This window comes from Trachurus trachurus, assembly GCF_905171665.1.
Source record: "Trachurus trachurus genome assembly, chromosome: 15".
Taxonomy (NCBI): Eukaryota; Metazoa; Chordata; class Actinopteri; order Carangiformes; family Carangidae; genus Trachurus; species Trachurus trachurus.
The window spans coordinates 17,330,166-17,447,520 of NC_139906.1; the positions used below are offsets into that span (position 1 = coordinate 17,330,166).

The window sequence follows — 117,355 nt, forward strand, 5'->3', positions numbered from 1 at the left end:
TAGAAGCCACTCACTGCTGCATGTTGTCTCTCTAGCCATCTCTGAGTTATCTAAGATGTTGGCTGAGTCAGAGTTGCAGCTCAATGGAGATTTATGATGGATATCAAGTGTAGAGGAGGTAAAAACAGTAATCTCAAATCTGTCCAACACCTACTGCCATCCACGGTCTCACACCCACTTTCCTCTGTTCACCCTAACTCTCGTTTTTCAGAAAGCAGAGGGGTTGTGAGGCTTTTACAATTCCTGAGCAAGAAAGATATTGGCAAGTATATTAACAGTAATCAATGTTGTTTCTCCATTGTTCTAATCACCATATCACTTAAATGATTTGTCAATAACTGTGTTAAACAGTCCCTGAAAGGGTCCATTGCTCCTTTCCAGTGGTTGGTCACAAACAACCCACTACAAATTGTCTATCACAAGTCCTTCTGTCCATGAAATATTATACTCTGACACATGTGTCAAGTGGTCACACTCACACCACATAGCCAAAGCTAAATTAGCTACTTTTGCTGTGTTGCGCACAGTGTTGGGAATAACGCGTTACAAAAGTAACGCAATTACAGTAATGTATTACTATTTGCTGTAATTTAACGCATTACAAATAACATTTCGGTAATATTTTACCCGTTACAATCTAAGTAACGCATGTTACAATGCATTTTCATAAAAACATGTGAAAGCTTATGTGATGTAAAAACAAGAGGTGTATCTCATGCAGCCAGTGTAGTACTATGATCCCAAACTGAGTTTGAGTCAATTGATCGCATGACCTGGAAGCTATTGAGCTAAAATGCTAATATTTACACACAAAAATTAATTTCAAAAGAATTATGAAGAGTCCAATGGGTCCAGTGTCCAATCGAATGCTAGTGAGTGTGGACCATTGGATGTCTCCTAATTTGTAGAATGAAATAGTAAACCTGACATTAATACCGGAGGATGCGCGGTCTGCTCCACATCCTGACATGTAGACTGTATGTAATTTCTATTATGCAATCGGACATAAGTGACATGTTTAGTTCTGAAGAGACTGATTTTAATGTGACATAGCCTATATGGTAAACCTTTAAGTTGTGTAGTTCAAAGAAAGTTTCCTGTTGCCCAAACGACTTCTCCATCTTAGCCCCATGTTTTGTATTCACTTTGAGTCGCTGCTGTCTGCAGCTTTTTGGCACCGAACTGAAATTGTGTGCGTGTCAGCGTGTGTATGTGTGTGTGCACGTGCACACACCTGTCTATCTGCTGGCCCCTCCACGTGTGCATACTGGTTTATTTGCCATATGCCAAGGGCTCTTTGGAACAGAGGCACCATTATCCATTCATCAGGCCTGCAGCATCAGTGTCTGCCGGCTTCCCTGATCTACGGTCTAATTTACACCTCTGACACCAGCTCTCCTCCCTCTCAAAACCCTTGTTGACATATAACAGGAGCTACGATGATAAATCCGCAAATGCTGCATCCCACCGGTCAATATGTTCCTGTTTTTTAAAGCAATAGTTTTGATATGACGCATCAAGCTACTGACAGAGGCGTTATAGTGAAGGAAGTAAAGCAGAGATGCAGCTGAAATCAAAAGTTAGGCATTTAGCACACTTTTATCGCTAAGTTTGAATCTGATCTATAGCAGTAATGACAGTGAAGGACAGTTAGGAGAAAAAGAGGGCTTCATAAACAACAGCTACATTAAGAGACACCACAACAAGTCTCAACTCCTTGTCTCACACTTCCATTTTCTCAAGCCCTTTCTCGTTTCCCTCACTGCTTTTATGGTGGCGGAGCTGTAGGCCCCCGGGTATCGATTGTATGTCGAGGACTAATGGGCACAACAAAAGCAGTGTGGGCAGACGGAGCAGAGAGGGAAGAGAAAATAAGAGAGAGAGGGGATAGAGAAGGGGTAAATGAGAAAGACACGTGAAGAAGAGATGGGATTCTGCTACACCAGGCTGAAAACAATTGTCTCACAGACAGAGCAAGAGATCACAGAGCAGGAAACGGATGGGACAGGGGTGGGAATACCTGAATCAGAATAAAACCCTCCAGGCAAAATTATATTATGTATTTGCAGTTGAATATAATGTGAATTATAACAAAGTGATAATAAATTCAGTCTCTTGAGTTGATGGGTATGTTCTTCTACAAGAACTTTTTAACAGAAACTTAACTCCTAAAATGTTAAATGTTGATCCAAAAAAGCAGTAAAAGAGTTTTGCCTGATCAAAAATTGTCTAAAAAAAGAGAAAAAATAACCAGTTAACAAAATTCATGGAAAATAAAGATCTGACGTGGCTGTGATCTACATTTCACTGGAAATCTGCAGGACTTAAATTCCTTCACTGCTTCTTCTTCAAAAAAAAAAAAAGATCCCAGATGATATCAAAAATGTTTTAAATATAATTTTACAAAATGAGACCAAGCAAGGAACCACATTACAAGCTGCCTGCATATTACCACATGAAAACATTTGAAATTTAATTGACAAAGTTTTGTGAATGTTTTGGCCCGGGCTGCACAAAATGCAAAAAACATCATAATGCAATCATATGGGCAGATACTGCAAGGGTGATATGCAATTTCACTAAAAAATTAAATATTGATGATATAGCCTAATCTTTGTTGCATCTTGAACCAAACTAAAACGTCCCTTTACGTCTTGAGAATATGATTTGTGGCCACTTTTGGTGCTACAATGCACAACGTCATGACACATTTGACCTTTATAAATAAATAAAAAAACATCTCCTGTGATTTGGACGTTGCACTTGGCCATATCATAATTTTGATTACGAGCTAGTTTTGGCTCGCTGATATGATGTGAAATAGATGCATCATATTCTAAATGTGTAAAGTTTGAGTATGGACGGTTAATTAATGGGACAGGATTTAATTAGTTACACCTGCGCTCTTGCTGCAATGACTAACCAATTGTCTGCTGTGCAAAAACTCCATTAGATTCCATGTGGATCTTTAATTAAGAAACTCTGTTTTCAGTCGGCACTAAAAACCGTATTGGCGTTCAATACACCTCCCCACTCGAGGGAGGCAGGGTTTGCATTGCACACTCTGGAAATGAGGAAGAATAAAATCACAAAGCAAAACATCAAGGATGCAAAAAGACTCCTGGAGAGACAGAGGGTCAGACAGCCTTTGCTCAACCGATGCTCCACAGGCTAAAAGTTCATAAGAATAACTAAAAGACAGAGAGGCAGTGGGGGGAAGAAGCCGGACATTGATCCAGGATGCAACAGTCTGTGCCGCGGCTTTCTCTCGGAGCAGAGCTGCTACATAAATGAGTCTCAAGATAGCTGCTTTTCTTCATCCGCTGATCCTCCCCCTTTCCTCCTCAGATCCCTACCTGATCAGGCCTGCTCCTGGCTTTTTGTCTGCTACCCACAGGAAATCATTACACCCACTGTGAAACTCTCCACCAATCTCCTCTGTCCCCTGAGCTCCACCTTCTTCCAATTAGGAGACGTGCCGATTTCTGGCGAACTCATTCCCCAACGTCTCCAGTTTTCGCAGATTGTAAATGACGAAGGCCGATGTTGGCCTGTGCGTTAAATAATGTGAGCTGCATATCAACAGTTATTTTTTTGTTGCTGTTGATGGATGAAAAGCTTTTCTCAAAAGCGTTATGGGAAGTTTACGACTCATAATGCTTCTGATAATACCAAGCTAATGTGCGGTGATACGGCATTTCCCTGCCGTATGGCCCATGGTTAGCTAATAATGAATGTGCAGTGTAATGTTGGATGCCTACCCAGGGACCTAATTTATCAAGCAAAGGCCAACAGTGTCAAAGCCATTTCCTTGTGAGAAGCAGCCACACAGCGAATGACTCAATGGGGCTGCAATGGGCAAGGTGTAGCCATACATATTCGTATTCACCTCACCGTCCACGCGTGGGGTGGTGGAGCTAAGGTCAAATAAAGGGAAGAGGCATGCACAGGCCTGCAGGGAGGATAATGCAAGATGACAGGTCTCCTATCACTGGAAAATACTGATTTAGCTTCATCTAATATGGTGTGAATATTTTATGGTTTTGTATTGGAGCCATCTCAATACGGATGCTATGGGTGAGTGGATGTTGGTGTGTCCGAGGGAGCCTTGATGGGCTTTTCTTCGGTACAGCATGACAGCGATTTCCATTTTTGCTCCTATTCTCAAGAGGAAAATGCTTTCTGTCAATAAATGGGGATCCAAAATGCGAAGGTCCGTGCAGCAGAGCTTTCAGCATGATCTTGAGCTGAAATGGCAGAGAATGCCATTAAAAGATGAGAAAGAAAGGGCGAATTTAACAAGGTCAGCTTTGTAAGAAACATGCATCACATGTGCAACCGCTGCTTTGATAGAGTAAGTGGATTTCGTCATTTAATCCCTGTTCATTTTTAAATTGTCCTCTGAGGAACAGAACTGTTGTAGCACCAAGGCAAAAAAAACACTGTTAGACCTTGAGACCCACCTGCACCTGGCCTATAACCCAACTGACAGGAAACAAGAACATCAAATTACAAGACAAAAAGGAATAAAAGTTGTGGACAAATTAGTTTTTTGTCTCTTGTGTGTCTCTCCTGAGGAGATAAAATGGGGCTAAGTGAGTTCAACAAAAACACACAGCCACACCAGCTCTACTGCAGCTCTTCCCGGAGCCAACATTGGCCAAGTGAGTGCCCCTCTCCGAGCCAAAATCTGAAACGAAGTGGACACCAGATGTTTTTAGCGGTCAGACGAAAGTGGCCTGAAAGACAACAGAAACCCCCCTGGCGACATGATAACCAACCGGACTGCCTCCTCTTCACCACATTCTCACACTGCCGCCGGTCTTCCCGTCTCAAACTTTTGGTTTGAATGAAGTGTGATGCACCTTTTTTTAAGATGCTTGGATGCACAGCCAAAGGAGTGTTGTGATTAATGCTGAAAGGAGCACTATGTAAATAAACCCCCGGTTGTATGGAACAGGCATCCTTTAGTTAATCCTCCTTGAAGTGTAACAAAATGCAGAAAGCACTGAGGGTTTAACCAGGTAACCACCTGCATTAGTGTCGGCTTCATTTACATGTTCAGTCTGAGCTGACGGGAGTGAGCTGTTGATGTTGACAATAAGCTGTCTCCACTCCAGGATAATGTTTACTTGCTATATCAGGCAAAAGAAAGGGGGGAAAAAGTGCCATATGCAGGTATCTTGGAGCAGAATATACCATTCAAATTAACGAGAGTGAGCGAAAGAGAGAGGAGACAGTGGCTGCCTGTGTGTGTTTGAGCTATCATTATCACCTATAGAAGATTACAGGCGCATAAAGGCAATTTCTGAAAGCACACACAGACGATTTCAAATGCCACCGAGCTCTAATGACGCAGCAAGACATTATCATTTCACAGCTCATCGTGTGAGGCCCTCATCAGCCACAGCGCAGGCACACCATCGCAAGGTTTGACTGCTCCGCTTATCATGCAAGTGGGACAGAACTTATAAGGAGAAACCAATGGCAACATGCGGCACACATGCCAAAAGAAACACACATGTAGAGCAACACACCCCACCCCGTGTTTGGAAGGTATGATGGTGCCAAGATGCTGTCAGGTTCCCCTCAAAGTGAAGCCAAGGTGGAGGCCTTTCAAGTGACAGCATCAAGGTTTGGGTGGATACAGAAACCAGTTAAATTAGGCCAAGGATGGGGAGAGGATGCTCAGCGTGATCAAAGGCTACACTGATCCAGCTCTGACTGTTCCATGTTGCCGAGGCGAGGTGGATGTTTTCCGAGACAAAAAGGAGAAATTGCATCGGAGGGCTTATCTCAACAGCAATTACACCTGATCCTGGGACAGAGAGATGGAAGAGGAAGGAGAGACAGACAGAGGCTGAGGCTGACGGAGAAAGAGAAAGCATAAATACCAGAGGTGGAGGGAAAACCTTGATACAATTCCAGACTGATTAATGAAGAGGCAGTGAGGTGAACAGTGAACAGGAAATCTCGAAACGCTGAGGGAGAATCCTGTTCTTTGATCTTTTGCTTCAATGAGACTTTGTACACTCAAAGCTGCAGCGAGCACGGTGACTCACACCTGTTTCCATAGCTATAAAACACAGAGGAAACGGAGCCGTGTTATTGGCTGGTTAAGCTCCCTTGTCACAATCACAGAAGGAGAGAAGATTTAATGGCAGAACGTATGTACTCCACTCTAAACCCTCTGGATACGCTTAAACAATTCAGTCAGGAAGCCCCGCACGAGACCAGGGATGGCACGACCTTCTTTTATCCTCACATGACCAACCCCAGCTGAAGTCTCAAAGCCAGTGCGCATACTGCCAATCTGTGGTTGCACACAGTACTGCAGTTCAGTGTATGTGTGTGTGTCTACAATGAAGACAATACAGAGGAACAGATGCGAGGATTGGAGACAAGCAAGGGAGGCGACGGGCTCCCACAACATCAGCAACATCCCTGTGAGCCAAGGGCCATGAATCCGATTAATAGAGTGATGTGAGATCTAATGCTATTTATGCTCAGAGTCGGCGTATGGATCATTGAGATAAGAGTCTAGTGCTAAATGCGGAGGGACTCCAAATTGTAAATGGCCTGTTATCTAATCAGCCAATGAGGCGGGGTATCTGTTATGAGCGATGTCAGTGTCGCAGACATTTCAGCACTGCTGTGTGACCTCTCATTTGGGTTCATGGGAGAAACATCCAAAGTTTTTTAGCTAATTCTGGGATATTCTCATTAGATCTTTCTTTTCTTTTTTTTTCTAAAGTTTTCCCCTGTCAACTTTCTGCATCATTATGCCAAAATCATGGCTGATAACATTTCCAAAATGGCTGTCATCTCACCCAGCTTGTTATTGTTCAGTCATCTCGGCAGAAGATATAGTCAGTCACAGCTCATTTATCTGCAAGTCTGTTTGTCTTCCTAATGAACCGTTAAGCTTCCCCCTCTCTCTGCGTCGGCTCTCCCCTCTGTTCTCCGGGACAGACAGTCAATCAGGAATTGCCACTCAACGTGATGGTACAAATTCATTATGCACTCAATATTGATAGAGGGAGACGCTTCTGAGATATGCGCCTGGATATCAGAATATAATCTGGCTGGAAATTATTTACCACTTACAGAACTCCATCAGTTTTGGAAATGAAGCTCTGGAGAGAGAGAGAGAGAGAGAGAGAGAGAAAGATTTAACTTTCAAGCCTCTGAGGCACTCTGGCCCATTAAAAAGTCTAGATTGAATATTTCTCATATAGATTTCTAATGATTACCATGATTATTACATTTTCACATTGTCCCAGTCTGTTAATTCTGTTAATATTTTGTCAGAAGTGCTCCAAAAATCCTTTATTTGTCAGTAGTTTCTTGGTAAATACTCCTATCTGTTGCTCCAATGCCACTCAAAGAGATCACAAGAGGATTTAAAAAAAATCCAATTTCCAATTTTTAGATGGAACACGATGATAGTATTTAAATGAAATAAAGATGTCAGGCAATTTTATTATTCATCTCCATCTTTCCTCCATTCCTCCACATCAGGTCTGACCCTTTTATTCTCGGCTTCCTCTGATATGAGTATAAAAAAATGATGGATGACTTCAGCTCTCAGAGTGTGGGCAGTCAAGGAACGACCGACGACGCCCCAGACAAAATGCTCCGGTGGAGTGACTCGGGGGAGCAAAGGGAGATATGGTGAGAGAGAGGCTATATACATGACAGCTTTACGACAGCGAGAGCTAACTGACAGTAATATCTGCCTGTTCTCGCAGGAGACAGGAGGCTGACAGGCAGCTGCAACTTTCATTTGACACACAGATAACAGAGAAGCAGCATCTCTCTCTCTCTCCGACTCCAAACAGACTGAGAAACACCTCTCCTTGCTCTTTTAACACCCGTGCATTTCTTTCTTTTAAATTGTGCTGAAATTAAAATGATTCTATCCTGAGGGGCCGCAGAGTTGACAGCCTACCCATCTTCTTTACCCCCAAGCAGGAGGGATTTCGCAGCCACTGGTTTTCTTTTTCAACACCATACATCTCAAAAAGGAAATCTCCCCTGCCTTCAACCCCCTCTAGTCTCCAGACAAGCACTTTATCTTCCTGTCTACAGGCACACCAGACTAAACACACTCACTAATAGAAGGTGTTTTCTGTCCAAGGTATGGCTGTCTTGAGTCAGCGAGGCTCGGATCTACTGTTCGAATAACACACTGCATCCATATCCTTTATCTGTAATGACAAAAAGACATAATAGGACATAAATGCATGGGCGCACACACACCTGCCTCCATTAAAGTTCTTTCTGGCACCATAATACAGAGTCTATATAAATGAAAGCTACAGGTAAGAAAAATTGCACGTCTAAAAGAGAGAGCTCAAGGAAACCTATTCATGTTGTTCACCTGATTAGGTCAAAGAAAGTTTGAAAGAACTTCCTAGAAGCACAGAAACAGCATGGGAAGTTGAAATCGTGCTCAAGATGCAGGTTTGATGAGAATTTTCTTTTCTTTAAAGCAGAAGTAAGTGATATTATAAGTCTTAAATAGTTATATCTTCCGACAGCAATCACTTACATAGAGTGTTTGGACCGAAACACGGGTCTCCCAGTCCCTCTGCTCTGCTCTGAGCCGAGGAGAAAACATTTATCGTATCCTACAGTTTTTATCCAATGAGGAGAGAGAATGGCATGCAGGGCTGTGTGTGCAGCCAAGGAACGCCGTGAATGTGGTGACGTAGGGAAGAGGACTGTTATGGTACGTTCAAGGAAACTCGTAACTCGTGTTTTTCCGACCTGTGAAGTCGTACCAGTTCGATCTGGTACGAGTTCACGGGTCGGAAGTTACGAGTGGCCGTTATAGTGCACTTTCACAGGTAAAACAGGTCGGAAAAACACGAGTGGGTTGCCTGGAACGCTACAAAATCGTAAGTTGTGACTTGAAGCTGTAATTTACGGTTTCAAAAGCCTGCCTGGAACACAGCATTAGCCAAAACGACCGGATCGCTTACTTCTGCTTTAATGCGAGTCCTAAAAGTGGGTGGAAAAACTACTCAGTGTGCCTCAGCTCTCGTTAGACCAGTGGTTCCCAACCTTTTTTGGCTCGTGACCCCATTTTGACATCACAAATTTCTGGCGACCCCATGTGATCGCAGCCATCAATCAAGATGCTCAATTTATATTCGAGAAAGTTAAAGTATAGAAAACAGTTGTTTAAAGCCCCGGCAGCATGTAACTTATTTGGCTTTTTATTAGCAAAAATCAAATATTGCTTTCATAAATACGTATTTCACTGAAGTCGAATCATACAAATGAAAGCTTTCTCGTAGAATGAGTTGTTACAAGTCGTTACAAATATACAAGGGGGGGCGCACCAAACCGAGGCTGCCATGTTGCATCGCCATTTTTTATGTTCAGTGGCAGCGTGACCGTAGGTAACCACGGAAACTCACCAGAGCTGTCGGCTCGGGGAGAAAGTTTTCCAGGTAGCGCCTGTTAAAACTGTCACCACTGTGTAGTGTGAGGAAGGACGGAGGCACTGGTGTTGCATTCAGGTGCAGTCAGACGCCGTCGGCAAACCAACCGGATGTCATTTTACTCGACGAGAGAAAGACGGTAAAACGTGGGTCAGGTAAACAATAGGACATCACCATGACAACATTTGTCAGGCCTGTATTGTTTTGCCTCGTGCTGGCGGACCACTTGTTTATCCTGTTACATGCAGCGTCTGTTGTCTGTCTGACATCTGCCCGATTTCACGTGAACGCAACATCAAGAATACGTTCATATGCAACCGCACCGCTAGATGGGGGTAATTCCTACATACTGGGGCTTTAAGATTGTGTGTGGTGTTTTTGATCAGAATTTTAAAAATAATAATAATAAGTTAAAACAATATTTTTATCAGTAACTTCTTTTTATCAATTAGCTACTGGACATTTCAGGGGAACCCATTTGAATTCCAGGTGACCCCACACAGGGTCCCGACCCTAAGGTTGAGAAACACTGCGTTAAACGCACCAGCACAGGGTGACTGGATTTTCCTGCTCGGTATGAACAGTCCAGGCAGTGTGAGGTAAAACACACACAATAAAGTCATGAGTTTTAATGGACAAGTTTAGTTATCTGTGGGTGAGAGGAGACAGCAGCCTTGTGATGCCGCATCTGCGTGGCCATGTGATATTCATTGAAAAACACAGCGAGTGTTGTTAGTTAGTAGCGTTTTAGTTTCAATCCATATTCAGCTTAAAAGGGAGAAGGGGGGAAATTATGAAGAAAAACATCATCCATATTTAACTTTACCCCAGTGAGCACTTGATATTTTCATTCATTTTTATTTTGTACATTATTGAGCTGTCAAAACCACCCACGCAGTCAGTTAAGCTCAATACTGCCTCCTCCTGGATACAAAGTGTAGATGGCACAGCCTGCAAAATCTTCTAGATCCAGTGATCTAAATTCAGCAGATCACATTAGGGAAAGCGTAAAGTCAAATTTGTCAAAATAGAAAGGGGAAACATGCAACCAAGACACATCAACTAGCTAATCCTTGTGAGACAATGAAAACAGAGCTGTCATCGTGATTTAATTAGGTTATTGGTATCACAAGCTTGTTTGCTAATTCGTTTAATACTATCAAACACTTCTTCACTGGTGTTTTTTTCAATCAAAGCAGCGAGCTTAAAAGCTTTCATTCATGGCTATGTATAACAGATGACGAAAAATAGCTGTGTGAGAGACAAGAAAGTCAAACACAGAACGTTTAGTTCTGGTTGTTCTCTCTATGAAGGAAAGGAAATATAATTGGCACCTCCGCAGATTTGTTTGAATTAGCATCAACACAGTGCCAAGAGTAAATATCAAATAAATCCATGTACATTTTTCTAAGTGGTGTGTGCTTTTGCCAACCAATATTTTGTCTGAATCTGAGGTTTTAAATGTCAGTGATACAGTGTGGGCTAAAAGCTGGAAGTTCCCATGAAAGTTTCTTGAAGTAGCTAATGAATGTGATCCTCACAGCAGGCAGATATCTGTTACCCTGAGTCACCACTAAGCTTTTTATTCCCACTATAATAAATGCTCTTTTCTTTTCTTTGTCTTTTTTTTTTTTTTATCTCTGCGAGATGTTAGTTGGCCCAGACGCCCACCAGGCTGTCCTCTGCAGACTGATCTACCTACATCTCTTCTCATACCCTCCTGCACACACATCTGTTGTGTGAAGCAGGATAGCACCTACTCCAGAAGCTGATTAAAGTGAGTCAGTTTCTCAGGTTGGTATTAGCCCGGCTGAGGTTATTATCGAGCATGTCACTCTTTTCACAGCCTCTTGCCAAAATGAACAAGGACATACTGGAACTGTTTCTCTAGCATACTTTTCACAGTTTCATTTCTTGCCAGTGGATTGATTCTTTAAAAAAAAATCAGTAAAATCAGTTGTAGATACTTTTTTTTCTTTTTAAACATCTTTTAAAGTGTGCTGACAAAGCAGACAAGGAATTTAGCACAGTTCCTCTTTTGTGTTCATAAAGGTATTTGTATAGCCTCTCACCAACTGTGTCTTTCAAACTCTTCTCAACTAAAAAGTGCCAGTACTGAATGGACTCTGCTATTTTTCTTTTGAAACATGTTGAATGTGTCACAACAATACTTTAATGTTGTTGGTTTTTTTATTATTGATTTCTAAAGGGAAATGCTCTTTTTGTTTGCACTGTCTGTTAAAAGGTCAGAGGTCGAGGGCAGCTACTGAACCTAAGCAGATGCAGCTCAGTATCTTGCACAAGATCATGTTAGTAAACTGATGAGGACATAGTACCTGATTGTATGGATGGTGAATCATTAACTGGTAGCCTATTTGATACAGCAAAGTGTTTAAGACCCCAAACAAATGAACTGAATGATACGTTACATTTCATAACCACATACTCTTGCATACTCTGGGCGGTCCAGACACAGATAAAACCTACTGGTGCAATAAAGCTTTTCCCAAATTTGAACGAGCAGAAGTTTCCAGAGCTAACGTTACGGATGCTAACAACAACAGCTACTAGCAAGCACGTAAGTTACCGCGACCAGAAATGATAACGTGAGAGTTATCATCGTCGATAAGATAAATGTCACAGTAGTTGCAATAATATCGTTTTCTTATGATTTCCCATAGACCGTATGTGATTTCCTAGGCGCAAAGATGTTAAGATGGTTAACTTGGACCTACCGGCTGCAGCCGTTGCCATGAAGACCGTCGTGCAGGTGCAGGTGCAGTTGCTCTTTTTCTTTCTTTCTTTTTTTAAATAAACTTTATTTGTTCCCCCCCAAAAAATAATGGGACATCACCAGTCTATGGAAATTACAGAACAACATCAATGGGAAAATAATATTATACACAGATGTATAGTGCAAATATACAACAGCAGGGGTATGACAGATACAATATAGAAATCAAATGAGAATGGTGCAAATTAAAACAAAGAAAAAAGTTTATTAAGATGATAGGAAAACCTTGATTTTGGAGCACACATTTAACGTTTTCACAGCTTTTGTGTTGCAAGGGTTATTGTTTTATTGTAGGATTTGTAGGATCTCCTTTTTTAACACTTTACACTTATGGATCATATAAAACTTGGCCAGCAGCAGTATGATGAGTTTGGAAAATAAAAAATTCGTTGTCTAACTCTCTCTTATAGTTTGTGAAACCAAATAATGCATCCTTCGGTGCAGTTGCTCTTGTCTGGTGCCTGTAGAGACGATCTTTGACGCCGTCATGACGTCGCCCCGCCCCCTATGCTAAACACGCTCGGTATCCGGAAATTCACAATCCCGTGATGTCAGGGCAGTGCTCGCATAGCATCGGATTGACTACAGTCCCGTTTCTCGCACTTAAACGAGCTTTAAAAGAACAAAAAACGTACACAGTGGTTAATGTCAGCTACCGGTTCAGTTCCGCTGTCGTCTACAGACATGGGCTCGCCGAGGACGGAGGCTGTCGGTGGATGTACCCCTCCTCACGGGCTGTAACAACGGGATGAAGCCGCTGTCCGGACCCTGACGAGATGCTGCTCAGTTAGCTGCTCCTCCGGAGGACAGATTTGTGTGCCGCACAACAGGCTAGCAGGCTAGTGGATACGCTGTGTATGTGTGTGTGTGTGTGTGCAAGTTAATAACAAAAAAAAAATGGCGCGGATGGAGAAACTGTCAGATTTCGGGGACTACACTGGCAGTAAAGAGGTAACAGAGATCCTTCAGCTGACCAATAACAGTCTGACAGACGTCCGCCTCAGCCCAGATGGTCGTCACATCCATGTCATCCTCCGTAAGCCTAAAGCCGGTCTTGTGACTTTTGACAAGTATGAAAGAGCCCAGCCGGTCCAGAACCAGAAGAGGCTGGATTTACTATTAGCTCGAACCGTGCCCATTGTGGATATTTTATATTTGGACCATAATAATAACAACAATAGCAGCAGCAGCAGCAACAGTAACAGAGACTCGACAGCTGTGGCAGTGGTGTATGAGAATGGAAAAGCCGAGTTTTGGAAATTCCAGATGTGCAGAGCTGGCTGGCATCTCCTGCAAACATCGGACTTGTGCAACAGTCCCCGGGCCAGAGTGGTATCTGTGTGTGTTTGCTCCAATCTTATCATCTGGTGTGAGGAGAGGCCTGCCTCAGAGAGCTCCCCTGCCCTCAGCTCCACAAGGAACAAGCTGAGATACTGTGTCTGCAGACGTGACTTTGAGGTGGAGGAGGGGGCTGTCAGCTTGGGGGGAGTGAAAATCGCCCTTCACAACAATCCTAAATTCACTGTGGTCAGCTCGGGGGAATACGTGCATCTTCTCCCTGACTTAAAAGTAAAGCCGCTGCTGAGCATTTCCAAATTCTTCCTCTCCTGGTCCCCTCGCCACGACTCCTTCAGGATCAGCACCACGTGTAAAAACACTCCCTTGAAAAAGCTTTCCGCCAAAGAGTCTGACTTTAAGAGGTTGGTGACAGACTCTTTAGGATATTTATCGACTCTTGAGCCGCCTGAGATCTACAACTACTCCCCTACGGGCTGTGGAGGCCTGCTGCTGCTGCTCAGCACCGGCTGGCTCTGCCTCCTGCAGAAAGACGGGACGTTGCGACAGGTATTCAAACAGGCGGACAACTGCTTGGTGAAATACGGTACTCACACTAGCCTCTGCACGTACCAGGACACCCTGGGGCTGCTGGTGGGCCAAAACCTGCACATCATCGACGTGAACTGCGGCCGGGAGCTGGAAAAGATTGTGCTGGAGAGAGAGGGGGTGTTGTATGCAAACCAAGCTGAGAGACGCACGCCTCACCTGCTCTCAGAAACTGGACTTTTTGCGGTGGTGCTGAACAAGGAGACGGACAATAGAGACTGTAACGCTAAAACGAAGCCTTCTGGTTTCAGTGCAGTGGAGGGCGTTCATCCCGGAGCCCTCCTGGTAGAGGCCGTCTTCGAGGAGGCGTGTAAATACTACCAGCAGAGGAGCCTGAGCAGCACGCAGCTCACTGTGGAGGCGCTGAAGAAAGGAGGCCGGTTCCAGGCTCCCATCTCTTTAGCCTCCATCCTCAGGAACTACTTCAGCGCAGGGGCCAAGCAGAAGGGAGCAGAGCTGACCCAGAATGGAGACGGCGGATGCGTGGCGGGGCAGGACAAGCTAATGGGCTCCCTGGAGGCCGAGCTGAAGGCTCTGGTCTCTCTGGAGGAGGTGAAGGGGAGTCTGGTGAGGGGGAGCGTTAAGGAGGTGGACGAGGTGTGTGAGAGTCTGGTGGAGAAAGAAGTAGCCAGACTGCTGTCGTCCTCGGAGCTGGACAGAGAGAATCTACTTTACCTCAACTCCATCTTCAGCATCTTCCCCTGCCAGGCGTGGAGAGCAGCGCAGGCCGCCCTGCAGCTACACTACAACGGCGAGGACTCCCTGTCCAGCAGGGCGCCCCCAGACGTGTGGAAAACTGTCCTCGGCCCCACTTCCGCATGCAGCAGCCCGGCCGCCGCCGCCGCCGCCGTCCGGTTCGCAAACGGGGGGCCGAAATGCCACCGCAGCCTCAACGGCGACCACTTTGCCAACTGCAACGCCAAATCCCCCAGCCCCGCCCTGCCGGTGTTCGAGCTCCTCTGCCACTCGGTTTTCCACTTCCAGCCCAGCTGGTTGCCGCGGTTCCTGGAGCTGGCCCAGCAGCAGCAGGGCTCGGCCGGTCTGGGCCTGGGCCTCGGCCTGGCCTCCTCCTCCTGGAGCTTCTCCGGCGGCGGCGGGCGGGGCGGCGAGGGCGGGGAGAACAACGTGCCGCTGTACAAACGAGCGCTGCGCGTCTTGTCCGGCCTGAGCCTGGACCGGGACCAACACCAGGACCTGGAGGTCGAGCTGCTGCTGGTCAGCGGGCGGCCGAACGCCATCCTGCAGGCCATGAAGGTCCTCATGGCCAAGCAGGAGTGGGAGCGGGTCACACAGGTGGCGCAGAAGTTCTGCAAGCAGAGCCCCCTCCTCAACAAGGAGATCTTCACCACGCTGCTGTGCGAGGTGGCCCACCACAGAGACCTGGACCCGTACTTGGACCTGTTGTGGACCCTGTGCCCCGAGGACCTCACCGTCACCTCCATACTCAACCTGGTGCTGAAAAGCCTCCCCTCTCCCAACGCCCCCCCCTCCTCCTCCTCCTCCCCCTCCTCCTTCTCCATGTCCGGTCCGACCTCCTTACCCCCCGCTCCCTTTGCGGACCCCCGCAGCAGCAGCCAGTTGACCATCGGCCTGTTGAAACCTCTGCTCAGAAAAGTCCTTCAGCGGGAGACCAAGCCCAGCCAGCGCTACGCCGACATCCTCCAGTCCCCGGTGTTCCCCCCTCCGGCCCCTCCCCGCCAGCCCACAGAGCAGCTCAGCACAGACTCCCCACAGGCTCTTCACACAGACACACCTGACCAGCAGTTGTCCACACACACACCTGTTCAAAGGGCCAGGGTGGCACTACCTGCTGCTAACCCATTCTGATTCACATAGAAACTAAACTAAGCACACTTACAACTGAGAAAAAAAAAAAATATTGTGCTGACAATCAGTTTAAAACATAATAACTTCCATACGTCACAGGTGTCATCAGTGTAATGCAGTTCTTTGATAGTGTTTTTAAACAGAGTGGTAATTTCAAATGAAGTATGACATCTGGAAGAGAAAGAAAATGACTACTGAAGATCTTACCAGTGTAAATACTGCAGGTGATTTTACAGTCTGATGTATATACTGTATCTGCAATGTTATTTATCTCTTAAGCCTTAACTGCACGTGAATGAGAGAGGTATTGCATAGTCTTGCATTGAATAAGCTTAGCCTTTATCAGAATGTCATTATTGAGTAATAATAATAATAATAATATATTGTGTTCAGTGTTTTACTGCTCAGACGAACAAAGAAAGCCACTAATTCCCAGTTTTTTTTGTGTGTGTGTACCTGTGTGTAGAGTATTGTCCGTCTCAAGTAGCTGATGTCTGCTAATTGTAGCTAAGTATAGCTGCATTTCACTTGTTGATGTCAAAGTGCATTCCTGCAGCGGGTAATCTGCTGAGTTTTATCCAGACAAGCTGGCCTTTGTGTTTGAATGTTTGTTTTAAGTGAGGTATGGTTGAGGAGAGGAGGGAGGTGGGGGTCCAAGGTCCCCTTACCAACGTCTGGTATTGTATTTAACATGTTTAGAAATGCTTAAATATTAACCCCGGTTTCGATGGGCTCAATCATCTGTGAACAGACCCCACCCCCCCACCCAACACCACCACCAAACAGTCTTTTTTTTTTTCCTCATTCCTGTCGTCCATTTTTCTCTCCAGACTCCATCTTGTCCCCTCTGCTCTCTCACAGTCCGACTCGCAGGACATTTTCCAGCCAGTGAAACTGACTCACAGTTCCACTTTAAATTCAATTTCGGGGGGTAATTCTGTTAGGATTCAAGTGTGGGTTGGGCACGTTGCGACTAACACAGGCGCCCTGCTGCTGCTTGCATAAGGCCGTGTATGTCCTCCTTCCATGGACCCAGTGAGGGTAATGTTATTAGAGATGTTAGGCCCTCTGTCTTGCTCCTGATGTTTTTTTTTTTTCTCCATGCTCTGAAAACTGATTGCACTTTTAGATCACTCCAGTCAGTATTTGTTTGTACCGTGCATCTGTTCAACTGAATGTCTTCTGATCAAGTATTGTAATTGTGTATTTAAGTGCCTGCTGCCTTTTGTTGGTTCTTTCCTTCGTTTTAGTGACACAAAGTGTTTTGTTTTTTTTCAAACACGGAGCCCTCCAGAACAAAAAGTGTTGTTTATTTTACAGTCTTTGGAAGACTTAGCGAAAGGATCACCATGTGGGCTCCACATGGGTGAGACGCTGACAGATACTCTAGTGTTTAGTGACAATCAGGCTCCAAAATGCTGCAGAACAATCAGAGTGCCTTTCACAGTGCTGCTCTTCATTTACAGGGTAGTGCCACATTTCCGCTGCGTCATCTCAGCTTCAGCCACAGAGTGAAGATCTACTCTCTGTATTGTAGTTTGTTTTGTTTTTGTAGTCAGTTCTCCATATGAGGAAACAGCTCTTGTCCTGTTGATTTATCAATCCGGACCAGCTGGTGTATTAATAGTGTCGTTCCAAACTATGTACAAGCATGACAGTATCCACGCCACTGATTTCAGGTCAGTGCCACGGGTTGCCCCGAGAACCAGATGTGTGACATCCTATCTGAGAGTGAGTGGGAACTCCCTGCCTTCCCCTGCCACACAGCCCAGTGTTGATGATGATGATGATGATTCAAATGTTAAATATTAATTTGCCTTAAACTGAAACTGTGCCTGTTTGCTGTTTATAAAGAGGAGTCCCTCTTTGATGTGTATGACAAAGTTTCACATTATGACTTTTCATGATCATGTATTTAAAAAAAGAAAAGAAAAAAAGAAAATGTATACAATTATTTATGAACTGATGCTGTATGCTATTAAACTGGACATAAAACCTAAACTTTTTTAGACTGACTTTTTGGTTGCACACTTTCTTTTCTTGTTCCTGTTGCAGCACAGGCATCAATCATCTCCTAACAATAAACTGATATGTCAGCCACCTCCTTTTAATGGCATCACCGAGCAAGCACGTGTCAGTCATTGTCGCCTACCTGCCAAGTCCCTGTTCCCACAGATCTCTGTAGATCTGGTTGGTTCAGCTACGTCAGCACACCAACATCCATTGACAACACTGCATGACAACAACACACACTATTCATTCTCAAAACAACTAAAATGTCGAGGCCAGTAAACTCTTTCAGGTTTAGGTAACAGAGGAACAGTGGGCTTGCACACAATTATTCATTCATATGATCCACTGCCCCTATTTCTGAGTTTCACCATTACATGGACAAATCCACTTACAGCTGCACTCTGGTGTGTGTGAGTGTGTATGTGTGTGATCTAGTGGAGGGATTTGAGTGTGTAAATGTACTCATGTTTCCTTGGTCAGAGCCTATAAGAGGAATGTTCAGCCATTACCTATTAAGCTCTTGAATCAGAAGCTGCCTCTCCACTAACTAACTGATAACAACCATGTGTGTGTGTGTGCGTGTGTGTGTGTGTGTGTGTGTGTGTGTGTGTGTGCGTGAATGGAATGAGAGTAAAGCTGGAAAGTAGAAGGTATCACGTCTTGGCTTTCCAGTTTTCCCAAAGGGCAACAAAACAGTAGAGAGCTGCAGAAACAGTCATAACCTGATATCTACCATCCCTCTGCTCCCTCCCTCTTTCTTTTTCCTGCTCTTTGTGTCTAACATTTTTCTTTCCTTCAGATTAAGTTTCTCTTTGTCCAGCCTCTCTCATATTACAAGGTTTTCGTGTTGCGCTGGCACAGCTACGCCATCGATTCACTTGTGCTAATTATGGATATAGGCATCATATAAACAATAATACATCTGCACAGATGGAGGGTTGGCCCTGCCTGCCGCTCTGTCCTCCGCTTGTCCCTGAACAGTTGACTGGATCCTACGGAGCCTGAGTACAGGGTTAACGGCATGATTGTCGTCACTTACAGTTAATGGGACAAAATGACCTTCAGATAAGCTACAACAAGCAACAACCTTTGAAGGCGATAACACCTTTTACACCTCACAAAGCCTCGAGGTTCATGTTATTGTGAAATCTTTAAACAAAGTAAAACAACCGTTGACACAGTTGTCGTCTTTTTCATATGTTAATTTCATCCACACAGAGTCACATGAGCTCCGAGCTGAGTTCTTGATCTGTTTGAATGAACTGTTGCAGTGGCCGAGATGCATGACATTAATTATGATCACAGACACACCATCTCTGTCCGTCACAGTGATTCAAAACGTTATAAAAGAAGTGTGTCTGTGTAATCTGTTCAAGTACAAATTGACATGTAGGGCAGAAGCTTTAAACTGCAAACAGTGGAAGTAAGCTGCATGGGAAACTACAGTAACTGATCCACCATGACGTCAGAGCACTCAGATCATAATTATATGAAATGACAATGTCAACTGAACATGAACTACAGGACTGTATCTTAAGTTGAAGGTAGTGTTATGCTTTACCGCAAATGTGCACTGTGAAAAGAGTTTTCATGGTTTGTGTGGAAAATAGACATGGTGATATCTGAGATTCCTCTCATGTTATGGCTAAAAGGTAGAAAAATGCACAGCAGACTCATTTGATGGTCAGCAATATCTTTTACTCAGTAGTTTTCACAACAGCTGACAGAAATGTATGAACAACATAAAGTGCTGTGTAACAGAGATGTAAAACACAATCTACTACATGTATGGAGTGCAATGTAGAAAAAAAACATTCATCACAATCAAAACATGAATCTCAGCAGTCAAAATCAGAGTTTACAAAGACACAATAAAAAAAAAAGGTAAAAAAAAAAAATCTTTAGTTTCATTATGTAGCATTGAATAGAAATGATGTGGTGTCTGTCAGTTTGAGTGACTGCCACAAACTACAGTATATTCATTTCATGATTCACATAGGAAATTATGCTTTGATTTCCAGCATAACAGCAAAGGTATTTAGAGAAAAGTGTTGCCAAGGTTGCACATCACAGATGCCTGTTGGCACGGTAACACACGGCCGTGTTCTCTGAAAGCACAGGACTACTTATGTATAAATGTGGTCAACTCTCAACAAAAATCTCTTTTACAGTTTAAAGTGTGCAACCAGCAGCAGCCTCAGTTCACTGACTTTAAATACGTACAAAATTAGATATTTATGTAAAACGATGAATCACATTCAAAAATGAGCGGTCCCTGAAGATTCCCTTGTGCCCTGCGTCCCCCTGAGGTCAATTCAGAGAGTGTGGTGAGTGAAATCTGTTGTGTGTGTGAGTGTGACCACAGTAGTCGCCCCGTGAGTGGCTGTGCTTTGTCCACTGTGTGGTGAAAACTAGAATGTAAAAAAAAAAAGGACGGTAAGGTTCAGATTGAGATTTTTCTCCAGAGCGACAATGTGCCACATGTGTGGAGGAGTGCACCATGTGCTTTGATTTAGTCAAGGGATGCCACAGTCCTGTCTGTGGTCTCCTAAAGCTGTGCCGCACAAATGCCGCCGCCCCCTCAGGTGATTTTCATGTGGGCCCGAGGGATGTGGTTCATAATTATGTGGTCGCTGGAAACAGAGACATTAACAACGGTCAGATGCAGGTCAGCACAGTCGAATGAAGCAGTCATGTGATTCCTGTAAAACATGTAAATAGCTCCAGTAGATGCATGTTTGTGTTATTTGTGTGTGTGTGTGACTTACACAAACACATCAGACTCCTTCATTTTCCTGTAGTATTTGGCTAATTTGATGGACAAGATGATGCTGGGGATGAAGAAGATCAAGCACCAGCCCAGACTGAACCAGAAAGCATTCTACAGAGAGAGAGGGAGGGAGCAAACAGCAGCACAGAGTTGATAAACAGGAACATGATTCATAACAGTTTGAAGATTTTCCATGTTCTCATTCTCCAGTCGTGTATCGCTAATAACAACATCTGGTCCTCACCAGAGACTCCACCACGCGTGAGCAGACGATGGTCTCCACCGAATTCAAAGCTCCCGCCACCGGCCAACAGCGGCCCAGCTGCTGTGTGATCTGAGGGGGAAATACACACAGTGGGAAAAAGGTGAACTCATGTGTACGCACACACACACAGAGAGAGAGAGAGTGTGTATTTTATTTAACAAAGACTTGGGCAAAGATTTGAAGAGACTTTACCATGAGGTTGGCCCACTCAGCGTAAGAAATGAAGTAACCGAGCTGACAGTCCAAAAACTTTCTGCTCTCCTGTGGCACAGAGAGAGAGAGAGAGAGTAAATTCCACACATTTTCTCTGTGCTTTACAGTGGGAAGTCATGAGGAATCAGTGGAGCGCCTTGACATGTCAGCAGTGTGTGTGGAATTCCGGGTAATTCCTATTAAGTGACCTGTAAATAACTGCAATGGCATTATGATTTGACAAGGAAAGGAAAGTTTATTTTGTTGAATGCATGTCATACTCAATTCTTTGCGTAATGCAATAAGATTATTGAAGGATAAGTCTGGAATATTTTTGATATTGTTCTTATTGTCTATATACACCTAAAGCTATTGCATATTACTTTGAGTCTTCTTAGTGCTGTAAATATGCAGGGTTGTGTTACTCCGCAGCTTAAAATAGTCCCCAACAAATGCACTTCACAACAGTGCCCCTTTGTTTTAAGAAATGTAAGTTTTTCTAAATAATATTACATATTTTTGAGATGTTTTTAAAGATTTCCCATCTTCAGTAGAAATGAAAATGCCTGAGGCTGAGCAGGGGCGAATCAATGAAAGATGGACCAGCACATGGTTAGTTTGGGATCTTCATCATGAAGAATGTACAACAAAACCAACCTAATCCTTTCAATAGAAGATGACTGACGATTGAAATTAACGATTTACTACTGGACAGTAAATGCTACTCATGCCCTGTGGATGGTGAACCCAACAGCCACACTGTTTCAGCTCCAAGCAGCTACATCTCCTCCCCCCCGCCCCCTCTGGCTAAATGACTGACCCACCACAGGCATTAACAGACCACATGGAGCAACTTTTTCTTCTCACTCATGTGACTCTTGGCTCAACTCACGTTCTTGACGATCTGTGCCGTATTTGTGTTCAGGAAGTCTTGTGCTGCTCCCACGTTGCTCAGCACCTCCCCCACTGTTCCCTGAGAGAGAGAGGGGGATAGAGAGAGAGAAAGTGAGACACAGTAGCAAGAGGAGAGGGGAGAGAGCAGTGATCTCTACTCTCTGCAGTTCAAAGGGCTGGTCGGTGTACTCACATTGATTTTTTCTGTCTGGGATTGAAGACCCTTGATAGTGGAGTTCAGGTTTTCCTGGGGGTAAAAAGCATGTGTGTGTTTAAAATTCAGAGAAATGGCCGACATGGAAAAAAAGGATGACGGGGGGAGATGTCAGCCGAGATAAGGAAGACGACTCACCACTTGTGGGATGATGGTTATTTCTATGCTGGTCTGGATCTCCCTCAGGTCACTGGCCTGTTTTCGGAGATCGTTTTTAACGCTATCTACAGTCTAGAAACAAGAAAACAGTTGGTTAGAAGATACAACATGGGCACAAAAAAAGCCAAATGTACTTGTAAGGTATCACATTTAATGCATGATTATGTCTTGTCACTCACTTGAAGATTAGCTAAATCATCAAGTTTATCTGCTGTTGTATTCAGATTTATCCTGGAAATGTTGTTCATCTGAAAGAGACATGAGAGAGTCATGTTATATTATGTTACGTTGTATATTATAATGTGTATGTTACTAAAAGAATAAAAAGTAAATAAGAAAAACAATACAAGGGTCACGCTCACCTGCTGCGTGGCGGCAGTGGAATCAAAACTCTGAGCCTTGGAGGAGAAGCTGCGGAGTTGTTCTTCAACTTCAGGGCTGAGGAGAGTGATGGAAGACAGAGTGATGTCTGTGTTCTCAAACTGCTGCCGAATCTCCTCTGTGTACTGGGGAGCGAGAGAGAAAGCAAACGTTATTAGTGTTGCTATATTACGTTATACATACGCACGTTAAAGTCCTCTATTGTAAAGACGTCAGGGAAACTCACCTTAGATACATTGAGGAATTCTCCGAGATCTATGGACTCATTTAAGTGCAGTGTCGTCCACAGAGGCTGGTTTTTCTCACAGTCTCTGTAAACATCAACATCAAGGGACATTAAGTTATTCAACATCCCCCACTGGCTTTGGATCCACATGCACGTTCACATTTGTTCATGTATGAGAGGTGAACCAGCATTACGTACCTATAGATATTAGTCAAATTGATGTTAGTAGATCCTACGGCCTCATCTAACCCTGGAATTAAACCAGGAGTTTCAATGAACTGTGGAGAGAAGAGGAGAAAATATTAACACAAAGTTTTCACTCAGTCATTGTGCATGTGTGTGTGTGTGTGTGTGTGTGTGTGCAGGTGTATGCGTATGTACCTCCAGCAACTTCCCATTGCTCCAGGGGCGGCAGACCAGAGTGTAAACGTTCCCACCCAGCAGGAACAGCAGCAGCACCGCGATCATGAACAGCCACGAGAAAAGGAAGCTGAACCCTGCGCCCCTGCAGTCGCATCCACAGGTCAGAGGTCAGAGGTCAGAGGTCACAAAACAGGTAAAAGTTTGACATTTTCTGTTTGGATGAGAGCTAAAAGATGAAAACAACATCACAGCAATCCAGTGCTTACATCATGAGGAAGGTGCCGCCACAGTCCGACGTGCAGGAACGATGCGTGGGGTCTGCTTTGGGTTTCAAACCCATGGGGCCCAGGAGGAGACCCAGGACGTTACACACCACCACCAGGAGCACCACACAGCACAGGGCAACACACACCGCCCATCTGGAGAGAAACACACACGATGAGTGACTTGTGGGTTCAAATTGTTTAACTTATCATGTGCAGTCATTTGAGGGTTTCACCTTATATGCTCGGCTCTCTTGATCTCTGGAGTGACCTTGCTGATTTCCTCGCTCGCTGTGTCCAGAGTCCCCGTGATGTTGGACAGAGCAGGGAGTTCACTGGTAACCTGTGACAGCTGTGTTTCTATGTTACTCAGCTGCTGCTTGCTTTCTAAGAAAAAATACACAAACACACATCTTAAAATTCACCATTAAAAAATGTGATTTAAGATGTAGTGGGGCGGATTAGCTAAACAATCGTTCACTTTGTGATAAAAGCATGAAATTTGGTGGATGTGTTGGTGAATATGTTTCAAACAAATCTGGATATTGGGCCACCTCAAAAGCGCCCCCTAGTGGCCGTGGCAGCCATTTGTTATGCGAATAAATGAATGATTAATATAAACTGCCCTTTTAATAATACCAACTGGTAATGTATTGTATATTGTTGGAAAGCCTGATTAGTCACCTTTACAACGAGGTACAGCTTGTAAGGATCGTGCGTTCATGGAATGAGTAACGGGGCTAAACGTGTGGGTAGCGCACCCCAAAAATGTGCATCCCCTATGGGGCGGATTAGCTCAATAAATCACAAGAATTGTTTATTTTGTGGTAGAAGCACAACATTTGGTGGATGTGTTTGTGGATATGTTTCAAACATTTTTGGTTTTTAAGGACCCTTAAGGTGTCTACTTAAGATTTTTGCTTGTTGCCCGGGTCAACTAATGTTCCATGGGGGTTTTTTGCCAGTCATTTTGAATTTATGTCCGCACGAATGGCGAAAACGCCAATTTTCATAACTCCTAAACCAGACATCATACAAAGACAAATGAACACACTTTTTCATATAATTATGACACCAGGAATCAAATGGAAAGGTCACTGAGATGGTAAAACCACTCTTTATCAGAGAAAAATGAACTCTCATGTAGTATTTTAGTATAAATTACTCAAAAAAAAGTTCGGAAATGTTTTTTCAGTCCATAATTTCTCCCTTTTAATAATTCCGGTTGGTGCTGTCTTTTAGATCGATGGAAAGCCTGATTAGTCACCTTTCCAACGAGGTACAACTTGTAAGGGTTGTGCATTCATAGAATGAGCAACACAACTATATGGGTCATTCCATGAAATTTTTGGTAATGATATATATTAATTATTATAAATATTTACCAATTTATTGGTGTCCCCTGATTTTATGTCAACCCTGATACCCTAACCAAAAAACCCTTGAAAAACAATGGTACATCCCAGATTTGACATGATTGACAGGAGTTTGCATCATCTCTTACCCAGGATGCTAACAGCTCAGTAATAAGTAGCTTTCTCTCATCTCTTATGTGCTATTTTTGATGTTTTTTCAAGGTTGGACCGGGGGGGACAAGCATATAACGTCAACCCTGTTACCACTTTTTAACATATAAGTCTAAACAATTTTCTATTTCTCATAATATAATCAATATCTACAGGTAATTACCTTTCAAAGTACACAGTTTGCCCTTTAGCTAGCATTTATTTCAGCTAGCAATGGGCAAATTAGCTTGAAATAGTCAACCCTGTTACTGTCAACCCTGTTACCTTTGCAGTGTAGACAATAGAATGTGTGTCCTGTCATCTATTGCTCTTGTCAACCCTGTTACCATAACTTCAACCCTGTTGTTGTCATTAATTTGATAAAAATTGTTAAAAAAAAAATGAATTTCAACTGTTACCATTATAGACTATATATAGAAAATATTCTCAATAATCTCTAATTAGAAATACTGTATATTGTAAAGTTTATGTCGGTAACAGGGTTGACAAGATTAGGAGAACATTAAAACTATAATAAAATATTAAATTCCACAGCCTGAGATGGCACAACATAATTTCTTGTCATTTTAAACTTTCTTTGATTCCTGGCTACTTAAAAAATAGCAATTAAATATAGTTTCAATTTTAACTTTTCAAAGTTGAAAAGTTACCAATTTCATGGAATGACCCATAGCCTATGTGTTGGAGCGACAAATTTATTTATACTAAAATACTAACTACTTAATTTTTCTCTGATAAAGAGTGGTTTTACCATCTCAGTGACCTTTCCATTTGATTCCTGGTGTCATAATTCTATGAAAAAGTGTGTTCATTTGTCTTACTATGATGTCTGCTTTAGGAGTTATGAAAATTGGCGTTTTCGCCATTCGTGCGGACATAAATTCAAAATGACCGGCAAAAAACCCCCATGGAACATTAGTTGACCCAGGCAACAAGCAAAAATCTTAAGTAGACATCTTAAGGGTCCTTAAAAACCAAAAATGTTTGAAACATATCCACAAACACATCCACCAAATGTTGTGCTTCTACCACAAAATAAACAATTCTTGTGATTTATTGAGCTAATCCGCCCCACAGGGGATGTACATTTTTGGGGTGCGCTACCCACACGTTTAGCCCCGTTACACATTCCATGAATGCACGATCCTTACAAGCTGTACCTCATTGTAAAGGTGACTAATCAGGCTTTCCAACAATATACAATACATCACCAGTTGGTATTATTAAAAGGGCAGTTTATATTAATCATTCATTTATTTGCATAACAAATGGCTGCCACGGCCACTAGGGGGCGCTTTTGAGGTGGCCCAATATCCAGATTTGTTTGAAACATATTCACCAACACATCCACCAAATTTCATGCTTTTATCACAAAGTGAACGATTGGTGTAAAATATTGAGCTAATCCGCCCCACTAATGTTAAGATTTGAATGGGAGATAATATAAAGGCCTAACACGTGTGCTCCACTCACTTTGTACTACATCCCTGGTGTCATTAACCACCCTCTGGGGGATATTGTTGACGTAATTCTCCACCTGAATTGAAAACAAGATGTGTATTATTTTTCATAGATGAAATGAAATGGAGTGAATATGTCTACATTTGACCAAAAAAAGGGATTCATCCCCTTTACACACATTCAGTGCACTTTTATCTTGTTAAAAATCCATTGGTCACAATTAATCCCATTATCTTTGGTTGAAAAATTCTACACACTGCTCCCCCAAATCTATCCACTTATTCTGATACGTTAAATAAAGAAAGATTTTTTTTTTTATGCTTTCAGAGGGGGAAAGTCACTGACCTCCTCAATTTTCGATGTAAGGTTAATTTTGATGACTTCATCCACCGCAGACCGAAACTCCTTCAGGCTGGGAATCTGTGAACCAATCACATGTAATACCTTTAAATAACAGTAGGAGGCAGCAGATCTTCAGCAAAACAAGCACGGTGAGTTTTTTTATTTTTTATTGATGATACCCAAGAGACAAAAAGCCACGATTATACATGGATTCCAAATAATGTCCTAATCTAGATGTCATGATGCTGATGATAATGTTTTGTAAAAAGGAGAGAGGAGAGGAGAGGAGAGGAGAGGAGAGGAGAGGAGAGGAGAGGAGAGGAGAGGAAGTCTGTATGTGTCACGCTGTGAGTAGTGTAGGAGGAATAGGGACAGATGGGAGGAGGATAAATCAGCTGTTCAGACAAAGCCCAAAAGGAAGAGTATTATCATCATCTCAGCCTGCGTCAGAGACAGTTTGACTCCATAACTGACTCCTCCTGTTGATTCATGCTTATGTCTTGTCAAATCCAATGCGTACGTAGATGAGTTCCTCCCTAAAACCTGATTTCTGTTTGTTTTGTTTTGTTTTTTAATCTGACAGGAGTGGATGTTTTGCCAATCCTCATGCAATTTGCCTGTGTTGTTCATTTTATCCATTCAGGAAGAAAACATCCCACACTACACACAGTGGGTGACGCACAAACTACTTACATTGATGGAGGTGTCCACATTAAGAGCCTCCAGCTGTGGCTTCGCAGCTTCACACTCTCGACAGTTTGGGTTGGACAAAGTGTCATTGATGCGATTTCTAACAGCAATGAGGTTGTCCTGGAGGTCGTCTGCGCTGGACTGCAGCTCCACCAAAGATGAGTTCACTCTGTCAAGTTGAACACTGGCGTTTCTAGTCTCTACGTGTAGAAATGGGAAAAACACACAAATAGCCAGTCAGTGTATGCACAGTGATAATAATAATCATCTTAAGACATTTATCTCTCTTTTGATGCTACATGGCTTTGAAATAAAAAGCAGCTTGAAAATGGAGCTTCTAAACACAAAGTGAGCTTGATGAGAGAGAGAACTAAAGGGAAAAATTGTTTTGCAATATCTTAGTAAGTAAAGCATTGAAAATGTCAACATGCAGCATGAAGAAACATGTTGGTACTGGATGTAGCTTAATTTGTCATCACAGAAAAGGCGGAATCACTGCAGGCAAAAATGGGATGTTATTATACTGGTGTATTTTGTTCATGTTGTGCATAAACAAAATACTTCCCTGACACAGATAGTGCACATATTATCAGAATCAGAATCAGAATAACTTTATTGATCTCCGGAGGGAAATTCTTTTTATAAAAACAAGCTGGAGGGGATGATACGTAAGTAATTAATAAAGTCATATTTGACTGGGCTCTTTTATCTTCCAGGAAGACATGTAAATAACTGTGCCAAAGAGGGGTTAAGGTTCCCAGCCCCTGGGCTTGAGCAGAATCAATGGTCTGTGGGCAGGGACAATTATTTCTATTTCTGTACTTGTATGTTTCTATACGCATCTTTTCTTCTTTTGTCTTTGCTACACAACGAATAATAGAAACAGATGTTCACAAAAAAACATCATCAAACGTTTCAGTGTCAGGCTAAGACGTTTAATGTCGTGGGACTTTTACGGTGCACTTTCGAACAGGACCTCACCTGTGTGATTACTGATCTCATGTCAGATATTCACACAGGCATTTACATGCTCGGGCTGAAACACGACCCAGCATGCACCCTGATCATACCTTGGTTCAGGCGTCTAACTGGGTGAAGCGCAGGGACCAAAAATGGCTGAAACTGCTCCTGGATCTGTGTTCCCAGCTGCTGTCCGATGTCTAATTCAAACAGACAAAAAGACAGGTGGTTATGTGATAAGGACATCGCAACACAACAGTTACGAAACTGGTTCCTCTATTGGTGGATAGTTAGTTCCCTGTTCTTACCATCCAAGTTTCTGCTGACCTCTTGTGTGGTATTGTAACTCTCCTTTACCACATAATCAAGTTGCTGCAGATAGGCAGAGGAAAAACAAACAATTTCAAAGTGTGCACATAAGATATGGGTTGAAGTTCCTGAGAATGATTACATGAATTAATCTTAGCAGCTTTTACAAACGAACAACATACAGAACCCTCCCCTGTCCTCCTTCTCCATTTTCCATTTGTGTGTTGTGTCTTGAGATAAGTGTATTGACTCAGAGAACAGAGAACTGCGCTAATCATGACTGGGCATTTGTTTGTATATCACACAAACGCTGTCGAGTCACAGCAGATTGATGAAGGGGCTGCAAGGAATGACGTGGCTAATCCCAAACAGACTCTTACAAGATTAGTTACAATTTCTATACGTTGGAAAGGTTTAAGAGCGAAGATCAAAAGAAGGCTAATTAGTCATCCGCAGTTGATAAATGCTGAGGCCCCTGACCTTTGACCTCTGTGTATTTCCATACCAACTCTATGTTATTCAATGGACTGGAGGTTTTCTCTTACCTGTGGCACAGATGTGAGGAAGGTGTTGATGTTGCCTATCGTTGTGTTAAGATGCGTCGGACCCTTTTCCACACTCACTCTGAGGTCTTCATTACTTTTGAACATGCAGATGTTCCCAGCACTGTAAACACACACACATACACCAATTCAATTAAATGTGTGCCATGGAGTGAGGCGCACACATTCAAGCTGTCTGTTTTTCACTGCTAATTTCAGATAACACATCATTAAGGGCTGTTCACAAACGCACACACACACTCACAGGATAATGACCGTGGTGACGAACGCACTCCAGTAGAGAGCTCTTCTGCGACAGTGAATGGAGGACGTTTGCTTCTGGTACATCTTCCCACCGCAGTTGCCACAGCAGCGACAGCACGCCAAGAAGAAGCCAACGATGGGCATGAGAATGATGTACACGATGCCGATTGCTGCACATACCAGGAAACCCACTTCATACACCAGGGCCTGAACACAGAAAACACACACACATGGCATGTATTACAGCTAAAATGGCACACATTTTGACATAAAAGAACTGTGGCAGGCCTTTGTCACGTCATGAGACCAGTAAGACAGTAGTTTTACTTTACTCTGGTGACAGTCCACAATCAGAGTGAATGAAAGAGCCTCAGTTACTTCAGTCGACTGGGTTTACACACACACAAAGATGCTTTAACATTAAACATTCTCACATTACTGCCTCCAGGGCTTCTGGTGGAGGGTGTGTCCGTGGTTCCCATGTATGTATGTGTATGTATGTATAAAGTGATGTGCGTTCACTTACGTCTTTGATGAGTTCTCGATCCGACAGCACTTGCTCCACATTATTGACTATTCTCAAGATCAGCTCTAGAAAGAAGTAGGAGAGATAAAAAATAAGGTTTATTGTGACGGTGCATTTTGAAAATCTTCAATTCTTTTAGAAATGTACTATCATTCACTCTTGGTTTCTGTCCCACTCATCCACTTGTAAAAATCCCAGCCAACAGGACCATGTATCCTTCTCCCCATACAAACATTATAATCTCTCGCTTTGTAAAAATGGAAATCTGACCCTTCCATCTTGTGGTTACTAGGAGACCCAAATGGCTCTCCAGAGAGATTAGATTTAAACACACACACAAAAACACATAGAGATACAAAGCCAGCAGTCTATGGTCCCACTGAACCCTGTTGTTGGAGATATTCTTTACAAAACACAAGGGCCAGGTAAATGAGTTCAGGTGCTGTTCACGTGAGATATTTGTGCGGTTCCCACCAGCTGCCGGTCACATCAGATGGCAGCATGAGGTGAAACGTTAAGGAAATTTGCATGGCACCTCAGCGCTTTTCATTTCCCCATATGCTGTGACATTTCTTTTAAAAAGCTTTTACTATTAGGCCTATTATTAAGTTATAGTGTGGGATCTCTAAGAAAACACTACATGAAACTATGAATTGCTTGAAGGATCATCATCAATACCTTTTTTAATATATTATATGTATTTACATGTTAATTTGTCTGAAAATTGGTGTTCCTATTTAATCCTGGCTGGTTGTCAGAATTGAGGACGGACCTGTGAGCTTTAAACTAACAAGAAAACACAGAGGAAATATCCACTCAGTTCAGCCTCGGTTTAGCCCAGTCAGAAACTGTTCACAAAAACAAAACAAGTCGCTAAAATGCAAAAAGTACATTTAAAAATCATTTTGGCCTTTCAGGTTGAAAACAGTTCAGTGAATGGTCCATTTGTCGTGTATCCTGTAAACGCTCTGCCATTTATTGGTGGCTTATCAACACTTATGGCACCAATAAGCACAATAAGTCATTCCGGTCCGGCAATTTTTGCTTATCATAGGGTGACGGAGTCAATTCAAACAACTGTTGACACAATAAACATGGAGATCTGGGAAGGCATCATTAACTTAACAATCACATAACATTCAACCCACAATATCCAGCATGATGACTACTATCACTGACATTAACCTGGACTGGGGTTTACGAGCATGTTTCGTGTCAGAAAGGGTTTAGGAGCAATTACAGCTTTATAACAAGGGCCAGGCAACAGCCCACAGGTGTGACTCACGTGTGAGTAACAGGAAGTACTGGTCCAAAAACATCAGAGGACATAAAGGTTAAAGATTGACTAGGGGAAATAGAAGAATTTCCATTAACTTATTGATTTACCAACCCTGCCATCCTTTTGTCTGGGCTTTAATAGGGCAGAGTAGGAGTAAAAGTCATGACTGATTACTTTACCTTTGCCCCCTGTATGGAAATGTTGCCCAGCACAGGGCTCAAAAGCCAGAAGATTTCAATGTAATTTAAATTGCACCAAGTTACTCTGTGAGCTGGAGCCTGAACAAAGTGTTGTGGACTGGGCAGAGCGAGCGCTGTATCTGAACATGGCAGGAGAGATTCAAGGTGTTTTATTCGTGATGATGACACTGACCTTTTGGAAATGCGTTGGGCTGGACTGTACGTAGGAAGGATTGTACAAAAGCTGCCATGAAGCCCTGGCCGGTGTTGTCTCCAATGTCCTGGTACTCGGGCTGGGGGAGGTTCTGCAGGGTCACGGTTGCTGTACAGACAGTCTTTGGAGGCACAGACTGGGCCAGGCCGAGACCCAGCAGCATCATCACTCCCACCACGAGGGTCCCGAGGCCTCCAGCACTGCCCCTCCACCTCCGGCCTCTCATACTCTCACATAATCCCATGTTTACAGGTAAAGGGAAGTGGGGCCCAGAAGAAGCAGGTTTATAGGACGATCACTTCACGGCACAGGCTCTGTTGTGAAGCATCTGGAAGCAAGACAAAAGAGAAGAAAAAAAGAAACGGAAGACAATGACACAATCTTTCAAGGCAGGAGAATTACAGACTGAAGAAGAAAACCACAGCAACCCACAGATTGAGTCACACTGGGGGAGGTCACAGCACTGTTCCTTAGAAAATGGCAATGTTGAAAAAAAAAAAAAAAAGCTACAATTTAGCAGAACCAACACCAACAATGGCATTCTGCGAAAAGGGGAATCTAAATGTTAAGCCAACGCCTGTTTAGTTTTTGAGAATAAGCGGTGCCCTTTAAACACCCGCTTCAAACTATATATCCAGAGACTTTCTTCATGAAATATGGGAAGTGGTGACATTTAAAAGTTACAGGAAAAAGCCTTAGAGAGCATTATAAGACACATCAAAGCTGAATAGAACCTGTGACGCTCTCTTCTGGGTGTTTGCACTGTTGTGTAAACACAGAGAAGAGACAGCCTCACATACCTGCATCACTACTGTTTTTAATGGGTGTTTCTAAAGTAAATAACTTTAGTCCCACACTAACTGAACACATTTACATCTCATAGACTTAAAATAACCAGTTTATGCCTTTTTCTTTTCCCAAAGAACCTATCATTGGATAACACCATGACCCTTATTAAGCTACCACACAGCAGCATGAGGATATTTACTGTACATAAATAGAAACAAGCCATCAGAGCAGTTTCTGCTGGTCAAAGCACAAGTCCAGGTAAGTCTGTGAGAGAGGAGGTGAAGGTGGAAAGAAGGCAGATAAAGAGGGAAACAACTCAACTCACCTTCCTCAGCCGGACAATGAAGGACAGTTGCTTTGATCTCCAGTGAATTAGTAAGAGGTGTGTGTCCAGCCCTAGTATAGAAACCGGATCTGCTCTGCAGCTGCGCTCAAGTTGAAGCCGACTGTGCGCTTGTATGGAGAAGACTGGCTCTGTGAGGAGAGGGAGGGGAGGACAGGGGCTGGAGGAGGGAGAGAGGGAGGGTCTTAAAGAGAGAAACAAGCAAAGGAAGGAGGGGAAAGTAGTGGGAAGAAAACAAATAACTGGCAAGGTTACCTTTTTCCCCACTTTGTTTCCTGGAAAAATAGGCTATGTCAACAACAACGGTTATGCTAATACCAGTTAAGGTTTGGGAAGGAATCAGGAAATGATCATCAATAAAACTTTTGTCTATCATCCCTGATAAAAGTTGGCATATATCAAACTTATTCCAAGCACAATCGGTCGTCATCTGACCTTCAGTCTAAACAAGTAAAGGATACAACCCCAAGGCTAGTACAGGGTCAAATAGCCAGGAAAGGAAGGAGACACTTGGGTGAGGGAGTTTTGAGAACATATTCAAAAATGTTGCCAAAAAATCCCCATAAATACTCCAACTGACATTACAGAACAGCTGAGAGATTTTGTTTTCACACTTGTTTTATCACTGTAAGAGACAACTCTGTAGCTGAAAAGGCCAAGACAAGAAGTAAACAGTAATGCTCTGTAGTATTAAAATAGATCCACCAGCCGGAACAAGGTGAAGATAGTGTTGTTGAATCGCTGTCTCATCATGACCGTTGTCTGTTTGAGGCCTGCAGGTCCACAACCTGCAGAGCTCCCCTCAGGCCTCCACAGCTGCAGGGTAGAAAATGCATTTGCACAAAAACGAAGTTAATACCGTAGTCGTAAATCTGATTTCTCCCACTAAACTTTGCAGGAGCACATGATGTGGAGGGAGTTGCGCACTTATCTTCTCTGTCCTCTTCCTTATCGGGTTCACAGTCGCTTGCCGACCACTGATCCCTGGTTCACCTCAAACCAGAGTCATCAATTACAGACTGAGCCTTTAATCTGCTACCTAGAGAGCTCTTACCAAGTAGCTTTGGCACATAAAGACTGTCAAGGCCTTGTATTGCTGTCGTTCCTAATGACTGTGTGCTCCTGAAACAATGGCACTAAGAGATCAAGTCCTTTAAACCCCCCTGGTGACAATAAGTGTATTATCTTTATATTTTTCCTCTTTCTATAAATCCCTCCAGTTGTTTTTCCTTCCTAAACCCTTAACTGCAATAAGGACATAATCCCTCACTGACTTCCCACCATATTGTGAACTGGTCTCTTGCCAACTTCGGTGCAGTTGGTGTTAACAGCAACTGTACAAAGTACAGGCCTGTCAAACGTCACTAAAATGATAAAGGATTTATTTATTTAGAACTTATAGAGGCTGCCAGGTTGGCAGGAAGGGAATGAAAATGACAATGATCACACACACACACACACACACACACACACACACACACACACACACACACACACACACACACACACACACACACACACACACACACTGCAGAAAAGAAATGAGGAAAGTGAAAACTGAGTCACTTATGAAGCATAAATATTTGTTTGCACAGTTTGAAGGTGGAGCAGGACATGGCAGCTGGATGGCATTTCTCATTGTCGTCTTTGTGTTTAAACTGACTGGCTTCTTCTCAGGCTTTGGTAGAAAGCAGGATCTATTACTTAATGTTTTAGTAATGGTGACCTGTGTAGTTTTACTTTGTAATTGGGTTTTTTCATCATGACTGTGAAAGATAGTGATAGGCCTACTTTAAAAATAAAGTGAGCAAGTGAGTGTAACTGAAGTTAGGGTGATTTCGCCACAGTCAAGAATAAGCTCACATGCTCAAACACCTGAAGGCACATCAGATTCCTGTTTTGGAAAATGTATTTTTTTTTTTAGGGCACATGTACACTGAATAAACCTGAATCACTGACAGTCTCCTCAGTCTGTTCCTGTGTTTTAAAATGGCCACTATTGTTAAACAATAAGTGAGATCGTACAGACAACACACGCCCATCGACCTGCTTTATCTGCCTGTCTCTATCCATGGCTGTAGTATTCTATTACACACACAGCTATTGTAAACATTTCTGTCCTCAGTTATCTGTTCTTGCTCCTCGCTACACAACATGGCTGTCGTCCTCTAAATTAGTTCTGTCCTGCCAAGATAGAACTTGTTCATAAAAAACAAACATCCCTGGCAGATAGAAATGGGTCACACTGAGAAACGCATCCTTGACGATTTCTTGTTTATTAACTCAGAAATAAGGGCTGCAGGGTTTTCGATCACATTCCTCTTCAAACTTTGTTCCAATAAGGAAATTCAATAAACTGCACCAGGGGACAGCTCTTGTGTCCATTCAGCATGCCAAGAAAAAAAAATATACTTATTTTGGACGGACCATGATTGCTCTGTAAGAGCTGAGGATTTTAAAAATCCACGAGGTCAGATTTAGCAGAGCATATTGAGTAACACATTTCCCATGATTGCTGGAGAAATAATTCAGTAGTTTTGTTATTTTTGGTGTGTATTTCTTTCACTCCAGATTTGAGTTAATCAAACAAACAAAATGTATTTTCCTTGGAAGAATAATCACAGTTGAGTCCAATAAAGACGACAAAGTTTTTCAGTGAAAATTCATCTTTATACATGAATTATCAATGACAGAAACCTGGAAAAAAATATAGATATAAAATCACCCCAGGGATGAGGTGCTACAAGATCCAACTATGGGTGCACTGCCGTTTCATCTGTCTCACAAACCCTTGTGTTCCCCTAAATCACGTCAACTTAGGAAACAGTGTTGTTGAGTTGCCCCTAGATTAAATTCTGTGTCAGCCTGCTGAAACGATAAACCACTAAAGTAGACTAGGGGTGCTAGAGACAATGAATAAGGATTTGAACACAACAGCCTGCAGCTCAGTGTGGATTTACGGACAATATTTCTGCCAGATATAAAGATGGAGGAATTTCTGACAGGCTGCTCAGTCTGTAACGGCGCTCTCATCAGAGACCCCTGCTGGGAGAGAGGGCAAATTACCATCCACTATCCGTCAGCAGGGATCTGTTTGAGTAGGGCAACATTTTTCATCTCATTATATGTATGTAAATAGGAAAGCCTGACACAGCTGCTTAAGGTCAGATACAGTGAGTCAGGATAGTCGACTTAGTTCAGCCATAATATGCCATATGACGTCTTTTTTGGTTGTTTTCCACTTTAATTATATCTGAAAAACATCAAATCTAAAAGCAAACCATGAAAATCGTACGTCTGACAGGTACATTTGATCAAATCACACTAAAGCCTGTACCTTTGTGGCACAGTCCCTGCCTCTTCAGAGGATGACTCACCATAGAAATCGAGCGAGTTCACAGAAATAAAATGGAAAAATGATAAATAAAGGACAACTTGGAGGTTAACGTTTTCTCTAAATGTGGTTATTTATTGGTTTTCAGTGCATCTGACATTTTCTCAGATAGACCAGAAACCTACAACAGCAGAGAATGGCTATTAAATATCTCTTCACTGTGAACATACTGAACCATTGTAATAAACAGGCCCGAACGACCTGGGAGCCGCATGTCAAAGAACAAAAGTAATGGAATGACCTCTATTAGCATTAACTGACTCAGCAGCCCCACAAACTCCTCCATATATTATCATGAGTATTGTACAGGTGGGTGGGACCTAAACAGAATGTCAGTACATAGAAAAATAAATACAGTTTGCTAAAATGAGGGCAAAATTCTTTTCTCAGTGATTGTACCATTAAAAATCACGTTTAAAAAAAACTTTTAAGAGGCTTTTCATCTCTTTACATTAGATTGAGTTTCTCATAGTTCTAGGGAGGAATACATAGAATAACTTTTACAGAAATTACTAGCTAAAAATATACAAGCACAGACACAAACATGAGGAGTAAAGCCAACAAAATGATTCTTCATAAAACATAAAACAGCGCAGTGTAATCAATATCTAAAGAATCTTTACATGTAGCTCCTTGGTCTGCAGCTTTCTTAATTGTGATTAAAAACATTTCTGGGAAACTTAAGTTAATACAAAAGTCTTTTTTTTTTCTTATTTTACAATCCTGTCAAAACTTGTTTTTTTAAAATATTTTGAGTAGCAAATTTGAGAAGTTTTCTATTCTCTGAAGTGAGGAACCCTTCCCCCTCCCAAACCCAGATAGAGATTTCAAGACAACGCAAACAGTTCTGCAATGACAAGACAACAGATCCAAACCAGGCGCTAGATGGTAATTTAGTGGGTAAACTGGTTTCCAGTGTGCTGCTTTGGACAAGATGTAGTATAGAATTAAAACACTAGCCTTGTTCTCCCCAGCCTGTTTTCTATCACTGAAGCCGATGGACCTGATGACAGTGTGATGTCTGACAGATGGATGACATTATATCGAGCATAGACTTACATGAAAGTTATTACCATCACAATAAGAATGATCTAACAGCAATACCTATACATTAATATACTGCAGGTTTCAGATGTTTTACAGTTCTTACATTAGCAATAATAGAAAAGAAAAAAGAAAATACAACGTCAATTCATAAGAAAAATAGATTGGAGTTAAGAGTGGAAAACAGTGCAAAGAATATTCTGGGGTGTTTTTGTTTGTTTGCTTGTCTGTTTACTTTTTAGAAATTGTTTACAAAAATAAAAAACAAAAGAAAAAGGAAACTCAAAACAAGTCTAAAACATAGAAAATGAAAACACACTTCTGTAGCGTCTGGTGCTCTGGTCCAGACATGCTGCGTACCACCTCTCTCCAGTACCTCAATGCTTTATGTTGTAGGTGTAGGTGAGGGTCAAGGTGTGTGTGTGTGTGTGTGTGAGTCTATGTATGTATGTGTGCATGTTGGTGTGTGTGCTATGTGTGTGCACTGGTCTTGGTGTCTGCATATCAATGTTTGTGTATATTTACATGTACATGTAAGTGTTGGTGTGTGTGTGTGTCTGTATGTATGTATGTATGTATGTATGTATGTATGTATGTATGTATGTATGTGTGTGTGTGTGTGTGTGTGTGTGTGTGTGTGTGTGTGTGTGTGTGTTTGTGTGTGTATTTAAGATTTAGCGTAGTGGTTCTCAACTCCGGTCCTCAAGCTCCGGCACTGTACAGGTTTTTGTTCCAACCAGGTCCTACAAAAACAAATAATTGAGTTTTTAAAAGACCGAACGTTGAATTTTGATACTAAGAGTGCACACAGTTTTCTGCAGCCTGCAAAAAAATACGTTAAAAGCATTTCTTCCCTGTGACATGAGCACAACAGAAACAACGAGGTGCGTCGTCAAGGAAAACGCACGCCTGAGAGACCCGAGGTTGGAACAAGAACCCACTGACATGGTCGCCATGGCGAGCACTCGGACATCAGGACACGCCACAAACTTTTGGCCCCAAACGCCCGTGGTGAGCTGATGATGGGGGGGATTTAAACACACACTTGTACACACACCGCCACCCCGACAGCCTCACCACGCAACCTAAGACGGACTGACTGGAGCCAGGCGGGCGAGGGCCAAGGCTGAGCACCACTGTTCATGTGCGACAATGTGAGGGAACGAGAGTGGGATCCTGCTGACCCTGTCCTTTTGTGTCACAGCAAAAGAGCTCTATCAGTTCGTCAGCGAGCATCCCTTCCCCTGATCACTCTCTGTTTGTCTTTAGAAGAGCATAACGGAACAAAAACAAAAAGAAAAAACTTTCACTGAACACAAGTGCTCGAGGCCACCCTCCCTCCCTGAGTCCTCTCGCTAGCATGTCGGCTCAGGTGGGTCCCAGTAGGCTTTTAAGCAATGAAAAAAAGGGGGGTCTGACTGGGACCTCGGCACTCTACTGGGACGACTGCGAGTTGTCGTTCTTGCTCTCCTGACTGGAGGGGGCTTTGTTGTTCCAGGGCGAGTGTGCCCCCAGCGCAGGCGAGCTGTTGAAACTGTCCTCATCCTCCAGGCCATTCGCCCCATCGAACTGCGTGTTCTCCAGCCGCGTGATCAGACGCTCGTCCTCGTCACCAAACTCCCCTCCCATCAGAGTGGGCTCTCCCACCATCATCACGTCCTAAAGGGGACAGCAAGGGCCGGTACATATTATCCCCATAATACAGGGGGGGTGTGCGCGGAATGACTGGCTGCACGGACGGGTTGTAGCTGAGGCGTTTTTATTTCACTACGGTCTAAGATGCGACCAAACTGAGTCCAACTCCAGCTTTACTAATTCTTTTTGACTAATGAAATGCATCAAAATCGATACGTCAAGCTACGTTTCAGGGCCCAAAGGACCTACGTTTTTAAAAAAAAATCCTTCTCTCATTAGTGTAGTCAGGGCATTAGCTCTGACACTTCAGTTGTCCATGTGGGCCTGAAAGAACCAGGGTCGAGGGGCCCTCCCTACTGGCCAGCAGTGGGCATCCCTGATCCTTGAGTGCTGCATCACGGGAGTGGGGGGGGCGGGGGGCGGGTTTCATTCCACCTCGGGTCTCGTTCGCTCAATCAAGCAACCAAGTAAGCAAAGACAGCAGTGCTGTGTGAGTCGTGTGCTCTGATAAGACTTAGTGGTAACTCTACAACCCAAGTTTGATACAGCGGATTTAGAGAGAAAACTAACTGACTGTCCCACTGCAAATCAGAGCAAGGTAACTCTAGCCCATTACTGAAGAGATGGAGGTCACTTGTATATAAACCCATAAACCTGTGGCCCCAGAGGACCAGGGACTGCCCATCACTGGTTCACATGAGGGGATATGCTAACTAAATCTAATTATCCTCAGTAGAAATACACAAATAACCCCCACCCCACCACCACCTGAATCCAAACCCCACCTCCAGAGGCCTCCCTAAACCATCTCTACCCCGACCTGCTGCTATACCCACTGCACTAGACACACTCCCACCCCCTGCACCCACAGATAACTGACTGACTGCCTATCCTTTTAGACCACCCACCGCCCTCCATCTCATCCTCCCACGCCTTGCTCAGCTGAACTTGGAGGTGCAGACAGAGGTCGAGCAGAAGTAATGCTTACAGGTACCTGGCTGGAGAGTGAAAAGCTGTTGGCTGGACTCTTCTTTTTGCTGTTGCTGTTGTTGTTGCCGCCTCCGCCGGTGCTCACCGTGCTTCCGCCGGACACCTTCCTTTTCCGCCGTTTGTTCGGGGCTTGTCTGGCTGGCTCGGCTACGAGTGCAGGAGGAGAGGAGAGATTGAACAGTCAGGATTATTTTAAATGATTTAAACTTTTTCCTTAAGCAACTGCAGATGGTGTGAGATGGTTACCTGGAGGGGCTACCATTCTTTGCCACTTCTGGAAGAGGCAGGTCTTCAGGCAGTCTCTGGGGCTCAGGCTGTAGGTCTTATGCCTGGACATCAACTCTTGCATGGGCTCCAATATCACACATAGCTTTAGGGAAGACACAGAGAAGACACAGAGAATGGCATGAAGTAGTGTTGTATGTTTAATGTATAGCTGAGATGACCATGAACATTATGACAAGGAGATTTGCTTACACGGAGGTAGTTGAGCGTGGAGTTGGACAGCCCACATCTGGTGATATTTTTAGCCAGCTGATCGAGCATCTGGGGATCCTGTGTGATTGAGTTAACAGAAGAGATGTATAATAACATGTACGGGATGTGCATTGCAGTGTGTATGTGTGTGTGTGTGTGTTGCACTCACATGCATAGCCAAGATGCTCCTTGGTAGGACCTCTCTGTGTTGTCTGATGCTGAAGTGCCACGTCTTGATCCTCATCATGTCGTCGAACATGAACTCGAGGTACAGACGGCCCTCCACACAAACCTTATCCGTGGAAGAGAGAGAGAGATCAGGGGTCAGGGGGTCAGAAATGCCACAGACGAGGAGCAAACAACATATCATCTGGTTTGACATTAACCGTACCTGTGTGAACATAGGTTTGCCGTTCTGGGTCACCATGGTGCACTGGTCACAGTCGAGAGACACAAAGTTACTGTGGAAGGACTCCTTTGGATGCTTCAAAACATAGAACAGCTCAGTCGCCCCTCCTTCGAAAATACTTCGAAAGTAACGTGGAATCAACGTCCTGCCGATGGCTGCAGACAAAAAAACGTCAAATCAATCAATCAAAAACGAATACAAATCAATCACAGAGGGAATGTGAGAGGTTACAGTAGCAGACAATTTGGCTCTTGCCTTAAATGGGAATCAAGTAGAAAGGACACAGCATTATGCTACTAACAGTCATCTTACCATAGAGATCTCAATTACATTTTAATAGTTAACAGTAAAACATCGCAAGAACTGTGCTGATATTTAAAATAAGAGTCTGAAAATACCTGCAACCAAGAACTAATGATCTTTTTAAAAGATCTTACTGTATCGCTTGGGTCCATCCTCCAGACAGAAAGTGATGGTGAGCATGGCGTCATCCTCAAAAAACTCTGTGGTGAAGGCATCCCACCAGAGATTGTCACAGTCCTGAAAGCAGAGGAAGAATGATTACCCTCAATTTTTCCACTCCATTAAATCTGTGTAGTAAAACGCTGTGAAAATGACACATTGAGTTGATCATCTTAAATGAATAATCATCACACAAAAACAAAACACATCAATCAAATCCAATATAAGACAGAGTAGATCCTACACGCTCTCCCTTAAGCATGATGACATTTCTGGTTCAGTTTAGCTTAAATAAATGTCAGAATTAATGCTGGCAGGGATGAGTTTCAATAATCAAAAACAACGGCTGTTGGGATTGATACAGAAGTTAAGATACCTTAATTAAAAAATGTTTTTTAAATTTATCAATGACTCCTACAATGTCCCACTTCTACTCTAACCACTTTATTTTATGGTCATCCACACAACACAAGTGGCCATGAACATTTCCATGAGGTGTATGTTTTATTGGTTTAGTTAAGGGCGACTTACATTCAAATATTCAAATATAATAACATAACTGTAGTCAACGCCCCTCTCGTCTCTCTACAGGTTATACTACATGTGTTTGTTGTGCTGTGCAGACTGACAGCCACAGAAAAGAAGGGAACGGCCACTCAGTTGCACGCTCAATTGGCACTCCAATTACGTTTGAGCCCGGTTGATCAGATAATCCTATTAGTCTGAATGAAAATTAAGTCAGTGAGTTCTCTGTCTTAATTTTCCCACAAAATCCCTAGCATGGTTTGCAACACAAAAACAGCATCTGGGAGGGGGCGGGGTTTGACAACATGTCAACAGCAAGCAGTTCACAGAACGAAGCACGAATCGCAGATTGTAATCACCACAAAGCTGAAAATGAAAACGACGATTGCTGTGAATTTTGTCTGTTTCCGTCTCTGTATGGCGTGACTCTCACCTCTGTCCAATTCTGTAGCCTTTTGTTCAGCTCATATATCCTGTAGTCTGTCTGGTTCCCGTACGGTGTGGGTCTCCTGAAACAGAAAACAGCATTCACTCACTGCTCCGGTGACTTTTCCACACCAACACGCAAACACACGACATGAGCCAAGAGGCGGCTCAAAATAAAGTTGATTGCAGGTTAACTTAATGCCTACAATTTTCCAACATGAATAGAGATATTATACCCAGTGTAAATGTTTTATGAATGACTTCTAATCCAGGGCAAACCACAAATATAAGCTCGCTATTAAAGCATCAGTGTACTCACCCCATTCCAGGCTCCATGTATGAGGGGGGGTACATGGGTGTAGGCCTAGGAGGGAGGGAGGGGGGAAATAAAATCAGCAACAAACCAGAGTAACATCAGACATGTGTGCAAATGTTATATATGGCATGACTTCTAAGGCTTCATTTCAGATCTGCACAGAAATTCGGTGTTTAGAGCCAGTTACTAATCTTACAGGACTAACATGGCGCTTCAGGGATGTAGAGATGCAAATGTCCAGCATTTGCAATAAAAAAGAATATATTTACTTTAAGCCCAGTAAAAGATGATGTCACTTTTAATTAAGATGAATGTAGCTTCCTCTCTATTTCTTTTGCCATTTTAGGACACACATTTAAAGCCATTCTGCTCCGTCAACTCTGTGCTGATAAAAACAGCCTCATTTGGAAAATATGCTTTGAAATATATAAATCACAAAACATCAATAAAGCAAAAATCAAGAAGAACAGTCGTGTTGTATTCTTCTGTGTAAATATCTAGGTCAAGACAACAAATTACGATATTAGACGTAAAAAGGACACTTCAGAGATTTAATAAATTACATCTTTTAATGAATAAATTAATGCAAAATGTGTCCTAGTTTTAGACCCATTTTCCTTTTCACAGAGCATCTCATGTCCTGACAGTAAAACCCAGACCTACCCCACATCTCTGTCCAGCATAGCGCCTGGGTGGAAGGGGGGAAAGCTGCCGCCGTTGGGGGGCTCCTTAGGAGAGTACAGCTTGAATGACTTTGACGAACAGCCTGCACACAACCACAGGGCAGAGGAGGAGGAGGGGGGGAAAAAAGAGCAGAGATTTAGAGGAGATTTAGATTTAGCTCATTCAAATCACAGCATCATCTAAGTAATCTAATGTGGGATGATTTTGTCGAGATTTACTCAAATAAAAGCACGCTGCCAAAACAATTTCCTGCTGCTTTCATTATCTAATGTATCTTCAATCTGGTAAATGGACAAGAAAACAAATCATCATGAAGAGGAGGGGGGGTGGGGGGGGCAGCAATATTTATTAGCCTGCGGAAAATCTGAGAAAAACAATCAGTGAAATGGGTGGGTACTAGTGGAGGAGATGGTCCGGCATGTTCTTTGTGTTCTTGTACCATCAGCACCATTTACAGGGAAACTCTCTTCTCCGCATCCAGCCCCATGTGATCTTAACCATGCTCCTCTGTACTGTGTGTGTTTCTCCCCCTCTAGTTACCTCCTCTACCCATCCCCCCACACTGGCTACCCAGGCTGTTGTTAACCCTTGTCTGCCCAGATAAGGAATTCACGCTCAAACAATTCAGGGGCTCCCAGAAAAAAAAAAAAAACATCTATTCTGCATCTGTGCTCAATGAGACCTCACACAGACAGCGAATGCATGTAATGAGGTCGAACCAAAGATATTTAATACCCAGGCAAGCAGACGGTGAGAAAAACAACTCCCCGAAATTTGACCCAGACTGGGGCCATCACAACCAGTTTCCCCTATCCCTGTATCTAAGCACAGATACAGACATTGATGCAATCTAGATAGAGGAATTTGACATATGCGATAGCGATACATTCATTATAGTGTAAACAAATATTGGATCATAGAAAATCCTCTGTGTGCCCACTCGGTAATGGTGTTCACACATGCTTTGCTTGTAAATCTGGCGTTCCCAACAGGAACCTGAAGGCAGCAAAAATGTTAATTTGTTAATTCGACTCGGTCTCAATTTATGCAAAGCAGTCAGTCACTGTCAGCTTGACACATGAAATGGTGATTGCAGCAAATCAAAACAGACAGGGGGAGAAACGGGCCGTCCCGAAAGGGGTCAATTTTATGGAGGGATCAAACCTAAGTGGTGCACTCGCCACTTTTTTTATTTTTTATTTATCTTTTCACGTCACTTTTGGTGAACTGACATGTGCCTCACACAGACAGACAACTTCACAAATGCTGGTGGTTTAAATGAAGATGTACACAGATGGGCATGAGATGGGGTTAAGTAAGCTTGTGTGAACTCCCCTCAGCTTCTTCAACAATTACAACTCCTCCTTTCGCCCTTTTCTTCCTTTACTTCAGTACACCCCAGAGAGTCATGGCAGGTCATGTTCTCCTCCTCATTAGCATGGGGGGCGAACCTGCTCAATGGCTTTCCATGCATTACCTCTGACCTATAGACCCACCCCCCATAACACCACCAGCCATTAGCCCCAGACAGCATTCAACCTCAACTGATAAGTCTTTGTTCAGAGTGACGCTGATGAACACTGCAAAACAAATTCCACTACAAGGACTGATTGATTCCTATTTCCTTCACAATAAAACTTCTTCGTAATCACTTTGTTTTCTGTCAAACAAAGAGGATGCACCGCATCCCCTCTAATATACAACACCTGCAATATTCTGAATCAATGTGCAAAACTGCTGACATGCACATTATTCTCACCTCTAATAAACACCACCAACACACACACACCAATTTAAAAGCCAGGGCAAGCGAATTGAAGGCATCCACGCAATATCTGCAAATTACAGGTCCCAGTCAAACAGGACAGGACAGGAGCATGTGTGTAATACTGATTTCACGGAACAAACATAACGTCTTCATGAATACAGGCATCCTTAGTTAAATGCATAGGCTACATGATAAATACACATGGATGAGCCTGACTACAACCTGAGAGCAACCCTGAACCCGTGTAAAAGCAGATGAGAGCTTATGATGATGCATGATCATCATATTCAGGTTAACTTAAAAAAAATAAATTAAGCCGGTGCACTTTAGTCCGCCCAAACTGTTCATAGCGAACAATAGAGCTGCATCCAAAGGCTGGCCCTCCGCCAGGAACACATCCACAGCAATGTGCAAAGCCTCTCAACATACTTGCTCTGCTGCTTTCCTGGCGTCTGTTTGTGTCTGAACCCACGGACTTGCACCGCGGACATTTAAAACTAAGCCAGTGTTTACTTTACTGTGCAGGACCGGGCGTAAACTGAGCCCCTGGGCCGCAGCTCGGTCGTCGCTTGCGTAGAACGGATGCTGCCATTGCTAAGCTACCAACCTAGTTGCTAAACTACCGTAACCACCGCGGTAGTTTAGCAACAGTTTCCAGCGGTTAAATGTGAACCAGTGGTGTTGTTGTTGTAGCAGAGCGGCTGTGCGTCGGAGTTACCTGCAGAGAAAGGTGCACCGAAACGCGGTGTTGCTCAACACCTCCGCTCGGTGTTTCTAGCCAGCTAGCCTCGGTGCTAGCCGGAGCGGCTGGATGAGGATGAGGGGAGGGGAGGGGGGAGCTCCAGCGCCGGCCGCTAATAACGCAGTCCTCCGATCCCGAACAAGGCGGCAAGCGACGGCAAGTGAAACGCAACCACTAGTTCCCTCGGTTCCAGTCAATTTTCAACCCCGGACTGGATGTTTTAAATGTCATTTGTGTGGAGGACGGCGCTACCTATCTACTACTACTACCGGACCCTTTGTTCCTGCCAGCCGAGACACGAACAAACAAAGGCCCCGCCTCCTCCGGGCTCCTCCGCCCATCCCGACTCACAGACCGGGACAAACAGGGGCCCCCAGTTTGTTCTCCCTAAGATCTATGATGATGATAATGATGATGGTGATGATGAGTTAGGTCCATATGAAACAATACATTAAAAAACAAAACAACAACAACACAGTGTCCCCCCCAGAGTCATACAATGTGGGTCTCCAACTGTGAGGGACAGCCATTACAACATCCCTATTGGATAAACAACTGTCATTTTACAGTCTGACAGCATCACACTGTTGTTTATCAGCTCTTTGCAGCTCCTCATTGAAGCTGTGTGGTGTCTGAACCATCAGCCTCATGCTTTTATCTCTACATCACTCTATTAAATGGAGCCACACTAGATATTTTTTGGACATTTTCATTATAATTCAGGTGCATGGTGTTTTTCTTCTTCTTTTTTTAACAGACAGAGTTTATGATAAAGCATCATCTGGCAGCTCAGTGAAGTTTATTAGGTTTTTTTTTATTGAAGCAAGTCTTAGACAGACATGATGCCCATGGACTCAAACTATCACATACTGATTTATAACCTGCTTTAACCCGTTTAATCCCAAATTTTTCCCTGCAAAATAAGTGCATACATTTCACTCCTTGGACCTCCCTAACACATAATATGTATGCTTTTTTTCATTTCATGTTGGTTTTGTCAGTGAAAATTTAGGTTTTATACTCGGCAACAATTGTTGCCGGTGGGAAACTGCATAGTCTAAATTTTCACAAATTCTATAATTTGACCTATTTACACATATAAAAAATTAAAACTGACACTAACATGTGAAACATATTTTAACAAGGCATGTACAAATGTGCATCCTAGAGGAACTTCTGCTTGTTTACCTTGACCAAGGACTACACTGGACCCTGTCCTATAGGCTACTTTTAGGCGGATGTGTGTGGACTCCACAATAGGGCTCCATGTAAAACATGCACACTGTGGGTGAAACAAGGCTCCACAACTTGTACTCAAACCAGATTGGTTTGCCCCTGATAAACTGACTGCTGCCATACTTGCCATAATACTATTATTACCACTACTACTAATAGTAATAATAATAATAAAATCCATATGTGAGCAGAATCCCATGAAAAGTCAGCAACTCATCCATGCTCCAATCAAGTGCCTTCCTTTGGTTTGCATTGAATAGGCATTTGACATCTCAACAGTGAGCTCCCTCAGAGAAGGATACATCAGCAGAACAAATCAACAGGGTCCGGGTTTAGTTTGTATAGCCTACTGCAGTTGGACCGTCACAAAATCTGGTATATTGGATGTGGCTGGTAACCATGTCACAACACACACACACAGACAGCACATATCACTTTGGGGTCTTTTTAGGTCTAGAAGATCCAAGACCTTTGATATTTTAAGCTGTGTAGAAAAAAACACAAGATCAATAGAATAAACAGCTAAAACCTTTGACATCTCGGATAATGCTATGTGACTATGTGTTATGCTAGCGGCAACAATTGTTGCCGTGCTTACATCTACTCTCCTTATGATCAAAATATGCATGCAGGCATATAATTCTCATTACATATCAGTAGTAGACCCTTTAAAGAATATATGTACAAAAAATGTCAGTTATATCTGTTAATTAAAGTATTTTATTTACTTCCTCATATACACGTTTGAGGCAGACATCTCCCCCATGAGGTGTAAGCAGGAAGTAAAGAGGCCTGGTCATGTGACCTTTCGCACTATTTACATGAAATTGATACAATTTAGAGTAGACAGCATATTATTTCATTTTAAAACTTGCATTAGATGCCCAAAGCTAAAACAGCAGTTTTAGAGCTTCCAGAAGTTAGAAGAAATGACTGGCAACAATTGTTGCCGGTGGGATTAAACGGGTTAAATACAGTCTTTAAAATGTCATCGTGTTTAATAAAGTTGGGCCCCACCCATGTCTGTTAGGGGGGTGGACTGCCATAAATCTTAACATGATGTCCTTTCATAGCTTTTACCAGATGACGTTAAATATCTACTTAGACCCATTCATAGGACTGGCTCACTGTCCATGCACGTTGGTGTGGAATTTTAGCCTTATATTTCTCAAACTCTGCAATCAGACTGAAAAGAGTTGTGACTGAATCTGTATACACGCAAAACTTTCTCCTGGATAAAAAAACAAACAAACATTTATCTTATGTTGTCTTGGACAAAAACTGTCATGGTTACATCCAGTGAAATCTGCAGGATATATGAGTATTTTTCCAACCTGGAGCATTTATAAAGCAATTTTATGGCCAGGGCATTGCAACCTAATTCAGTCATAATAATCAGTGACGAGGAATAACGGGGTAGTTAAATAATTTTGCCTGGGCTGCAGGAACTTTGTGAACTAGCACAGACCATCCCAGTAGAGGGTGTTGTGACATTAACAATCACAAAATGAGAAGAAAAGCATCAGACCTGTCTGACCGTTTATTACATCCATCAAATGTGACTCGGTCGCTCTGTTTACATTGTTCAGTACATCTTTGATACTGACTTGGTACTTTAATATGCTGTTTAATTCAAGCCAACTTTGTAAAGCCTTATGAAAAGTGATTGCCGTGGCTGATGACTCAAATCCTTTAGACCACAGTCTTGAGCCTGCCGTAGCCCGAGATTATGTAAGGGTATAATCTGCGGCCTCACTTTTAATCAATAACCACTCTAATGTTTACAAGCAAATATATTTGAAGTGGTCTCAAAGTGCATTTAAACCTCAATTTGTTGAGGCTTTCACTTGAGCCACCACAGTCAGCTTGCAGAATAAGCCAGGAGTGCAGATGAGAGAAGTAAAGCGATGCATTGAGAGAGTAAACACATCTGACCAACACCACAGTCAGTCTCACTGCACAAACCCCACGTCAGGCACAGAGCGTCAGCATCAGCTCGTGTCCACCACTGGAGGAGGCAACAACACCACAAACATATCCAGTGTGAATAGTGAGCCGCATCGTGTAACTGCTTGGACCTGGAATTTCATATTGTAATAACACAGGTAGAGTACGTTTATGAGTACATTAACATACTCCAACTCCATTTTCATCTTGTGTTTTTCATTTTTCCTATCACTCTGTCAAATTATGGAAAGAGAAGCAACTCAAAATCTCGCTCCAATCAAGACGTCTGCCTGTTTGGTTACGACAGAAAATCAATTATTAAAGAGTTACAGGGGGAGTAAAAGAGAGCGTTTTGTCTCGACACGAGCTCAGATCTAGGCTGTCTTGTTGAAAACGGTGATTCCTCAGTCTGCTGTCTGCTCAGTGCTGATGGAGTGACACGAGGAGACATGATAGAACAGCATCTCCCTCTGCTGGCAAACGCTGCAAACATCTTCCTCATGTCTCAGAGCAGAACAGAGGAATTCAACAGAAAGAGCTTCCAGGAGTTCATTCATACTCTATTCACAGCTACTATAGCATTTTTTTTTTTAAATTAAAGTGTATAAAATGTATTGTTTTTATCACAATGTTAGATCGTTATCTGCCTTCTCCATGATTACAGCAATCAATAACTTTTAAATCTATATTAGTGCTTATTTATTAAGGCGGAGATATGTGAAAAAGGTCTGCCTTGCATTAGCATTATCACATGAAACTAATAAAGATGGCTCAAAATGAAGTGTGCATTATATGGCACATGATGTGGGATACTTCACCACGGGAGGGTTTCTCTTTCGAGAACTGAATCCTATTTCATTTGTATTCACTAAGAGTCACATTTCGTTCACACATGCACGGAGTACCTGGGAAGCAGGGCTGGCAGGCAGTGATAACACTAAAAGCAGAATCAGAATAAGGCAGTCATAGACACGAGAGCTAAGTCCTATTTTAGTCACCGGAAAACTGGTCTTGTACTACACAAGATCTGATGTACCCGCTTGTATTAATAGATCTCGAGCTCTGACGACCACTTTACAAGTGCTATTTTATGCAGCGTTGCATAGCGTTCCCTCTGAAATGCCTTTCATGCATTGTCATTTAAATTAATAATGTGGTCTCTATATCAGAAAAATAGAAAAGGGGTCTGATTTTTAATTATTTGGTCCATTACTCAAATGCTGGTGGAGTTAGTCAGCTTTCACGATTTTTAAAAAATCAACCAAAAAAATGAAAAGAAACTTCAGATATATTGTATGTGTTTGCAGACTTATGACAGAGAGTGCTGGTGAACAGCGTGTTGTTGCTTTTCTTTTCTACACTCCACAGTGGAAGCACAAACCTGTCAGGGAAAAGTGTTGTGACACCTGACTGGTAGTGATAGCAACACAGCGGCTGACAGAACTAACGCAGGCTGCACCCAGAGGATGCAACTGCGGCTTGACAGGAGGAAGTTAAACAGCATGTGCTCGAGATAAACTGCAGGATAACAAAAGACAGATATAGTTGTGTGAATGTCAGAGTGACGGTTGATGTTGTGGACATTTGCAATGACAGATGTCAGCGATTTGAATCCAGACAGAATTAGCTAATCCCCGAGGTATTCGCTATAGAGGATTGTAGATTGTAGATAGGAGAGATAGGATCTGGGTTCGTTTAAACAGTGGGTTTGGGCGGTGAACCCCATTAATAAAACTGTCGTTTTTACTGCTTCTTTTGCTGTGCTAACATCCAGGGAATGAAATGACGTGTCCTGCAAAAAAATGTCTCAGCAAAACCTCTGTAATGTATCTGTGTAAACCCACCATAAAATAAAATTTACACTTGTATCCTTATCATACGGCACAACTCAGCTTTTACGTCTCCTCTTAAAACTAAACAACAGACAGACAGACTGTAGTCATGATGTTATTTAGAGACTAATCTTGGAGCTGCTCCACGGATAATGAATAATGGAACAGCGATGACACAGTGTTTGAGTTTACCAGAATATGGACACTTTATCTAACTCACAACAAGACGTCCTATTTAAATGATGCTTATTTTAATGTCGTGTCTCAAACACAAATTCCACAAACCCAACGAGTCACCTCCAAACAAATGAACCAACTCCACAAACTGCACATACGCCTTCTAACATCATCTATTCCCATCCCGATGCTCCGACCTTACCGTCCAAAAATCAGTGGCAGCACAATATGAATTATGTTTTAGGGCAACAGCTGCCTTTATTTGCATATTCTTTGTCAAACCTGGTGGTTTGCCATTCATGGTCTGTTCGCACAGTTAATCTTTGACACCTACCAGTAGCCCAAACATGCTGGTCAGTTCAAGATACATTTATAGAGACTTCTGTGGTTTGAATTCGCAGAACAATCCCCAAGCCTTAAATAGACTTCAAGCCACACACACACAGGTGGCACGGTGATACAGCACACAGCTTTCAAACAACTCTGCGGCTGTCCTTGCACCTTTTGTTTTTAACACAGCTCTGTTTCGATCTGAGCACTGTAACTGTCATGTTTTACCGCAGCATCAGACCTGCTTTCATGTTTAAAGACTCTGCAACTTGCACATCTCTCACAAATAAAGGTGTGCTTTCATAGAAAAACCTGTGTTCCCCCCCTCTCTCTTTTTCCCCCCATGCTCCCCCCTCTGTGTGGCACATGCCAGCTTTCCTCTGCCATCCTGTCGGCCTGCAGCAGATGTGACATCACTACAGCTCGTCTCCACTCTGCGAACACCCCACCACCACCACCACCACACACACACACACACACACACACACACACACCACCCTCATCTCTCTGACTCCCCAGCATCTCTGTCTCCCACGCATTCCTTCTTTCTCTCTGCCTCTGCACACACAGCCATTTTGATCTAGCAAACAAGATCTGAGGGACTCACTAGTGTGGAGAGAGGAGGGGACGAGGAGAAGGGAAGAAGTGAAGAATCGAGGAGGGAAAGAAAGAAAGAAAGAGAGGCCCAGGCTTTCAGTGCAGTGAGATAAAGCTGAGGCAGTCATGTTGTTGTGTAACGGTAATCAAAAAAGGAGAAAAAAAAGCCCTGGCTGTTTGGCTGCCATTTTGGCTCTGCTTTAAGCCACTTTTCTCCAATCAGGAGCCATGTGACTTTCTGCATGAGGTAACAGCACTGTTACTGCAAAAGGCAGTGAGCGGCGGCGGATGAGGGAGCGACAGAGAGGGTGAAAGAGGAAGAAGGGGGGAGAGTGAGATGAGGAAGGCAGAAACGGGAGGGAGGGGTTAGAACGAGATGGGTGAGAGACGGAGAGAGAGTGGTGAGCGTAGGGGAGTGCATGGTTGAGTGGGTACATGTGAAAATGGAGGGGGGGGGGGTATCTTCAGCTCACAGGCAATCTATTTTTACCATTTAGTCTGAACAAAGGATGTGATTGGCTCCACTGTGTTAGGATGGATCTCCTTCATGCGGGGAACAAAGCCTTAAAAAGGCTGATTCACAGCAAAGTCACAACAACAGCAGGATGTCACAGGGTTGTCAATGAACCAGACAGACAGGAGAAGTCTGTTCCTTATTATGGCTCACATTCTCCCACATGCAAGGCAGGCAGACATGCAAATACAGTCGGATCATAGCTCTTTATTCAATCATTTTCTGGCGCGGTAACAAAACAAAGATGACCAGGACCAGGTGAAAGGAGAACGTGATCTTAGAACGAGAGGCGATTTGTTTTTCCGTAGCAGAAACAAACACACAAAAAAAAAGGATGAGGAAGATCTTCCATCCACCATCATGCAAGAATGTAAACAAACCAGCTCTCAAATATAATGATTTGCAGCGCACGCACAGACAGGGAGAAAGAAACAGCAAAAACCAGTGTTGATCAATGTGGCTCGGTGGTTATCTGAGAAATCCTCGAGCCTAAACTTGCCCTAGCAGGATCCTGGTGAAGGTGTGTGTGCTGCTAGCTATAGCGTACGTGGATGGCGTGTTACTTGCACGCATGCCTGCACGTGTAAACCTTTGTGTGTGTTTGAAAGCGCGCACACGCCGGTGGACCTCGTTTTTTTGGGTGCATCTTTCGAAAACATGTGGATGCCATTAAAAGTTTCTGCTCCTCGGCGAAGTCTTGACAACAACAGAGGGAGCGACGGAGCCGGAGATACTGGAAAAACTACAGGAGAGAGTTGGGAATGATCTGAGAGGAGAACATCAAGCAGAGGCCTCTCTCGTATTATTCCATCTGATAGCTGACTACCAATGAATCAGAGCAGCCCCATTAAAATGATACTGACACCCTAATTCAATCTGCTCTCTCTGAGATCCCCCCCGAGCAGATGCTACGATTCAATTTCTGTCTGTTACTGGCTCCCTTGTGCTGCACAGAGCCCGTCCCCTGGCAGTGTGAGGCTTTTCACCATGTGCAAGGCGACTGTCTCTGCAGCCCGCCTGCTCTCACCGGGGTACCGTTAAAGAGAAATTGCTACAAAGTCACAAAGGACCAAACGCTCAATGGGAGAGAACAGGGCTACAAGATCTACTTGATAAAAACTGCCAAAACATTTCTGCGTGGGCCAAAGACTGACATGTGCAGACAGACTCTAGATGACACTAGATTTCCTTCCTCTAGCAGAGTGAACCAATGAGAAGCCATTTATGGCGGCAGTAAATCATACTTTATGCAGCCTTTATTTAAGGCTCAAGAGATCAAGAATCTTGATTCCAGGAAAAGCCAAGCTAAGCACAACGACTGTGTGAAAAAAAAAAGAAAATATGCAGGAATGCAAAATGCAAAGTCACAATGACAAAGAGCTGACTATTATCTACACAGCGGCTTAACTCGGAGAAAATTCAACTCTCAGTTAAATCTTCCTAAGTGCCCTCATCACTGGTTTGAACTCATCAAAAGAGAGCCTTAAACCATTTTGCTGTGAGTAAATCAAACGTTTGCCTCATTCAGTCCTCGGACAAATATGAAAAAGCAGTTCCAGTGACAGCGAGCGGTGACTCTTCTAGACATATTATGAGCACAGATAATCGAGAAGCAGACATGTAGCCGCAGATAAAGTTGAAGAAAAGAGGGAAAAGAGTCAAGCAAGTGAAGTGCTTATTGATATCTCAGTGTCTCCGTACGTGGCAAAACTCAAAGAGCCATTGATCTGCTGCACAGCAAGCTAGCGTGACTGAGAGGGTCTGCTGAACAACTTAATCCTGAAGTGTGGTAGCCTCAGTCTATAACCTTGTTTCAGGACATGTGTTGAAAGTGTAGCATGGCTTCACCATCACACACATGCATGCACACACAGACTCACACAGCTTGACGCTGGCCCTAGGCGGCTTTGCAGCACTTTTACATAAGTCATCTTTCTGACAGCACCACTGAGCACAGAGACGGAGAAGGAAAAGAGGAAAGAGGGAGAAGGGGGAGACGGAGAGAGAGAGAGAGAGAGAGAGAGCGGGAGAGAGTAGGCACTTACCGGGACAAGCACAACCTCCAACAGACATCTTCTCACATGTTGGGCTCTGCTCTGAACGAAACAGCTGCACTCAGTCCACACGATGCTCGCATGGGCCAACTCTGAGGAAAACAACACAGACAGGGGGGTGGAGAGATAAGAGGGAGTGGTACAAAGCAGGACATGTACACCACAACTACACTCCTCTCTCTCTGTCAGAGGCAGGAAGTTGGCAGTGGTGCTCTAGCTGCATCATTAATAGGCATATTGCAACACAAGTGGGAGGGAAAATGAGAGAGGAGTGAAATAGGAAGAAAGAGCCTTAACGGTATGTGAGACTGGAGTAAGTAATATGGAGGCAAAGGTGTGTGTGTGTGTGTGTGTGTGTCGGGGGGTGGTGGGGGGGGGTTGTGAAAGGGAGAATGCAAGAGGGAGGCAATTAGAGCAAAGGAGAGGAAAAAGAGAAAATGTACAAGGTGTGTGTATGTGGCAGTGATGCATCGTCTATTTTTGCCCGTTGCTGCTGTGGGAGATAAACATACTCAGTAGGTGCCCAGAGGCGGAGGGTCATTACTGCCAAACAAACACACTCACATACGCACACACACACTCACTCACTCACACACCCTGCCTCGTGTATGACAGATTTCCATCTCTCTTTCCGTCTCCCTCTCTCACCCCTTCCCTCTGTTTTTCTGCTGCAGAAAGAAGACTGGTGTTAATCACTACAGACAGTATCGATTAAAAATGCAAAGCCCACCTGGAGCGCAGGGACACTGGAGACCCATGGGAGGCAGAACAGCGCGCACGCACGCACAAACGTGCACACGCTCACAACAGGAGCTGCATGTAAACAGTCTCTGACTACAGACTGTTTGCCCAGCAGCCTCGTCCTCTTCTCTCTTTTCTACTCTTTTCTTGCTTTTTAATCTTACTTCCCTCTATCAATTTAATCTCCTCACCCTGTTGATATTACCTTGACCTTTCTGCAGCTTGATGTCGCCTGATGTGATTCTGTTTCATTTCCTTTCCTCGTCCACATCTGTGGTTTTTCCTTCTCCTTCGTCCCATAACTTCTCTTGGCTCGAGCGCGCCTGTTCTCCCAGCCAATAATCTCATAATCTCACACTTGACTACACCAACACACGAGCACATAACTGACTCCCATGAGCTGGATGTCTTTGTTGCTCATGATCCTGTCAGACAGATGACAGACTGAACCGTATCGCTGCGTTATTGTGACTGAATACAAGAGGATGAGAAAAATGGAAAATGTTTTACAATCCCAGCGATAACTGACAGCCAGAAATACAAAGATGCACAGAGTGTAGTCGACTATAGAGTAACACAACAAGTGTGACGAGATAGAAACTACAATTCATCAAAAAGTATATTTAAAAGTTGAATAGCACATGATGCAATTTAGAGCTTTTTTTTTTACCAGTAGTGAATAACTGGTTAAAGTTGATTGCTAAAAAGAATGTAGAAATGTTTCACATCTCAAATAAATGTAAATGTATATATAAATGTTGAAGTGGTTCACTATAAGAAATCTGAAAATCTCAAAGTAGTGAATAAATCATTGAAATCGATTAAAAGTCATGAATAGTTGAATTATAAAGCTAAAACTTACAGAGCAATAGTTTAAAATAGTATAACAGTAAATTACAAAGCTAGAAGTTAGACAAATAGGTAAAATGATATTCATCTTATGTCAATGTGTTGGTCATATGAATGAAAACTGTTAAACTGTACAAAAAAATAAATGTAACCACTTTCACATGAATAAAATACGTTCAATATGTGAGTGAATATCAGTATAAACCAAACATATTTTCCACACGACAGATGTTTGTTATGATGGACGCTCCGTGATGTGGTGCTGTGGTTCATGTGACGGGGCCGTGAGGCAACATCAAACACAGAAAGGGTGAGAACCAGTGGTCTGGCATAGACACATAACTGTATCTCCTCCTCCCCGAGTGAGTTTGAAGCCCACTTTAACAAACCTCAGATCTCTGTTTTCTGTCACTCACAACCAATATACTAACAAAAGACAAACAACTGTCTCCACTGGAACGAGAGCTGACGGGGCACATTCCCCACACACCAGCGCTCTGGTAGAGGCATCACATTTAAATGTCATAAACGGTGTCAGACACTGTTCTCAGGACCGAGACACAATGAACAACCCTGCGGGCCTCTTCTTTTTCCCCTGACTTGTCCCCCCCCCCCTCTTTTCATTTCCCCTTCACACACATACACTCACGCACACACACTTTTTTTTTTGTCTCTGTCTGTTTCAACAAGGTCCATCTCTTCCCCCTCGCTGCTATTCTATCACCAGTCGGTCCTTTGTACGCATTGTAGGTCACGATCTGCTGGTTTGACATTTACAGAAGATTCTGCTACTGTAAAATGGACAAGTCTGAACAAAGGCAGAAACGAGAAACAGAGAGTGGCGACCCCAACAAGGAGAGAGAGAGAGAAAGAAAGAAGAAGAAGAGGAGATAAAAGCGGCAGAGAAGAAACAGGAGGGGTGTGCGTGAATGTGATGTGATTTGGGAAATGGCTTCTGTTTCCAGGAGCGATCAGGCTTTGAAGCTGAGCACTTCACCACTGACTGCGCTGTCAGGTATGCTCTCTCTCTCTCTCTCTTCCCTCTCTTCCCTCTCACTCTCCGTACTCTTGCAGCAGATAACAGAGATTCCCGCTCTGTCAACACATCCACACATCGCTCAAAGAAGCTCTCTGAGAATAAATGAAGTTCCCCCTCGGTTCACCTCCTCGCCTCCGCTGTGGGAACACTCAGCGGCAGCACTTCCATAACACTGTGTGACAGTCAGCAAAGTGCTGCACAGACGCACTGACTGACTGAGCCACTCGTCTGCTCAGCACTTGCTTCACATGCACTGACAACCCTGTTTTTCCCCTCTCCCCCCCCCAAAAAAAAGGCTTCACAGTGTCATCCTTGGTATCTCAGGTGAGGTCATGCCATCAGCACTTACCTCTCAGTCTTTTGTCTTTGCAGCTGTTTTGCGACCCCCCCACCACCCTCCCTCTTCTCCTCCTCCTCCTCTTCCTCCTCCTTTCCCCTTTTTCTCCTCTCCACACTCTTAAACAACCACCTCCATCTCACAGCTTACCTTTTGTCTTCCTCTTTCTTCTGCGCCCACGCTCGCTAGAAAAAGTCTGCCTGGGTCAGCCACGCAGAAGAGGAAACCAAGCTGGGCAGAGAGAGAGAGAGAGAGAAGAGAAGAGAGAGAGTGATGAGCAGATGCAGATAGGAGACACAAATGGGGGGGGGGGGGGATCTAGCAGTGTGCAAATTGGATGATGAGAAGGAAGGAAGGAGGGAAGGAAGGAAGGAAGGATGGAGGAGGAGGAGAAGGAGGGGAAAGGGGGAGGAGGAGGAGGAGGGTGGGGGGGGGGGGGGCAGCTCTCAGCTGCACTGGTATGAATATGACGCAGAGGCAGCAGCCAGAGACACTTCTCCTCTTCCCTCCTCTCCTCTCCTCTCCTCTCCTCTCTAGCCCCATCCCTCCATGCCCACCGAGAGAGAAGAGAGGAGAGGAGAGGAGAGGGGGAGAGAGGGCACTGTATCCATGGCAACGGCAGAGCAGCGGTAGGTAGCAGTTAGGGAGTGTGTTGGGGCACAGTAGCGTTCCTCTCTCTTTCTCTGTTTTTCTCAGAAACGAGGTGGGGGGGTGGGGGGGTGGGGGGGGGGGGTGGGCTGTGGAGGAAATGCGAGCAGCGGTGGATTCTTCAGGGCATGACAGGTAATGAGAGGCAGACTGATTGGGCCTGTTGTGTCTCAGACACACGTGGGAAACAGACGCAGAGGAAGCACGTACAGTATTAATGCTACTGTAAACACACACAAAAAAAAGAACAGCAGAGGAGAGAATATGAAGTAACTTTGCGTGTAAATGTAGACAACTCATGCAGAGATAATCAAACACGAGAGCAGCGATTCATAGAAAACTCAAATTATGTCTGAGTGGAGCTGAGGAAATAAGCAAAGCAAACAAAACTGTGAACGCAAAGACGACGCTTGTTGTTGTTGTTGTTGTTGTTGTGGCGCCACTGCATCTTAATAAAGGCGTGTGTTTGGTTCCCACATCCACCGATCCACATGCCTCAGGACCAATTGCGGGTTAAAGGTCAAGGGTACTTCAACGTGTAAACAAGAAGAGCATGGGAATCAAACCCACTACCGAACCAACATTACAGCCTCATATGCTGTGGCACGTAATTATAATGGTCTTGTTCTTCAAAGAAAAAGCAGCAAAGGGACACAACTTGATCAGTGAGACTCGTAATTGTCGCCTTAGGGATTCCTGGATCGACGCCAGAGAAGACACAGCAAGCAGACACGAAACTACACCGCAGTGCTGCTGGTGTCTGTTGTTTTGAGACTGCTTGTCAATAAGGACGCTCGCTCTCTCAAATTCATTACAGCGCGCGCACGAGTTTACTGACGAGCTCCGCCACGGCTGTCGGGGAACGTAGAAGAAGGATTCTTAAAACTTTACAAACAACCGTTTTATTCTTCACACAAGGAGAGAGTAAAATGACAAACAGACAGTGGTACGCCACAATGGAAGACCACAGTGCGTGTGTGTGAGTGTGTGTGGCCTCACCTCTAATCCATTTCTGCCTGTGGGACGATGGGAATTGCCTATGGCTTTTCTGTGCCATGCAGAACCGATCCTAATGAGGAACGCATCACCCCCCCACTTTTGTATTTGACCCAATTTACTCCCCACCTCTGTGTCTCAGAGCCTGCCTTTGTGTTCACTCCTCATACCTTTAGTTCATGTGTTACACTCAATTCACCACAGCCCTTTATACAATTTTCCTCTCCAGCTCTGAGGGAAAACTCCTTCTCCTCTCAGTGTGATGTTTATTTAGTCCTCAGAGACCAATAAATGTTTTCATAGTGGTATTCCCTTGTGCTCGTTTAATTGTGACTCACTCTAAACTAAAGGTTAGTGTGATGCTTTATGAACTTGAACATGAGCTGAACCTGAAGATAGATAGTGTGAGACACGGAAAAAAATTATGAAATCTCAACTTACAAGCCTTTTCCAGAGCTTTAACTCAGGGTCCTCTTCTGTGACTGTAACCTCGGTTCAATGTGATGGATGTGAAAAGTCTGCTTGATCTTTGTCCAGTCATCCTCTGAGAAACCGAGGCTGCCATTCATTTTCCGGGGGGAAAAAATGTAGAGTAAAAAAATAAAAGTACATTTGCATTGGCACGATATTAAAGAAGTCTAAAGCAGTCAAAAGGTTCTAATGTCAGACAATAATAAGTTTGCCATTATCTGGTAAGTTACCAAAACATTAGCCACTATTAGCTACTGGTGGCATTAGCATGAGAGCGTCTTGTGTATGAATTGCATAAAGGTGCCTTTTACTTTATTTAATTTACATGGATCTAGTTTTAATAAGAAACTATAACCTACTTTCATCTACACCTTTCAGTGTTGCAATGTACAATTCAAATTTACCATATGATATTAGCACAATATTTGGAAGTATCTTCAGACAAGAGAGTTCAAGCTGAAACCAAAAACATGTTTCAAGGTCCATGACTGCCACTGTGTGACCAAACAGCATGAGCAGATTTTTTTTTTTTAATGTTAACAAATCTGTCAGAACAGATGTGTGTGTTTTCACTATAGCACAAAGCACACCTCAGTCCAAAGGGGAAACTGTCTCCACAGAAATGGTGTTTTTCTCATCCAAAGGACCACATGAGAGTCCTCCAGTCCTGGAGAGCCCTCCTTGCTTCCTTGTGTCACGGCCATTGAAAGTGAAGGCAATTAGACTAAACCTGTGGGAGCACAGTGAGAGAAGAACCAGACAACAGCACAGAAACTGACAATTAACCTTTTCTGAAAAAGTTTTAAGATGATAAGGATTCTTGATAAGAAAAGTTGGGATGCATGTCAGTCTATAAAGACAGGTAGATATAGCCTATAATGAGCATAGAACAGTTTCACTGTGCATGATTAAGTGGCACAAAGAGGAGGTTATATTTACACAATAAACAATAGTTGTTTTTTAATTAATTTGTCAAATATTACCCATGTTTCTCATCTTAGGTCATTATTCTGTTTAAATGTTGACCAGTTAACAATTGTCCATTCATTTTATCACATCATATATGTGATATATGTATATCATATCACCCATCAAATGATGAATTATATGAGGAATCTTTTCCCTGAAAAGAAAAACAGCTCCTAACAATTAAATTGTTTCATTTAGGTCAGTAAAGCGTTAAATCATGCATATCCACTATCACAAAGACGAGAACTGAGCCCTGACATTGAATGTTTGTAAATCATTGTTGTTGTGGTTGTTGTTGTGGAGAGAACTGCATGTTTTGCATACTGTGTGATTTGTCTAATGTTACCAGATACCAGGAGGGTTTGTGAGCAGTGCCCTGTGTTGTTGTCTTGGGTTACATTACCTTGTAAGGTAATTCTTAGGTAAGGTAAGTCTGCTGCTCCACGTGTGTAACTACAAAAGACAAAACATTGGAAACAAACAGTGTGTCATTTAGAAATACATCCCAATCTACAGACTCAAAACTGACCACAGCAAAAAAAAGGCAACATACAAATAACTGCACCCAAAATAGTCTGCAAGAAAAGTGAGTATTTGAATCCAGTGTGTTAACTTTGCATTAGTTGTTTCTATATTTCTTATTTAATGTATCATGATAAACAGGCAAATGGGCTGTTCTTACAAAACAACCTTAATCCTGCAGTTAATTTTACAATGTCATTCAAACAATATTAAATGATGCATATAATCCACACTTAAACCACTTTAAAACACTATGATAAAACTATCATACTACTACCTCCGTCGCGGACTAGTATAAACAACTCATTATCATATTAGAACTGTCTGCAAGCACCTCTTTTCGTAAAGAAGGAAATTCGTTGGTAAAATAGTAAAAGCAATTAAATGCAATAAAATGCCCACCATAGGTTCTCATATTCAAGATTATATGTTCACGTGTCTTATTTTGTCGAGCTAGTCAGTAAAAATAACTGTTGCTGATTAATTTTCTGTGGTTTAATAATTGTATGGTTGTCTTGTAGCTATCTCGTCACTGTCACCTACCTACTGCGGTCAAGTGAGCCGTCGTTCTTCCTCGCGGAGTCAAGCCAGCCGCACAAACATTTGAACTGCGCCCGTATCATAGAACTTACGGTAAATTCTCCGAGTCCACTGACGAAGCTAACGCTAGTTCAGAACCAAGCGAGATGACTTCCGGTTTTCAAAGTAAGACGCGGATAATACAAAGGCAAGCTGTGTGTGTGTGTGTGTGTGTGTGTGTGTGTGTGTGTGTGTGTGTGTGTGTGTGTGTGTGTGTGTGTGTGTGTGTGTGTGTGTGTGTGTGTGTGTGCGCGCGTGCGCGCGTGTGTTCCCGTGTGTGTGTGTGTATGTGTGTGTTCCCGTGTACCTACCTAACAGGGCCTTATGAATTTTAAACAGGAAAAGAGCCTTATACTCCATTTTTACTGTGCAGTAACATGACTTTGGCCCATAAGTTCTGGCAATACTTGGTACAGGTGACTTCAGGACCACCCTGGCTACTTCCTTAGTCATTATCAAACAATTTTACTGTATAATTTTGGAGAAATTAAGCCTCAAAGTTGCATCTCAGTTTTTTTTAAACAGGAAAAATGCCTTATACTCCATTTTTACTGTACAATAACATGACTTTGGCCCATAAGTTCTGGCAATACTTGGTACAGGTGACTTCAGGACCACCCTGGCTACTTCCTCAGTCATTATCAAACAATTTTACTGTATAATTTTGGAGAAATTAAGCCTCAAAGTTGCATCTCTAGTTTTTTTTTGTTTTTTTCTTTACGGGAAAAGTGCCTCATACTCCATTTTTACTGTACAGTAACATGACTTTGGCCCATAAGTTCTGGCAATACTTGGTACAGGTGACTTCAGGACCACCCTGGCTACTTCCACAGTCATTATCAAACAATTTTACTGTATCATTTTGGAGAAATTAAGCCTCAAAGTTGCATCTCTAGTTTTTTTGTTTTTTTCTTTACGGGAAAAGTGCCTCATACTCCATTTTTACTGTACAGTAACATGACTTTGGCCCATAAGTTCTGGCAATACTTGGTTCAGGTGACTTCAGGACCACCCTGGCTACTTCCACAGTCATTATCAAACAATTTTACTGTATCATTTTGGAGAAATTATGCCTCAAAGTTGCATCTCTAGTTTTTTTGTTTTTTTCTTTACGGGAAAAGTGCCTCATACTCCATTTTTACTGTACAATAACATGACTTTGGCCCATAAGTTCTGGCAATACTTGGTACAGGTGACTTCAGGACCACCCTGGCTACTTCCACAGTCATTATCAAACAATTTTACTGTATCATTTTGGAGAAATTAAGCCTCAAAGTTGCATCTCTAGTTTTTTTGTTTTTTTCTTTACGGGAAAAGTGCCTCATACTCCATTTTTACTGTACAATAACATGACTTTGGCCCATAAGTTCTGGCAATACTTGGTACAGGTGACTTCAGGACCACCCTGGCTACTTCCACAGTCATTATCAAACAATTTTACTGTATCATTTTGGAGAAATTAAGCCTCAAAGTTGCATCTCTAGTTTTTTGGTTTTTTTCTTTACGGGAAAAGTGCCTCATACTCCATTTTTACTGTACAATAACATGACTTTGGCCCATAAGTTCTGGCAATACTTGGTACAGGTGACTTCAGGACCACCCTGGCTACTTCCACAGTCATTATCAAACAATTTTACTGTATCATTTTGGAGAAATTATGCCTCAAAGTTGCATCTCTAGTTTTTTTGTTTTTTTCTTTACGGGAAAAGTGCCTCATACTCCATTTTTACTGTACAATAACATGACTTTGGCCCATAAGTTCTGGCAATACTTGGTACAGGTGACTTCAGGACCACCCTGACCAATCCTTCAGTCATTATCAAACATTTTTACTATATCATTTTGGAGAAATTAAGCCTCAAAGTTGCATTTTTTGATTTTTTTTTTTTTTTTTTAAGGAAAAAAGGCCGTATACTCCATATTTACTGTACAATAACAACACTTTGGTCCATAAGTTCAGACAAAGGTTAGTACAGTTGACTTCAGGACCACCCTGACTACTCCTTCAGTCATTATTAAACATTTTTACTGTATCATTTTGGAGAAATTAAGCCTCAAAGTTGCATCTGTAGCTTCTTTTAAACAGGAAGAAGGCCTTATATGCCATATTTACTGTACAGTAACATCAACATGGTGCATAAGTTCGGTCAATACTTGGTACAGTTGACTTCAGGTCCACCCTGGCTACTTCCTCAGTCATTATTAAACATTTTTACTGTATCATTTTGGAGAAATTAAGCCTCAAAGTTGCATCTGTAGCTTCTTTTAAACAGGAAAAAAGGCCTTATACGCCATTTTTACTGTACAGTAACATCAACATGGTGCATAAGTTCGGTCAATACTTGGTACAGTTGACTTCAGGTCCACCCTGGCTACTTCCTCAGTCATTATCAAACATTTGTACTGTATCATTTTGGAGAAATTAAGCCTCAAAGTTGCATCTTTAGCTTTAGCTGTATCTTATAATTATTTTGGCAACAACAAAGGTCTAGCCTACTACATAGAATAACATCACTTTAATTAATAAATACATTAATTATTCAATTACATTTTAATTTGATAGTTACTTTTTTAAATTTTTGCATATAAATTTACAATAGTTAGTTGGTAACGATCCAATGCGTCAGCGCATGCGCAAATGAGATTTTCCCTGTTGATTGCCTCCTCGACGTTCACTGGACGATCTTCACTTGGTTGCAAGAATGGCTGCAAGAAAAGGGTAAGTGGGGCTTTCAAATAATTTCCAATGTTACTTGGGTAAAGGACACTGGATTTTGAAATTCCTATATCTTTTTCTATTAAAATTATGTGGGTTAAAAAAAAAAAGTGTGTCATCACAAATATCTATTTAATTGGCCAAATATTATTAGCTTGGGTTAACCGAGACACGTGGTCAGCTTACATGCACTTTGTGCACATTATATAGCTATTTTAATGCGCTCTGGCAAGCGGGGGCCGTTAACCGATTGTGCCAGATGCGCCAGAGCGCGCACCTCTGTGCCAGGCTCGCGCTCTGTGGAGATTTGTGTTTATTCAACTTAACAGGGATGCTGAACAGAGGAATTAATACACACATTCACACAAAAAGGTCCTATGTTCCCTGGTTTGTTCATCGACCGGCAACAGCGGGGAACATAGGACCCGGGGAACATAGGTACGCTCCCGTCTCGGTTAACCCAAGGCAATACTATTTGGCCAATTAAAAAAATATTTGTGATGACGCACTTTTTTTTTTAACCCACATAATTTTAATTGAAAAAGATATAGGAATTTCAAAATCCAGTGTCCTTTACCCAAGTAACATTGGAAATTATTTGAAAGCCCCACTTACCCTTTTCTTGCAGCCATTCTTGCAACCAAGTGAAGATCGTCCAGTGAACGTCGAGGAGGCAATCAACAGGGAAAATCTCATTTGCGCATGCGCTGACGCATTGGATCGTTACCAACTAACTATTGTAAATTTATATGCAAAAATTTAAAAAAGTAACTATCAAATTAAAATGTAATTGAATAATTAATGTATTTATGAATTAAAGTGATGTTATTCTATGTAGTAGGCTAGACCTTTGTTGTTGCCAAAATAATTATAAGATACAGCTAAAGCTAAAGATGCAACTTTGACGCTTAATTTCTCCAAAATGATACAGTCATATGTTTGATAATGACTGAGGAAGTAGCCAGGGTGGACCTGAAGTCAACTGTACCAAGTATTGACCGAACTTATGCACCATGTTGATGTTACTGTACAGTAAATATGGCATATAAGGCCTTCTTCCTGTTTAAAAGAAGCTACAGATGCAAATTTGAGGCTTAATTTCTCCAAAATGATACAGTAAAAATGTTTGATAATGACTGAAGGATTGGTCAGGGTGGTCCTGAAGTCAACTGTACCAACCTTTGTCTGAACTTATGGACCAAAGTGTTGTTATTGTACAGTAAAAATTGAGTATAGGGCATTTTTCCTGTTTGAAAGAAGCTAAAGATGCAACTTTGAGGCTTAATTTCTCCAAAATGATACAGTAAAAATGTTTGATAATGACTGAGGGAGTAGTCAGGGTGGTCCTGAAGTCAACTGTACTAAGTATTGACCGAACTTATGGACCAACGTGATGTTACTGTACAGTAAAAATGGAGTATAAGGCCTTTTTTCCTTTAAAAAAAAAAAAGAAAATCAAAAAATGCAACTTTGAGGCTTAATTTCTCCAAAATGATACAGTAAAAATGTTTGATAATGACTGTGGAAGTAGCCAGGGTGGTCTTAAAGTCAACTGTACCAACCATTGCCTGAACTTATGGACCAAAGTGATGTTATAGTACAGTAAATAAAGTGTATAAGGCCTTTTTTCCTTAAAAAAAAAAAAAAAAAAATCAAAAAATGCAACTTTGAGGCTTAATTTCTCCAAAATGATACAGTAAAAATGTTTGATAATGACTGTGGAAGTAGCCAGGGTGGTCCTGAAGTCACCTGTACCAAGTATTGCCAGAACTTATGGGCCAAAGTGATGTTATTGTACAGTAAAAATGGAGTATGAGGCACTTTTCCCGTAAAGAAAAAAACAAAAAAACTAGAGATGCAACTTTGAGGCTTAATTTCTCCAAAATGATACAGTAAAATTGTTTGATAATGACTGTGGAAGTAGCCAGGGTGGTCCTGAAGTCACCTGTACCAAGTATTGCCAGAACTTATGGGCCAAAGTCATGTTACTGTACAGTAAAAATGGAGTATGAGGCACTTTTCCCGTAAAGAAAAAAACAAAAAAACTAGAGATGCAACTTTGAGGCTTAATTTCTCCAAAATGATACAGTAAAATTGTTTGATAATGACTGTGGAAGTAGCCAGGGTGGTCCTGAAGTCACCTGTACCAAGTATTGCCAGAACTTATGGGCCAAAGTCATGTTACTGTACAGTAAAAATGGAGTATGAGGCACTTTTCCCGTAAAGAAAAAAACAAAAAAACTAGAGATGCAACTTTGAGGCTTAATTTCTCCAAAATTATACAGTAAAATTGTTTGATAATGACTGTGGAAGTAGCCAGGGTGGTCCTGAAGTCACCTGTACCAAGTATTGCCAGAACTTATGGGCCAAAGTCATGTTACTGTACAGTAAAAATGGAGTATGAGGCACTTTTCCCGTAAAGAAAAAAACAAAAAAACTAGAGATGCAACTTTGAGGCTTAATTTCTCCAAAATGATACAGTAAAATTGTTTGATAATGACTGTGGAAGTAGCCAGGGTGGTCCTGAAGTCACCTGTACCAAGTATTGCCAGAACTTATGGGCCAAAGTCATGTTATTGTACAGTAAAAATGGAGTATGAGGCACTTTTCCCGTAAAGAAAAAAATAAAAAAAAACTAGAGATGCAACTTTGAGGCATAATTTCTCCAAAATGATACGGTAAAATTGTTTGATAATGACTGTGGAAGTAGCCAGGGTGGTCCTGAAGTCACCTGTACCAAGTATTGCCAGAACTTATGGGCCAAAGTCATGTTATTGTACAGTAAAAATGGAGTATGAGGCACTTTTCCCGTAAAGAAAAAAACAAAAAAACTAGAGATGCAACTTTGAGGCATAATTTCTCCAAAATGATACAGTAAAATTGTTTGATAATGACTGTGGAAGTAGCCAGGGTGGTCCTGAAGTCACCTGTACCAAGTATTGCCAGAACTTATGGGCCAAAGTCATGTTATTGTACAGTAAAAATGGAGTATGAGGCACTTTTCCCGTAAAGAAAAAAATAAAAAAAAAACTAGAGATGCAACTTTGAGGCTTAATTTCTCCAAAATGATACAGTAAAATTGTTTGATAATGACTGTGGAAGTAGCCAGGGTGGTCCTGAAGTCACCTGTACCAAGTATTGCCAGAACTTATGGGCCAAAGTCATGTTATTGTACAGTAAAAATGGAGTATGAGGCACTTTTCCCGTAAAGAAAAAAACAAAAAAACTAGAGATGCAACTTTGAGGCATAATTTCTCCAAAATGATACAGTAAAATTGTTTGATAATGACTGTGGAAGTAGCCAGGGTGGTCCTGAAGTCACCTGTACCAAGTATTGCCAGAACTTATGGGCCAAAGTCATGTTACTGTACAGTAAAAATGGAGTATGAGGCACTTTTCCCGTAAAGAAAAAAACAAAAAAACTAGAGATGCAACTTTGAGGCTTAATTTCTCCAAAATGATACAGTAAAATTGTTTGATAATGACTGTGGAAGTAGCCAGGGTGGTCCTGAAGTCACCTGTACCAAGTATTGCCAGAACTTATGGGCCAAAGTCATGTTATTGTACAGTAAAAATGGAGTATGAGGCACTTTTCCCGTAAAGAAAAAAACAAAAAAACTAGAGATGCAACTTTGAGGCTTAATTTCTCCAAAATGATACAGTAAAATTGTTTGATAATGACTGTGGAAGTAGCCAGGGTGGTCCTGAAGTCACCTGTACCAAGTATTGCCAGAACTTATGGGCCAAAGTCATGTTACTGTACAGTAAAAATGGAGTATGAGGCACTTTTCCCGTAAAGAAAAAAACAAAAAAAACTAGAGATGCAACTTTGAGGCTTAATTTCTCCAAAATTATACAGTAAAATTGTTTGATAATGACTGAGGAAGTAGCCAGGGTGGTCCTGAAGTCACCTGTACCAAGTATTGCCAGAACTTATGGGCCAAAGTCATGTTATTGTACAGTAAAAATGGAGTATAAGGCATTTTTCCTGTTTAAAAAAAACTGAGATGCAACTTTGAGGCTTAATTTCTCCAAAATTATACAGTAAAATTGTTTGATAATGACTGTGGAAGTAGCCAGGGTGGTCCTGAAGTCACCTGTACCAAGTATTGCCAGAACTTATGGGCCAAAGTCATGTTATTGTACAGTAAAAATGGAGTATGAGGCACTTTTCCCGTAAAGAAAAAAACAAAAAAAACTAGAGATGCAACTTTGAGGCTTAATTTCTCCAAAATTATACAGTAAAATTGTTTGATAATGACTGAGGAAGTAGCCAGGGTGGTCCTGAAGTCACCTGTACCAAGTATTGCCAGAACTTATGGGCCAAAGTCATGTTATTGTACAGTAAAAATGGAGTATAAGGCATTTTTCCTGTTTAAAAAAAACTGAGATGCAACTTTGAGGCTTAATTTCTCCAAAATTATACAGTAAAATTGTTTGATAATGACTAAGGAAGTAGCCAGGGTGGTCCTGAAGTCACCTGTACCAAGTATTGCCAGAACTTATGGGCCAAAGTCATGTTACTGCACAGTAAAAATGGAGTATAAGGCTCTTTTCCTGTTTAAAATTCATAAGGCCCTGTTAGGTAGGTACACGGGAACACACACACACACACACACACGGGAACACACGCGCGCGCGCGCGCGCGCACACACACACACACACACACACACACACACACACACACACACACACACACACACACACACGGGAACACACACACACACGGGAACACACACACACACGGGAACACACACACACACACACACACACACACACACACACACACACACACACACACACACACACACACACACACCTTGCCTTTGTATTATCCGCGTCTTACTTTGAAAACCGGAAGTCATCTCGCTTGGTTCTGAACTAGCGTTAGCTTCGTCAGTGGACTCGGAGAATTTACCGTAAGTTCTATGATACGGGCGCAGTTCAAATGTTTGTGCGGCTGGCTTGACTCCGCGAGGAAGAACGACGGCTCACTTGACCGCAGTACCTACCTTGCGTTTACTGTTGTGCCTGTCGTGTCAGCCACTGTTGACACTAACTGTGACTAATTTGGGTTCAAATTAAATCAATAAATAAAAGTCTACTTTACTACTACTTTACTGTGTGTGCTCTTGTCGTCTTTTGTCTTCATTTTGCAGCAGAGGTCATAAATACAGCCCGGCCACAACAAGGCAGTGTCGGACTCTCACGCTCACTTTTAATGGAACTACAAAACGACGTGGCCACGTACGTAACCCTTGACCCGCCACTGCGTCACTTTGCGTCATTTTGCCGGGAATGTGGGGACCACGTGTCTCCCCCCAACACCGGCGTGCTTGTTGCCTGACGCGGTCGGTTCATCACTTTTCACTCAGAAAGCAGCCGGGGCAGGGAGTATACTCGCAAGATGGCGGCGCGGTGGGGAGCAGGCGAGGAGACTTTAACTGCGTGCAATATGGAGTTTTTCCCCATGGACACACTAGACGAGGTAAAGGATGTGTGCTGTGTTTTATTTCCTGACTTGTGAATCCGCTGTTAGTAGTTGGGTGTGCGTGGTTTTAACAAAAGATGGGCAGAGTGTGCCGTGTGTGTGTGTGTACACTGCGCATGGAAAAGTGACACGTGGATGCAACCGTAGTATCTCTAGTAAAAAAAAACTTATCAATTAAGCACTTAGTGTTTTGTGGCGTTCACGGACAGGTTAACCCTGTCTTTATTTGTACGTGCATTTAAACGCAACGCTTCATTGTGATTAGCTTGTAAATTTTCTTTCGCTTTATGTTAATGCTAGCAAATGAGTCAGTGTAGCTTGGCCGGCCGGCTACACAGCGACGCAGGGTTTGTCCCGTAAAAATATAAACATTCATTGAGAAAAATGCAGTGACAGTTGTGTATTTTTACTGGTGGTCGACCTGGCATGTTTTCCATTTGTATCAGAGATATCGGTGAGACGTATTTTAGTGGGTGTATGTGTCAAAGTACTGTGTGTCCTGTCCATCCACTGAATCATACACACGTGGTAACAAACACTGCAGGATGCTAGTCCTCAGGCTGTGTCATCGTTGCAGGCTGGATGTGTCCTTATTTTCTGTTTGATTTATTAAAGCTTGAGGATAATTAAGAGTGTATTTATTGATTTTTTTTTAAAGCCTTGCTGTAATTTTATAGGCTTCGTGCCAGCACGTTGCAGTGTGTCATCAGCTCAGTGGTGATGCATTTACTATATATCTACTTATTATAAAATTTATAGTCACCGCAAGTTGGACACATTTGTCTGATTAAAAAGTCTCAGGCTGCTGCTGCTGGCACGTGCCAAGTTTTCATTCAAAAAACCTGTGTGTGTGTATTACCCACATGTGGTTCAGTCGTGGTGAATCACATGTTGGAGTTACTCACACATGCGCAGACGGAGTCGGGTCAGTTTAATCTCTGCACACACACACACACCCTGATTCATAAAGTTTGTAACTCACTACCTGCGACTTTTACCAACATTTCGGTGTATTAACGCGGACTGAGATGCGGTCTTTGCCTCCTGTGATTGTTAAAAACGTGAGACAGTTGTGTTGATGAGGCCCAGCCTGGGGTTTGTTGTAGTGCAACACGTGGGCAGTCGAGCTCCCCTCTGGACGGGGTGAGGCCAGAATCAAACATGTCTGCAACACGTGGGACACTGAGTGAAACGGGTGCGTTTTTAGATGAAAGTGCAAACTGTTATCACTTATGTTTTCTCCTATAGACGGATCTGTATGCTGGACTTGGTGTTATTCACCTAGCTCAAATCTGTTCTGCTCAGGCCAGCCTTTTAGAGCTACATTTATCAATGAAAGTTTAGAGTTATTTGATAAAACTTTATTTAAAATGTAGCTATTCAAAATTCTCCATTATTTTCTGTAACATTTAGTCATTTTTTGCCTTTTTTTTTTTTGAAGTTGTCTATTAACTTATAACTTGATAATGAAGTGTAAATTAAATTGGAGTCATGCATGTGCACTGTGCAGTCGATGTTTTTGTATGTTTCTAATCATAGGAAAATGCCTCTGGTGTTTTTCAAGTTGGAAAAGCATGTGCTCTCTTTGGCCTCTGGGGTTTCCTCTTCTGATTCTCCTTTTCAAACGCCTGAGTTTAGACCCATCTTCAGCTCCAACAACCAAATGAATAAGCTAGTATGCTCGATGTGCTTGTTAAACACACACTTGACTTATTTTCTTTTAGCAGGTTATTTAAATCAAGTGATACAGCTTTTGTGAAACAGGAAGTAGGCCTACTCTTTGCCTAAAGGGATACACAACACTGATTTTGTTTACAACACATGTGCCTTTAGACCTAGAGATATGTGGGGCAAGACTCTCATTACCAGGGGTCCTAGAAGAAGTAAGTCAAAGACAGCTGCACTGGCTTTTTAAAGGAGAAAAAAATGTAATGGAAAAGCCGCCCAGTGGTTCATATATGATACTACAAGGAAGTTTTACTCCTGGAGCACGTTTTTGAGTAAAACATGGAGTCGGCTTCAGGACCATGCTCCTGCTTACCTGTGTTGCGGAAAGCACAACATGCATTTAAGACATCACACTTTATATTGAATTAAAGCTGCTGCAAAACAAAATAACAAGTTGTACTTAAATATTTGCTCAAAGTTCGGTCAAATAGTTTGAAATATTTACATGACTGAAGAGGTAACAGTTTTAAGTCGGCTGATCTGTGTATTTAAAAAAAAAAAAAAAGGTATTAAACAGCAGTTGCTACAATTATGCATTTTGGTTGGCGGCTAGTTGATCATTTTTACCTGAATCATGTTTTTAGTTTTGCCAACTATAATCTATAAGTGTTGTTTCTTCTCTAGACTTCTACGCTGAGCTCTGGAGAAGCTCTGGAAGCCCTTCAAAGCTGCTTAGACCCCTCCATCCTGTCTATGTTTGAGGACACACCAACAATAGAGGCAAGACTCATTTCATAAACATGAACTGAAATATAAGAGGAGCCTTACTATCATGTATAAGCCTTGTGCAGTTGTTTGTTTACACGCTCTGCAGTGACGGCGTGATCTAACTTGTTTGTTTGTTTTTAGACTAAAGGACTGGATGAGGAGAGCGAAGCCACGCTGCTCACGGCCCTGACTGAGATCCTTGACAATGTAGATGATGAGAACCTGTCCCCGTTTGACACACTGCCTGACTCAGACCTGCTGTCAGGTCAGAAGGGCAGGGAACCCTCTCCGGTTAGTGGCCAGCTGTCATACATAACTCTCAAAGTGTCTCTCAGATTCACCCCCCCCCCCATCTGGCCTTTCAGAATGAGAGTTAAAGGAGGTGGAAGAGCAACCTGCTGACCTCTGATTCAAAATACACCTCCTGTTCATTGTTTCACATGTTTGTAGATATAACATTTGTGGATAACGTATCAATGCCCTGCTGGTTTTCTTTATCTTTGGCTCTCCAGCTGCGGAGATTGATGTGTCTGTCTCGTTCCCCTCCCGAGAAAGACTTGCTATGCGGCGCAAGACCTACATCAACTGGAAAGGTAGCTTCCTGCATAATTAATGTGTACATCAACTAGAAGAGCTGACAGATTTCAGAGCCTGACTGCATGTTTGTTTCTTTGTCTACGCCCAGAGCCTCCCCAGGGTCTTGGCGGACTCTCTCCAGAGGAGTGATGGGGAGGAAGAAGATGACGGCTCTCTCACTCTGAGCCCAGTGGGGTACAATTCATCTCTGGACAGTGACCTGTTGGACTGGGAAGGTCCAGGCCTCCCGCTTTCCGTCACCTTTGAGCAGGAGGGCGAGGACGGTGTTTCAGTCAGCCTCGGGGACTTGGTCAGGCATATGCACCCATACTGTATGGCCATTTGTGTAGAGAACGACGACGGTGAACAGATGTTGCCCGAAGGCGGCATCTTACTTGAAGTGGTGGACCAGGGGGTGAACGGAGAACCCATCCTGGCCATCCCAAACATGGACCTCCCCGTCTCTCTGCCACTTCAAGAGCAGTCTTCAGAAAAAGAGCAGAGACTTACAGACGAAGCAGAAGAGGCGGCCTCTGACAGCTCTGAGCATATTATCGTAGATGTAGATGATGATGAAGACGTGAGCGTCGGCGAGGCTCCAGTGACAGCGATGGCCCCCGCAACAGCAGACCCGCGCCCAGATGCGAAAGACGAGACCATCGTAAAACAAAAGAAGGAAGATGTAAAAGACAAAAGCTCCTCCTCGAGGAAAAAGAAAAAGAAATACAAAGAACAGATCCAACCTGAACCAGTAGAGGGAAGGGTCCTTAGAAGCGGTACAGTAAGGAAGACGGTACAGGAGGCTCCCACACAGCCGGAGAAGAGGTCGGTCAAAGAAAAGAAACGCCACAAAGTCCCAAAGGTTCCTGTTGCCTCAACTCCAGCTTCCTCCTCCGTGCAACCTCAGAAACTGAATCCATGCCAAACTGAAACACAAATCACCACTACAACACTATTGCCCAACATTAATGTGAAAGTTGCCACATGTGCGTCACCCAGGCAGTTAAAGGAAAGCCCCGAGAAGAGTCGGTGCAACGGTTCGCCCGCAGCAGTGAGCCCTCGACAGCCTGATGAAGCTCCTAAACAGCTGGACCCACCCCCCGCCAAGCTGGAAGACGCAGCAGCAGCAGCAGCAGCAGCAGCAGCAGCGGCTCCCTCTGCTGCTCCTGCCCCGCCGTCTTCCGAGAGCCCCGCAGCTGCTCCGAGTCCCGTCACACCTCCGACGACGCCACCTGTTTGCGAGGCCCCCCCTCCCGTGGCCGTCGCGGTCCCAGAGCCCAAACCCAAATCGCTCAGCCTGGCCGAGTACCGGCGGCTCCGGCAGCAGAAGAAGCCGACGCCGGTGGAGAAGCAAGACGACAACAGCACCAAGTGGCCCAGCCTGCCCGAGCTCCCCAAAGAGCTGCCCCCCATCCCCTGCCTGCCCGACCCCAGCCCCAAGGACTCCCGACGGCCCGGCCCGCAGGCGGCCAAGAAGGAGGTGGAGGAGGTCAAGCCCGCCTGGCAGCCAAGGGGGCCGGCTGCACCTCCCACCCCCGAGGCGCTGCTGGTGCCACCGGCCTACATGGTGGCCGCTTCCTCCAGTAAAGTTCATCCGGCTGCCGCTCCTGTTCCTAAAGCCCAGCAGGCGCCTGAAACTCCCAAACCTCCACCTGCAGTGCCTTGTGTGCCTCAGAGCTCTGGGTCTCCAGCGGCTCTAAAACATGCCACCGCAGATGGGAAATGCTCTCCTCCACTCTCAGGAGGAAAGGCTGGTGGAGCTGACGAAAAGTCCCCACCTCAGCCTGCATCTCTAAAGTCCGTGGAGCTCATTAATCCCGTTCCTAAAACCACTACAGAGTCAATCAAACCCACCGCTGCTGCTACCACCGTGTCTGCCCCCCGTGCCCCCCAGAAGACCACTGTCGTTTTCCAAAAGGTGCCTCAGGTCAGTGCTGCTGCCACATTATTAAAGAGCGCCATCACAGCTGACAACAAGGCCTCCAAGCCCACAGCCAGTGGTACCCAGCAGTGTCCCCATCCTGCTGCTCAGCCCTCAGACCCCCAGAGTCTGAAGGCTCAACCTGTCGTGCTTGAACCCAAAACAAACTGCACTACAACGGCCAAGGCCCAGAAGGCAAAGAGCGCCACGCAGGAGCTGATTGAGGCCTTCACCAGTGAGATAGGTGAGCTCAAAGATCACTCAATGTGATTTTATACATGAAAGGTTGATAGAAACTAGCTTCTGTTTTTAGTTGTAGCCATGTTATACACATTTAAACAATTATGATATCCACCAGCAGCTGTTATTTATCTATAATGCGCCTGTTTAGAAAATTGCCTCGTCAGTGTCTCCTCTGTGCTGCTCTGGATAAAGCCTGCGCTCAGTCTGCTCCAGTATTTGCTGATGTGCAGGAACTCCATATCAGAAATAAATTATTGTACTGTTAGTGCAGTGAAATAATATGCAGTGTCACCGCAAAAAAATCGAAACCCCCGTGTAACGTCTAGACTATTCTCTAATCGTCTTACACCTGTCCAGTCCATCACCACATTGAGCCTTTATCCTTGTGGTCTGTCTCATTTATGTGTGTGTGTGTTCTTGTAGTGTTTCTGCACCGTGCCATACTGTAAACACATCAGGATAATGTTTTGATCTCTTTTTGCAGGAATTGAAGCTGCTGATTTAACCAGCTTGCTGGAGCAGTTTGAGGAAACCCAAGGTAAACAAATGTCTTATTTTACTTCATTGATATTGTATGAGAAAAATCCACGATTGCTTGGTTAACTCCATGTTAGACCCTCCGGGGTTTGTTTGTTTTTTGGATTTTTTTTGGATAATGGTGCAATGGCAGGCCAGTAGTTCAGCAGGTCACTTAGTTTTACTATCAAGCTAAATGTAGTCAGAGTGTCAGTTTTCCTTGTTTCGTAATCGCAGGAAGTTTCTTAAAATATTATCTCCGGTCAGCAGTGGTGCATGTTAGTGAGTAGGGGACTTGGTCAGTATCAAGTTTCACTGATCACAACAAATACAGTGTTGTTGTATGTATATTTATGGGTGGGGTCAGCAGTGAAGTTGGATGACCACCTCTTATATCTTTCAGTGATAACGGAACAAAGATATTATCAAGCAGCTCATATTAACTTGACACTTATCTGATCTGCTGGGAAGGTGTTTTTACACCCAAACACTGCTCATAATGGCAGGATTTTTTTTCGCCCCCCACTGAAACATTCCCCTTTAAGAGTCGGGTGCCGTGGGGGGGCAGAGGAGCTGCTTTGTGCTCTTGCCTGCTCAGCTGCTGGAATTTTGCCCTGTCCGCAAATCCATTTAACTCTCACCCTGCTGTCTTTGTTTGAGCGGATGTACGAGCCCCAACTCTAACAAGTGCTCGGGCCGTGTCTGCCATTACTCGTGTTAGTGGACGCGTTATCGAACCACTGTACTGTGTGCTTTGGCGCTAATGTAGCTGCTGGCCATTTGGTGACATTCTGTGCAAAAATAAACTGAACAAATATTACCCAGCATGACTGCATTATTCACTACACGTGCTGTACACCGACAGTTTTATCCACACAATCTTTTAGTCGTTTTTGTGGTGTTCCTTTATCTCATCCTGTTGGTCTCTGAGCTGATGCACTTATTTCCCTGTCCCTTCTCTCTTCAGCCAAAGAGGAGCAGTGTGTGCCGGAGGTCTCTGGTAGAGCAGCAGCTGTAGGAAACTCGAGGTGAGTTACCCTACAGCCCCTACGCTGCTCGGTGTGAGTGATGGAGCAATGGTTTCTCACCAAGAGCCCACGTCACGTGAAACCCGTTTGCTCTATGTGTGTGTGTGTGTGTTTGTGTGTGGAGGTGATGGATGTTCTACTTTTGCCAAGACCTACCGTAAACCCTGCTGATGTCTGATGGCCGCCTCAAGTCTGAGTTTCGGTCCAGACCTGGTTGCACGCCAAACACAAACTGGACAAGCTGAGGTGAAGGATACACTGTTTTAGTGGTGAGACTAACACACACACTGTGCTTGTTTTGCAGTTTTGAGTCGGCTCCAGAGAAAACGGTTGTGGACCGTGTGAGAGCTAACGACCTCTCGAGTACTGCAGGTAAATTCAACATGTTGTCTTTGGCTTCAGAATGAGTGAAGTCATTAAAACAACACATACAGTAAAGGTGACTTTGTGTAGATAGATTTTTATCGTTACAAAAGGGCAACTCAAGTGCTTCCTCTTTTTTTTTTTTTTATTCTGCCCTTTTATGGCTCCCGTGCTCTCGTTGCGTTCAGCAGTTAAATAGCCCAGTCATTAAAAATGGTCAACAAGAGCACATTGTTATCATAGGTTTGCTACCTCGCAACACAGATGGCCACGTGTCCTTGAATGTTGGGTATAACTGTGGTGAACTCTCCTTCCCTCTCCTCCAGCTCTGACTCCTCCGACCACTCCTCCACACCAGATGTGGAAGCCTTTGGCCCCCGTGGCCCTGCTGGGGAAAAGCAAGGCCACCGAGGCCTGTAAGTCCAGCCCCTCCAAGGTTATCCAGATAGATGCTCGCCCACTACCCTCAGTGAAGACCCGCAGTAAGCCCACTCCCGCTGCTGCCCCTGTAGACCCCGACTTGGCATGCATGGACCACGATTACTGCCTCCCCAACAAAGGCACTTCCACCGAGCCAGGCAAGCGCTGGAATGTCAAACAGCAGTCTTTTATCACCATTAAACCAATCACGCAAGTGGCTACAAACGCCACACAGGTCCCGACAGCTGTCCTGTCCACCACAAACCCTGCAGTCAAAACCAAAACACATGATTTTCCAACAAAAGAGCCTCTGGACCACAGGACAGATGCAATGCAGAGAAGCTCTGTTCTCGAAACTCCCGACGCTTCTCCTGATGCCTCTCCCGCTCGAGACGAGACCGATTCCACTGTTGTTAAAGAGGAGAGCCACAGGAGGGGGCCTTTTGAGAGGGCCTACCACCAACGCGCTGCCTCTCGCACACCCAGCCCCAGATCTAGCCCCAAAGAAAGGACAGGAGGCCGATCCAGAAAGAGGAGATACCGGCGCTCTCCCAGCAGCTCTCTGTCCAGCAGTTCAGAGGCAGACTCGCATTCCTCTAGATCTCGGTCAAGATCATGCTCTCCATCTAAGAAAAGGTACGGTCCCCAGTCAGAACATGTAGACGGTGAACTGTCTTAATAGTCAAATCCAGGAAGTATGGATTCTTTTTTTCCATGTTCCTCACTGATATCCCTTTTTTCTTTTCTAGATATCGTTCCCGTCACTCTGAGAGCAGTTCCAGCTCCTCCTCGCGTTCCTCCTCTCGGTCCTCTCCCTCTGTGTCCCGCTCCCCTCCCAGGAGGAGGAGGTACTCGTATTCCTCCTCTCGCTCTGGCTCCTGGAGTCGCTCCAGGTCACGATCTCAATCCCCTCAGAGACGAGGACAGTGGAGTAGAAGCAGTAGCGTGTACAGGTACGGTCTATGAATCATAGTCATCCGGGTGGTCATCAATAACAACCGTTTAATCTGTGCGTTACTTTGATGTGCAGTCAGAAAAAAATCTAATTGCTTCATCTTACCTTCAGCCCCTCATACAGATCTGGCTACAGTCAAAGTCCAAAGCCAAATGCGCAAGAGGTGAAGAGACGCAAGGAAAAAGCCATTGTAAGTTATTTTTACTTTGAATTTACAAGTGCAGTTTGAGTAAGCAAATAATAGTATTGTAACATTCATTCACCCGATTGATTTGTCTCTCAGGAGGAGCGCCGAGTTGTTTACGTGGGTCGAATTCGGGGTACGATGACCCAAAAAGAACTCAAAGAGCGCTTTTCTTACTTTGGCGAGATCGAAGAATGCACCCTGCACTTTAGAGACCACGGGTAAGTCCACATTTCTCCTCCTCGTTTGCTTTTGTAATCGGGGATTACTGTTTGAATTGCAATAAGGCCGCAGACTGCGCTGTCTTTGAACCTTTTTGGTCTTGTCTGTGACCTCTTAGGCCAAGCTACAGTGCTAAAGCAAAGTGAGGCTTGTTCATAACTGGAGCGTCCTGGCAACATCCCCAGGTGGCTCTTTTAAAAGCAAGCCACAGCTCAAAACTGCACACGATCTGTCGAGTCCTTCAAGACTTATTAAACTGTGAAACTAACGCTGGCTGATATTTTGTCCGTCACAGGGACAACTACGGCTTTGTGACCTACTACAGCACCAAGGATGCATTCACGGCCATTGAAAATGGAGGCAAGCTGCGCAAGCCTGACGAGCTTCCATTCGATCTGTGTTTCGGTGGAAGGAGACAGTTCTGCCAGATGGGCTATGCTGACTTAGGTGGGTGCGGCTTTAAAATTGACAGACGCAACAAAAGCTCCTGTAGCTCCCACCCAGAGCGCTGCTTATCTATTCAAATGGTATCGATGTGGTTTGCGGAAGATGGAAGATATTGATGGCAGTTCATCCTGATACAGTGTGTTCACCACAAGCTGAGAGCCATTTTACTTTGTGAAGTGCTGCCAATATCTCCTCAACTTGGCAGATCACGTAGCCGCTGTTGGAAATGATGGTCGCACCAGCAGGAAGAAGGCAAACACATTGCATAGTGTCCTGATTAAGGGAATGTATATTTGACACTAAACACATAGTTCACATGATGAGTCTTTAAATGCTGACTCTGATCTTCCTGACTCATCATAGTTCATCAAGTTAGAGCCCTTTTTTGGACTCGACGTAATTTACTGAGTACTCAATATTTATTACTACATTACAAATATTCAGTTATCGGACCACACCCGTATTTGAACTCAACAACTGCATTCGCATGTGACACTATGATAACAAGACCTGTCGCCCGCCAGTGTTTATGGCTGGCAATCATGAATGTCACTCACAGCTCACATCAAGATGTGATCCTGGAGATATTGAGTAGTTGACACGATTGCTACAGAGGGGGTCCTTACTAGCATCACAACTGTGCAGTCATGAAACTCACCTGTTGGTGGGCAATGCTCCCATGGAAAGATGATCTCCAGTTTTGTTTTAACTTGGCAACCAATTAGAAATATGGAATGGGTTGTGCTGTGGTTACTCAACTCATGACATAAAATCCGGGCTACGCCCATTAGTCAGTCTGAAATGATTAAACCCCAGTGCGTTGTTGCTGTCCCTGTCCCTGTCCCTTTGTATGCAACACTGACTTTTTGCTCCTCTCTTTTCAGATTCGAGTAGAGAGTATGAGCCAGTGCCTGGGAAGGCCAAGTATCAAGCACTAGACTTCGACACTTTACTGAAGCAGGCCCAGCAGAATCAGAAGAGGTAACAAGAGGCCTGCAGCAGGAGGCAGCTCACATTTACCTCAGAGCCAACAACCGGCTCACACCTGCAACACTGTCTTTACATTTTAGTTGTTGCATTAGTTTTTTTTTGTGTTTGTTTTGTTTTTCTGCAAGCTAACACCTTCTATTGAAGTGAAGATTTGTAATGAAAGTAGGAAAAGAAGTTTAAAAAAAAAAGAAATAAGTGAAATAAGATAATTTTTTTAAAAAGTTTATTTAAATGTAAAATCAATTTGAATTGTATGGAGAGAGAGAGAGAGAGAGAGAGAGAGAGAGAGAGAATCATTTTTAAAAAGGGGGATAAATAAGTGGAATGCTGCTCCCTAATTCTCGGGAGAGGTTGTCATACATGTAAATGTACTGCAAACCTAAATTAAAAAAGAGAAACTGAAATGTGTTTGTTTCATTATTCACCTGTGTCTTTGCATTTGTCACTGTTTGGCAACATAAAAACATTAAGAGAAGATGTTTGTAACGATACTTTACACAAAATGTTTTGTCACAAAAGCACACAAGTATGTTCAGGTTTGCTGCTTTGATTGCAGGATTCCTCTAACATTTTGGTTGATCATAGCAGGAAAGGTACATGTGACACCAGAGGCGACTGTTACAGTTTTTCTCAATTGCTAAAACACTAAACCCTGTTGTCTGAACCAAATTCTCAGTTGCCTGAACCCACTGATTGAATCAGTCACTCTTTTGGCAAAACCATCAGCACTTTTCACCTGTTTAGACACATCTTACCAACACATTTTCATTGTGATGCACCTGTGTCGCATAATGCTGAGCACAGGAGGCAAAAGTCAAACACAAGTAAAGCACAAGTTTCACCGGTTGAACACAACAACTCAAAATGAATAACACTTGTGGCTAATGATGTGAAGGAACATATATATAAGCCAGTTGAGGATGAAGTCCTGTGGCCTGACCCAGTACAGAGAAATGATGCTGTGGCTGAGTTGTGCACTTCTCATTTCTATATTTTTGTACTTTATTTTTTACTTGGCCTACTGTATACAAGTGCTAAATGCACAAGATTTATGTTTGTCTTTGTACTGTACAAGTGCTACGTGTAAAATGCACAGGATTTCTGGTTTTTGTACTTCTTTTTTTTTACTACTATGTACAAGTGCTAAATGCACAGGTTTTTTGTTTTGCAAGAGGAGAAGATGAGAGACGACAGGGTGAAGGAAGAAAGGATGAGGGAGGGATGAACTGGGAAGAAGGAAGGAAAAGGGGATGAAATGGATGTGGAGAGGGAAGGAAAGGGAAGGAGAGAAGTGCTACAGTGTAAATGCACAGGTTTTTTGTTTTGCAACATGCATTTAGCCTACAGTGAACGATAAACATTTATTTCTACAGCTTCATGTGCTGAGCATTGTGTTTTCTATTTTTCTATGTAGTGTTTAGTGGCTCAGTAGTGTTTTTAATTTTGATTGACTCGGGGCACGATTTGACAACACAGTTCAGTTTTGGGCACAGATTGAACTGTTTTGAGGTGAAAGTTTGGTTTTGCAAGAAGAGTCTGAGGTTTTGTGAATGTAGCTTGAAAATTGGGGTTTGTGTTCACAGTTTCGAGAAATGTGTCTTAGCAATAGAGAAAAACTGTAACTTAAGATTTTTCCCATTTATTTATATGCTTCTGCGGTCTTATGATGTAGGCCTAGGCGGAAAATGAGCCTCCCCTCTTTGAAAGACCAGCAGCTGCCATTGTGTAAAACATTTCATTAAAGCATGACTTATTTTGATTCCACATCAGGGAAGGGTACGCATCTCATTTGTACTGTATCTGTACTTTTCCTGTTATGATGTGCTTGAATGTCTGCTAATGGTGACTGACCACACATTGCCACAGCTTGCCCATCGCAAAAGGACAGAGTTGCCTTTAATGTTGGTAACCTGAGCCTGATTTTCCTATCATCACAAGTCAAAATGTCTGATATGAAAGAGATCTATAACATAATGCATCAGCCCTTTGGGATTCTGTTTGGTTATAATTGCTTGGTAATTTCTATCAAAATATAATTGAACATGACCTGGTGGGTTTTGAACAAAGCATGTGTACTTTGCTGACACAACACACACAGGCTCAGGTCAAAACAGATGAGTAGCACCTCCCCTCTGTTTGAATGTGCTGCTGGAGCTCAGCTACATACCTAATATGGACTGGAATCTCAAGATCTTAGAAAGCAGTAGAGATAGTCAACACAGCCACTGACACAATAAGTCAACTGAGTTATTACCTGGGTCTAGTCGTTGCAAGTTGAGGAATTCTGTAAATAATTATTGATTTCATTTCTTTATAACTCACGACTATAATATTGTTCTCAATGATAATCAACAATTAATGGGAAGTACACTTTTAAGCAAAATTGTGACACTATATCCAAAATAAGGTATTTTCTTCAAATGCTATTTTTTGCCATTTCATTGTATTAATAAATAATACGTTTGCGACTCATCTATGCTTGCAAAAACGTTGTTTCGCCTTTAAAAACGTTAACTTTATGCTGATGTTTCACGTCGCGGAGCATGCGAGTCGTCTATCTTTTCAGCCGTGTGACATCTTTGTAGTGTTTTGTCACGCAGATCTAGTTTTGACTGGTTTAATCTGGTCCCGGGAGCATGCGCACTCGGTGTAAACAGGAAGAAACGACTGAAAACCAGGGTAAATCTACCATAAAGAAGAAGAAAATGATCGGACAAAAAAACGAGCGAACGACTTGATCTTCTTTAAGTATTTATCAACATAAACGATGTCCTACAGCACCAGATAGGAAATTTCGATTTCGTCGTGTTGAACCGGCGGCTACATTTTGGACAGTTTTGGAGAGACTGGCGAGCTAACGAGAGACAGACAGTGACGCGATTTATTTCCTCCAGGTTTCTCTTGGTTCAATCTGCTGCTGCTTCACCACCTCTACCAAAACCAGTCGGTGTCCCTTCTTCCTGAGTTTTGTGGCTTTGTTTTCTTTCGCCGACTGAAATCTTGAAACACAATGGTACAGAAAGAAAAGACGCTAGAGGCGCCTCCGGTGGACGTGGAGCCGAGCCCCAGCCCAGTCTCTGGAGGAGAGTCCTGTGCCGAGGCCCCCGGCCCTGTGGAGGAGCCCGGGATCGGAGTCGAGCCCACTGGCCACAGGAAATTCATAAGTGGAGTCGTGGAAGGTAATATCGATTGTATAAAACGGGGGGAAAAAAACATTCAAATCAAGACATTTGATCCGCTTGTGCTCTGCATGCGGTCATTAGTAGGCCATCACGTTGCTGCAGCAAGCCTCCTTCCTCAGGGAGGTGATTATTGGTACAAATTGGAAATAATATCGTGCACATGTGGAAATTAAATTGTCGGGTAACACATGGGCCGATTGCACAAAGAAAATAGTATGATGCACGCCTTTGAAATGAATCATGGAAGCTTGTTTGTGGACGTTTGCAGTCCAGTGTTGTCGTACGACGTTAACGAGCAGATCGATGAAAAGAATCCATTGGGTTTACAGGTATTAACAGGTGATCAGCAGCCAACCCATTCACTGGACCCCATGTTGACAGTTGTGTCTAATAAAGATACCAAACATTGACATGCTGCACCTTAATTAATTACCAAGAATTAATTGGGTCAAGTGTAGTTTGGACTATGAAGATGAATTATTTTGGACTCTTAGCCTCCAGTAAAATATCAATTAAATTGGTCATTTTCCATATTTCCTTAACAATTCTGTTAAAAAAAACCTGGTATATACAGGAGAACGTATAAACAACAAAGACAAAGGAAAAATCTATGTCTAGTGGCACTAAACCCCTCCCTGCCCTAAGGGCAAACTGTACCCTGTATTAGTGTAGCAGGTAATAGGTCAATATGAGCAGGAAATGTAGTTGATTATCAGAACTGCAGACTGCATGGAAACTGAATGTATTGTTTACTGACGCAGGCTTTTACGGGCGACCATGGACAATGGAACAGAGGAAAGAGCTGTTCAGAAGGTATGAAGGACTGTGTGAATTATTAAAGCAGGCACGATAATAACATTTTGTGACCTCGTGTTGGTGATTTTGGTAACTACACTGAATTTGTATGACAATGCGCTTCACAGGCAGCAGAAATGGGGACTGAATACATACCTTTATGCACCCAAAGATGACTACAAACACAGAATGTTCTGGAGAGAGCTGTACTCAGTGGAAGAAGCAGGTGATTATTCAGAGCAAATCTTGCGATCGGCTTTCCTGGGGCAAGGAAAGTGAACAATGTCTGGTTATCTAAGTTTAATGACTGTCTGAATATTCCATTAAATGTAAAAAAAAAAAAAATTTAAATCATTATAAAAGCACTAAAATGCATTCATTTTTCTCTTTGTTTCCTAGAGCAACTCATGACTTTAATTGGTGCTGCTAAGGAGCATGGGATAGAGTTCATCTATGCCATTTCCCCTGGACTAGACATCACCTTCTCCAATCAGAAAGAGGTGTCTGCACTCAAAAGGAAACTTGATCAGGTATTGCATCTTTTCATATGACAGGAGCATGAAAAATGCATAAAAATTCCTGATAGAAGAATTCAGCGGGTCTTCCGCTTTCTGTTCATTTTCAAAAACCTACCTCTCTTTCCTCCTCAGGTTTCTCACTTTGGCTGCAAGTCATTTGCCTTACTTTTTGATGATATTGACCACAACATGTGCCCTGCGGACAAAGAGGTCTTCAGCTCATTTGCACACGCTCAGGTTTCCATCACCAACGAAATCTACCAGTACCTGGGAGAGCCCGAGACCTTCCTCTTCTGCCCCACAGGTATCTCAGCCCTTTCTTTGACTCATTTACGCATCATACACAATTGTTTGATTCACTTACGGTATTTATTCATAATCTGTTTATTTTTGTCTCTTGAAATCCAGAGTACTGTGGAACTTTCTGCTACCCAAGTGTCTCTCATTCCCCCTACCTCCACACAGTAGGAGAGAAGCTCCTACCTAGCATTGATGTGCTATGGACAGGTGAGGATAACAGTTTGCCTAACATCATTACTTTGTCAAGTGTACAGTTATATAAGCTAAGGAAGTAGCGTGAATGCTTAACTTGTGTATGTTTTCTGCAGGCCCTAAGGTAGTATCCCAAGACATTACAGTGGAATCAATTGAGGAGGTGTCAAAAATCCTGAAGAGAGCTCCAGTGATCTGGGACAACATTCATGCCAATGATTATGACCAGAAGAGACTTTTCTTGGGTCCATACAAGGGTCGCTCAACAGAGCTCATCCCCAGACTGAAAGGAGTCCTCACCAACCCAAACTGCGAGTTTGAGTCTAACTTTGTCGCAATCCACACTCTGGCCACCTGGTACAAGTCTAATATGAACGGTGTGCGCAAGGATGTGGTTATGAGTAAGTGTTATCCGGATGATGATACAATGTAATGATGGTCTGCAGTGTGATATCACAGCACCCCTCATTTATAATTGCTGTTTTTTTGTTTTTTTTTCTGTGTTTGATTAGCGGACGGTGAGGACAGCACAGTGTCCATCCAGATCAAGTTAGAGAATGAGGGCAGTGATGAAGAACTGGAGACAGATATGCTCTACAGCCCACAGCTTGCTCTAAAACTGGCTCTCACAGAATGGCTCGGGGAATTCGGTGTGCCTCATCAATATAACAGTACGAGCAGTCCCATTATTATGTTGTATCTCTATGCTAATGGTTTTATTTTATTGGTAATTCCAAGCGGTAAAACTCAAATTATGCTCATAATATTGACATTAATGGCCTTAAATCTTAGTTTTATGTTGGTCTGAAGAACACAATGTGGTGAAACTGTACTTGTCTATCAGGCCGACAGGTGCCTCAAAGTGGTGCCAAAGGCACAGCCATAGACGTGTCATCCATGGCTGCTCCCTCTCTCTGCTCCTCCACAACAGTCACGACTGTGTTCCAGCAGCCCATCATGTCTCCAGCTATGGCTCCTCTCTGCCTGGATCCACTCTCACTCCCCATGGCAAAAACACCTCAGGAGGTGGAGGAGGAAGTGGAGGAGGTGAGGTTCATTGTTATTCATACTAAAGTGTATTATTTTAATGACCAGATCAAGTACTGCATGCTTCTCAGAGGAACTGGGCTTCTCTGTTTGAGTTTATTGTCAATTCTACTATTAAAATTGCTTATTAGGCCTTGGATTAATAAACAGCTGACTACATAATGGCTGCTACTGCTCATTTATACCACACAGGTCTTTTTCTGCTTTCTGATCAAGGTCTTGGCCTCATTTCTATTACTAATTTCCTATTTCTGTTGACCAATACAGGTGGAGGTGGAGAAGAAGGATTCAGATGAGGAGCCCATGGAGATGGTGGTTGAGAAGCAGGATGAGGCTTCAGAGGCTGAAGCTGAAGTGGACCCGGAAGAGAAGCACGTCGTTCCTATCTTAGCTGACAAGATGGCCGAAGACCTGAAGCCCATGGATACGGACAAAGAGAGTCTGGCAGAGTCAAAGTCACCTGAAGAGTCTCTCCAGGAGGACTCTGGGAGCGATATTGCACCTATGCAGACAGACGATCAGCTCAAACAGGTGCCGCAAACATTTGTGAGTGATTTTCTTTTCTTTTACGCCTGAATCTAAACACAAACACAACTGTGAGTTCAGATTTGCATTAATACTAATATAATACTGTGTCCTCAGGATGTGTTTGTGCCTGGGCCCGACGAGAAGCCTCTGTTCACAGCGGAGCCCCTCACGCTCGAGGACCTGTGCCTCCTGGCAGAGCTCTTCTACCTGCCTTACGAACACGGACCCAAGTCAGTGCAGATGTTAAAGGAGTTCAACTGGCTGCGGGCCAACAGCAGCGTCGTCAGCGTCAACTGCAAGAGAAAGGAAACCGAAAAGGTGGGTTAATGCACCAAAATAAACACATGGACTGATTTAGAGGAGAGAGAACGAGGTCTGTCTGAGGAAAACTAGTTCATCATTTACTGAACTTGCTTGTGAAAGTGTTGGTTGCTGAAAACAAAATGGTGGATATGTACTACCCAGACTGCCCATTGGGTGGTGTCATTATGACAGGAGACAGAGTTAGTGCGCTTGCACCACAGAGCACTGTTCTGTTCTTTATTAATCACACATGCTTGTGACAGTCAGAAACATTTTGATTTTCATAATAAATTGAATGATGTCGAGTCCAATTGCCACCTCATATATGAAACAGAACTATTTTTCTGAAATATTGGTAACACTTGTGTTTTGTTGTGTTATTTCCAATCACTGTTGGCTCAGGTGGCAGAATGGCAATCAAGGGCGGAGAAGTTTGAGGAGATGTGCTGCTCCGTCATCCAGATGTTCACGCGACTGTCCAACTCAGCCAACCGCACCATCCTCTACGACCTCTACCCATACATCTGGGACATCAAGAGCATCATTTCTATGGTCAAGTCTTTTGTCCAGTGGCTAGGTATGTATGAGGGGAACCACAGGCCGCTTTCTCTTAGAGCGCAGTAGCGTAGCAGTAGTCTGATCAAGTCTGGTAATCCTGACTTTTGTCATTTTCACAGACACATTAACTATATATAAAAATAAAACAAATCTGATTACATAAAGGAAAGGTTGATTGATTGGTTAGCTGCATGGATTATGTCACCATCCACTGCTATGTAGCATAGTGAGGCAAAGTTATTGTAGGCCTACACATATCTTGCACAGTCTGCTTAACAGATGCTAGCATTACTGATCAAACACCTAGAGAAACATGGCTCTTAGAGACCTTGGCCATCAGCTGTAAACAGGGTGAGAATCAGAGTAGCAGCTAATACCATAGCACAGATCAGGCCAGATGAATTGCTCTTGTTTCACACAATGATTGTGAATTTTATTTTCATTTATTTTATTTTTTTTGTTTGACTGAATGCCGCTTGCACATCGTCCTTATTTACTCCATAACAAGCTGCTCCATCCTGGTGAGATGTAAACTGGGTCTCTGTGGCAAACATCCCAGCAGGGTTACTGCTGCTTGCTGTGTATCCAGTAACATCACTGCTGCATTCCCACACAGACACACTTGCTTCCATCTCTCTGTCTGGGGATGGGCGCCAGGGGGACGTCCCCACCACCCCCACCCCCCTTCCTCCTCCTCCATGCCCTAGCGCGCACGCGAGCTTGGAGAGCAAGTTGACTGACTGTGGAAGGCCATTCTGGTGCGTAAAGTAACTCGACCCGTGTGGGTTCAGCACGGCAGGGTGTTGCCTCACTGAGCAGCCTTCAAACTGAGGCTGCGCTGTGATGCGTTCAACCTCGTGAGAACATCTCCAATCTTTTTTTGGAGTGTTGTTTTGGATGGTCTGAAGCACCAGCATGGCCTGTAGGTTACTCCCTGTAACCCAGTTTCATTCACAGGTTTCTGTCCTGTCCGGCTATATGGTAAAGCTGAAGACTCTTAGCCCACAGTACACAGCAGGCAGCATACCCGCACTGGCAAAGCCACATCAAAACTCCACACCACTGACTCATCAGCAAACCATAAACACTCCAGAGACACTGTGGAGTAAATGAATAAAAAGTTATCTCCGAATATTCCACTTAATAACTAGAGTGTTGTTAAATGTCTAATTATTGACTTCTGCTATTGCTATTGGCAGGTTTTACATCAGTCCCCATGTTTTCCCCCTGATAGAAGCTGTGCAGCCGGCACTTAGTCACAGCCTCCCTGGTTATTGTACTGAGAACACTTACTAATAACCATTTTCTACTGTTTTCTCCCTTCACTATGTACAGATGGAAGAATCCACAGTACAAGTTTCTACTGCTATTGGATCGACAGTGGCCGATGTATGCGCAGTGCAGGCGTCGTTTCTTTTGCTCATGTTTGAAACGGATTTATGTAATTTTTTTTTCTTAAACTAGATCTTTAAATGTTAAAAGATTGATTTGGAGGAAAGGAAGCAGCCTTCCGGATGAGGTCACATTTTGGGCAGCGATTTAGCTCTGAATCCTAAGTGTTAACTCCCAAATTTTTCTCTTTGGCAGCTTCTCTCTAACATGTTTTTTTGTTTCTGTCAGTAGGCCTATAGAAAAGGCTCAGACCAGCCTGATGCACCTACTCAAGGGAATTTACACTTGGCTTTGAAATTTTAACCATGGCACATCATCCTCATCCTTCTCGGGGATGTATTTCTGTAACTGTGTAGTTGCGATCATTGTGCTCTCAGACACAGACACACAATGGTCGGCTCCTCAGCAGAACTGTGATTGTGTTAAGACAATACAGTTTGAATAGAGAACTCAGGTGGGAGTGAACCGCTTGGAGATCACTCCTTTGTCTGATTTTGTCGAGGTTAATTTGGGGAGGCGCAAGTTCAGAGTTCCTTCCCGTGGGTGCATCTGCATGCTGTGTTGTCAGCTCGTCAGAGGAATTGTTTTAGGTGTCAGGGCGAGGTTCATATGTAAGTGAGTGGTAGGTGTCCTGCCCGCGCGCTGCATTTGTCTGGTCACATGACGGGGCTCCTCGTCAACCAGGGTTAGACTTCATTAGCAGCAGCAGCAGCATTAACGCACACAAACTCTTAAAGGCCCTGAGTGCTTTAGATATGTACTCCCCTTTATATGCGTTGTCCCAGCTGTCTGTTTCATCTGTGGTTTGTCTGGCTGTGGCTTTTAGCAGAAAGCCGAGAGGCCCTTTAACACAGGGAACGCTCACGCTACCTCTCCCTCTCAGCCTCCTGTCTCCCTGGTTTGATGACTCATGCTCCCCAGTCATGTGACGAGGCAGATAAGATGAGAATGTGACTTCACACGGGGTGCTAAGATCAGTGGGGTGACGGCAGCTGAAGCTTACTTTTACAGGCCATAGGCAGCGCAGGTTCTGGTTCTGAAGGTCAGTACAGTATCCATCGGAGTCTGTCGGGCTTTTCCCACGATCATTACCCTGATTGAAACACAAAGGGGGCTGAACTGCACTTGACTGTGTTCACTCGAAAAGTGTGCCTTTCACTGCACAGAACAACTTATTTGTAAATGCCTGCATACCATGTTATGTGGAGCAGTGTGACATTGTTGTGTCGACACAATCTTGTCCTGTGTTTTTTGAATAATTTATATCTTGGACCTGATACCATGTTCCAAAGATGTAAGCTTTAGTTGCTTGAGCCCCATTTTTTTTACCATAAGATCTTTCCTCTGAATATAATATATCTATTCCAAATTAGGTCCTTTTTTATGTTTTAATGGTTAAAACTAAAATAAATTTATTCATATGGACTATGCTAAGAAGATACATATGACCCCCTTCCTCCCCATCTCCCCATTCCCCTTCATCTGTGTCAGAGAGCCCCATCTTGTGGTAACACTGTCCGCTTGGCTCTGCTCCTAACAGGGTGTCGTAGTCAGTCCTCAGCACAGTTCCTTAGAGGAGACCAAGAGCCCTGGGCCTTTAGGGGAGGTCTAGCAGGAGAGTTCCAGGTATCTAATGCACTGAATTTACAGCAATCAAATGGAAAAAAAAAAGAGTGTTGTGAGCAAAGACAAAAATGGTAATGTGTGCGTAGGTACGAAGGGCTTTGGTCTGTCGAAGGTGAGCTGATTGGAGTGGGTCAGGCTTTGTAACATTTAAGTTCCATCCCCTTCACTTGTTTACCAAAGAAGTTCTGTATTACTTTGGGATACTTGATCAGTCTGTGTGAGGGGAATGGGTGACCTGAAACCCAATCCTGACAAGACAGGTCTACAGCCAGTGTTTGGCCGTGACATTTTCTCATTGATTAATTTCAGTTTCTTTCAGCAACTGCCCAAGGAGATGCTGCTTTTCCCTGGCGCACGCAGCGCAAGCGAGCATGGCTAGGTTTTTATTTTCATGACATCTCATTTCTTTGCAGGAAAAGCACAGCGCACAAATTACCAAGCCAGGCCTTTGCGAGCGCACGCGCAAAAGCATCGCAGCGCCAGCGAGTACGCAAGCATGTTTGCAACGGGAAAACTCCATGATCAAACACAGCTGTCCATGCTCAAAGTAACACCTCCATCCTTGGAGAGTAGCAAGACTCTCGATGGCAACCCAAGTGCCATCGAATGACTCAGTTAGCTCACATTTAATTTGCCTCTTTGGTTTGTTTCCTGGAGTTCTCTCTGTCTCTCTGCGCCAGCATCATTATTTTTCTCAACAGGAGGGTCCTGCGCAGCGAAATATTGCGATGTCTTACAAAAGGGAAAGGAGCATCTCCTTCAGCCAGTAAAACCTTAGTCAGACCAAAATACCACCCTCGTTTTATTATATTTGAAAAGCAGATATGTATGTGCTTGTTGTGCTATGCTCCTTTAACAAAAAAATGAGAGAGATGTGATGTTTGCTCTTGTTGTCCACTGTCAGATCAACAAGAAACATCAGTTTTTATCTTAATGATATTTTTTTGTTAAATATCCGTCACCACAAAGCTCTTTGCTTCCTGCTATAGTTCCTTTTGGTTTGACAGTGGCTCAATCGTAGCAAATGCACAGTGAGGCACTCAGCCAAAGCAGCACAGCGCCTGTTCTCAGTGAAACTGAACCTTTTTCTTTTGATGCCCACAGAGATTGTTGCCAATAGATGGGGCAAACGATCTTTTCTACCAACCTCCACCCTCAATGCCAACCTCCAAAATCTATTCCATAAGGCCATACTTTCCCAAGGATGAGGTAAGATGTTTGTGCACTTTGTGCGCTTTCATTTGACCAAGACTTATGTATTCTGTCCTTAAGTAGCACCATGACAAAATGTGTATTAATATATAGTTGAAGAAATGGTGTTTACCACATGAGAGTATTCCCAGTAGACATGGCCTAGTTTAAGCTGGGAATGATTTGCCCCACAACCTAATGCTAATGCTCCTCAACTGTGCTGTATATCAACATGTATACTGTAAAGTGTAAAGGCAGCTTCAGTGTTTTTCAGGGTTATACTTCAGCTTTTATATCCAGTGTTAACTCTGGGTGTGTGACATAATGGACTACTATAACAGGTGTACTGGTCCTTCTGTTTGCAGACTGCAGTTTATAAAATCTGTAAAGAAATGTACTCAGAAGGAATGGAGGAGGACGCTCCCTTCTCTGATGATGATCCCGACCTCATAGGAGACAGGTAAAAAAAAAAGAAGATGAAAATGTCTGAGTGTCGTCAGCCCAGATTAAAGTGCAAATCAATATGGCTGCCAAACTCCTTACTGTTTGCTCACAGGTTAGTGGGAGGTCTGCTGACTCTGAGCTCAGACTATGGGTTCGTGCTCGAGGACGATGAAGGGATCTGCGGTTATGCTCTTGCCACCGTGGATGTCAAGCCCTTCATTAAGAAATGCAAGGTGAACTGGTTACCCTGCATGCAAGAGAAATACCACAAGCCTGACGACCAGAAGGACCTCACAGAGGCCGAGGTAGGGTCTCAGTCCGTCTCTCTTACGTCTCTCTTAATCCATTATCAAGTGTATTGACTGCGTCTCCTATTGCTGAATCTTACTTCACTCTTCAATCTCTCTGTGTCGTCCCTGTAGAAGATGATGCTGAGTTTCCATGAAGAGGAGGAGGGTCTCCCAGACTCTTTCCTCTCCAACTTCCCCTCTCTCATCAAGGTTGACATTCACGCCAAGGTTACTGACCCCAGTGTGGCCAAAAGCATGATGGGATGTCTCCTGTCTTCTATAAAGGCCAATGGTAGGTAGCAGCCACCATCACTAATAACACAGATAAATCATGCTGCATTTTATTTTAGACTGACTGAGTTTTCGTCTTTGACTTCTCAGGGTCCCATGGTGCATTCTGCAAAGTTCGTGAGACTGATAAGAGGATGTTGGACTTCTATAGTAAACTGGGATGCTTTGAAGTGGCCAAAATGGAGGGCTTTCCCAAAGACATCATTATCATGGGACGCAGCTTATGAAGAAACGTGCTGCTTCAATGAAAGACAGAGAGAGCAAGTCGGCGGGGCTAAAACATGTTTGCTACCTTCATGAGAAAAGAAACTTCCATGATGATTTTATACTGAATGATCATCTGGGCCCAGGGAGACCTCTTTTTAGGATTTGTGTACAGAAGCACATCAGTCGCACACACAGATTCCCTGTGCTGCCCGTAGACGCTACTGGCTCTGTTGGTTTCAGCAGATCCGAAGCTAAAAGGCCGAGGAGTGATGTGTAGTCAGTTGATTTGAGCCAACATGGAAGAGTGGCGCCCCAGCACTGATTTCTGGGGTCCCACTACTCGTATACCTCCAGGCAACAGGAAGCGATAACTCCATAAGCCTTTTACTCATTTAATCCAGTAGCCATTACATGGATTTTGCCCGCATGCCCTAACGCAAAGTGTCTGTATCTGAAATAGAGGCAGAGCTGTGAAATGAGGGCGGCCTGTATCTCAGGTAGTGTCTCACTACCCCCACGTCCTGCTTTCCCAGCTTTGACGTAGTGAATAGCACAGCTGTCGACATAAGTAGGACACCTTTATACAGGATGTGAGGTGCTATGTGAGAGTTTGCCTTTCATCATCACATCGTGGTATTTCCAGTTCCTACTCAGTAGATACGGAGAAAGAGGCCTTTCAAGTGGCGTATTCCTAACAAAGCGTAATGTGAAATGCTCAGTCTGCACACGTGTACGGTGGAAAACTGTAGCTTTCGGGTGTTGGTGACACCCGCGGTAGAAGATCGTCACAGACCAGCAAAGTACTCTTTGAGACTGTTGAGACTTAACCACGAGGCCATCTGAGTTTTTGTTCAAGTAGTAGTAGTAGACAACAGAGAAGCTTCCACGAGTTTACATAAATGGTTCCCAGCCTGTTTCTGTTTTGCTTTTGTTCCTTTTTTTGTAACCGAGCAGATTTTGTGCTTATTTTCCCCTTTGAGCTAATTGCCTTTTGGTTTATTGCCTTTGGATTTTAGGTTCACATTGCAGACCCCCAGTGTCTTCTGCGTAAAGGCTGTCGAACACGTGTCAGATAGAAGAGTTAAGATTTGGACATTGGCCTTGTTGTTGCTTAAATTCCAGAGACGCAGCCTGACATTGACGGTCACATGTCTTAGTTTTGCCCTGCCAGATCCCAAACATCAGCACAGACATCCTTCAGTGAAGCTAAGCTGACTGGTGGGGACGTCGCTGTCAGAGAAAGCTCAGACCAGCTCAGTCAAGTTGACTTACGTGAAATGACACATTACTAAATACACAGAAATGTAAGCTTAGTTTTTCATGATTTTTTGTTTAAATAGTTAAAATGATATGTGTATTTGTATACAGGTCCTCTTTGAGAGAATGAGACCCTAAATCAAGCAGTACCCAGTGGGACCAAAATCCAGATTCCAATCTGCTGTAGAAAAAAAATCATTGAAATTGCATGAGGTGACGTGATGGAAAATCCTGGCGTTAAGCTCCCACTGTCAAAAAGCTGCGCAATTCTTCAAAATCGCTAATTGAAGATCCGACTTGTAAAGTGACCTGAGCTGCCTGCAGTGTCAGATGTGCTGCACTAAAACGTCATTGGTCATCATGTATAATGGCTTTACACCCGTCATTCACCCCCACCCCCCACTTTGTTTTCAACATTGCATGCTCTCAGACGAATGTCCTCTCAGTTGAGCTCCATGGATCGCCAGGGCCGTTAAATCCTGTCACCACATGTCACTGAAGTGGCACCGACTCCCACATTGTTGAACTGTTTATCCGTGGGGGAGTGAAGCAGAAAATTCCTAGGCCTTTTACTATGTGTCCATTGAATGTTTGATATTCAGACGCGTTTCCCATTTGTTTTTGTAAATCTATATAGGTGATCTAAAAAAAAAAGAAGCACTTTGACTATAGATAGGAGTGTTCTGTTGGTTACATGAGGATCATCAGTTGCTCTTCAGTAGCTGCCTGCCAATGTGATGTTTTGATACTGTGTACATTCATAATGTGCATGAGGTGTATTGGATTTGCTGTGGCAGTCATTAGAATAACCTCATCTTATGCTACACAGAGGAGGAAGCATGCCACTCACCTCTGAGCATAAATACTGTAGTATGTAGACAGTCTGTTAATGCTGTCAATCATAAAAGTGTTATTATTTTGTATATCTTTATTGAGACTGTTGCCAGTATTTTGTTTTCCCTCAAGGAAGACAAAATGGTGGCCTTGTTACAATGCCCTGTCCCGTACAGCCGTCCCACGTGGCTGTTTTCCAGCGAGGTGTGAAACTCACCAACAGATCTGCTGTTTGTCTCCTGAAACAACAGCGGAAATTTCACCCTTGTTTTAAATGGTTCATTTTCTTTGCAGTTTTCCAACTCTCCAACTTTCTTCTCTGCCAAGCGGGTTTGATAGAAATGGGCTGTCACTGAGAGAAAGGGCTCCAATTGTACATTTTGATTATCTGAGTTTAAAGGGGATGGGGGTCATAAGTGTCCGTTTACCTATGTAAAATTTGTATGTAAGATACATAATATTAAAAAACTAATAAATCATAATAAGTTACTTTGTATGCTTTGTCTTTTGTGTCATCATGTCTTCGCTCTGACAGACGTTTTTTGGTTATGCCTGTAACAGAAATATTACACAATGCACTAGGTGAAGCACAGACAGTTCACAAAAATCCTGATTTAGTATCCCTATTTGGGATTTGACAAATTATTTCACTATATCAAGTCCTTGTCTGATTGGTTTCTTGTGGATTAATTGTATTGTCATTTTTGTATTGAGTGGAAAAATCCATGTAAACCTGCCTCTGAGATTTATTTCTTGATGGTTAAAGTTCTTGGGGCCAATTTGCTAAATGTGGAGCAACTACATCATTCGATTTTTCTTTTTTATAAATACATTTTTATTTTCATATATATATTTGTAATCCTCAATTTAAAATGTAGCATTTGTATTGTAATTCATGTTTTGTCCTGTAGTCCATGCAGTTAGAAAAAAAAAAACACACGAGGAGTCAGCGACAGGCGCACAGTGATGACGAGGCGTCAATGTACTTAGTCTGCGACGCGCTTGTTATTTTTTCGCGAGGGGCTCATTTGGTTGTAACGTGTTAACAGCAAATCAAAAAAATATATATATTTAGCTCTTCGACAAAATGTCTTTCCACGACAACGACCCCGTGGATATGGGATTAGCTGGTCAATCCAAGTTGGAGAGCTTCCTGTTCAGTAAGAGCAATTTAAATCCAGTTTATCAGTTTACCTGTCGGCGCACACGTGGGTTACTTATGTAGATCTGCTCTGGAGACATTTTAGGCTAAAAAAACGACCTTTTTTCAGGTGTTAACTTCCCGCGCTGACTTCACATGATTGCAAAGAAAATACGTGATGTTTAATACTGGTTGTGGTGTTTTCCTGTAGGCTGCGAGCTCTCCTCCAAAGTCCCTTTCTACACTTTCCAAGGAGATGAAGAGGAGGACCTGGAGCACTTCCTTGAACTCAGAACAGTATGTACAGTTGCGGAGGAGAATCGGCGTCATCACATTATCAGGGCTGCAAAAAGCCTTTTGATTATTGAGTATCCATCTGTTTAGATTGCACTGTAATGTTCGGCTTGAATAGATAACTTCTGAATTCATCTGATTGCAGATTTGTCTGGGAGAAGGTGCCAAGGAGGAGAGTAACGTGGTGGAGGTCACGGCCATGAACCACCAAGGAAAGACCATTTCAGTGCCCATCGCCAACCTTCACATCAACTGTCTGCCCATGGTACTACCATCTATAATCTCTCCAGGCGGTCTGATGTAACCTCCCGCACAGCAGAAGCTAAAGTTTGATATCTCTTTACCTCCTCAGGTGAGTCTTGGGGAGTTTGAGCTGAAAGCCCCAGTGACCATCCGGCTCAAGGCTGGTTCAGGACCAGTTACCATCAGCGGGCTCCACCTCATTGGTAAGAAACTCCTTTTTAACCCTAACAGTACTTTGTTAAACTACTAATGGACCACTGACAACATCCGTTTAATGTGACTAATATCAAAATATAGAAATATTACAAGTGAGGTGAGAGAGCAGGCTGTTAAAAAACATAAAGGAATAACTATTGAATTCTTGTTATGACAGTGACACCAGTAAAACAATTTATGTAATCTCCAAAAAAATAATTAGATTGTGTTTGCCCCCTACTTTCAAGTATTAATAATTAATAAATTCACAGAATTTTTAAAAACACAAAAATACAGTCTCTTAATTGTGAACAGTTGCTGGTGTCTGTGTGTGTCTAACTGAATCTCCTATATCAGCTCAGCTTTTGAGAAAATGGTGTATTTTTTTTATCAATCAATTAATCAAGAAGATCATTGGCAGATTAATCAATGCTTTGATCCCTCAGAAATGGATGCAGTGGCTAAGCAGCAAATGTGATGTGTTGCAAGGATTCTTGAAGTTCTGAAATACTTTGCTCCTTTATTCACTTTCTTTTGAAATTGACATGAAAAGTGAAATGTATCTTTGAGCAGTAAAATGTTAAATTTCTATTCCAAATTAAATCTAAGACCTTCTCTAAAAGTTAAAGTCGACCGTAGCGTATTTCAGAACCCGGTGAAATAAGCATTTATCAGTGCAGCGGGGAACGCTCAGTGATTCTTCTCATTCTACATCTGATCGTAATGAGCGCGTGCAGCCGCATTTCACAAGCTGTGCATGAGGTCAGTTGAAAGGGCAGATGAAATAAAGCGACCTCTCTGGCCTTATGATTAAATATAACACCAGTATTTAGATTAAGACAGTGATTCAACATTGCCTCCTGTTCTCGTGCAGCCTCGGAGGTCGAAGACTCCGATCTGTCCGATGAGGATGACGAAGACGACGATGACGACGATGAGGAGGAGGAAGAGATCACTCCTATTAAACCGGCAAAGAAGAAGCAGAGGCAGTAGGCGCGGAGGTTGCTGATGGGGATTTCGGAATGATGACACGTTGTGAGAAACACCACAGATTTTTGTACCAGACGGACACATTTTTCGGAGATACTACTTCTTCCACACAGCCACGTTGAATGCTTAGTGTGGTGGCAGCTAAACATGCTGTGGGAGGAAGGAACATCACGAGGGGCTCCGATGCTCTCGCCTCTCCTCTCGGTCTGAGCAGTGTCTTTAACTGCGCTTAAGACATTCACTTGTAGAAGAACTGTTTTTGCTATTGAATGCTACCAAGTCTTTTATACTGTGTGTTATACAGTCAGCACCACTGATGCCGATCAAGTGCATCAGTGGTGGAAAATGTGTCTTTTGCCACCAGTGGATTCTGGTAATGTTTGAAGAAGCTGTTCCTGCAACAGACAAAAATGTGTGTGTGTGTGTGTGTGTGTGTGTGTGTGTGTGTGCACGCGTGCCTGTGTGTACTTGTCAGACAGGAAAGGGTTTGCACATGAATTGTGATTTCAGATGAATGGTGCAATCGATGATTAACATACATACATGCAGATTATGAAATGTTTCACAAGAGTATCTCCATTTCCAGTTGTTCCAGTTTGTAACATTAAAAAAAACTGTTTTGCTATGTAAGATGTCATAAATGTGAAGATTTTGTACGCATCAGTTTGTGTTCATTTTATTTCACTTTATGAATTTATAAAACAGAATTTAAAAAAAAAAAATCTCTTTTAGCCGATTGCATTAACAGTCGATATAACAATAAGGTCGTTTAGCAGAAAGGTTTTCATTTAAATTGACTTAATTTGCTGAGGTGAGAGATAACACCGAAGCTTCAGACACCTAATTTAACTTTTTAAATATTACATCCATTTAACAAGGCAAAGGTCAAGAAGGGAAAAAAGTAAAAAAAAAAAAAAAAAAAAGGTTCACTGAAAGGCTACAGGAAGCCATCACTGAGCCAAAGTCAATTTATTAAACCAATTTACGACTACAGCTCTTGTAAGCCTGTGAAAATTCACATTAATATAAACTATCCATGACAAGATGAGAGAATACATATAAAGCATCCTGAATTCTATGTTTTTATAAAGTTTAAATGACCATAATGTAAGGTTTGTTAATGTTAACATTGATTTTGAGTTTACTTATGAGACTTGAAGAAACTTTGCAAATTCAACACCAAATTAATTCTTTTCCTCCCCAAAAGTGGAAACAGCCCTCTAGGCTTTTGCTTCTGTTTCTCTTGAAGTTAGCATGCTTACTCATGCTAAGCTGTGGCCTGGTCGGACTGACTCATCATTCTTTGATTCAATAGCATCATCCAGTTGCTGGTAGTGCTGCTCAGAGGACATCTAACAAACAACCTCTTGTCTTGTAAACACAACAGATGCTTTTGCCAAGACGGTGTAGGAAATGCTGACACTATAGTTGTGTAGCAATGGCAAAACTTACAAAAACTGCCCAAAAACTAATATCTGAAGTGCAAAAGTGGAAACTACAGGCAGGAAGTGACGTGTTCTAGGAATCTGTTGCTCATTGAAAGTAGGTTTTCAGAGCTTTTTAAGGGTGAAAGGCTCAATTCAGTGGGACAATAGAAAAGTACTGAACTGCACAGAGAGAGATATAGACAAGTGAATTTCCATTTTGAGCACCATGACCTTAGGTTCACTGCTGCTGTGTAAAATGATTGCCCTTGCTGACAGTAAACCGCCAACAATGGATAACTCATTGGGGTGGATGAAGGGTGCCAGTAATGACGTGATGACAGTTGAAGCCTCATGAAGGCAGATGTGGTTGTATCAGGTTACAGTCCACAACATCTAGATACGCATTACAATCCCATCTGCGCCGAACTGACACGAAGTGGTGCGGCCGCAGAGGCAGAACATTTCAACGGCAGATCTCACTCTCATTACACATATTCCACATTTGTAAGCGTTTCTTATCACTTTATTGCACAATAAAGGCTTTATCTGGAGGATAACAGTCAACTCCAAGTAATGACAAACGTTTTGTCCATCTGTCAGCTGCCGTTACACACATTTCTGTGGGAAGCAGACGGCAGGCCAGGCAGGCACCACGTAAGATGAGTCTGGAAAGAAATGGTAGGAATCAGAAAAAAGAGAAGTAACACAACCTTTCCCCAGCAGATGACAGGGTGTAGGCTACATCTGCTTGCTTAAACCAGAGAGCCTCTGCCCACTCATGCACTCCTATCATCCTCAGTTGTAGAGGTGCATGAAGGAATGTGAGGAAACCTGCTGATGACAAACACACATTCAGCCATAAACACTGATTCATACGATACGTCTCCTGTCTGTCTCTGCAGGATCTGGCACCTTGACTGTTGCACAGTGGGGCGCAATCAGGAAAAGTTGAGATAGAAAATGCTCAAAAGGCCACATTATCAAGCACCACAACTGACTACTTATAGTCATGCCAGGTGCTGCCATGGTAACGTGAGAAATGACCACCTGTGTGATGCTCGGGATGGCAGCTCTCTGTTAACAAGGAGACAGGAATGAGGGAGGAGGAGGAGGAGGTGCTTTCAACAGAGGAAACTTAAATAAATCATTTTCCACTTTTACCCCAAAATGTCCTAGATGGTTGCCGTAGTCACCCTCTCTCTCTCTCTCTCTGTGTGTGTGAGAGAGAAGGGTGACGAAACAACAGGAGTAATGGCCTGGGATAAGCTTTTTTTTCCCGGAAAGCAGGAGAGATATTAATCGAATTACACACCACCAAAGTCTGAAAGCCCTCACAGTCACGTGCCAGACGGCAAATCAACGCGTAACAATCCAACAACTAGTTAATGTCAGTGGGAGCAGGTGCTGCTGCTTCTTATTTTCTGACTCATAAAGCACATCTATCTGGTGTGTGCCGAGTGGGAGCTTTGTGAACCTTTACACCACTTTTATTGGGTGTAAGGGTTTTATGGCGCGGTGTCTGTGCAGCGCATTAAGTCCTCACCTTCGTGTGGAGGTTACAGCAGTGAGCAGTGTAGGATGAGCAGCAACACAGAAGCATTTGATAAGAAGTGTTACTGAAAACAAGGTAAAGAGTTTTCTCTGATTACCTTCGTCTTAGACTTCATCAACATTTGTGCATTTTCCCTTTTAATCACTTTAAATGAATCTGTTATGCTCATTCTGTAGTTAAACTTCCTATATTTCAGTCCACATGACAGTGAGGACATGATATTCTTACATCCCTAAAACCACAGGAATCTCAAAACAGCGTGTGCAGCATCATTCAAATCCATGTCATGATCATATGATAAAGAATAAAACAAAATAGTCATCATATTCAGTTTCTTAAGAAAGGATGTAGAGCTGACGATCTGTGGGTGTGTTCAAGATGAGCACACCATGCATGGATGACTGTTTTTTTTTTTCATTCCTTCATACAATGGATTGGTGATTGGGAAGTACCAGGCAGCACTGTGAGTGTAATCAGGTAAGTGTAAAAGAATCCAGCTTCATCTATCGCCAGAGGTTGGTCCTTCCTCATCAATATGGATGACGCTGAGTCACTCATTAAATAACAGAGAAGCTGTTCTCTGACCTGGTCCTGGGTGGTAGGACAGTCCAGCTCAGTTCTGCTTTATAGAAATGTTTCAGTCAGCGTGTAAATACACTCTGACCCCACTGGGGAATGTCAGTGTCAGAGCGGCTTAGGTTCATTGTTAAATTCAATAAAGGTAGAAAAAAGTGGCAGATTTATGGTCTGTCTGTAAATAATGTGGTCTATTGTGGCCTGTCATGGTAACAACAAGCAGCAAGAGGACATCTAAACTACTCATGATACACACTTTTAGCTCTCCCTCTCATATCTATAACATTTTGATTTGAACACAGTAACAGTCTCATTAACAAATTAATTCCTACTAATCAATTAGTTTAATTCCAGCATTTAGTGTTTCTAACATGCTCATATATCCAGCTCATTTACAAGTAAGGAACTAAGTGTCCCAGTAGGGAAGATGATTTTGGAAAGTACAGTTACTTTCAACAGAAAGAGAAACATCATGTTCTTATATTGAACTCAAGAGAGGAAAAGCTGGGGATTTTCTGGTGTCTGTGTAATAACCATAGAGAAAGACAGTTGACTGGAGATTTTGACCACATCTGTCTGTGTCCACCGCTGCATCATCATGCTCCCACCATGGAGCAAATGGAGACCTTGTGCTGAGTTTCTGTCACTTTTATCTGGCCCAAGGCGATGCAAACGCTGTGGTCGATGTGACAGACTACAGAAGCAGAGGAAGCGCAACTAACTGTCACACAAACTGATGTAGAAAGTTTCTACTATGGTTTTAAACATTAAATATTTTTTCCTCTACAGCAGTGTTTTTCAACCTTGGGGTCGGGACCCCACGTGGGGTCGCCTGGAATTCAAATGGGGTCCCCTGAAATGTCTAATAAAAACAAATCTACTGATGAAAATATTTTAAAATTCTAATTAAAAACACCACACACAGTCTTAAACGTTCTGTATTCTATACTTTAACTTTATCGAATATAAATCAAATTCAGATCAAATGCAGCATATAAAAATATCTGAGCTGGCGCATCTTGATTGACATGCAGTCACATGATTGCGGGGTCGCCAGAAATTTGTGATGTCAAAATAGGGTCACGAGCCAAAAAAGGTTGTGAACCACTGCTCTACAGTTATGTGGAGGAAATTTGTAAATCTGCAATTTGATAATAATATAATGAAGGGATCACTTGCATGTGTCACTCCATCACCCAGTGTTACTGTGGCAACAACTGAAGCACACCACTTTGCATTCTCACTCCAAAACCGATACAGCTGTTCTCCACCAAGACACTCTGAAATGCCCTTTAATACTGATGTGACGTGTCCGCCACGGTTACACATAGAGACACGATTGCACTGGTGCAGCTCACCTGGACACAACTCACCTGTCCTTCCTTATTTCGCTGAGATTTAACGTTGCCTGTTGTTTCCCTTCAGCTGGAAGTCGACGGAGCGGAGGACTGGTTTATGTTACGATGATTTCCACAAGCAGAAAATAGACCTGGAGATCAATAAACATTGGCCATGGATCTTTGTCTTTGATGTTTGTGTGCTCGTGACTGTGTGTGTGTGTGTGTGTGTGTACACTGTTATCCTGGATTGGAGTTTTGGCACCGATTTCAAAGGCCTTATCAGATGAAGGTTAGTATTCTGCATGCTTGATGGATAGCTGCTCTGTATGCATTATGCTGTATATGTTCATGTTCCTGTCAGTGTCATTGGGAGGCCTGCTAACACAGTATGTGTGCCCAGACTATAAACACTGATATTCACTCATTTATTATACATACTTTAATACCTCAGTGCTGCCGTGTCAGCCACCTCTCTCATCCACCGCTGAGCTGATGATGGGACAGTTACACAAGCTGCAAGTTGTGTAAATGCACTGCCACCGCGTCAATATATCCATTAAGCTATGAAGGAAATCTCCACCCTCAAATACTCCTGCTCTGCTGTATATCACCACTCAGGGTTGTTGTATTGACTCTTTGATTGCTGCAAAATTGTAAATTGTCTATTTCTATGGTTAAATCTGAGCTGTTTCAATGTGAAGTTCTTTTTCAGGAAGTTATTGTTGACAAAACTTCCTTTTTTTTTAGCTTGTGCACCGGTGGATCTGTGGCTGGGATTCAAACATTGCAGAGCTATTACAGACGTTTCAGGATGCAAACATCTGTCACAGTATCAACATGTCATCAAATCATCAAATGTAAATATACTCTAGGGAATATGTAGTAATAAATACTGGGCAAGAGAGTGTGTGTGAAACAAATGGAAAGAGAGAGATAGTGCCCACTGTAAGTCCAATAGTACCGCTAACCACTTGCTAAAGCACACAAACAACAGCTGCACAACAGCTGACAGTTCCCCATGCATTGAACACACACACACACACACACACACTGAAAACAGGCTCACATCCTTCTGCAGGCTGGGGCGTGTTGTACTCACACATACACTGCTCCAACACACCTGCCACAACAGAGCACAGCTGTCAAGTGCATCACCCTTCACCCTATACTCTACCTCAATGAGCACACACACACACACACACACACACACACACACTGAATCAGCGTACTTCTGCACATATAGGAAACATATACAAACTGGCTGATTGTGCGCTGACACCTGAGCACACATTTGCTCACAAAACAGGATTCGACCCACTCAAAGCCTGCACATGAGGTAGCACAAACCAACCCCCCCACCCCACCACTACCACACACACACACACACACACACACACAAAGCTACACACCGTTTTAGAAGTGTGATGCTGATGCTGATTATAAATATTTGTACTATTTTCAGACTAAAGAAATACACTTCTTAACCATTTAATCCCCTTATTTTGAAGTTGTTACAGTTTTAAATGGCGCGATTGACATGAATGTGCAGCTGTAATTGAAATTATTTATATGGTTTTAATTACTAATAGTATGGTCTCCCTCAGAATATCTATTGTATGTTTTATTAATAACACACACAGCGAAGGAACAGCGCACAAGGGGAATGCTAATAGGCTGACACACACACACACACACACACACACACACACACACACACACACACACACACACACACACACACACACACACACACAGACACACAATAAATGTCAAATTGATGCCACACTGTAACTAAACCTCAGCTCCTCCTCCTCCGCTGCTGAAGTGTGCTGGCTTCATTGGACACAATATCAGAAATTTTAGTATTCACACTCTTGAATTCAATTATAGAGAAAAAAAAGAAAACCTAACTGGACGAGAGAAAAGGGAGAATGAAACAGTAGGGCAGAACATTTTATAACCCATAAATAAGTGATGTGCCTCACTTGCTTTGCCCCCCCCCCCAAAAAAAAAAAAAAACCTCTAACCATTCTTCCTCCCTCCTCTCCGCCCCTCAGCTCGCTCCCTCTATCTCACCGTCTTGCTAATGGGGGAGGGGAGCAATGAAAGGCGTATGAGTGACAGATAAGTAGATGACTATACTGTCCCAGCCCTCATTAAAACTCTGCGCTTATATTATCCGCCACTCTCTGACCCTCCTCCTCCTCCTCCTCCTCTGCATTCAGCCCTGGCAAATGATACCCCGGGAGAGAGAGAGAGAGAGAGGGAAAGGGAGGTGCTGCTCATCAGTTATTCCTGTTCTCTGACCTAACTTGACAACCAGCTCCAATAATGAGACAAAGAGGGATGAGACAGAGACTTTGCCAGAGACCAGGATGTTGACAAGGAAGTGAACTGTCCTAAATTGGCAGATAATGGGCCTGCTGTTGCCCGCTCTTTAACAAATCATTGTCCAAACCTCCTCCACCATGTTCTGAGATTCCTCTGAGTGCAGCCGATCTCAAACATGTGGTCACCCAGTGTCTTTTTTTTTTCTTTCCATCTACTAACCTTAACCTATGAATAGACTGTGGGTGAGCTGCAGGGTGGGATGATGAACTGTAATAATGGCTTTTCTTTTCTTTCTACAGGAAGCTCTGACATTTCAACTGTAACCCACTGAGTCAGACTGCAAAACCTCGTAACTCAAACATATCACAATGTGCTTCTCACTACAAACAGACCCCAAACTACAATAAACTACATGTCACAGAACACAGCTGGTTTCAAGTATGACCAAAAGTCTGTAAATCAATGCTTAAAATACACCAGATGTAATTTAATATGCTTGTTTATTCAATATTTTCCACTGGTTTTGGTTTATTCATAATCCTATATAAAAATTCATGAAAAACCTGACAAGCAGTTGTAGTCCAGTGTGTTTTGAAAGCCACATGGACTTTGGAGTGCATGGAGAGGCTCCCTGCATGCTTTCAGCCGCAAACAGGAAATAATCAAGAGCTAGGAACTTGCAAGTACATTAAGAGCGCGTTAACAGTCTTTTTAGGCACTGAAGTCTCTGGAGTCCTACGTCAGGACCTGTGATGAAGGATATGTTGATTCTCAGTTTACTGCTTGAATGGATTTAAGACTACAATATTCACATTAGCACTTCCAGTCGAATTGAAACAGAGAATAAATAAAAATACAAAATGTTTTCAGATTAGAGCCGTACAGCTGTCACTGTGATTCAGAGAGTAAACAGGGCTACCGAAGTTAACCGGGTATGGTTTCCCAAAATAGGGTCAAGTAAATGTCAAAATAACATTATAATGAAGGCGTGTAGGACACGCAAGGTTGACAACATACCTCTGAACCAAAATGGAAAGTAACAAAAAAGGAAACATGGAAATGCTGATGCCAATTCTGATTAAAAAGGAACAAACTGACTCTGGTTTATTACTTGGTCCCATAATGCTTGGTTGAAGACTGGCCGTACAGCCCGTAGAAGTCAGGGTGCCTGGCCGTCTGCGTGGCTTCCATCAGTCCCCTGATGGGAAAATGCTGCAGCGGCTGGCTTGCAGACAGCGGGGCGTGTGGGGGGAACTCCTGAGAGGTCACAGAGGGGAAGGAGTCTGACGTTGGGTACGGAGGCCGGGCACGAGCAGCGGGGGCCCTGGAGCAGCAGCAGTTATTCAGAGTGCACATCAATACTTTCCTCCCTTCGTACATGGCTTGTTGTGAGGCACCTCCACTGGGGAAGTGGGAGGGGGTGAATATGGTCCCTGAGTGGTGGCTGGAGCTGGACCCTAGACCCACCATGTGATGGGCCGAAGCATCAAGGAGGCGACTATGGCCGGGGCCAGCATGTAGATTCTGGGAAAGGCCTTCAGAGGCGTACATGGGAGAAGGGCGATGACTCTGCTCAGGCAGGAAGGGCTTTTTGCTGCTGTAGAGCAGCAATGAGGGATCCTGGGAGGTGGAGTTTTCTGTGTTACTGCCCAGGAAGGCCATGCTGTACTTCCTCTTCTGAAGTCCTGAACTCGTCCCCATTTGGGAGCCGGCAGAGCTGCTGTGAGACTGCACAATCTCCAGAATGGGCGCCTCATTGAGCGGCTCTGAGAGAGGAAAGAAGGAGCAGTACAGATAATAGTTAATCCTTCTACCCATCTACAATCCTCATCCTTAGTTACTCATTGCATTTTTTTTCTCTTACCTTCCAGCATTTTTCGCAGGTTCTTCTCTCTTGTTGAGAGTTCAGATAGCAAATGGTGAGAGTTGAGCTGGCCCACTCTGAGTGGAGGGATGGCACTACTCAGGTGTGAGTTTGACCTAAAAAAAAAAACAGATTCAGTCAGAGATTTGAACCCTTTCTTTGGATGCATTCTGCACCTTGAGACCTGCACTCATATTTCTAGAAGCATACTTTAGATATACGGTACATCTCTTATACACTTTATCTTTTGCAAGAAAAAATCTTTGGTTTTAAAACACAGATGAAGAACTGAACGTGCACATGAAAAATGAGCTGAGGTTGGGAAGATAACATTTGATTAACTGCTGTTTTAATCCAAGTGACAGCAGAATAAGGGTCAGTGCTCCAAAACATGTGCATGAAAGCATCGCTGATGTGTTTCAAATAAATTAACAGCTTTGAAAATAGTGCAGGAATATTAAATGAACACAATATCTAACAAATTCACCAAACAATCCAGGACTAATTGCTTTCTTGCTGCTTTTGAGTTGTACCTGCTCAGTCACATCACATAACTTGATAAATACATGCATGTAAAGAAAAACAGTGCAGAAACAATGCTTACCTGTCCATTAGCAGCTGGTATGGTTTCGTATTCTGAAAAAGACAGAATAAGATAAGACACAAACATCTGTCAGACTCGCTATCTGCTTTTTAATAGTTGATACAAAATGCTGTAAAACAACTGGCGTGTGTGTCTTGACGTGTGTGTTTTGTTTAACCTTTATGAAGTTAATGCTGTCCGCTCTCTGGAAAAACGTTTGTACTGAGCTCAGAAGCTTCTCTGCTTCCTGCCGCCTCTCGTTGAGCTGCAGAACCTGCTGGGAGTTTTTCCTCATGTACATGGTGCAAGTGCTTTCCAGCACCTGCATGGTCTCAGCCTGGTTTGCTTCTAGCAGCGTATGCATCCTCTGGTACTGGGCTCTCACACGCTCCTTCAGTTCAGACACTGCGTCCTGTGGAGAGACAGACACATTGGAGAAAAGTCATGAACATGTGCACAAAACTGCATTCAGGAAGCCTCATAACTTTTCCTGACCACCCTGTTCTTATTAGTCTAAAAAGGCCCTAAAAAGTGCATCATTTAATTGCTGATGAACAAGTTTGCATCTTTTTTCATTCATTAGTTTCTGCCATTTCCTGCATCATAATAACAGAAAATAAGTAAAGACATGGGATAAAAAAAAGAAAATAAATCACTGTATACTTCAATACACAGTAATGGCTTCATGTGTTCAATTATGTGTATTATATATTCTGACTTTATTTTGTGGGATCCACTTGTTCAGAACAGAAGTAGCAAAGTCATTTGTAAAATGCATTTTCCGCTCTAGTGCACCAGCCAGTCAAAGCTAGAAATAAATTATATTTTCTTTTCATTTTCCAACAGCGAACAAAGGTGCAGAGTGGTTTCATAACAGCACAGTGTCGACACAATTCAAACGCAAACCTACATGATGACAAAGAACTGAGGGACTCATACTGATAATGCTCAGAAATTGTGTCTCTTGTGAGTCTACACAGTGTGTGTGTGTTGTACTGGACCTTCATCAGTGTCTTGTCTGACTCCAGCTTGGTGAGCTGCTCATCGATGTTCTGAACACGACCCTCCAGTCTGTCTTGCTGCCTCATTAGCATGGCCTGTGGGGAGATGACATACAAGAGATGGATTAGACAGATGAACAAGATGCACTGAAAATAGAAAACACACACACACACACACACACACACACTGAAAGTTTCGTAAAAACTCCAGCCTCTGCCGGGACCTCGGCAACCTGGCTGCTATTCATGAGTCACTAAGACAACCTCCTCCACAATCCTGATTATACGGAGGAAACGACAGCTGCCAGCGACACACATGCATTTATCCATTAGGAGAGCACCAGCAAAGGCAAACACAATTGCACAAATCCATCTCTGATTGCTTCTAAGTTTATCAGGGCCCCTGCTACACCAAATGAAGTGCATTGTTGGGAACAGCCGGCTTCCTCTGTGGGCTGAATCTGAGTGCAAAGAGAGCCGAGGGCCAGTAAAAGCACCGGTAAATGTAATTCTTCTCCATTTACAGCAGGAGATGCAAATCAATCTGAAGTCACAGTCTGACAGCAAACTAGGAACAGCGGAGGGCAGGTAGGTTTTTTAATGAACTATTTCTGAATGGGGAGAGGCACCCTGGCCAAGTAAGAGAAAACCTGCTGTCATGGAAACAAAGCTGTGTGTATGTATTTATATGTGAAAGCTCATGTGAGAGAGCAGGAGGGAGCAAGAAGCGGGGGTGTCGCACTACCCCTTCTCTACCTTCTCTTTTCTGCCACATGCATTGCTCCCATTGTTTGCATTGGCCTCCGTGTCAGTGACAGATTGTCATGTCTGTGTGCACAACGCCGGGGTCTGCTCTCTCTCCCTCCGCATGAGTGTGCATGGGAGAAAAAAGGGGAACGGTAGGGAAAGGCAAAGTGCTGTGCTGCTCTGCTTGCACAAGAACACAGGCAGAGAGAAACTGAAAAAGACATACAAAAAAGAAGAGAGTGAAACCAACAGAGAGAAAGTTTGAAGCACACAAGAGAGATAGAGAGAATGAGGACATTCCTGCGGTCTCTAGTGAGCCAGTTTCAGGGTATCTACATTGTGGTATCGCAGCAACAGGCCTCTTCAGCTGCTTACAACACTCATGGAGTCTTATGTAGAACAACTGGCCACAGCACTATACCACAGTGAAGTCTTCCAAAAGTCCATCCAGTTTCTAAAGCAAAACAATAAGAAAGACTATGATTAACATAAAACGCTGGCCAACGCATTATGCTGCACCCTTTTCCTTGTTTGTTCACATATTTTAAAACTGTCCTTTTCAGTGAGGAAGGCTGCTGATCATTTTGTCACTTGGGGAACAGCAGGAATATTTTTGTCTCCTCCAGTTGAGTGGTTTCATAATTTAAGACTTACTTGGATTTTTGCATGGACTTTGGACTATTGGCATTAGATGCACAAACAAAGGAGAGAGAGAGCACAGCACATTATAAACAAGAGGAGCTTGCAAACTGGTAGCAGCATTACTGAGTTTTAGTGCCACTTCAGGGGACGGGCGGAAGGACATCCTATAAATGCCAAATTATCATCCCCTTTTATGTTATTTATAAATGTGTTAACAATAAATAACCTAATTACAAAGCAGACACCAACATGACATATTCACTCTGCTTTTAGTTCTGTTTGTATTTCACTCCTGTTTTGCCTCTAAACAGCTATCTTGCTACCATGTTTGTAAATGTGAAAGTTGGAGATGATCTACTCTAATGTTAGCTACTCTGGCAGTTAATGCCAAGCTAACTGTAACATTAGATAGCAGGAAACTTGTTGACTTAAATGTTAGCGAGCAAGAAGGTTGTGGACAACTTAAAGGGATAGTTCAACATTTTTGGAAAATTCACCTATTGCCATAATCCCTATAGTCACAGGGGTAGCTTCATTACCTTTAACTATCAGTGCATATTGTTTTGAGATCCGTGGGGCAGAGACGTGAGCTGCTCAGCAAACACAATGGAGATGAATGGTACAGGCCCCCTGTCCCTCATCAAACTCATCAAATATACAATCCAACAACGCCAAAACGCTCTCATGGACAAGTTGTGACCTGCACATTCACCACGCTATGAAATAATAATGTAATATTACAGAACTGAGTTGTTTTCGAGGCAAATGCAGAGCCGGAACTACATTCCACGGCTGCTCGGCGGAGTGATTTCAAAAGCGCAAGTAGCTCAGAGTATTTGCTTCATGTGTTGTAATGTTACACAATTATTTCATAGTGTGGCGAATGTGCAGGTCCCAACTTGTCCACGAGAGCATTTTGGAGTTGTTGGATTGTTAATTTGATGAGTTTTGACGGACAGGGGACCTGTAGGCCTACCGTTCACTTCCAAGCTGAGCAGCTTGCAGATCTCAAAACAACATGCACCTGCAATTAAAGGTAATGAACCTACCCCTGTGTCTATAGGGATTATGGCAATAGGCCAATTTGCCAACGTTGAACTATCCTTAGTTAAGCTAGCGATAACATTGTTGACAGGCTAACTGTAATAGCTTGTCGTTAACCTTGACAGGCTGCTATTTAGTGATAGGCAGATAGTGTACAGCGGTCATATCCTTTTCTCCAATACCAGCTGGCTGGAAATGTCACTGATGAGAGTGGGCTAAGTCAGTAAAGTTACCTTAAGGCCATTAAACCAAATTGATTAGCCTTGCTGAAAGACGCTAAAAACCTCCATAAAGCGGAAGAACACTGCAGTCGGCTGAAATTTCTCCATAGGTTCATCTCTTGCGAGTCTCTCACATTAAACATAATGAAATGATCCATTGTTAATATAAAAATATTGATCAGTGCAGCTTAAGTGCTTAGAGGAAAACATTACATTTCCATTAATGTGATTAAATGCCTTAATTGCACTGCATTGCTGTAGCAGTGTTGTGTCAGTGTTAAAGGGAATCCAACTAAAGATAGCTAGAATACATTTTGCTTTATTGTTTGTGATACTAAGGCCTGTAGCCTACTTACTATGTGAGTACGAGAGATAGGCACTAATCTGAGTTATTGAAGAAGACCAAACAGCATAAATGATCAAGATCACTGGGGCAACAAATCTGTCTTAAACAAGCCTTAAAAGTAGCCTACCTCTTTTAAATGTTTAGTTTGGAGGAATGTAATTCAAAAGAAAAAGAAAGCAGTAGCAGTTACAAACTCTTTGGTGTTTTAAACTGTGGTGGTAGGTAAAGGTTTTCACCATCTGGATCACTACAGATCACTTGGACTTAAAGGAGCCATGTGACATTTGCGTCTAATTTAATCTAGAGCAATATGTGCACTTCCACGCCTTGTATTGTTTTCCTAAAGCATGCACATGATGGTTGTGGATGTACCAACTGAAGAAGAGGAAGAAAAAGTCTGCCAATATAGGTATGTAAATATACATTTGTATGTTAGAGACCAAATGTTTTCATAGGCATTCATCATGTTTGTGAAGCTTGCAACACTCGTTTTGATAAGTATACCTGCCATTACATGTATACGTTTATGCATAGGTGGTTGTGTGTTCTAGAGACACGTACATGATGGAAATCTGTCTCAGGTTCACATGTGCTCACACAAGACTAGCAGCTTTCTCACTGAAAATCAGCAGTAATCCTTAATCTTGTCTCACAACCCACACCTGTGCTACATCTCCACACCACACGTTGCTTACACAAGAGGCACTTTCAGCTAAACAGTCCTCTTCAAACAATCTGATAATACCCATAGCGACTGACTCTCCCCTGCAAACTCACGTGGTACCTGGTTAGTTGGCTGTGTTTCTTGTTTCATGTGCAACACTTTAAAACCTTTCAGACATAGGCTACTATCTCTTCTATTAACAATCACTGTCTTAACACAGCATAAAAGCTCAGTGGTATCTTTACCTTGTGTGTGACAGTTGTACAACAAGAGAGAACACTCTGGGTTATTGCTATCGTAAACGTTGCATGAGCTGCTTTATGTGAGTTGGCTTCACATAATAGCAGCAGATTTTCTCTGCTTAGATGCTTCTGCTCAACAACCATGTCTTCCTCATTTTGCCATATTTCCTCCAATTCCCTTTTCGTCTTGTTGTGTGCTTGAAATAGCATACGGGGGCAGGAGGGAACTGTCTGGTTGCTGATCTCTCTGTAGCAGCGTGAAAGCCTACCTTTATCAAGATTAAACCCACCAATGATCACTTTCCCTACTGTCCTATTTAGGCATCCAGACACCCGCGGGTTGCCAGGAAGCTCATGTTTAAATGAGGAGCCTCAGGCTCAATGAACAGAGAACCTCTTTCACAATCAACTGAGAACTATTCCCTACGTCTGATGTCAATGGACTGCCCTCAGCATTCTGGGGGACTGACTCACTCCAGCCCAGATACAAGAAACTGCAAACGATAGAGCTTCTATGAGCGATGGTTTCCGGCAGAGATGCCTGTGAAAACCAAGGTGAGGTTGTGTGGGTGGGCTCCACCTCCGCCTGTCCCAGGGATGACATTACTATTATATTATCCTTCCTTAACACGTCCCATATTTACAAGCACACCTGCAACGGGTGACTGTAAAAGTCTCTTGTGAGAGCCAAAACAACCAAAGATATGAACATAGCTTCATTGGTTTTTCCCTCTTTGTTTATCCAAAAGGCAAGAAGAGTGCTGCCAGGGGAATTTAAAATCCTTTTACCAAAATAGACCACAGCCCTGTCAAGGAGAACAAACTCTCAGTAAGTGATGATGAGAAGCCATTCTGGCCTCAAATTACTTTAACAAATGACCCGGTATCCATGAAGACGTCTAACTTTCTCTTTTTTTTTTTTTTTGCTGTTGCCACATTTATCAACATTAGAGTGCGCTCTGTCTAAAGGACGGAGTATGGAGAGGGACTCTGACTCCGGGATAACTCCATTTACCCTGCAAACATACAGTTGTGAAAGAACAGAAAAACGGGTGGGTGTGTGCATGTGTGTGTAGAGAGCAGCTGTGGAAAGGGCTGAACAGACATCTTTTGTCCCAATAATAGCCCTGAACCAGAGCAACAGTTTGCACCAAAGACTTCTACCAATTTAGAACTTTGTGATCTACACACTGGAAAGAAATGCGTCTGTAACTTTCCCAACTGGAATAATGCGATCATCAAATGTTTCGACAAGACCGCAACACGGCAGATGCTAAAACTAATCTGATTCTCACTACCGCCCCTTGGCAGATAGAAATATGTATAAGGCAGTGTGGGTGGTTGTTTTTTTTACACCTTGCCACTTACATTAGACTTGTGAAGAGAGAGCCGACTGAAATTAAGTATAGAAATGAAGAAAATACAGAGGTGGGCACAGCCGTGACACGCTGGCCTTAAGCGAGACGCATGCCTCCATGCATCCTGAGGTCAACCCTTCAAAGGAAGACCATTATTCACTTCTTGTCAGTTAGGTCAAAACAAGAAGAATCCATGCTCTTCTCTCCCACTTGCAATTTTCACTAGGCTCACTTTTTCAACTCCTTTGAATGCTTGAAACGCAAAGTTTTGAACTTGCTGCCGTGTGATCGTCCTACAAATCACCACATTTCCCTTTCAGAACCAGTCATTTCATTCATCTCCCTCGCCAGTGCTGATCATAGCAAACCAACCAGCTAAACAAACTGCATGTCAATCCGCCCACGCTGCACCGGGGGGTTCATCATTTCCGGTGGATGCCGATTGCATCACAGCAACTCACCCCGAGGCGCAGGGTGTTTAATGTGAAGGTGTGGCAGCAGTATGGAGTGGGTGCCACAAGGGTTGACTTTTACCTGTCCACTCCTTTCACATCACATGAGATTAAAGGAAGAGGCAAATAAAAGAAGCTTTTATAGACTAGTGAACGGAGGGAAACAAGATTCAAAGAAAAAAAAAATCCATGAAAGAAAGTAAGTGCATCCATCACTTTTTTTTTTTTCGACTGTCATCTGCATTTCTGTTGACAGTTTAAAGTGAACTGCTGAGTAGGGCAGAGTATGTGTGGGTGTGATTTATCTACCTGCATTTGTATGCGTTGTGTATCCACATCGCAGACTGTATGTCTTTGGTTAGTGCAGTGAGAGATGCAGCAGAACGGACACAGGGCCACCTGCTCTTCCTCACAGTGGAGGAGCCTGTACTCCTCATGACTGGGACAGGTCCAGGCGCTCAGCTCCTCGGCGTCCACTAACAGGTGTCCCGGGGCCGCGCAGGGCTGCTGGAGGTGCGTCTGGATGTGAGTTTGGCAGCAGGGCTCCTTGCAGCGCAGGCAGACCTTTCGCACAGGCAGCTGGGGGCCTCTTCTACAGAGGACACACTGCAGCACAGCAGGGACTTTCTCAGTGTTCAACGCATTAAACCGCTTGACTATGTTGGCGAGCTTGAAGTTCTTCTCCAGTGTGGGTTTCTGGCTGTAGTCGTGGTTGCACTCGGGACAGCGGACCGCGGCATTGTCTTTGGCCCAGGCCTCTGAGATGCAACCCTTGCAGAAGTTGTGCTTGCACGGCAGCTGGATGGGCTCGTCGAACACATTCAGACAAATGGGACACAGAAGCTCCTCTTCCAAGCAGTTCTTCCAACTTGCATCCATGACTTCACCTGGATCCAAACTGATGTGCTGTGACTGAAAAGGAGCAGAAATGAAAATGATTTACTTTAACATACACATCATTTATCAAACAAAAGAAATACATTTAGTGTAGGCTACACAAATAAAATAAAAATAAAAAATCCAAGCCTGACAAAGTCTTGTTACTCACATCCTGTCCCAAAAATGGCACAGAAAGATGTGGGCTAAACTCTAACTCTATATGCAACAAAGTGACAAAAGAAGTCCAACCGCATGTCAAACATAGACAACACGCTGTGACGCTGCTGTCATAACGAAACACCTCACAATGGCAATATAGCCCATACCTGTCTCGTACATTTTCAACCGGGGAATTCACACTCACACACACACACACACACAGAGAGAGAGAGAGAGAGAGAGAGAGAGAGAGAGAGAGAGAGAGAGAGAGGCTGTGTCGACTGAAAGCTTCAACTTGCTACAGAATAACACTGGAAATAAGATCGTCTGATAAAACATCACACTGACATTTCATTTCCAGCCGAGGACACAATTACCTACTGTCATGAAAGCGTTAGGCTATAATAGCACTCTATTATTGGGATATCGATGTATTGTTAAAGGAAGTAAAAGCATCGTTACCAACTATTTATTTCCCATGTCGTCGGCAGCAGCAGACTCCGGTCGGTGCACCTACAATGCCTCTGTCTGAGCTTATCGCATCCAGCCCGCGATTAGATCCGGCTCCTCCGGTTAGATCACAGCGCTGTGTCCGGCATAGCGCTCACCGCTGCTGGGGCTTTTTATTGATTCAGTCCCCGGGCTGGTGCTGGTTGGTGGTTGGTTGGTTGGTTGGTTGGTGCCTCCGCTGCCGCTGCCGCTCCTCCTGCTTTCGCTTTCCCGTCAACTCTTTGACTAATATTTGATCGTAAGTAGTGCAGCAGGGCAGCTTGTGACTCGTCGGGAGGGAGCTCAGTGCTTCCACACACCGACTGCCTGCCCCCCTCCGATAACGTGACCCGTCACAGAGTTGATACACAGACCGGGGGGAGGAGGAGGAGGCGAGAGAGGAGGAGGAGCCGAGAGAGAGAGAGAGGGAGAGGGAGAGAGAGAGCAGGCAAAACGCACGGCCACAGCAAACTCTACCGGAGAGACTGTGGATGACCAGGAGACGGGTGTGTGTGTGTATAGAGAGAGAGGGACACTGACTCACACTCACGGGAAAAAGGTTGTCTTCTTCCTAGATAAAAGCATGAGTAATAGCAGGTCTATAACTATGGCTTTATTTATGGGTGACAAATATTTCTAAGTGGTTAAATTATTTACAGTGGTTTATAAATCAGTCACTATAAGATAAACTTTAATCTCCAACATGACGAGTAACCTGTAAGAGGAACCCAGGGTAAAAAAAAAAAAAAAAAGTAGGCTACCCCCCTACTGGCCTCAGTGCAGTGTACTGTGTCGGCTACCGTCTGAGCTCTTGTTGTTAAAGCAGCAAGTTTATAGGCTAACTTTATAGGTACCTACTGTATGCAGGGCCGTTGCTAGGAATTATGGGCCCCCTGAAAGAATACTAAAGTGGGCCCCTGACTTTTACACTTTTTTTCTTAGACTACGTATTATCATTTTGTATTTAGCCTACTTTGTTTTGATGCTAATGCAGCATTACTATGAGTATTAGTCAGGATCTTATGCAGAATAATTCAGTCATACAAAGATTAGACTACTGGGGCTTTTTGTGGGCCCTACTCGGCGCTGGGCCCCTAGAATTATCATCACCTTTCTCCCCTATACAACGGCCTTGACTGTATGTATTATGTGTGTACAGTATAAAACATGATGACAAGGAGCACCTTTCAGCACATGGCCTTACCACTTACCTTCTAAGAAAGGTCTGTGGACCTACCTATCTATTGATGAACAGCTTATTGATTTAATAACTGGTCACCA

At 43.2% G+C, this 117,355-nt stretch overlaps 7 protein-coding genes and 1 long non-coding RNA gene across 11 annotated transcripts; 5 read left to right on the forward strand and 3 right to left on the reverse strand.

The window, feature by feature from the left end:
* The first annotated feature begins 11,929 nt into the window (after positions 1–11,929).
* LOC310998508 lies at positions 11,930–17,940 on the forward strand. Its single transcript, XR_014596004.1, has 3 exons — positions 11,930–12,030; positions 12,134–12,228; positions 17,637–17,940. It is a non-coding gene; the product is annotated as an uncharacterized lncRNA (long non-coding RNA).
* Positions 12,807–16,422, forward strand: hps6 (HPS6 biogenesis of lysosomal organelles complex 2 subunit 3). The gene has a single exon (XM_083988612.1). The coding sequence runs from the start codon at positions 13,144–13,146 to the stop codon at positions 15,955–15,957; it is 2,814 nt and encodes a 937-aa protein (XP_083844738.1). The 5' UTR covers positions 12,807–13,143; the 3' UTR covers positions 15,958–16,422.
* A 1,829-nt stretch (positions 17,941–19,769) lies between the features above and the next one.
* On the reverse strand, positions 19,770–33,279 carry prom2 (prominin 2). The gene is made up of 24 exons (XM_083988613.1): positions 33,104–33,279; positions 31,969–32,317; positions 30,318–30,382; positions 29,793–29,998; positions 29,531–29,651; positions 28,985–29,048; positions 28,787–28,876; positions 27,720–27,916; positions 27,030–27,104; positions 26,697–26,760; positions 23,934–24,084; positions 23,701–23,853; positions 23,453–23,576; positions 23,270–23,349; positions 23,072–23,156; positions 22,827–22,970; positions 22,644–22,712; positions 22,444–22,536; positions 22,285–22,338; positions 22,090–22,170; positions 21,198–21,266; positions 20,985–21,074; positions 20,739–20,851; positions 19,770–20,603 (listed from the first exon to the last, which is right to left on the reverse strand). Exons 2-24 carry the CDS (start codon positions 32,231–32,233, stop codon positions 20,552–20,554), a joined length of 2,505 nt encoding a protein of 834 aa, XP_083844739.1. The 5' UTR covers positions 32,234–32,317; positions 33,104–33,279; the 3' UTR covers positions 19,770–20,551.
* A 2,551-nt stretch (positions 33,280–35,830) lies between these two features.
* ldb1a (LIM domain binding 1a) lies at positions 35,831–54,833 on the reverse strand. 3 transcript variants are annotated; one of them, XM_083988355.1, is made up of 11 exons: positions 54,672–54,833; positions 43,463–43,565; positions 42,803–42,847; positions 42,491–42,566; positions 41,508–41,610; positions 41,053–41,225; positions 40,831–40,953; positions 40,662–40,739; positions 40,431–40,554; positions 40,189–40,331; positions 35,831–38,302 (listed from the first exon to the last, which is right to left on the reverse strand). In XM_083988355.1, the coding sequence occupies exons 1-11, from the start codon at positions 54,697–54,699 to the stop codon at positions 38,249–38,251; spliced, it is 1,050 nt and encodes a 349-aa protein (XP_083844481.1). In that variant the 5' UTR covers positions 54,700–54,833; the 3' UTR covers positions 35,831–38,248. The 3 variants fall into 3 exon arrangements, with proteins under 3 accessions (XP_083844481.1, XP_083844479.1, XP_083844480.1); XM_083988353.1 differs by lacking the exon at positions 35,831–38,302 and adding an exon at positions 38,340–39,218; XM_083988354.1 differs by lacking the exons at positions 35,831–38,302; positions 54,672–54,833 and adding exons at positions 38,340–39,218; positions 45,970–46,305.
* Positions 54,834–69,922: 15,089 nt separating this feature from the next.
* pprc1 (PPARG related coactivator 1) lies at positions 69,923–80,678 on the forward strand. The gene is made up of 14 exons (XM_083988622.1): positions 69,923–70,035; positions 72,391–72,486; positions 72,616–72,765; positions 72,987–73,067; positions 73,160–75,215; positions 75,699–75,752; positions 76,698–76,758; positions 77,063–77,130; positions 77,448–78,177; positions 78,291–78,494; positions 78,608–78,686; positions 78,780–78,901; positions 79,198–79,349; positions 80,234–80,678. Exons 1-14 carry the CDS (start codon positions 69,955–69,957, stop codon positions 80,332–80,334), a joined length of 4,035 nt encoding a protein of 1,344 aa, XP_083844748.1. The 5' UTR covers positions 69,923–69,954; the 3' UTR covers positions 80,335–80,678.
* Positions 80,679–82,999: 2,321 nt separating this feature from the next.
* Positions 83,000–95,783, forward strand: oga (O-GlcNAcase). Its single transcript, XM_083988347.1, has 18 exons — positions 83,000–83,518; positions 84,283–84,334; positions 84,445–84,542; positions 84,716–84,846; positions 84,967–85,138; positions 85,243–85,341; positions 85,443–85,727; positions 85,839–85,997; positions 86,171–86,373; positions 86,641–86,919; positions 87,016–87,219; positions 87,607–87,781; positions 90,695–90,780; positions 91,885–91,989; positions 92,337–92,431; positions 92,528–92,720; positions 92,838–92,997; positions 93,087–95,783. The coding sequence occupies exons 1-18, from the start codon at positions 83,350–83,352 to the stop codon at positions 93,221–93,223; spliced, it is 2,802 nt and encodes a 933-aa protein (XP_083844473.1). The 5' UTR covers positions 83,000–83,349; the 3' UTR covers positions 93,224–95,783.
* A 461-nt stretch (positions 95,784–96,244) lies between these two features.
* On the forward strand, positions 96,245–98,736 carry npm3 (nucleophosmin/nucleoplasmin, 3). Its single transcript, XM_083988135.1, has 5 exons — positions 96,245–96,454; positions 96,647–96,732; positions 96,875–96,994; positions 97,082–97,175; positions 98,042–98,736. Exons 1-5 carry the CDS (start codon positions 96,382–96,384, stop codon positions 98,158–98,160), a joined length of 492 nt encoding a protein of 163 aa, XP_083844261.1. The 5' UTR covers positions 96,245–96,381; the 3' UTR covers positions 98,161–98,736.
* Positions 98,737–105,910: 7,174 nt separating this feature from the next.
* On the reverse strand, positions 105,911–116,397 carry LOC310998475 (E3 ubiquitin-protein ligase TRIM8-like). 2 transcript variants are annotated; one of them, XM_083988540.1, is made up of 7 exons: positions 116,052–116,397; positions 114,857–115,459; positions 108,832–108,927; positions 108,009–108,242; positions 107,852–107,883; positions 107,248–107,363; positions 105,911–107,149 (listed from the first exon to the last, which is right to left on the reverse strand). In XM_083988540.1, the coding sequence occupies exons 2-7, from the start codon at positions 115,424–115,426 to the stop codon at positions 106,491–106,493; spliced, it is 1,707 nt and encodes a 568-aa protein (XP_083844666.1). In that variant the 5' UTR covers positions 115,427–115,459; positions 116,052–116,397; the 3' UTR covers positions 105,911–106,490. The 2 variants fall into 2 exon arrangements, with proteins under 2 accessions (XP_083844666.1, XP_083844665.1); XM_083988539.1 differs by having other exon boundaries at positions 116,048–116,397.
* Between the last annotated feature and the right edge of the window lie 958 nt (positions 116,398–117,355).

What these genes read in the sequence shown, in the direction of transcription:
- pprc1 (XM_083988622.1), top strand. Translation starts at nt 69,955, where the DNA reads ATGGCGGCGCGGTGGGGAGCAGGCGAGGAGACTTTAACTGCGTGCAAT. An exon ending in CCATGGACACACTAGACGAG is followed by an intron (nt 70,036 to 72,390) that starts GTAAAGGATGTG and finishes TTTCTTCTCTAG; the next exon opens with ACTTCTACGCTGAGCTCTGG. An exon ending in GGCCTTCACCAGTGAGATAG is followed by an intron (nt 75,216 to 75,698) that starts GTGAGCTCAAAG and finishes CTCTTTTTGCAG; the next exon opens with GAATTGAAGCTGCTGATTTA.
- hps6 (XM_083988612.1), top strand. Translation starts at nt 13,144, where the DNA reads ATGGCGCGGATGGAGAAACTGTCAGATTTCGGGGACTACACTGGCAGT.
- oga (XM_083988347.1), top strand. Translation starts at nt 83,350, where the DNA reads ATGGTACAGAAAGAAAAGACGCTAGAGGCGCCTCCGGTGGACGTGGAG. An exon ending in TGTGCCTCATCAATATAACA is followed by an intron (nt 85,998 to 86,170) that starts GTACGAGCAGTC and finishes CTTGTCTATCAG; the next exon opens with GCCGACAGGTGCCTCAAAGT. An exon ending in AGGACCTCACAGAGGCCGAG is followed by an intron (nt 92,721 to 92,837) that starts GTAGGGTCTCAG and finishes TCGTCCCTGTAG; the next exon opens with AAGATGATGCTGAGTTTCCA.
- npm3 (XM_083988135.1), top strand. Translation starts at nt 96,382, where the DNA reads ATGTCTTTCCACGACAACGACCCCGTGGATATGGGATTAGCTGGTCAA. An exon ending in GTTGGAGAGCTTCCTGTTCA is followed by an intron (nt 96,455 to 96,646) that starts GTAAGAGCAATT and finishes GTTTTCCTGTAG; the next exon opens with GCTGCGAGCTCTCCTCCAAA. An exon ending in ACATCAACTGTCTGCCCATG is followed by an intron (nt 96,995 to 97,081) that starts GTACTACCATCT and finishes TTACCTCCTCAG; the next exon opens with GTGAGTCTTGGGGAGTTTGA.
- LOC310998475 (XM_083988540.1), bottom strand. Translation starts at nt 115,426, where the DNA reads ATGGATGCAAGTTGGAAGAACTGCTTGGAAGAGGAGCTTCTGTGTCCC. An exon ending in CAGACAAGACACTGATGAAG is followed by an intron (nt 108,243 to 108,831) that starts GTCCAGTACAAC and finishes GTCTCTCCACAG; the next exon opens with GACGCAGTGTCTGAACTGAA. An exon ending in CCTGCGAAAAATGCTGGAAG is followed by an intron (nt 107,150 to 107,247) that starts GTAAGAGAAAAA and finishes TTCCTCTCTCAG; the next exon opens with AGCCGCTCAATGAGGCGCCC.
- prom2 (XM_083988613.1), bottom strand. Translation starts at nt 32,233, where the DNA reads ATGGGATTATGTGAGAGTATGAGAGGCCGGAGGTGGAGGGGCAGTGCT. An exon ending in CCACTGCCGCCACGCAGCAG is followed by an intron (nt 22,713 to 22,826) that starts GTGAGCGTGACC and finishes TGTCTCTTTCAG; the next exon opens with ATGAACAACATTTCCAGGAT. An exon ending in CGGCACAGATCGTCAAGAAC is followed by an intron (nt 21,267 to 22,089) that starts GTGAGTTGAGCC and finishes TCTGTGCCACAG; the next exon opens with GAGAGCAGAAAGTTTTTGGA.
- ldb1a (XM_083988353.1), bottom strand. Translation starts at nt 54,699, where the DNA reads ATGTCTGTTGGAGGTTGTGCTTGTCCCG. An exon ending in GGATGGACCCAAGCGATACA is followed by an intron (nt 41,226 to 41,507) that starts GTAAGATCTTTT and finishes TTTTGTCTGCAG; the next exon opens with CCATCGGCAGGACGTTGATT. An exon ending in GCAAACCTATGTTCACACAG is followed by an intron (nt 40,954 to 41,052) that starts GTACGGTTAATG and finishes TCCACGGATAAG; the next exon opens with GTTTGTGTGGAGGGCCGTCT.